The 121,896-nt window shown below is 40.5% G+C and overlaps 2 protein-coding genes and 1 long non-coding RNA gene across 3 annotated transcripts; 1 reads left to right on the top strand and 2 right to left on the bottom strand.

The window, feature by feature from the left end:
• The first annotated feature begins 235 nt into the window (after window positions 1–235).
• Window positions 236–49,807, top strand: NRAP (nebulin related anchoring protein). The gene is made up of 42 exons (XM_084526248.1): window positions 236–492; window positions 751–845; window positions 1,546–1,633; window positions 4,787–4,891; window positions 5,432–5,536; window positions 6,186–6,293; window positions 7,094–7,198; window positions 7,818–7,925; window positions 9,018–9,122; window positions 11,505–11,609; window positions 12,644–12,760; window positions 14,486–14,590; window positions 15,594–15,701; window positions 16,409–16,513; window positions 18,382–18,480; window positions 18,981–19,085; window positions 20,543–20,650; window positions 21,577–21,678; window positions 22,181–22,378; window positions 22,604–22,708; window positions 24,921–25,019; window positions 26,642–26,746; window positions 26,896–27,003; window positions 27,639–27,950; window positions 29,020–29,124; window positions 31,277–31,375; window positions 32,957–33,061; window positions 33,436–33,543; window positions 34,349–34,462; window positions 35,318–35,515; window positions 36,838–36,942; window positions 38,013–38,111; window positions 38,900–39,004; window positions 39,351–39,458; window positions 41,102–41,413; window positions 43,788–43,892; window positions 44,587–44,685; window positions 44,796–44,900; window positions 46,173–46,280; window positions 46,923–47,234; window positions 47,481–47,633; window positions 48,840–49,807. Exons 1-42 carry the CDS (start codon window positions 421–423, stop codon window positions 48,936–48,938), a joined length of 5,211 nt encoding a protein of 1,736 aa, XP_084382374.1. The 5' UTR covers window positions 236–420; the 3' UTR covers window positions 48,939–49,807.
• Window positions 48,324–69,007, bottom strand: HABP2 (hyaluronan binding protein 2). The gene is made up of 14 exons (XM_084526249.1): window positions 68,869–69,007; window positions 61,786–61,819; window positions 57,835–57,966; window positions 56,727–56,837; window positions 56,137–56,253; window positions 55,706–55,825; window positions 54,912–55,083; window positions 54,391–54,485; window positions 54,011–54,257; window positions 52,926–53,068; window positions 52,449–52,583; window positions 50,920–51,065; window positions 49,814–50,002; window positions 48,324–48,899 (listed from the first exon to the last, which is right to left on the bottom strand). The coding sequence occupies exons 1-13, from the start codon at window positions 68,935–68,937 to the stop codon at window positions 49,826–49,828; spliced, it is 1,698 nt and encodes a 565-aa protein (XP_084382375.1). The 5' UTR covers window positions 68,938–69,007; the 3' UTR covers window positions 48,324–48,899; window positions 49,814–49,825.
• A 49,635-nt stretch (window positions 69,008–118,642) lies between these two features.
• Window positions 118,643–120,977, bottom strand: LOC311439928. The gene is made up of 4 exons (XR_014695077.1): window positions 120,852–120,977; window positions 120,215–120,338; window positions 119,702–119,752; window positions 118,643–119,560 (listed from the first exon to the last, which is right to left on the bottom strand). It is a non-coding gene; the product is annotated as an uncharacterized lncRNA (long non-coding RNA).
• Between the last annotated feature and the right edge of the window lie 919 nt (window positions 120,978–121,896).

Genomic DNA, 121,896 nt, shown 5'->3' with positions numbered 1-121,896 from the left:
GCGTTGCTGCTGTGTATGCTTTGATCTTCATCCTGGGCTACTGAGAGCTGGCTTTACAGCAAAACTGGAATACTAAATGACCAGATTCTGATGTTCACATGGACATGATTTGTTTCTGTGAGTTCATTCTTCTATTTCGAGAAGGATATTGCTACCCTCCCTTACGCGCTGACACAGTTGCCAAAATAACCCTCTTACTAACTGGCAGCTTTAAAAGCCAGCCTGCAGCTGACTTTGAAACAGAAGGTCAGGAAACGGAGCAACAGACTTCAATTCAGAGCTTTAATGGGAGCCATTGACCACAGCAAAAGGCCCTGACTGGAGCGTCTAGAGTGTGCTTTGCACAGGCCAAAAAGTCACTTTCACACTCTTTGAACCCTTTGTATAAACCTATATATTTTTCACTCTGTGGATTTCAAGATGAATGTGCAGCCGTGTGCTAGATGTGGCTATGGGGTTTACCCTGCTGAGAAGATTAACTGTATAGATCAGGTCAGTTCTCTTTCTTTATTATTTTGGACTATAATAAATGTATAGATTTGCACTTTTAACACAGTGCAAATCTCTTGGTTCCAGAAGTTCTTTGCTCAGAACTGGGATCAGAACTGAAATGAGTTAATAATAGGCACGCATTTGAAGAATTCTTCAGATTTGTGAAATGGATGGAAGGGGTCAATGCTGAATTTTAAAACTCGATAATAATGCAATACAAATAATGCGTGCTTGGTTTCTCTTTTGTGGTGTTTCCAGACATGGCATAAAGCCTGTTTTCACTGTGAAGTGTGCAAGATGATGTTAACAGTAAACAACTTTGTTAGCCACGAGAAAAAGCCTTACTGTCAAGTGTAAGTCTGTTTCCTTTTTTCTTTTTCTTTTTAAATACTGTTTAAAACATCAAGTAATCCTAATAGAACAAAAGATCACAATTTGGACTCAGCCTGGTCCTGTGTGATGACATTATGTATTGTTAGTGCCTGAGTGCATAGCTTTGCACATACGTGAATCAACAATGATGGGAAACTCTTACTACCGTAGATAAAGCTTCCTCGTTTGTCTGGTATGTTAAAAGTTACCAAATTAACTTCCATTTCAGTATTTTGGGAAGAAAATAAACCCAACCATAAAATTCAGTGCTTTCAAAATCAGCAGTTAAGAGTTAACAAGATTGAGTTAATCATCAGGAAAATGCATAAAATGCAGATTTTGGAGTTGGTTTCTTCTAGGAAGTTTTTATTCTATAATGATCAGTTCCTGTCAAACTTGTCAGCAGTAAAAGGAGAGATGACAGTTGTTTTTTATTCTATTATTCTCTTTTGTTATTAGAAACACAGCATTGATATGATGATCATTAAAATTAATTTTGCTCTAGGCACCCTACTCCATGCAATTATAACTGGAATGTAATCTGAGACCTGCGTCTGAGTGGGGGGGAAAGTTACGTAGAAAGAGGTGGAGGCTGATCTTGTGTTTTCGAGGGCTCAAAGAAAACCTTTCTTGTGGGCTGTCTGGCACATTCCTAATATCCTTTTATGCTTCCTTTTTTAGGCATAATCCCAAAAACAATGCATTCACAAGCGTATTTGAGACACCAATAAACACAAATGCAAAAAAACTATCGGAAGTAGTAAGCGAGGTAAGAAGTTTGGCGGCCAAATATGTTTGTCTCTGATCTAAATTTTTATACAATATTGGGGTCTTGTTTTAAAAATATAAATACCTTTTCTTTATTTACACTTGTGCATACTTTTAGAGCAGTAAAATCTCAGCCCAGGTTTGAGTCATAATTTTTAAAATTGTTTCCTAAGACACCAAACAGGAAGGTTAGATCTGAAATTGTTCACACTTTCAAAAAGAGAAATGGCTAGCAGTTTTTTATCTGGCAATCGACATGGAAGAATTGTTCTATACTGCCCAGATCAGGAGATACTGCCCAGAGCTATGCAAAATTAGTAACTAAATCAGGCGGGGTTACATAGCCTTTTGAAAGAGGAATGACCTCCTTGCTTTATGATCTCATCTGAAACTGATACTAAATGCTATGAAACAAACAAAATTATCTTTTTATTAGATCTAGTAAGACCTAGGCAAAAGTTCACATAAACGCTTTGTCAAGCGTTTCTGAAAAACCGGAGCCGGTATTTCCCTTCTGTGGGAAAGCACAAAGTCCAGGGAACTTCGCATGGTGCTGCTGAAAATGTTTTGCTGGGACGTTAGGGATGGGGCAGCTTCCTATGGCCATTGAACTGCATCCGCACTCCAAAAGGCTGCTGTGCACGGGTAAACCTCTAGGGGTGCTCAAAGTCTTCTTTCTTGCCGAATGCCATTCTGTTCTGCCTTGCATTGTTTTCCTCCAGATACATTTGTTTCAAACTTGCATGTCTGTGAACTTTCAGACAATGAGAAACACAAAACCAGCCCATGGCTGACTGCGAGCTCACTTCTGTGTGTATCACTGCTTTCTTGAGTGTCCTGTCTTTCCATGCTCTAAAATAGCACTGCTCATTGCGTAGCTATATTTAGTAAACAAACTAGTGTTTTTAAACATTAGACATTATTAAAATTTTAAAAAGTGAATTCTATTACTTAGACTATAGCATACTGCATCAATCTTTTTTTATATATTAGCTGTACAAAGTTGATGTACATTTAATAACCCTTATCAGATACGGAATCTTTATCATTCTCGTACGTTACTACTATGCATCAGGTCTTGCAATACCAGAGGCAGTAACTATTTTAGCAGTGACCATCACACTTACTTTAAGCTGTGTCTGACAGAAGTGGTCAGGAATGAGTTTGGGATTACTGCAGGTTCTATTTCTGGGTTTAGGCAGTGATATGACACCGATACTTCCAGTGCATATGAATATACACGCCAGACAAATTATAGCTCAAAGATCACTTTCCCTTGTGTTTTTTTTTTTTTTCTTTTTTCTTTTTTCTTTCTCTTTCTTTCTTTTTTTTTTTTTTTTTTTTTTTTTTTTTTTCACCTCAAGCACCTTCTGTCCTTTTCAATCACATAATGAGGTTCTGCTCCAGAGAGAAAATTGCTAAGGGTACTAAAGAAGCTGATTCTGCAGTACTTACTTAAAGGGAGTACTTCTATAGAAATTTTGGGTGTAGGAAAACTCTTTCATTGGTAGATGTATAAAGTGGTGCTAACTTGTTCCAATTGCTACTGTAATTTGTTCTTTTTTTTTTTAGTTAATAATATTTCCTGAGCAGAAAACATTTCTTCAAGCCTAACGTAATGTTCTCACATAAGTTTTATGTTGAGACACCAAGTAGAATGCAGAGATAAAATTCAGCTCCCTCATCTACACAGAATTTCTGTGTGGACAAATCATTCATCTCTGTGTACCTCTGTATTTAAATTATACAATGAAGATAACGGTAATCGTGCTCGGTGACTTTTTGACCAGTTTAGATTTTGCACTCTTCAGTACAGTGACTGTTTTTTTGTTTGTTTGTTTTTGCATCTGTAGAATATGTTATAGAGTAGAGGTATGATTTCGGTTTAATTTCTGGTATGCTGTCATGCTAAAGGCAGCAGGAGAAAACAATGATTCAGAACTAAATATAGTACCCTCTTGCACTTACACAGTCATGAAACTTTATGGACACTGTGTAGGGAAATAGGAGAGCAGAATATTGCCCAGCAGGTATTAGTTCTTTCATCTAATTCTGCATTGGAATGTTCTGCTTAATATTTCTTCAGGATTTCAGTCTTCATAGATATTTCCCCAAATAGTATTATCTAAAGACCAAAGTATTCCTGCAGAACTTCGTGTTAGATTTCAGGTCTAATATGCCATTCCTTGTGCAGCTCTAGAAATAGAGCCAGTGAATAGAAGCTGGCTGTATGGATTAGAGAGTAGACTTTGACCTTAAGGCTAAACCCAATCTTCTCTTCCACAGAGATTCCTTTGCCAAGAATGGGTGTCAAGGAGGAAGTAGTTATGTAGTCTTGGCATGGCATAGAGCTGCAGGCCATGTGGCTTTTTTGGACTTTTGAGCTGGCTGTAAATTGTGTTGGTCAAAAGCATGAGAAGGAGGAAAAGATGGAGAGTTTTGCAGACTGTCAGGTATTTTCTTGTGGACTGCAGAGATCTGGTGAATCGAGTTTTCTTGTCCTAGTCCCTAGGTTTCTGCATTCGTATCATATAGAGATGGGTCTTCAAGGTGAAATTGTGAGTTGGCACTGAAAACTAGGCAGGTCTGTAGCATTTGGAGACACGGATAAACAGTGACCAGAGTAAATTGTCTTAAACTGAGTCAGGTTGATGCTGTCACCCAGAGAATTTGTTCTGTGCAGTCACACTGTTCCTCTGCCTCTCTTGTGTTGGCACTGATGATTCTTACAGTGAGACAGGTGAAGGAACTGGCATAGTTGAAAACTAAAACAGCAAAAACCTGCAGACAAGTTCCCTCATCCAGTTTGGCCTGATGGATGTCTGTCTGATGGTGTCAATGTGTAAGAGAGCACAAAAAAGGTTGCCCAGTATGGCCAAGGGTGATTTTAGCCTTCCTTTAGACTGGTGTAAGGTGCAGCCCAAACTAGTAGGCTCTGAAGTGGATTTGTTATGGTGGGAATTGCACTGTTTTTGTTGTAATTTACATTCTTCTTCTTCTTCTTTGGTTACTACAGTTCATGCAGACTCCATATCGCTGTGGACTCTGTTCACCTTGTTTGTCTTCCTTCTTGCTTTCCTCCTGAGAGTGGTGTGCTTTAGTTTGTGCCAACAAGCTACTAATACCAAGTCATTTTTTTTATTTCTTTTTGTAGATAAAATATCGAGAACAGGGTGAACAGTTCAGGTCTGCCTTTCAATGGGATATGAGGTCTACAGACATCGAAGCTGCATATAAAGCCCAACAACTGGCCAGCCAGGTAAGAAATATCCCTGAAATCTCCAAGCCTTTAGCCTGCAGGAGAGCAAGGACTTGGCTGTTGTGTTTGTTAGGGTTCACAGGATTCCAATGATAACAAAGACATTACTTCTCATTTGGCTAAACTATTTATGGCAATGTAGCTTGATTGTAGCTTAGGGCACCAGAATCAGAAGATGGGAAAGGAATAGCATACCTATACAGCTAGCAATTTAGACTGCTGCATGTACAGACATACTCAACATGTCTCCTCTCTGCTGACACTGAAGCTTCACAACAAGTGGTCTGATTCCCAGGGAGAATTATTTGAGTCTTACTCCAGGATCCCAGATCCTGACGTCTTTATGTCAGTTCTTGGAATACAAGCTCAGCCCTGGCATTCTGAAAGTATGTGGAGTGTAGGCCTTGTGCTGTATGTCATCAGAGGGTAAATTTATTCTTCCACGACACTGTGTGTGTTTCCATTTCTTTGTGTCAGACCAGCTGTTTGCTTTTTGAAACAAGGATACAGATTGGTAGTTATTTCATTTTTGTTTTGTAGAATGCTTACTATGCTGCCTATGAGGGGGGAACTTCATGGTACTCAGGAAGCATCCCAGATCCTCAGATGGTGAGGGTAACTCAAGCACAGAAGACGCTGAATGATGTAAGTGCATGTTTGAAATACCTTTATTTTCATGGGATATCATAATCCGAAGACTTAAGAGTGCATCAAACCCAAATCTTTAGTAAAATGTTACCAAAGCAGATACTGATATATCTACTTCCATCATTAACACTATTTAGCCATGTGTGCAGTTAGTCACATAACAAAGTTATTGCCTACCCTGGAAATCCTACATTTCTGTGCGAATGTAATTGAGATGCACTTCAGCTATTGACCAACGGTATCTGAGCTGACCTTGATTATGTCCTTATCTAGTATGCAGTGCTGTTTCCCTCAGTAATGCAGAACTCATGATGAAAACATGTCTTATTTTCCGCAGTCTAGACCTTTCATTGACTGTCTTTCCCTTACTGGTGAAAATCAATTCTGAATTATGACTGTCTCTGTCCATACAATAAGTTAGTGACCTAATCAACATAGCAAATTAACACTGAATAATAAATATCAATGGGGAATATTTTCTTTTGTATGTAGGAAATATTTCTACCTAACAAACTTATATGGTATAAGCTCTTTAATTCGTCTACTTTTAAAAAAAGTTATGCATATATTTGGGAAACAGAGGAATCACATTAAACTACAGTGGGTTCTTTTGTAACAACAAAACCCAGAAATGTTAATTTTCCAGTTCCAATATACAGAAGAATATGAGCCACGGAGAGGCAAAGGCAGCTTTCCTGCTATGATCACTCCAGGTTACCAGGTTGCTAAGAGAGCTACTCAACTAAGCAGTAATGTAAGTGTTATTTTTAAAAAATTGTATATTAGACATCCTGAAGGTGGAGAATTCTGGGTTTAGGCAATTCCCTTTAGACAGTAGGTTCTATGTTGAACCTCCAAAGTGAGAAAACTGGAACATGATGCAAGAAGCACAATTAGCAAACTACTTGTTTTGAAACACAATCATATAGGATAAATGACAGTAGTCATTTTCTGAAAGATGAAACAACAATATTACAACCTGAATAAGATCATGAATCTCTCTATAATGTTTACTTCATTACTTTAATTTTCATTTGATGGCTTAATTAGTCTTTTTTTAATTTATATGTGTGTATATATATATATATATTATTTTTTACATCTTCTGATCTCTCCCACTCTCTTGATTATATGAAATTAAATAGCAGTAACATTAAACTTAATTAATTTACAAGCTACTTTAAACCATATATGCACACAAAATTGTCTCTCTATAAAAATAACAGTTCAACTGAACAAGATCAAGTAAAAATTAATCCTGTACAAATGGCTTTAAAGTATCACATTTTTTTTCTACAACACTGTCTGCATTGTTGCTGCAGTATGATCTTAGTACTTCGGGCTGTTGGAATATTTTAATCAAATGCATGGCTCACATAAATATCCTGCATTCACTTTAAGGAAATTGAGACTTAAGTATGGCAATAGCTTCAGCCAACAGTGGGAAATGTCATGTCTGCTGTTGCTCATTTTCTCTTGAAGCTTTCTTAGAGAAAACAGATATTTGCTACTTATTGTTTGTAATATGTATTTTACATATGTTTTCTCCCCCAGGTAGAATATAAGCGGGGACATGAAGAGAGAGTTTCAAAGTTCACCTCTGTTGTAGATACTCCAGATATACTTCATGCAAAAGTTGCAGGACAGCTTTCAAGTGATGTAAGTGAAGCAACAGAAAATAGGTTGACCCTTTTTTTGTCTGTGAAAGTGAAATTTTGGACATCTATACATCACTGGCAAATATAAACATAAGCAAAATTTAGTACTAAAAATGTACTTATCTTAAAATACGCTCGATACATTTCACCATTAAGTGTTTAGTGAAGATATAGAAGATGTAAAGACCATGTTCATTTCTAGGCTGTTACAGGACTAGCTGGCTGTCAGAGCTGACGGCAGAGAACCAGTCTGCTCTATATCCAGCAATCGGGTGCCATGCAAGTTGAAGAAGGAAACTGTCTGACTAATATAATTAGAGTAGGCATCTCACAGACAATTTTAGTGTTTTCCTGAAACAACTGTGATCAGTCCTACACACTGAATGAGACACAGAGGTTCTGCAGAAGATATATGATCACATAGTTAAAGACTACCTTGTAAAACATGCACACAAAGGGGTTAGATCCAGACTGTGTGGTTCATCTTCCTTTTGGCAGTTGACAGACATTGAATGCCTGACTTTGCAACTTTAAGGATTGATTATGTGTGTAATCAAGATACATTTGTCTGATCTAATTGCTTCTGAGCTGTCTTGTTTCTTTTCTTGTTCTTTTTACAGCTGAAATACACTGAAGACTTTGAAGAACGGAGAGGGAAAGGCAGCTTTCCTGCTATGATCACTCCAGCTTATCAAATTGCCAAGAGAGCAAATGAATTAGCCAGTGATGTAAGTGTCCAAAGCAAAGTCTCTTTTTGGAAAGAAGAAAATAAATTCTCTCACAAATTTTGGATTAGAATGTTTACTGGCAGAATTTTCATTATCCCGGTGGACTTACAGCAGCAGTACATGTTATAAACAGATTTTCAAGTGATTTTCCATTGAAGGAAGAAAGTTGATTTTTAGGCAGAAAGAGATAACTTGGCATTTTATTTGTGAATAAACACTGTGGATTTTTGTGACTAAAATTAATTGTGTTTTCTCACTGGAGAGTGAAAGTAAAGCTCTTTTAACTGGAGAAAATAACATATTGTGATAACTCAGTGGAAGTGAATTTAAAACATTATTAAGAGTCACCAAGGAGAATCAGAAGAGATCTATAATTTTGAAGGCAAAAGCAATTTACTAAGGAACTTATTTTAAAATATTTAAATGCTTTTGTTTGCTTTTGATCTGTGCAAGACCCCTTTTTTTTTTTTCAGCAAAGACATACATTGATTAAAATATGATATCAGATTATAGGTAGTACTTCAGCAATAGTGCTGCAACTCTTGGTCCAAATTTTCAGGTTGATTTCGTACAATTTCCTTGATCACTGGTGAGATCACTATATGTCAGAAACATGTAACTTTATTAATGGCATGCATGTGACCTTGTGGCAGATTAGGTAGGAAGAAGTGCTCTGTGGTAACCATGAATTTATATTACGATGATTTCTTTTTTTTTTTTTTTTTTTTTTTTTAACCTGCTGCAACATCAGGGATTAGCCACTGACAATCAGAGGTTACTGAATACACTGAACTAATGGTATGGGTTAAAATGGCAATTTCCACTTTGCTAGCATATTAAAAAGTACACCACTATTTTTGTTTTTATATCTTCAAATAGCATATTTGACTGCGTAGATTGGTGGCAATGGGACTTTTAACAATATTTTATCAACATGTGTGTGCCATTTCTGCTGTTTTTTTTTTTTGGCTTGTTGTTGTTGCCTGCATTTACTGTTGTTTTTTTTTAATCTGCATTTTTTTTTGTTGTTGTTATCAGCATCTGTGTACCAGACTAAACTCATCCAGATGATTCTTTTCATTTTCTTTTTAGGTGAAGTATCATCAACAATATGAAAATGAGATCAAGGGAAAAGCAAGCCATACAGCTGGAACAGATGTTAATTTTGCAAGAGAAAACGTAGATCAATATGGCCAGGTATGCATCATCCAGGAGATTCCATGCTGTTGTTGATCATTACTATGGCCGATTGCTCAAGACTTTAGAAATGGCAGTGGGACCCATTTTCCCTTTGCTCTCCTGTATAAGAAAGCAAGGTCTCAAAGGAAAAGATGATTGCAGTAACATCATGCTATGAATGTGCAATATATTTGGCATTGACTTAAAATATGGGACTGCAAGGTGCATGGTACGTAAGGTATTGGGGTTACGGTAGGGTAAGGCAAGACTTGCTGTGGCAAATTTTATCTGTGTCCATGTATGCACTGGACATTTCTATCATGATGTTTTTATGTATCACACTGAAATATGTTTACATGTGGAAACATTCCCATGCTGTTAGAAAGTAAATGAAAGAAAATGTAAAATCAGCTAGGAGAAAATGTGAAAGTGTCATGAAGTGATAGAAGATTAGGAGGTAGTTAAGCATGTTTTCCCTGCCAATATTTTGAGAAATCTTTGAGATAAGCTTTGCAGTTCTGAATATGCGCAAGTGGCACCAAAGGTCGTACAAGTGCTTAGTTTTTGGCTCTTCTACAAAAGTGGTACTGTAAGCCTGACAAATTGTAGTTCTATATATGTGGAATCAAATAGGCTTAATTTCTGTTTTGGTCTGTGGCATTCTTCTTGGTTTTGTTTCATTTTTTAAGGGAATATAATTATTTTTGTGGTCTCCCAAAAATCATCCAAAGTTCTATCCCAGTTAAGTTAGGCTTGTTCCAGGAAAATAGTACAGCTAAAATAGAACTGAATAGGAAAAGGGATTTGAAAAGAATTGAATAGTGTTTTTGTATAAACAAAACAATGTGGTTAGTTTAGGTTTGTCACCCTAATTCCTCATGAAACCCATATCCTTTGGAGAAATTAAGGAACAAGAAATGCATTGTTCTAAGACATTTGGGAGTTTATTCACTGCCTCTATCCGAACCTACATCTTGTGTGAAAAGCAAACCATACTTAAAGAATACGAGTTTAGGATATGTAGCAATCGAGCCTTCAATTAGTTTCTATCTTTTGAGCTACTACAAGTTTTAGCAAGAATAAACAAATAAAATGAGTTTGAAAAAGTGCTAATTGCATCTTCAAGCATTGGAATGCTTCTATCTTTAGAATTAATTTAAGTCTTTTTTCTTTGAAAGTATCTTTGAAACTTCAGTCACAGACTTCAAATTTAATTTGAGTTTTAATCTTCATAGGTTGGATTCTGATATTTTTATTCAAATAAAAGAGAGCCACTGAAATTAATGGATCTTTCCGAATGAAGTGTGATTTAATATGGGTACAGGGATTAGAATTCTAGCTTTCAAGATCATGAGAGTACATCATATGTTATATATATATATATATATATATATATGTATATATGTACGTTTTTAACTGTATATATTTTGTATTATTTTGTATTGGGAAATCACAAGAGAGATCCCTAAATACTTATAGTAATTTCTATCTATGCTGTACTCTCTATGACATTTTTGACGTATCACACTGTATTTTTCACTTAAGGTGGCTATTGCTACAAAAGAATTGCAAAAAATTACAGAGAAGATACAGTGCATTATACCTTACTTGTATATTTGCCATATTCTTTCCAGATCTGGAAAACTTTGGGGTCGTTATTGTGTATTACCATACTAAAAAAGTTCCAGTATTTTGTTATTAAATCTTCAAAAGTCTTTTCAAATGGGCAAACTTATTTATAGTTTTAATAGTATTCAGTCCAGAATATACATATTTTAACTCAAACAGTTTGAATTTTGTTAGTAGCTTGTTTCCTAAGGAGTTTACCACTATTAATATCAAGGCGTTTGTGCTTCATTAATGAATCCCAAAATATATTTTTATTAATAATAAAAATATATTACTACATTAGAAATACATTATGTTTTGGTCAGTTATGATGTGAGGAATGGCCATGATGTGATCAAGAGACATCTATCAGATCCCCACCCTAAATTTGAAAAGGTTAAGCAAATCTTCTGGCTTCTTTTGCCATTTGATATTCTTTTAGTTTTTTAGGCAAGCATATATTTACAAAGACAGGGGCTAGCAGATATCATCTCTATAAGAGTTAGGGTAAAATTAGAAGAATGTGTGTCATTGTACACTTGAATGTCATATTGAACCTTAGGTAATTGCTACTTTTTTTTTTTTTTTTAGTGCACCACAGTTAATTTTACAGGCACAGTTGATTTAAAAGGTGATTTTATTCTTAAAGTTGGTCATTTTATTCTCTTTTTTGTTTAAAAGAAAAAAAAAAGTAATGAACTTTTCTGCTAACAAGGACTATCATGTTTTGTCAAATAACTCATGACCCCACCTGCTCATGCATGATGAGTAAACACCTTGAATTTTCTTCAGGATTATATGGATGAATATGAAGAACGCAGAGGGAAAGGAAGCTTTCCTGCTATGATCACTCCAGCTTATCAAAATGCCAAGAAAGCAAATGAATTGGCAAGTGATGTAAGTGTGAAACCTGAATCAATACAATTCATAAACAATTAAAAACATCAGTTTGTTAGAGCAGTGCCTAGAAGGAAAATGCTAAAATTACACTTGAGAAGTAAACAACAATGACATTTCACTGCATTGCTGGGAACTGGGTGGCTCAGGGGATTAATAATATCCATTAATAGAAGGGGACACAGCTCCAGCTTGCATGAGGGAGGAGGTGGATGTAGCAACTAATGGGGATCCCTACTGTTAGGTTAACCCTCCTGGCAAATCTGCACCTGTATTATTAATGAAACCTTCAACTGCCTTAATCATCCTCTGGACTACTGTGGTATTCCCAGTAGTGAATAAATGGGGGATGAATGAGCTGAACTGGTTTTGATATTTTGATGTGTATCATGCCTCTAGCGCAAAGCAAGTCATACGGAGGGAAAGAAACTGTAGAGTGTGACATTGTCACCTCATAAGACTGAGCTGATTTCTAGGCTGGTGATTTTTAGTTTTGGGTAGTGGTAAGCTGAAGAGTTGGCAAAAAAGGTGGTGATGTGTGATTCTTGCCATGCAGCCCATTGATTAAAGAGCTTCAGTCCTGCTTAAGGAGGCTATTTGTAGCAGTGACAAAAATGAGGTCACTACCCTGTGGCTGATGTGAAAAGTTCCTGTTAGTGACAAACTTTGTAGTGTGGACACCTGTCCCCTCTGGGTCTATCTGAGCTGATGGGCTCAATCTGTTTTTTGAGGAGTTAACTGGCAGTTGAGTCTTTCAGCTTGCACTGGGGTGGACCAGACACTAGCAGTAAACTAAAGTGAATGAATGTTACTTGAGTTTATGATTGAGAGAATATAAAAACCCTGATACCTTCTGTGACCAGATCCCCTATGAAGATACCCAGATACGCTGTGTTAATTTTCGTAACTTCATAAATTCTATTTTATTATCAGAGTAGAAATAAGACAAGTGTTATCCCAGCTAATAAAGTCTGTCTAAATAGCAATGGTGAAAATGTAGACATCTATTTTATAATTTTTCTTACTTTTTTCAGATAAAATACAAGAAAGATCTTTCCAAGATGAAAGGTGCAGCACACTTCCACTCTCTAACAGCTGAAGACAACCTAGTCCTTAAACAAGCCCAAAGTGCTAACAAGCTTGTCAGTGAGGTAAGGAGTTGAATTGATCTATGAACTGGTGTGAGACATAGCTCACAGCATACAAACACTTGTGTCTGATGGATAAGGACTACAGGTGTAAAAAGCTGCTGGTTTTATTGCCTCTTACTTAACAAAAATGGTCTGTGTTTAGCACAGTAGCTGCAGAATAAGGTGCAAGAACAGATCTCCAAGTGCTATTATCTGGCCCTGCCCATGATGGTGAATTATACCAGGAGATCACTTCTAATTCTGGTCATGTGGAGAATAGAAATCTAAGAAAACTCTGGACAGTGCTCTTAATGTGCTGTGAGGTTATAGACATAAATGCTTAAGGATGACTTGGCAGTATATATTACAGTGTTTCAAAGAAGGTTCTAATGATAATTAAAAAATAATACCAACAGAGCCAAAATTTGTACCCTTCTGTTAATGCAGATTTCTGTTTTCTTCCATGATGTAAAAGACTGACTTACTCATAATACATTCTTCTTCTACTTGGCAAAGGAAGATTGCTAGGGAACTCTCAGTAGATCCTGAATTGTTAATTTATTTATATTGTCATATCAGCTATAAAGCTATTAATAAATGTGAGTTTCTAGAGCTTCCCCATGGCAGTTTAAAAACTTATACTCTTGAGATGTCAAAGAATAAAACCTTCAATAATGAAAAACCCCTGGAAGTAGAACTGGAAGGGGCCTCCTGGGCCAGTGATTCCTGACTTCTGCTGTTTTGGCACAGTATTGTATAATCCTTTTCTTTTAATTTCTAGCCTGCCTTTCTATTCCTGTCCATTTTATTACTGTTGTGTTTTGTGCCAACATTGCCCTTTAGTTCAAAAAGTTCGCCCCCCTACATGATTACCTTGCTGAGATGTTTACAGACAGATATTTTCTTTCTGCCTTCCTCTTCCCAGACTAAGCACAACAAATTCTTCTCTCATAGTCTTTCACTGCAGCTGTTACAGGCTGAGTGCACGTTCCTTAAACAGGAATGACTGTAAGAGTACGTAAGTTCCTGATGAGGTCTTGCTGGAACATGGTACATAGCACACGCACTTCCCAGTGCCTGCTGAAAAATCTCTCCTTGCTCCTGCCTTGGGCTTTTTAATGGCTGAATTACTTTGGCATCTTGCCATTTTCCTGTGATCAGCCTACATATGAACAGTTTTCTCATTCTCAGCCTTTCCAGGTGATGAGTTCTTATAGTTGATTTTTTTTTCTGTGGCTAGTCCATATGTATGTTAACCACTGCACTGCTGAATTTAGTCCCATTTCTATTGCTCCCGTTTTTAAGTCCTTTTAATATGCTGCTGAACATTCCTACTTTGGAGCAAAGGAACTTAATGAAAATATTAATCCAGTTATCTTTAAAATCACTGAAGAATTATTCTAATAAATTTCCTCCTGTTCAGTCCTTCCTATTGAAAAACAAACACTTTTTTTTGCTTTCATTTGGTTCACACCCACCTTAAAATCCCATCTGATACCTGTTTTTGCTGATGTTTTTCCACATGGCACAGTCTCATACTCTTTGCTGAGGTTCAAGTGAATAAAAGTGTTTGCCTATAGAATGAGAGCTGAGTTATATGAAATTCATCTTCAGAATAATTTTCATTGTATGTCATCTGATAAGAGACGTATCAAAATGTCTGAACAGTGGGCCTGGCTAATAAAGGGTGTGGAGGAACTTGATAGAGCAAGTTAACATGTTAAGTTGTGTGTTTTTGTCACCAAGGTGGAGTATAAGAAGGGTCTTGGAAACAATAGTGGCTACAGCATTAACTACTGTGATACTCCCCAATTCAAGAACGTGAGCAAGATCTCAAAATACACCAGTGATGTAAGTTTTCAGTGCCTCCTGTGGTCTGTTTAAAGCTTACCCTGGTAGCTGCTAGAATTGTAAGTCATCTATGTACGTGTTTCAGAAAAGTGTGCTCTAGGAATGATTATAGCTGATTTGTCTCTTAGGCTAAATAACCCCAGCTTCCTCAGCCTCTCTTCAATGGGGAGGTATTCCCTCTGATCATCTTCATGGCTCTCCCCTGGACCTGATCTAACAGATCCATGTCCTGCTTGCACTGGGAGCCCCAGAGGTGAATGCAGCACTCCAGGCTCACAAGAGCAGAGTAGAGGGGGAGAATCACCCCCTCAGTCTGCTGGCCAGGCGTCCTTTTAATGCAGCCCAGGATATTTTCCAGGCTCCAAGCACACATTGCTGGCTCATGTTGAGTTTTTCGTTTTCCATTTCTTGACAGGAAAGGTAGGCAGGAGTTATTTTACCAGAGTTAACGTCAGAGAGGAACACGTTTCATGTGTGAAAGTAATCAATATCAATAGTGATACTGCTTGTATCTCATTATACTGAAATATAACTTTGCTATAAACTGCTTGCTCCTATTGTCTGAAATCCTGGGGAAGTAAATCTTATGTCATACAGATGAGATGGTAAGGTAGTTAATTTATGTTGTTGAATTCCCAGCTTTGGACTTGGTGAAAGCTGCACCCAAACAGACCACTTTTGGTAGATGATTCATTTGTTAATGTGCAAGTCATGCTTCCTTGCAACTTTATTCTATTTCTGATGAAATAACATGCAGCAATGGAGCGTTAAAATATCCTCTTTATGTGTCATCAAGGTGGTCTGAAGAATATATGAATAACATCTTTTAAATTAGGAAATTCACAGTGTTCTAAGCTTTATTTTTTTAAAGTACTGATGTTGTTTGTGAACTTGTGGGTTTTTGTAGTAGTTCAACACTAGTATACTACAGCTGTAATAATTTATTTTTGAGTATTTATGCTTTTTTTTTTTTTTTTTTTTTTTTGTGTGTGTGTGTGTACAGCTTAAATACAGAGAAACCTACCAGAACCAAGTGAAAGGTCATTATATAGGTATTGGTATGGACAAGCGAATGTTACATGCCATGAAAGTTGGCAACTTGGCAAGCAACGTAAGTCTTTTTTAATCATACTTGTAGAGTTGTTACTTTATTAGTATTTTTTCCATAATTAAACTGACAGGAAACTTTAGATCATATTGTACTGAGGATCTGAAGCCTAGATATGTTGGGAAGAGAGGAAATTCTGGAAACCCTTTTACACTGATTTGTACCTCACTGTGTGGGAGAGGCTAAAATAAGCAAATTCAGTGATCTGGCAACATACTGAGCTCCTTCAGTTTTCTTTGACATCAGTAGGATGCTGAAGGTTGCTTGCTACCCTCCCTCAGGGTCAGACCTTTGGTGGAAAAAAAAGCAGTCTTTAATGAAGATTTCTGGATTCCAATTTAATTTACTGGGTTAGTCAAGAAGCTATTTCATTACATACTATTCCTTCAAGTACATTATTTACAAATCTGTAAGAAGCTTGAGAACTAAGTAGAAAGATAAAAGAGATGTGTCATAGGTGGAAGTTAAGTTAATGCTCCCACTGTTGGCACTGGATTAATTGAGGAGCTGAAAAAGAATCAATTAGTGGTTAAACTATGCAAATAATTTCATTTTCTTTGTCACTCACGACATTGAAATTACTTTGTTTCCTGCATTTAATATTAATATTATTGTTTCTCCTTTCCTCTTGACTGATAATTATTCAAACAAATGACAGCCTTAAAAAAAAAAAAAGAATGATTTTTTTTTTTGTTCTCCCTGTGTTTCAGATAGCCTATAAATCTGATTACAAACATGACGGCGTTGACTACAATTACCCAGCTACTCTCACTCCTTCATATCAGACAACAAGGAAGTTGGTCCCTTTGAAAGATGTAAATAATTTTATGTTTTTCTTTTTCCATGCCTTGCATGGCTCATCATCTCTCTGTAGGAGAGATTGTGATGGATTGCATGTGTCAAATGATGATTTAATCATGGAAGTAAACAGCCAGTACTAAAAAAAAAAAAAAGTTAAAGCAAAAAGTGCAAGGGGTTAATAGGACTTGGAGGAATAGAAAGTGCTGCCACCTCCTGCCATTGGAATCAGTTGAGCACAGTAGGGTAAAATGAATTAGTGCTCCCCATCCCTAGTCTGTTAACTTCTCACCATCCTGGACAGCGTCAACAGCAGCATCAAACACTGAAAGGGCGGGGAGACTTAACTAGACTTCTCCCCTTTTTGTGAATTTCCCCAAGACAGGTGTTTGTCTCTGAAGGGGAACTAACTGGCCACATAACCTTCATTATGCCTCTGAGAGAGGTACACACTGTGCTTGGGTTTGAGATTCTGGTGGAACAATGTCAAGAAATTTGTGTACTTCTGTGGCTCTGCAGATAAGTGGAGGAGATCAGACTTTAGAGGATACCATACTTTCACCCCACAAGCAGTAAAGTCTTGATTTATTTTATACAGCATTAGGAACCTAACCTGTGTCTTAAGACCACAGTCACCAGGCATTACTCATGAAAATTGTCAGGAAGAGAGCAACACCTCTACAGGGCATTTCAGACTGGTTAAGGCATAAATAACCATTGAAAACACAAGAAACCAAGGGCAAGATGCCTTACAGATGCCATCAACATTATATGAGATGTATCTGGGCCTCAATATTTCTTCCAAGAAAAGGATGATAGCACAAAGACATAGAATTAAGAGCCCAGACATATTTGAGGAAGTATTTGATAAACTTCAAATATAAGATGTGAAATTGCCTCTTGAGCAATAATTCCAGCTTTCTCTTTGAAAATGTTTTAAAAAGTTAGAGTTCATAGTTTGATTACTTAGTGTGTGAGAGAGTTGTATTCTTAAAGACTTCAAAGTAAGCATGTTAGTTGTCAATAAGCAGAGAAGCCCTGGAACTGTTTCAAATTTGCCCAGAGAAGTTTTGGACACCCCATCCCTGGAAATGTACAAGGCCAAGCTGATGGGGCTTTGAGCAGCCTGGTCAGGTGGGAGGTGCACATGGCAGGGGGCTGGAATTGGATGTTCTTTAAGGTCCCTTCCAACCCAAACCATTCAATGATTTTATGATTCCATGATTCTATAGAATGGTTTCGTGAAGCACTAAAGCCTTAAGCAGCAACAGGTTTGAAAGAAAGCTTCTCCATGATGTGTTATCTTCCATAATTTGGGGCTTCAATATGTTTCTTTTTATAGCCTATTATTGCTGCTACCATGTTAATGTGTTAGGAATTTTGTGGGCTCCAATCTACAAAACTCTTACCACATATGGAACTTCTGTGATTACTGAGTTTTAATCTAATAATTAAATACAACGCATAAGAGAGTTCATTTGCTCTGTACAGAGTTGCACTGGACAGACCTCTTTATAAAGGAAAATTATAACTGTCAATTAGGATAGTCTGATAAAGATAAAAATAGTCTGAATGAGGGTTAGAGATGTCAGTTTTATAGAAATGCTTTGAGAAACCAGCTGAAACTGCACCTTTTTTATGAATTTGTGGTTTTGAGGGAAAGGGCTTATAAGTTAAGTTCATTTTCAAAGTGGAATAAAAATTGTGAAGTTTTCAGATCCTGAAGTACAGATCTCATCCAAGAGATCCTGACATTTGTCCCCGTCTCAACTTATTATGGTTTAAGTTATGAAAACTAGCTAACAAAATTTTGTCTACTTAATCTCTCATTTTCCAGTCTGAACACTTCTTCCTTTATTAATTTTATTTATTTATTTTAATTTAGGTAAACTACAGGCAAAGCATAGACAAGCTGAAGTACAGCTCTGTTGCCAGTACTCCGCAAATTGCTCAAGCCAAAATAAATGCGCAGCAGCTCAGTGATGTAAGTTCTGTCAACGTTGGCCAAGTTTTTTATTAGAATTATAAGATAACTTTATTTCACAGTGTTTGTAGCACTTAAGTGTTTTATTTTTGACAGACAACCAGCAGATTTACAAATAAAACAAGAATACAAAATGAATGAAATTACTTCAAAAAATGTAGCAAACAATACCAGTAAATACAGTATTGTCTTCCATTTTTAACAATTGTATTAGTGTGCTTTGTTAGGGATTTATCTTATGTGCATTTTTTAAATCAGATATTTGCTGCTTATAAACAATCAATAATGATTCTATTTATAGAATAACTATTCTAATTCCTAGTACCCAGATGAAAGTCATAATTTGCTTTTCATCCCCAATATATTTGTCAGCCATAACTTTCGCTATCCTATGGCACCAATAACCTAAAATTCAACAGTAGTCAGTCAGAGTAACAGGTATATCATTTAGTAAGTTGAAAATAACTGAGTTTGGTTTTGATTTTTTCAATTTATGACAGTTGAACTACCGAGCCCAGTATGAGAAGACAAAAACAAATTACACTCTACCTCAGGACGTACCTCAGCTAGTCAAGGCGAAAGCCAATGCTGAGCTATACAGTGAGGTAAGTCAAATGATGTGGAAATACTTGTATTAGCGATGTCATTAAAAGGGAGAAACGAATGTAAAGATGATGACACTGTTTCTGGAAACATTTAGCATTTACAGTCTATCTTTACTAAACAGCATGAGATATAGGAACCAGAAGAGAGAGGGATGCAACTTCAAGTACATTGAAACTGACAGACTTTTTTTTTTTTCCAATGATTTGAATTTGTTTAATAAATCAGTGATCACTTCACAAAATTAGCTGCTTCTGTGGTGGTATTCATATGAAAAAAAACTATATTTATTTCAGTTCTAATAACTCAAAGGAAGTTTTTACAATGGAAATGAAGTCCGTGCAATGAGTCACGGTGACTTCATTGAACTTCAGTCAAGCCCACTGTTGCTACCATTCTTAATTCACTACAATATATAGAGATTTACTTAGTTACCTGGATGTTAAAATAAAAAGTTTACAGGAAGGTCTTAACCTCTATTTAAATTGTTAAGTAATTATCAGACCTGCATTGTAGATAATTTTGTGGGGGAAAAAGCCCAATAGATGACCAAATACAAAAACAGAAAGAAAAAAAATAAAACAACAACAACAAAAACCTCCAAATATATTACTGGTGTGACTTATCTTTGAGCCAGCTTAATAATTTTTTGTGTTTTGAGTTGGCATTGCTGCAAGTTTTTCATGCCATATTCGTATATTTTATTCTACGCCTAAGTTATATTTGAGTTGCATTTTTGCTGTGGAGAAACACTCTTTGTGTCTATAATGTGTTGGGATGGATGCTCAGCATTAGATATGATCTAAAATGTGAAAAACAAACAAACAAACAAAAAAACCAACAACCAAACAAACAGCTACATCCAGAAATCAGGGGTTCATGGATGTAGGTGTATGCACGCAAGCATACTTGATTCTGATCTAATGGAATTTAAAGTGGAACCTTGAAAAAGAGTTTAAACAACTAGTGCTTTAGGTTCCATTAACTTTCAGAAGTTGAACATGATTTTCACATCACTAGCTCTAGTTTGGCAGTATGATGGGGGAAGAAAAATCCTGAAACGTGTAGTGTGATGTCTGAAACCTGTAGTGGTAACAGCACGAGCTGTTCTTCCCTAGAGATCAGCTGCTATTAATCTACAGTATTTGCATATTTAGACAAAACCACAGACACTTTTGGAAACCTTTCCCTCCTCCATGCCAAGAAAAAAAGAGCTATGCATGCAAACCTGGTGCAAGTTATGGGATTTAAAATGACTTTAAACTGCGAGAATAAAGCTCTTGATTCAATCCTAGCCAATTAATTAACAGAAAATGATAACAAACGGTGATTTAATAATGTTCTAGTTTGTGGGCAGAGAGTATTTATACTTGTGTTTTGCTCTTAATCATTCTCATGCTCATTTGAAGATCTTGTGTGTTCGTGTGTTAGTAACATGTTGCTGTCTTTCCTTTCTCAGGTTAAGTACAAAGAAGGCTGGGAGAAGAGTAAGGGCCAGGGCTTTGAAATGAAACTTGATTCTCTGCCTTTACTTGCTGCAAAAGCTTCAAGGGATCTTGCCAGTGATGTAGGTTACATTTAATTACCTAGGAATTATTCTTTACATAAGTTGCTGTAGCACAGGGAAATAAAGCTTAGCTCACTTCATCTGGATGTTTAAGCCCTGCATTCGTCTGTCATGCATTCATCTTTCTTAAAGGCAGATGAACAGCTGGAAACTTTCTCAGACTGCTATGAAAAATCACTCTGAAATTATTATTTTTTTTAATACTTGTGTGGATGGAAGCAAGGTTTGCAGAAAGACAATGGCTCAATCCTCCCATAGTAAAATTCAGTGTTTTGAATTATTTTTAGCTTCAAAATTGCTGTTATTGTCCACTGCAAAGGGACTGCATGTTTCTTTAGTCAGTTTCTTTAACACAAACACATGCATAGTAAAAATACATATATCCAAACTAACTGTTTTTAAACGACTTATCTCACAATTCTTAACCCCTGGAGAGGTAGAAAAAGAAGAAACTTTGCCTGTAGTTGGAAAGTGTTCAGCAATGAAGATGATTCAGAAATCTCTTAAGAATGGGATAGAATACAAGAGTTTTTTTTTTCTCACTCAGCTGCTCTCCCACCTCATTAAGAAAATCAAGTCTTGGATTTCTTGCTTGATTTTTATATGATTTATTTATTTATTTATTTATTTATTTTACAATTTGGTTGAAGAATCAGATAATTCAGCTATTCAGAAGACTTAGTCTGTAAGCATATATATCTCAGAGGAGTAAGCCTTAAAGAATAAGGTTAAAGACAACATAAGTAATACCAATCTTGTGCTTTTGGGAATTTCTGAGAAAGTCTGGGAAATGTGAAGTGACAAGATGCAAATCAGACTAAACTCTTCTAAATTTTGACCACCCAAATTGTCAGTGAAAAACATATTGCTGATCTCTGGGGTAAGTGAAAAATGTTCTTTGACTTAAACTATTTTTTTTTTCACAGATTAAGTATAAAGAAGAATATGAGAAAACAAAAGGAAAAGCAATTGGAACCAAAGATTCAAGACTTTTGCACTCTCTGCAGGTGGCCAAGATGAGTAGTGAGGTAAATTATTTATTTCCCTTACTCAAAAGGTGTTTTTCTTAATTATGAATCTTTCAGCAACCAATACCTGACCTACCACTGCTACTGATGTTTAACTATAAGAAGTGGAAGCCTTTGACAGAAACTGTTTTTATTCCTCAGTCTGTTAATCTACAATGATTGCACAATATTTTTGTTCCCCTCGGGAGTTTTGCGTTGATGATGTCCTAATTTCAGAGCAGGAAAATAACATCATCCTATTAAAACCTCAGTATAACCACTTCTACACAGAACTTTCAAGCTGATAAAAATATAGCGTAAAGTAAGATGTACTGTAATAGAGAGTGTGTCTCTAGAGACTGCAAAATTAATTCTGCCAGCTGTTTTATGGATTCCTCATAGGACCTGATTTTAACTTTTTTTTCCCCCTAATCTGAAAGCAAACAAGACTGGGCATTTAAGATAGGCTTGGGTTTTCAATGCAGTGATACAGAAAACTTATTTTCATTCCTTCTGTTTCTAGATTGCCTACAAAAAAGATTTTGAGGAGAGTAAGACCCATTTCCATCTGCCTATGGATATGGTAAACCTGAGGCATGCTAAAAAGGCCCAGGCACTTGCTAGTGACTTGGATTACAGGAAGAGACTCCATGAATACACAGTGGTTCCAGAAGATATGAAAACAAAATGGGCCAAGAAGGCCTATGGACTCCAGAGTGATGTAAGTTGATACGTACTCTGCTTATGTATTACAAGCAATATGGATGTTTATAAACTTTTTTTCAGAATTTGACATTCTTATTTCACGTGGACACTCCTTGATTTGCACTATGACTTTTTAAAATGTCTTCAAAATATTTTTTGAAACTGGCAAGTGTGCACATGTTCACATGCAAACATTGTACCTGTGTCCCCCATGCTAATAAATGTCCTTTTCCCTCAACAGCTTCAATATAGGTCAGACTTGATGTGGATGAAAGGAGTTGGGTGTATCACAGAAGGAAGTCTTAATATACAACATGCCAAAAATGTAGGAGATTTGGTCAGTGAGGTAAGCAGAATGCTCAGCCTTGTCTGTTGTTTGTTTAGAGGCCTATGTATGCTTATTCCACTGCATCATGTGGAATAGATAAGGAACTCCTATTTCAAAAGAAGATAATTTAGATATTCTACAGTTTAGGAGATCCTGGAATCAAGGTTAAAAAACAATTTTCCCATTATATGATTATTGATTTCTGTCAAGATTGTGAAACAAAAGTCTCCATAATTGTGCTTTCATCTATTTTCATTCGTGTACCCATTTTGCAGAGCAGCATGGAAGGGAATCACAATTTCCTACATGATGTGCTACATGTAGTATGTAGAATTCTAAGGAACAGTGCTGAAAAATTAGATATTTGACAGCTGTGTTTGAAAATTTTCTTGCCCTTCAGCAAATAGGGGCTGTGATTTTGCCGGCAGTTTCAACTTTTGCTACTTTTCATCACTTTCCCTTGACTAATTCATGGTTCTACACTGCCATTAACCTTATGGAAGTTCACTTCCTCAGCTGCTTAGCTATGGTTGAGTTGTTTCACTAGTGCTGGGGAAACTAGAGGATAGAAGGACGAATAAATTAGGGGAAGTTTGACAAGAAGGTTAAAATCCCACTTAGTGCTGGAGGTAGGAACGGAAGCCAGTTAGTTACTGGAGATCACACTCTCTGATACCTTGGGTCTCTGACATCCTCTCACTGCTACTGTAAAGGTAAAAAAAATACATCTTAGAAACAAAAGAAGAGCAGCAACTCTCAGATCCAGTGTCTTGCTAGAGATAGACTGACATCTGCTGCTGTGGTGTGCTGTAGTAATAATCACTTCCACAAATACTTAATCCATAATGATCTGCTTTTTCATTTCAGTGCTGTGTAAGGCCAAGAGATGGCTGGCAGTCATTTAAACTGGAGACTGGTGGATATTTTTTAGAGATCTCTTACCTGGCATTTTGTCATTTCTTTGCAGAATGTCACTACATTGTGTTCCATGATACGTGACAAAACATGCTAGTTTTAATCTGCCTCCCTCCTTTCCAGGTTCCTAAAACAAAGTGATGAGCACCTCTTTGAAGTTCTGCATGCTTTTTTAACTTCTGTTTTGTGTTCCCCTAGAAAAGTCACAGTATAAACTGATCTGTTCACCCATCAGTTCAAACAGAAGGATTTCTCTCCTGAAACGCCAGATAATGAAAAAATGCAATTAAACCTCCCCTAGGTGGAAGCCCCACCTCATTGTGGAATTGTTAGTATAGGAATTTGACTAAAGTATGCCAAAGTGTTTGCCTGGTCTCCCCTCTTATTCTGTGGTCTTGAAATGACATGCTGAATTTCCATGCACTGTCTTGAAGATGGATAGAAGTGCTTAGCTTGCTCTGAAATGAGTGATGCAGAGGCATGGATAAAAACAGGCCTGATCCAAGGTCTGATGAAGTTAACGGAGGTTTTCCTCTTTCTTTAGTGTGTTTCAGATATAAAATAAAATAAAATGGGATAGAAGTAAGGGAAGTCTTATTTAGCAAGCTAGAAATATTAGTCTGTATGCAAGTTTGTCTATGCAAGTAGATTTAATTTAAGCTCTGCTACCAGAGGATGAATGGAGCAGGATGTTTTTTTCCATATCCAAGACCAGAGCCTTGTGGTGGGCTATCATAGTGGGCTCTCAGCTGATGGCGCGGAAGATTTTGAATTACAATTAATTTCAAGACACTGAAATTTCCCATCCTAATTTAAATAATAAATTACAAATGTCTTGATAACTGAAAAATAGCTCAAATGTTCTGTGATTTGAACATCACATGCCTATGTTTGAGAAGTCTCATGTAGGAAAATAAGATAGTAATATTGACTGTGTAGATCACAGGCTCTCATGGGCCCTGACTTCAGACAGCCAGTTTGTGAAGAGCACTTTTTAGTCTGATTGCAGCCAAGATCTTGTAAGATATGTGGCGAATATCTCTGCCACCAAAGATTATCTATGCTTGTAGTGTCAGCAGCAGTGCATTTGGCATGCTCTCACACTAACCTCCTTGCCACTGTGGTCTTCTTAGCAGGAGATGCTAAAAGAATATATTTTTGGAAGCTTTTTTTGATGATACTTATGCTAAAAATGCCTTGGGAATTGATAGCAGACTTCTGGTTCTCTCGGTCATATGCTTTTTGAAAACACTGAATTTTGTGGGAAGGTAAATGTTACAGCAACTTTTGTGTAACCTGCTTTAATTTGATCTAGAAAAAATACAGACAGAAGGTTGATGCACTGAAGTTCACCAGTGTGGCGGACAGTTCTCAGATCAAACATGCCAAGAAAAGCCAGGAACTGCAAAGTGATGTAAGTCCTTGACTGAAATCTTTTCTTTGCAAGTAGTTTCTCCTAATGTGGTCATTCCTATATATATATACACTGAGATATATACACTGAGGGTGGGGAGAGGAGAGGAAGAAGACCTTGTCATGAAAGCTTTCAATCTGTGAAAGTTCTCGAGATTTATTTCTAAGTGTTTTATTTGTTGATTTAATGAATTCTCTCACTAAATTCTCTGAACTAGAACAACAATAGTCCCCCAAAAAACAACAGGAACAGAAATTTGCAAGTCAGGCTTCTCATAAATTTTGTCAGTGGCCAGAGGAAGAGAGGGGATACTTCTACAAGACAGCTTTGGCAACAAACTTGTGGGTGGTGCAGGCAGGATTCAAGTATGGCTGAAATGTGTTCATGAGTGGTCGCCTGAATATTCCTGGGTCATTAATGTCATCTGCACAGAAATTGGCTATCCATGAGGAAGTAAAAGGCAGAAGTATTCCCAGCTGATCCTTAGGCAGTGCTTCAAAACTAAGTAGACATCAGCACAGAGACTGAGGTACATCCATCCCACGTTCTGTTGCATTTTAATGTGCTCTTCCTTGAACTGAAGATACAGTCGGCTCCATCTACAGTCAGAACTGAAAATACAGGTGTTACATGAACAAAGCATTATTGCATTATTGCCTCATGATGTATTTTTTTTTTTTCTCTGGCAACAACCTTGTTTCCTTTTTTTGTTCCTTTGCATCAAGAAAAACCCGGTTCTTACTTGGATAAGGGCTGTGTGTCTCAAAGATATCACCAGTGTGAATCAGAGGAGAGTGCTGGTCTCCTGACTGCTATTATTTATCTTCTATGTACTGGATAATGCTACCTTTCTGAATATGTGTTGAAGGTGAAATAGTAATGCTGAATTTAGGGCTTTATACTAGGACAACCTTATTTTTTCTTTTTTTTTTTCCTGTGAGATATAAGAAATATAACACTTCATGAAATGGTACATCTTTTCATAGCTTTTCAATAGCTCTGCCAACAGCTTTATGGGGTTCTGAAACAGAGTAGCCAACTTCTCTGTTGAAGTTGCTCTGGGATATAAAATAGAGATGTTTGCTACTTGGATCATAAAAAGACCTTTATATTTTCATTTAAATGCTGGAGTATTATGTCAGCAATTATATTTAGGTCACACTTTTTCTCTGCAGATTGAACTTCTTAGTGTTCATCATTTTGTATCTAAAATTCACTATTTTTATGTCCTATTAAACTCTTTCATTCCACCTAAGAAGTAGCTGCAGTTTAATACTGGATGAAATATATTCTTGCAGACATTTTGTATGGGCTGTGAATTAATGTCGGCTTTATGCCAGTTAAGTAACTAACTTTAGGAAGAAGAATTGAAGTATACTGATATGCATGTTGTTCCGCTGCTTCCCTGAAACTTAACCATAAGTAATTAGGTCAACTTGGCTCTGTGGGTTAGCTTTTAAATTCAGATTTGACAAAAAAAAAAAAAAAAAAAAGTCATGAAGTTGAAGACTAACCAAATAAATTAACCCTAACAAATCCTTGAATATTTGGAGTGTTTCAATCAGTATTTCTTCAAAATTAAACACGGGCCGTTGTTAATCACACTTGCTTTCTGTGGACAGGTTGCCTACAGGTCAGGAAAGGAGCAGTTTCTTCATCAGTACACCATTACAAAAGATGATCCTTTCTTCATCCTCGCCAAAGCAAATGCTGCCAATATCAGTGAGGTATGATCAAGATCAGATCCTGACACATATAGTTAATCATCATGGAGCATATGATAGTCTGATATTACTTTGCAACTTCCACTCTGACTATAAACCAAATAGAATAGATTGATAGCAATAAAAACATGGTGTTATTGTCATCTCTTCAGAAACTGTACAGAAGTAGCTGGGAGAAGCAGAAGAAAAAAGGATTTGTGCTTCGTCTGGATGCTTTGTCATTCTTGACAGCTAAAGCAAAGAGGGATCTGGCAAGTGATGTGAGTATGGACTCCATAAGGGTTCTTTATCCATAGGACAGCTGACAGTCCCGGCTGCTACCAGAGTGTTAGGGATGTGTCACATCTGTCTCAGTGCCCTGAGCCACCCTCCTTGATTCATGCTAAAGAGCAATGGAGGGGTCGTCTGGGTGAATGGTATTCCATAATAATTCAGAAAGCTTGCTCTGAGCAATTCAAAATTATTCCCTACACGCTGACTATATTTTCCTATTTTCATTTTGACTAGAGGGTGAATTTTAGAACTCAAAGTGGGGTTCTCATATGCAACATAGTAACTTAATGCATCTATGGGTGGCCAGAAAATTCCTGAAAGATCCTTTGGACATCAATGTTTAAAGAATATTGGTGGTTGTTTGTTTTTTTTGTTTTCCAAAGATAACCAAAAAGAAAAGATTTCTTAGAGCTTTTTGAGAGCATATAACTATTGAGATAGGGTTTATTCTTGGTAGACAATTACAAATTTCTAAGGTGTTCCAGTTCTATTTTTGCAAATGGACTCCTTGTATTGGGGACCCAGGATGCCACAACACTGATACACCATTGTTTTACTACTAGCAAAGGTGTCAGTTTCGCAACCTAGATCATTTACTCATGGTCTGTTTTCTTCTTCACAGATTAAATATAAGGAAGATTATGAGAAGATGAAGGGTAAGCTGATTGGAGTAAAAGCTGCAGAGGAAGATTCAAAAATGGCTCATTCCCTTCAAATGTCAAAGTTGCAGAGTGATCTGGAGTACAAGAGGGCATTTGAGGACACAAAGAATAAGTTCCACGTCTCTATGGATATGGTTAACCTTGTCCATGCCAAAAAGGCTCAGAATTTGGCTACAGACAAAGGATATAAGACAGCCCTCCATCACTACACTGCATTGCCTACTGACATGAAAGTGGCGTGGGCCAAGTGGGCCTATGGATTGCAAAGTGATGTAAGTCCAGAACTTCTTGTATTTCAACACTTTCATGCAACCACTTCAGATACTTAGGGCTGAGTTTCTTTGGATGTTTATGCTTTTTAATGGCATGACATATTTATGCACTTAATTTTTCAACCATTAAATGGCTAATATTAGGAGCAATTAACAACCACTCCTTTGCTCAAGAGACATATTTAAGGTGTTCAGTGTTTTTGAGAGGAGTTATGATCCTATTTATGATTATAGCTTCTTCAAAGCCTACATTAATAAAACCTTATTAATCACATATGATGTACATTTATTTATTTTACCTAATGTATAGGAAGGTTAAATAACTTATATAAAATGCTGATAAAAGTCCATGTGGAGCCCATGTGCTCAGCTGTAACCATCAGATACACTGTCTGACAGTGTATGTTGTTAATCTAAGTCAGTCTGCCATCCGGAGGTTTTAACTCAGAACTTCTAAAGGAAACTAAGATGGATATATGTACAGGTCTTGTTGAGGTGCAGGTGCTGAAATGCTTCTGGCTGCTTTGAGAAACCCAGCTGTTGAGCTTGTATAAGCTTTTGCAATTTAGTAGGCTGTTGGCAGGAGAGATTTTGTGAGGAAACAGAAGCACATCTGTACCCTTGCTCTTTAAAGACACATGGAAAACAAACAAACAAACAACAAAATGCTTTCCCTCCAGTACAGCAAAATGTTGGGGGTTAGGAAATGCTAGTTGCCATTTTCATATCATTGCAAATCATTAATAATCTTCTAAACAGTGCACATCAGATGCTATCTACAGTGAGACTGAATGTTTTTGCTAAACTAGAGTAAAAATTACAAGTGACAGTAAGGTATAGGCCACTTCTACAAATTGCCTTGAAAAGTACATTGCACAATGACTGGTGAGTCCTGATACTGCTATCTCATTCCGTAATTTATTTTGCTTTCCTTGCAACTGCTCAATAGCAAATAAAACACAAGCAGGAACTAATTTGACTTGGCTGTTGTTCCTGAGATTTCTGAATCCTTTAATGCCATTTTAAGTGTATGAACACCAACAATAGGATGATTTTTTTTCTTTGTCAGAACCGATACAGAGCAGATTTGAACTGGATGAAAGGAGCTGGATGGATAGCCACTGGGTCATTAAATGTGGAGCAGGCTAAGAAGGCAGGAGAACTCATTAGTGAGGTGAGATTTCATGACAGCATGCAACAGAATTTGCTGCATAATGTGTGCAAAATGTCTGTATAAAATTAAAATAATTTCCACTCAAAGGGGAAAGAAAAAGGCATACCACATGAAAGCCCTCAAAACCAGGGATAGAACTGGTAATTAGAGGGAAACCAGATACCAAACACACACCAGTAGGAGTCCATATAGCCTTTGCAAAAACAAAGTAGGTGACAAATGATATTATGAATAATAATGGCAATCAAACAGTGCTCAATTGCTACCCACTAGCCTACCTTTTTAATGAAGCAAAACAGGAGAGATGATGAAAAGATGCAGTCATTGGACCAAGAACCTTCTTTTGTAACAGATACACATTCCTTCTTGCTCCTTTCTCGGATATACTCACGTTAGCTATTGAAATTCACATAAATATCTCTGTATGCAGCTACATATATATGTCTGAGTAGTTTTCATCCTTATTTCTCCCTGTAGCCAGTGCTACTTACAGGAGAGGCAAACTCTAGAAACATTTGTGCCAGTCCCATGAGGCCTTCAAAGGAGGCACTGGTGGAAATGGTTAAAAGGTTCATCATATTCTGTCTCTGTTATTTCATAAGGAGTCCTATTGGCTAAATCTGCTGCACTAGGAGACTGGTTTTCGTGATTTTATTTTAGATAACCACTGGTGATATAGGAATCATCTGTCCATTTGCTCAATGAGAATAACAGTATAACCACTGGTGTAGCGTTGTGGTTATTCTTTCATATCTGCCTGATTCCTAACACTACTTTTTTTTTCCTGTATAGTTATAGTTTATCTGCAATGAAGAAGGATGTTTTTTTTCTTAGACACAACAAACTAGATCCTCAGCTGGTGGTATAAAGCAGGGTAGCTTCATAAAAGGTAGTATGGCAATGCCAGCTGGGATAATAACTGTAAGCCTATATAAGTATACCATTTTGATGTACAGTAGTGGCAAGTTAGCCATGTAGAAATTTGACCTGATAGGTTGTTTATGTCAGTCTTTTTTTGCGAGTACTAAATTTTAGATGGTTATGAGCCTCCTCCCTTTTTACATACAAACCATGAATTACTTCTATTACTGCTAAAAAGCAGTATTATTCTCAGATTTTTTGTAGAGATGTTCTGGTCAACTCATATTTGTCTTTACATCTGAACAGAACAAAGAGTCCCTACTCTTGTCCTCATTTAAACTCAGTAAGATTGCTCATTGTTGAGGGTTTTCTCTCTGAAACCAAAACATTGCTTATAAGCTTGTGATATCTTAAAAGACTTAATGTGTCTTACATAGTTGTTTAGAGTCTCCAGAGAATCAAAATGTTGTCTGAAGCTTCTGCAGATCATAGCTCAAACTAAAGGAGGATGATATGCCTTTAAACTTGAACACTGAGATATAAAGTTTCCAAAAGAGCCATGAATATGTTTATTGACTTGAGAGTTCATCACAGGCATCAGAAAAATTTAGTACGTGCTATTTGGACAAGAGATAAGAGTTATGATGGGTATAGGACAACTCATGCAGGAAGGGAAGATTTTGACACTTTTTCCATATGGTCCTGTTTCTAGTTTCCCATCAAACAGTCTTCATTTTAATTATGTATGTATATATATAACAAGTTTTCTGATAAGCTTCTATGGATCCTTTCAAACAAGCTGAATCACATACGTAACAAATAGGCACAAAGTTAATGACTGCACATATTTGCTATTTGTAAGTTAGGAGGAAAGCTAAGCCTTGAAACAGTAAGGTTAACTGCTGCCATTATTAACATACCACAATTGTATATCATTTCTTGCTTAAAGGAACTATAAATAAAAAATGCAATCAGTCATACTGTATTTGAAGCCATCTGAAAAAGATTTTAAAATCCTGAGTCCTGGAGTATTTTAGCAGGCAGAACCTGATTTTGAAATATTTTCTTTATATTTACAGAGAAATACTTTAATATTAATTGGGAAAAGGTTATTGTTAAATCGAAACAAATATTAATCTGAAAGTACCTAGGACATAAAGATGAGGAAAGAGGAATAATAATTATGTTCACAAATTCACTCTAATCTCCAGCAACCTATGATTTTTCTCTTTCAAATAGCATGAAAGAGCAGCACAAAATTCACAGCTTTGATCTTTTTTCTGCTCAACAGAAGAAGTACCGTCAGCATCCATATGCTTTGAAGTTTACCAGTATTAAAGACACTCCTGAGATGATCCAGGCTAGAATTAGTTATAACCAGGCTGTGGATGTAAGTTATAATGTATATACATTATGATTATAAGAGTGGTATCCTCTTTGAACGACCTGATTGAAGCACTGGCTTTCTCTCTCTTTCTTTCTCTGAGATTATCCTTGGGAACCATGAAACTTCTGTTTTTTGGTGTGGTGCATCTCACAAAGAGCATGTTTCTAACTTGGAATGGGAAGTCATAGCAATCCCACTGAAGTGAATGGGAATTTAACGTAAAAAGGGCTTTCAGTCCTTTTTTTTTCTTTTTTTCTTTTTTTTTTTTTTTTTTCCAGAAGTAAAATTCAAGACTAACACTGACCTTTGACCTTTAGAGGCTGTTGGCCTTTTGAGATTCATTGAGGAAGAACACATATGGGGTTCTTTCTCCTTTTCAAACAGATCTTTCAAATTTCAATTTCTGCATATTCTTTGGAAAGAAAATGTGAGGCAGCATGACAAGGAAGAAAAAATAAATTATTTCAAGCTGTCATCCTCCTGAGAGAGAAATCCAGAAGGGGAAACCTTAAAGGGAAGAATTGAGGCTGTTTAGTGTTTAAACATGTTTATTTTTAATAGAAGAGCGATTTAAAACCATTGTAGACTTAACTGGGATAATACTGAAGTAAATAATAAGCAAAAGTCACTCAAAAAAGACAAGTTTCAAACATGAGAGGATGTTTCATTGTGAAAATAGATATTTTTAAAGTGAAAAAGAAGATGAAAGACTTTGTGTAAAACACATGCTATTGTAATACTTATAGTGTCTATGCCTTTGGTTTAATTAATAAGATTCAAAAGGCTTACATCTCAGGCAGGATAAATAAAAGTCATTTTGTTCCACTGAGCCACAGTCAAAATCAGTCTGCTGCTCTACTTCTTCACACGTGGAGTTCTCATTAATTTTCCTCTCATGGAGCTGCATTACAAGTGGGTCTAGTTGCTAAAGAAAGTGGCAGCAGGGTGAAACAGTGAGACGTTCATTCTAATCTAGAGGGTCTCAAACCCATCATGCCTGGGAAAGGCAAGCTGGGTTGTCAAGACATGGGCCAAAGGCCACAAAAAAGTGGCTATCTGTACTGGGCTGAAAACTACTGTGTTAATGTGAGAATAAACTAAGAGAGGAAAGAAAAATAATTTCAAGGAGGTGATCTGATTAGCCATGGTAGGTGAAGTTCTGGTTAACCTCATAGAATACCTCTTATCTATCTGTAGACATCCCAAAGTCCTGAGCCAATCCTATATTCTTCCTCCAAAGACTGATACGAGTAGCCCATGTAGACAATTTAAGATGGGATCAGTCACCTTCTGAGTTTTTTGTTTGGAAACAATGTTGGAAGTCTTATCAAATTAATATTCAGATAAATGAACTTTCATAGTAATTGATTTATATGCTCATAACTTCTCACTTACTCTAGCTGATGGTTGCGTCAAACACTAAGTTTGAGTACTTTTTGACTGATACAGTTGCCTGTGTTTAATGCTGTTGTAATTTTTCCATAGTCCTTGCATTCCATAAACCTATTTGAAAATACTTTTTGTCTGAATTAGGTGATGAATGGGTAGTCAATACTTGCTACTGAAACTCATTTCTGTTTGCAGAGACTGTACAAGGAACATGGAGAGAGTGTAAAGCATCAGTATACACCAATAACAGATTTTCCTGAACTCCTTCTGGCCAAGTTAAATTCCATGAATATCAGTGAGGTATAAATCTTACCTTTAATACTTTAAAGGAAAATGGAAAAAGTTGATAGTGCTTTCCCGTTTATCCCACACCAGAAATCATACTAATATTGTTCCTTTCACCAGTGTTTGATCTATGGTCTAGGTGTTTCTGAAGTAAAATCAGAAATCAAATTTCTTACCAAACTTCTAAACAAACTTCTCTTAAGTTAGAAAGATAAGAACGAACACGTGATCTGATTATTCATGTTGTGTATTGATATTTTCATTTACGTTAGCAGTTTGTGCTAGAATAGAATGAAACAACTTTGGTAACATTGCTAGGATAACAGCAATGCTGCAGTGTCAACCCTCTGAACAGCCTCTCTGCTTCTCTCCTGTTCCATATTTCCTAGATTCGCTATAAGGAGTCCTGGGGAAAGATGAAAGACGGTGGATATCAAATGAAACTAGATGCCATTCCTTTCCAGGCCGCAAAGGCTTCGGGTGAAATCATAAGCGACGTAGGTGAACTTACTGCTGATACAGTCCAGTAGGAGATGTCAGTCACTCCAGAGTGTTTCTGCTCTGCTGAGTGACTCTTGATGGAAACAGCATGTCCAGTGAACTCTGCAGCTGGGAGACATCCGGCCTCAGTCTAGTTAGTTATTGTGCTTTTGGAGGTGTGGACACAATCAAGTTAACCATCAAAGGAAGCTTACCTAAGGCAAAGCTGACCAACCTCCTTAATGTATTGACTTGGCTACAGTCACTAACAGTGACAGGGATTGTTCAGGAGGTATCAGCCCCCGTCAGCTAGCCAACCTTTGGAGAAGAGACCTTAGTCAGGAAGTTCTACCCTTCAGTGTTTGTCTTGGGTGTCCTTTGCAGGTTGTAGAGATATATAGTTTAATTTAAAGCATAGGAGACTAGTTTTTCAGAATTTGCTAGAGAGCTAATGGAGAAAGGTTCCTCAGGTTTATTCTGATCACTTGCACCAGGTTCTTGTCTTCCACCACCTGTGTAATAGCAGGTAACTGACTCAAACTACTTTAAGTGTTCATTGTTTTTGGCTTATTTATATATTTTTGCGTGTGTATTACTTTCCCTAAATAGGATAAAATATTTAAATGTTTCTGCAGATGAAGTCTCCCAAGCATCCACGAAAGATTTGTTCAAATTTGATATCGTATTAAATATAGCCAGAAATTATTGTCCATAGCAGCTCTTCTTCTGTAATAAGAAAACCCTTTTATTCAGATTTTAACAGTTCTAATACTTCTCTTCAATCCTATTCATATGTTTGTTTTTTTCCTATTTCTTTTTCAGCATAAGTATAAGGAGGCATTTGAGAAAATGAAAGGACAGATGGTTGGTTCATGTGGACTGGATGGTGATATTCACATTGCTCACTCGGTTCATGCATCATCGCTGCAGAGTGATGTAAGTACAAGAAAGAAGATGTGGACATTTTGGAATTGATTTCTTAACAGTGCCTAGTTCCTCATGGACAGAATATTTAGCTTTGGACTAGCTTCTTATCATACTGTTCGATTTCAGTGGGCTTACACTAGGATTCTTTTCTTGTGTAATGATATGTGTAGATTGAGATAGGTAAAACAACTGTCTGAATAAATCAGTCATTTGTGAGGTTATTTTATGTCAATTTGATGACCATCAATAGATCTGGATGTTTCTCAATTTTTGCATAATCTGATTAGGAAATTCTTTAAATCTTTAAATATTTCTCCAGCTTTCTTTTCCTGGAACAAGAAGTGAAAACAAAAATCAGAAACACCTTCCCCTCTCCCCCCCCAAGTAATATTAAATCTTTTGAAATTAAGCTGGCCAAATCAGTATACAATGACAAATATTTTGAGAAGGGATTTTTACTAATTCTAATACATATGTGGCCATTTGTGTTTTATGTCCAGGCAGTAGCTTCAACTTTTTGTTGTGCATTCTAGAAATGCAGTAAATTAAGAATTCTTTTATCAGATTGATAATTTGTAGCTTTAATGTGTCCAATTCTTTAACAAAAATGAAAATAAATAATATCTCAGCTTAATTAAATATAATATAGATGGCTACTATTTTGATGCAGAGTAGGCTGCCACATAGTATAATTACACATAATGATTATTCATGGTATAGTTAAACAGATTAAGAAAATCATTTTTAAAAACAATAATTTATGCTGGAAAATTGAGGAAATATGGATAAAGTGTCTTCTGATCAAAATTTGAATTCTGATTACCATGCTGTGATTATAAACGTGTTCTGTTTTTAATTTGATAGGTGAAGTATAAGCAAGGTTTTGAGGATACAAAGGCTCACTTCCATCTGCCACTAGACATGATAAACTTGGTACATGCCAGGAAAGCCCAGTCTCTGGTCAGTGAACAAGAATACAGACAGCTGCTACACCAGTACACTTCTTTGACTGATGATCTGAGATTGCAGTGCGCCAAGAATGCATATAAACTACAGAGTGAGGTAATTGCAAAACATCCCTGCAATATTTCCCTGTTGGGTCTGGTGCAAGATAGTTCTGTTCCAAATCATGGCAGCTGATGGTATATATTTGCACAGCAACTGAAGGATAAACAATTACTGTTTTCCCTTGATTACATTCAGGAATGAGACATTTATCTTGTTGGGCATTTGTACAATGTGTGTGAGCACACCATGGTAAGAGATAAAGTAAGGTAGTCTTTGATGATGGGGCAGAGAAGTGTTTGCAAGTGGGGATGAGTACCCTGATGGTGAATTACTCTTTTTAAGGCCTTACTAACCATGAAAACTCTTCACCCATATGTATTTTGAGTTGATTTGCACCTGGGTGGGAGTAATGTGCACTTCCACAAGAAAAATGCCTGTTGTTAAAGATCTGATTTGTAAGAGAGCTGTACACTGTGGCCCAAGATATAACCTCTGCAATTCTCATAAGGATGAGTTTATCTCACTACATGATCTTGAGTAGAATTACCTAGATAACTCCTTACAAATTCAAGGGTAGGCAGAGTCAGTTAGCACTAAGATCTAAGTAAAGGGCTTTCAAGAAATTAGGTTGCCTCAGGAGTCCTCAGGAAGGACTGTATCTTAAAAACAAGTCCATCCTAATTCTTTTGAAGCAGAAAATAAGACAACCATCCTTCTCATCATCACTCATCTCATCATCAGATGAAATAGGATTTATTATAAAGTATCTACTTGTAATCTAGTGGTCACATTTGAAAAAGTAATGTTTACAATGAGTCTCTGCTGTGTTTGGTGGTCTAGAAAATATTCTAACAAAATCTGCAGGCTGTCTCAGTGGTATTTTTCTGTAGTGTTCTCTATGTTATGACCATGCAAAATTGTTTGAAAGTAACCGTATTTTGTCTGCTAGCCTAGTTTTTAAGAAGTTACTACCTTTTTTTATTCTTTTTTAATATTTCATGCATTTTTCTAAATTGCTTTTATTTTATGTAAATTTATAAATAAATACTCTGTAGATTTGATTTATATATTATATGCAAATTAAATTTATATATCTGGCAAAAGTATTTTCAAGGTTTCAAAAGGAAGTGAGGAGCCCAAATACCATTCAGTGTTCATGGGACTTAGTACTCTTTAGAATCTTGCATCTGTACAGTAGATCTATCAGTGCTGTATGCACAGAAACACAAGAGCCTAGGGTAAAGTACTTTAACTTTCTGTAGTAAGTACTAATTTTAGTGGATTTATTTGAATAACCTTATTGTGTATTTCTGGATGAATAAATATAGGGCATCTCAAATGAAAACTTGTAATTACTTCTGCTTGGTTTTCCTTAGAATTTATACCGGTCTGACATGAACTTTATGCGAGGAGTTGGATGTATTACTCCAGGGGCCCTAGAGATTGAAGGAAAGAAGAAAGCTTCTGAACTCATCAGTGAGGTAACAAAAGAGGTTTTTGATTTCTCCCCTACAAACAAGAGTTTGCCAGATGTCTTTCCATTAAACTGGGCTGGCAAAGTGACTCACTGGATAATGCTAGGCTCCCTCCCCTTGTGTTTGATCACTCCAATCATGTTCTAACTGCAGATGGGTGAACCTGATGGAATTCAAGGTTTTGCAGGCTTTGCTAACTGTTTTTGCAAGTCTTTTCTCCCGTGTTTCAGACCTAGGAGGTTGTTAGTTTATGTGATTTACTTTAGTTTTAAAATGTTGTGTTTTTTTCCTTTCTGTTTTTCAACTAAAAATAAGGTTGTGACTATCTCTCTTAAGTACCTTGTACTGTTTCTCCAAAATTATACTGCAGAGTGCCCAGTACATTACACTGTCCTCAGCTTGACTTCTGCTTTGCAGTCTTAGATTGTTTTTTCACTTGCTGCCTTCATGTGCTATTTTTTAAACACTGCTTTGACTGAATTTTTCTCTCCTTTGTTTTGTTGTCTTCTTACAGTCTCTACTAGTTTCAAATGGTGGATTTTTTGCCCATATTCATATATATGTGAAATTAAGAAAGAAAATATATATATTTTTTCATAGTGGCATTCTAGTGAGTGGATCCCTTCTTGCAGTGATCTTACAGTTATTTTGTTCACAATTCTGACATAACACCACAGGTTGGATGGAACCTTATCTTTCCCACCAAAAAACAGATCATTTGGCTTATGCAGCACCTTTTCGTAGGATTGGATTTACTTTTACTGTAATTCCACTAGTCAGGGTTAATGACACCAAGGGGTGAAACAACCTCATTATTATATTCAACACAGCAGCACCTTGTTTGCTTGTTTTTTGTTTTACACCTTATTCCTTACTTTTCCCCTGTGAGACTTCAGTTCATCAGATTCAGAGAAGCAAAGGTAAATTAGTGTAATGGTTAATAGATAACATATCCTTTGCAAGGTAGGGTTTTAAACACACTTCTAGTGTGTTTTAAGTACAAGTGTTGGAAAATGTACCTTATCTGACAAGACAATTTAGTTATTCTGTTCATTTTTCTTTGTGTATGAACTCAGAGTAAATATCGTCAGCAGCCACATTCCTTCAAGTACACATCGGTGACAGACTCTCCTGGTCTCCTTCATGCAAAATTCAGCAATATGATTGCTAATGAGGTAGGCTCTCCTAACGTGAATCAGAAAATATGCTTTTCAAAATGCAGAGAGAGAGGGATGGAGGAGTGGGAAAGAGACAACCCTGTTCTGAAAGAAAATGTATCAAAAAGAAAGCAAGCATCACTGAATTCTGCTTTTACACAGTTTTTATTATTTCCAGACAAACATTTAATCCCATTCTTCAATTCAGTCTCTTTTTTAAAAGCTTGAATAGTGCCCATACATCCATATGTCCTGTTATCAGGTGTTTTTACATGAAACAAAGCCTCAAAAGATCATTTCTGGGGGGTGTTCTTGAGGGAGCTCATTTGCATAACATGGTCCACTTTTGAGGCCTCCAGAAAAAGAATCCTTTTTCTAATTTTCAAAAAACAAGAGAAAACCCACAGGTAAATTACCAAAATTGTCTGTAATAAAAAAATCCAAGCTAAAAAAATACGAATAGTCTTACAGAAATGCCAGGCCTTTTAAATAACCCACTTTTAAGGTGTCCTTAATGTTCTCGGATCAACTTTTGGCCTTCTGGGAACATACAAATGCAAAGCTAACAGCACAGTGGGTAGGCTTCATGATATATGCATAAAAATTGATTTTAAAGTTGCTTTTTTTTATGCCCAGAAAAAAAAAAAACAAACACAAAAACATGCAATAACATTGCTATATTCTCAGTGTTTTTTTGCAGTGGCTGATTACAATTGTCATAATCATAAACAACTTAAGCACTGCTATTACATTATTGAAACATTTGGAAAAATAATTGCAATCGTCTTTTTTGATCTCTTTTCTAGCGTCTTTATAAAGCAGCAGGAGAGGACAGTCAGCATCACTACACACCAACGCTGGGTCTGCCTGAGTTTACACGGGCAAGAATAAATGCAGCCAATCTCAGTGATGTAAGAGGTTTTTATATTTCTTATATGGGTTGGCGGATGAGTTGTGCAATGTCAAGAAAGATGGATAAACAGAGGACTTTTTAGATCTGTTCTATTTATGATTCCCTGATTTGATTATATTTATCTCCATTAGCATACATACAGTTGTAAATTAAATCTACATAAAGAATAAGACTTGTTTTGTCTAAGTTTGTAGGATTTCCTCAAGATAATTAAAAAAAAAAATCCTTTGATTATGAGGAATGAGACTGTAACTCAGAATAACAAATGAAAGAGGGTTCCTTTGTTTGTTCCTTTGTGCATTTAAAAGTGAAAGCGCAATCTACATGTGCCTTTCCTACTTTAGGCAAAATACAGGGAATCTTGGCATAATCTACGTGCTCAAGGCTACAAGCTGACAACGGAAGCACTCCCTTTCCAGACTGCGAGGGCCTCCAGAGAAATTGCCAGTGATGTGAGTTGAATGATTCAACCTTCCATCTTGCCTAATTTCTGTTAACTTCATGTAAAACAATGTCTAAAGCAGATTTTACTGAATTAAAGCAACTCCGTAACCATGTGAGACAAGTGTGAGACAGAATATATTACTTATGAATGAGATTCTTTGTGTGAATTTAAAAAAAAAAAAAAAAAAAAAAGGAGAAAAAAAAAGAGGAAGAATCACTGCTAATCGAGAACCAAGCTCAGTTAAACATCTTCCAGTGGGAAATAGCTGGTGAATTAAAGTATTTGCAGACAGATAAATCAGAGAGATTCTGCTCCTCTCCAGGCTTTTAGCTTCTCATATTATAAAGTGCCCACTAATTCTGTCCACCCTGCTTTGAACTGACTTTTGGAAGCGCTTGGGGCTCCTGAATTGAAATGAAGTCAGAAGAAGTATTCTTTGAATCTCTGTAAATCAGGAGCTGACTGTCTGGTTATGAAGTGAAAATTAGTGAACTCTCCTGTATACGTGTTTTCTTAGCCTCTGAAATAGGGGAAAAAATTTTCTTACCTCTAAAAATATACTCTTATTTAGGTTGTTGTTTGGAAAACACTCAGACATGATGGTATCCATTTCTCAGAAAGCCCAAGTTCATCTCAGGAAATTTAACAAGAAAAAACTGACAATTAAGCTAAAATTAAGTAAAGAAAGTATTTCGTTTGTGTAGTATTTACTTGCATATTTTATCTCTAATATGATAAAATATGAATCTATTTCATGTGCATTTGTTTTACGAAGCAACTATATCTAGCTGTAATGTATACTTAACTATATTTTGCAGAGTGCTTTTGGTTACAGCTTCAGATCTGCTCTAAAGGGTACAAATCCATAATAGAATTATATCCACTTACAACAGATCTGAATTTGGCCCTTCATCTTTGAAGCACTTTATAAACATTAGCTACTGTAATTTAATCCCCACAACTCTCTTGTGTGGTAGATAAGTGTTATTATCCCATTTCAACTACATTATGAACTCTTCAGGGCCCAGGCCTTCCCTTTAAAGTTCCAAGCACCCTGTTGATGCTGTATAAATAATCATTATCATCATCATCACTATTTCACAGAGAGGATAAATGCAAGATCATAGGGAGAGTTATAGTCCCAGCTAAGATGAGAATGAGGGGTTGCTGGTGCTTATTCTTGTGTTCAGGCCACCATCTTAGGTTTCTCAACATAGTTATTGATCCGGGAAGACTGAATTTACTCTTTAAAATAGCTGGGTGGCATTTGCAAATCTGAAGGCTACAAAGTGCATATGTTTCTCTGTATAGATTTTTTTCTTCTTTTGTTTGTTTCTCTTACATTCTCATTCCTAATGATGGGATCATAACTATGAGAGATAATGAAAGTCCACGATCTGAGGTTAAACATGACAAATGCTTAGAGGATATTCGAAGCGTGTACTGAATTGTGCTTAACTTAAATGTTGCAACTACTGTGATATTTAAATTTGAAAGCAACAAGAGATGCAAAAATTACTTCATAGTGCTGCATAGTCTGGCTGTTTTTACAGTCAGCATAGATATTTCTGTGTTTTATCCTGAGTTATTTAGCCAGAGCAGGCAGCTTAAATTTGGCACATTTTCACTTTTACCCTTTCTTATTTTTAGTACCAGTATAAATACAACTTTGTGATGGAGAGAGGAAAGCACATTGGTGCCAGAAGTGTTCTGGATGATACCAGGTTGCTGCACTGCTTGCATGCTGCCAAATTACAGAGTGAACAGGAATATAAGAAAGGATCCCAAGGAGTGTGGTCTCAGTACCATCTGCCCATGGACATGGTGAATCTTGTCCATGCAAGGAAAGCCCAGGCCTTAGCAAGTGATCAAGACTACAGAAAGAGACTCCATGAATTCACAGCGCTCCCAGAAGATATGAAGATGAAATGGGCCAAAAAAGCCCACATGCTACAGAGTGAGGTAAAGACTTTCCTTCTCTTAATAGTAAACTGAAGTTAACAATAACTAAGCTTTGAGTGACTGGAACAAACTGTAAGCTGACATTGGGCAGTGGGTTTTAGACAGATTGTAAACTAGTGTACGTGTAGCAGCAAGATATCTGATTGCTCTGCACATACGGACTATACGTGAATCAGGGGTTCTCATGTTTTGAACCTGACAGAAAATCATTGTGGTCACTTACCTGAGGGATGTAAAACAGATCTCTTGACATTTTGGATCACAGCCAGCCAGAGGTTTGACAGCCATTGCCCTACGTGCAGAATTCTTTGTGCAGGAAATTAAATGCTCAGAGGTTGCTTTGAGATATGGTGTTAGAAGGTCACGTTGCAGACAGGGCTGGGAATATCAAACAAACAGTTCCCCAGATGTGTTCGCAGAAATTGCTCTCACAATTGTAAGTTCAGACAAACTTTGACAGAAATGGTGGAATCTCAGGGTGGGCAACATCCCATGTCACTTTGTCATAGCATGTTTACCTTTGTTCAGGGACAAGCTATTGGTTTCTTTGAAACACAAGTAAATATTGAGTTCATGTATAAGGCTGCATGGATGCAGGTAGCTGTATTTTAATGATTTTGGTTCTGGAGTCATCTTTCCTTAGGTGCTTTGTACCAGAAAGCTGTATTTGGGTGCGTTTTTGTTGTGTTAGAAAAGAGACTGAATGATCCAGCAAGGAAGTGCAAAAGGTTGTTCAGGAAGTTGTTCTAACTCTTTATAGGTTTTCAGAGAGCTGATCACTTACTGAACTCAGCATTTTATTGAGAGACAAAGTGATGGGATGTCAGATATGAAGGTCAGATATTTACAGATAGTCCAGCCATGAAAGTCAAAGCATTGCAGAGCTTGTAACCTTCTTTCTTACTCAGTGTACTTGCTATCTAGTATTCCAAATATACTAGATATAATACTATACATATTATAGAGTATATAAATATACTCTTTGTTGCCAGAAAAAGACATCTTCAAAGAACCCTCCTTAACTTCTCTCTTCAAGTGGGAGCAAATGATCCAACTAAAGGATCCCAGTTGGATTTTATTATTATGGTATACAATTGTATTTTTTCATTTGTCTAGATAAAAATGAAGTGTTACCCTGGGAAACAGAGGTATCTGGAGGGCAGCAAAAATAAGGATTAGGAATGAGTGAGAGAATTTTGGCTGTAGTTTCAGATCAGCACAACAGATGCTAGAGACCCTGGTTTACTACTCAGTAGAGCCCACCAGTTGCTGCCTCCTGGCTGATAAGTAGACCTCACAGCTACACTGCTGGTAGTAGAAAAAGCTCTTAGCTGTCAAAGTATGCTAGCTGTCTCAGGGAGCAGTGACTAAGCAACTACATTCACTAAGCAACTTTTTGGAGATAGATAGTCTCAGGATGGCGTGGAAGCTGTTGCTAGATGGGATTCTTTGCCTTTCCAAATGCCATTCCTGCCTTCTGCTGTAAAGGGTAACTGATGACATTGAGGTTAGTTAGATCCAGGTAGGCAGGATATTTTGCTATTTACTGATCTGTGATGGTGGTTTATATTATAAGAAAGCGTAATTTCCAAGGACTTAGTCCTAACAGCATGTAGTTTAGAGCTTGCCTAACAAGGGTCAAGACAGGAGATGAATAAGGACCTCAGGACTTAGCTCTTTGCCTATAGACACCTCAGAGAAATGACCAAGGTGTTTTTGTCCAATCCCCTCGCTGCCTAGTAAAGATAATGTACAGCACCCATTTGAGCTAGCTGGTTGCTGTCCCCTTTTGTGTATAGGAGAAAAAAATACTGAAAAAATGGATGACTGGATTTGAGTCAAGCAGTGACTATTATGCCACTGAAGGGGCCACTATCATACTGAAGCAGAAGTCAGAATTGTTGGGACTGAGAGTACTTTACTGGTTCTGACTTTTTATTGGGTCTGTCTCATTTTCCTTTCTGGATCAGGAGGTAGAGAAAGCCTTTAATGTGAGTAAAGAATCTTAAGTCTCCTCTTAGAAATGGGGTTAATGAGGAAGCCTGCACCAGATAAAATAATTAGTATTCCTGACTTGAACTCACCTCAGAAAATTATTTCAAAAGGGTTTCTTTTACGCCCAGTACAAACAGGTTATTACTTACTGCTTTGAGTCATACTAATTCACTTGTGGGGCCTTCCCTTGTAACTTGCATATGATACATTATTTAATTCCTGGTGGAATGAACAAATGCAAACAGTTTGGCTTTACGATCTGATATGTGCCTGGCAAATGAAAAACCTCAAGATGTTAATATGAATCAGGGAGTCTTTTTAAAAAACCTTAATAGCTGTGGATACAAAACTGATAGCTAACGATTTTCGTTTTTAACAGCATCGCTATAAATCAGACTTGAACTTCATGAAAGGAGTTGGTTGGATGGCTCTGAGATCTCCGCAGATAGAAAGTGTAAAGAAGGCTGGAGAGCTCATCAGTGAGGTAACTGATAAATCTTTCATGGGATAGCACGTCTGTAGGAATTGTTTACCATCAAGGCTCCTCGTTACATGACACTTACGAATGTAGCTTATCATTTCCTTTTGATGTGGGAGCCTGTTTATACAAGGTGTAAGTTACCAAGAAGCAGTACGGGAGATGCAAGTCCACTGTGTGACACCTGCTGAATATTTTCCATTCTGAATGAAACACAAGAGTATAAACAAAACATGTAGCAATAAATAAATGCAGTAAATTCTATTATGAAATTCTAAGCAGGTGCTTATGGAAATGTTATAGAAAGGTACAGCATTGACAGTCATGCTGAGGGGGCACTAGCCTGCTCAGTATTATGTATTAATGGAGAAGAATTATGAGCTGTCAAAAGTGTAGTGTTCAAAAGATTTTGCATGTGAATATCCAGTGCAAAGTCCTTCTTACAAAACAACAACAACAAAGTTTGGTGCCTGCACATTAGAGCAATGAGACAGTGGCATCCTTTATAATAAGCTGAAAGAGCAACTGAGACTAAAGCAGATGGATATATGTTTTTATTACTATGGCTTCAGGAAGGTGATATTTGTATCATATTTGCCCTAGTTATCACACACCCAGAATCATGATATATCAGTGTCTAACAGAAACATCCTGTGTTGTTTTTTTTTTTGTTGTTGTTTGGTTTTGTTGCCTCCCCCAGACAAAGTACCGTCAGAAGCCAGAAAGTCTGAAGTTCACTTCTGTAGTTGACTCTCCAGATTTGATTCATGCTAAAAATAGCTACCTCCAGTGCAGTGATGTAAGTTTCATTTTACTATAAATGATCATAACTTCCATTGTGCTATAATGCATTATAGAGTTGACCTCAATTCCAGTACCAGTTAAATTCAATGACTTTTGACTCCTCAGAGGCTGTACAAGGCTGGAGACTCTGAAGCCATGCACAAGTATACCCTGCCTCCTGATCATCCAGACTTTATCCGAGCCCGCCAGAATGCACTTCACATCAGTGATGTAAGTAATAGAGGCTTTTACTTTGAGGAATTGGCTTGGTAATGGTCATTAAAGAAAACAAATTTGCTTGGGAATGAAAAACTTTCATGAATATGTAGAAGCCGGGTGCTTTGAGCCTGACATGAACTCAAAAAGCCATAGCTTGTGGACAGCTTACCCCAGGCAGAGGCACTCAATTTATCCCTAATATACCAGTCTGTAATTAAACCGTTGCCATCATTAGCTGCAGGGTCAGATTCACCTTAGTTTGAAAAAGGCTTTGAGTTCCTTGGTTAGTGGTAGGTCCTCTATAGGTAAAAGAAAGAAATAGGATTTACATTCTTTGAAGTGACAGAGAAAAAAAATAAACATGGCAAAGAGATGATTGCACACAAACAAAAGGTCAACCCTAGACCTGTTAACAAAGCACACAGTAAAGTTTGTATCGGTTCTACCCAGGCTGCCTTCTGGTTCTTGCAGGACTGCTGGCATCTCAGTTTACCTTTGGACTAAGCACCACCTAGCACTAAATCCATCAGTGAAACATAAAAATATCTTTTGAAATATGAATTGGATTTTGTGCTGGTTTTCATATAGTCACAAACCCCAGAAAAGATGAATCAAAGTCTTACAGAAAGAAAATCAATAAAATCAGAAAGGGACAGCCAGAAGTGTCTGCTAAGGTACAGCAGCTGGGCAGCAGGATGCACAGACTGGAGGCTGGTGTAAGGATGTTTCTAAGGGAGGAAGAACCAAATCTAGAGAAATTTTTCTCTTCAGGATGTAAATGTATTTCACATCCACAAAGTCACATTAAATATGTTAGAACTGGCTGTTATTCCAGATGAGTTAATGAAGCCACATGTGGCTGTGGAATAGAGACAGGGATCATTAGAAAAGCTTGAAATAACTGGCATTGAAATTATGATGCCACGAAACCCAAGACACTGCAAGTGGATGCATCAAAAGAGAGAATAAGGGCAATATCAATGCAATATTGATGTGACTGATGCATCACAGTTTCTAATAGAAATTAAATCAAATCAAAAACAACCACATTCAAGTACAAAAGGAAACCCTGGTGGCATTTTTCAGATGAGACATTTTATCATTATGGGGAATAGAAAATAAGTTGAAGTGCTATAGAACTGGATCAAAACCTTGGAGATGGTACTGATGACTCTTGATACAAATAAGCCCAGTAGGATAAAACATTTATTATTGCAGTTATGGGACTACGTTTAAGACACTGCGGGGGGAAATGACTGTTTTGTTCTTTTCTTCTCAACACAGAAAGTGTATAAAACATCTTGGGAACAGACAAGGGCATCTGGCTATGATTTTAGGATTGACGCCATTCCGTTCCAGACAGCAAAGGCTTCAAGAGAGATTGCGAGTGATGTAAGAATTGTTCTGTTTTGTTCTGTTTCAAACGCTTCCCAACCCTATTCCCATGCCACCCCCACCCTGTAAAAATGGTGAATTCTGACATAAGAGAACATTATTCTGTTTTGCAAAAATGGGTGACCAGTGAAAACAAATGCCAGTTAAGTGCAAAGGTTTCCAGCTAGAGGCTCCCATAATAATGTCCAACACCAAGCTGCTCTTCATTTCAAGGAGCTGTACTTGGGGAGGAAGTGTATTATATTATAGGTAAATAAGCTAGTTATCAGGCTAGGGATAGCCAACCCTGGGCTAGAATAAAGTGTGTCACCTTTGAGCAGAGAAGACATCATCAAGAAAGCTGAAGATGGAAGAGCTTTATTGCTTATTGGGTTCACAATAAGAAGACCTTTGGTTGCTTTTGAAAGGATTACTTTGGGCTCCCTAAGCCATTCCACTCCCTTAAAAAAATTAGCACAAAGGTCATTCTCCTAGAATGTCACGTTAAATTAACAGCTACAGCTTGATATCAAACAAACCCTTGGTCACCGTGCACTACAAGAAGCAGTATGGATAGCTGGGGAGGATAAGTTGCTTCATAACAGAATTTGAAGGTGATATAAATACGAAAGTGAGAATTTTCCTTTACATCTCCTGCAGTACAAATACAGAGAAACCTTCTTGAGAGGCAGAGGCCAGCAGATTGGATTCCTCAGTGCAAATGATGATCCCAAAATCAGACATGTCCTCAGAGTGGGGAAACTCCAGAGTGACAACCAATACAGGAGTGGATATGCCCAAAACAGGGCGCAGTTCCACAGCCACCTTAACCAGCCGGGGTTCCTGCATGCTAAGAGAAGCCAGCAGCTCGCCAGCAATGTTAACTACAAGCAGCCCTTGCATGAATATACTTGTGATCCTGAGCAGCTAAACGTGAAGCATGCAAAGCAGGCCTATAAGCTGCAGAGCGATGTAAGTACAGCTGAGTGGCACTGTCGTGTCAGGTGCTAGGTGCTTGCTGTGGCAATGTGCTTCACAGAGCTTGTCTATCAAGAAAATAATTCTTAAAAGAACTATGGTTTGTTTGTGGAGAGCAAACACTTTGTTTATTATTGACCCTGTTGCTCTTTATATGCTTTCTCTTGAAAACCCAGGGCATGTGGTTTGATTAATGTTAACCAAATTAAATACACACTAGTGTATGTTTCATTCTCTTAGGTAAAATACAAGTCTGACTTGAACTGGCTCAGAGGCATTGGCTGGACTCCCCCAGGTTCTTACAAAGTTGAAATGGCAAGAAGAGCTGCTGAGCTGGCATACCTTCGGGACATGGCAATGCAAGCTGCTTCTGCTCAGTATGGACCTCAAGCTGTAAGTAAATCATTCTTCTCACAAATTGCAAGAGCTCTGCTCTGTAGAAGGAAGGCAGGCACACATCCTGTTTAATGCTTTTGGTTGCTTCCTGGACATTGCAGTTCTCCCAATTATTTAAACAGAATATATATACTTCCATCATCAAGCTTTGTGTACACCTCAGCTTGAAGCAACCTCTCAAGGGAATTCAGCTATGTCAGGGTTGAGTAATTCCTTTAGGGATCAGGAAATGCCACAGGACAGGATTTTTACTTACATTACAGGATGCGTTTCCCTTAACTTTGGATGTTGGCAGATCTCAAAGTGTCCTGCTATATCCACAGAGAGCAAAATTGCAGTTGGAAAGGACTCCCTGTGCAACTCCCTTTCTCTTTTCCTAGTTTTGGCAAGACACATCCTTGTTACCCTGTAATCTCCACTGACAGCTGTATTGACAAGCTCATTGTAGATTCCTAAGAACATAAAGCGTACTGTGGGAAGCTTTTTGCTCCAGCTTCCTCCACCTCTGTCCGTCCCAAGCTGCAAGAAATTACAAACTTGTTTCTTCCCCAGGTTTTCCTTCTCCCTCACCTCCATAGCATGGCTCCCAGCCTGCAATTTCCCAGCATAATAGAACAAAAGTCCATACAGGGATCTTGTAACCCCTGCAGTTAGGAAGCATTAGGTTACAGTAAAAGAGAAGCTCTGCACTTTAAATACTTGTTTCATTTAAGTTTTAACTTTGGCAACAAGTCAAACAATAAGCCAACACAAAAGAAACAGGACATACCCATGACTTACATCCCCATCTGAGAAGCTACTCAGGAAATAAATTATAACTATGGTTGAGCAATGCAGGCAGTGGGGACTGCAGGCAGTGTCATCTTAAGCCCTATGAGTGGTAATGATCTGATGGTCCCAGGGAAATCTACAGGTGTGCAATTCACTTGGAACTTGCTAGATTACTCGCTATTTAAGGCTCAATTTAGAAGTTAGGCCTTGAGCACATTCTGTCCTTGGATATGTGTGTCATTTAACTTACATGAATGGGTCAGGTATTCGCTTTTCCATGGCAGAGATGTCCTCAGTTCAGAGCAGTAATTCAGATTTTGTCCAGTTGTTTCTGGTAATTTTTAATTTGTAAATATATTTACAGAATAATAGTTAAAGCTTTCTCCTGTCTATTGGCTGTTCTCACAATTTAGTTGTCTGATCTTATTACAGGACCAACTGGGGGCAGAAGGATCTCAGCAGGTCACAGTCAATCCTGATGCTTCAGAAATTCTGCAAGTCAAGAGAAGGAAAATGCAACTGTACAAGTAAACAGAAACATGACACGATACAAATAGATTTTCATCTTATCCTGCAAATCTTGTAGCTTTTCCATTTTTTCTGGAAAGCACAATAGATGGCATCTAAGATTTTTTTTGTTGTTGTTTTAAAAAGCAAGCTAGACATTGCAATTTATAATTGATCTTTCTAATTTTTGCATGGATACTTTGTGATTTATCATTGTATGAATTACAGAGGCTGGTATTTATTTAAAGCTGTAAATGAAATTAATACTAGATGACTGGCAGGCTCAGCTTTGTACTACAGATGAATGAACCAGATTGGTAGAATATAAAATCATTTTTATTGGAACCAGATTTGTCAGACTTATTCATACTTCTAACCTTTGGAGTTTTTCACATTACTATTGGTACCATTGACCTAAGAGAATACAAAAGCATGATTTTGGTGGCTTAACAGATGAACAAGACAAGGGCCAGTGGAAGCAAAGTTATTGACTAACCAATGGCCTGTCATTTAGCAAACAGAGAATTTGTTCTTGAGCAACAGGATGTATTCGGATCACTTCAGTTATTCAATCTATTTCAAATCTTTCAAAACAAAATATCAAGATTAGCTCATTAGAAACTAGGAGAGGTTGCTATAGATAGATTAGGTAGCTGCTTAGAGAAGGTTGTAAACCCTGGAATTCAGATGAGAGAGATTACTATTTAAAGGAATTGAATCTTTGCTTGCAGATCTCTACTTTTTATATCCCGATTTAATACCAATCCCATTTTCCAAATTTCTATATATGGTTACAGAATCATTGGACAAAAAATGTATAATTCTACTTGTAAAACTTGCAAAAAAATCAATAATTATCCAATAGATTTAGATACATTTTTTTCAACAGGATTTAATACCTTTTGCCATTCCTACTGAAATGATCTTGACTCTGACCGAATTTTGGATTTAATCCAACTGAGAAATGTTGGCACTTGAGTATAAACTCCTGGCTTGTTTTTTAATCCACACTGATCACCCCAGCTCACAATGCCATACACATAGTAGGAGCCGTTTTCTACACAAGTTAGAGGGCCTCCAGAGTCTCCCTAATAAGAAAAAGCATACAAAATTAGTTCAAAATGTGAAGCAAAACATTGACCACTATAAGAATTCCCTTCTCTCATCAAAAGACCTTGAAACTGGAATGATGTATCAGCAGGTGCTGCTCAGTTCCTGAGTAGGCTTGCAGTTCTGGATCCAGGTAATACAACACTAGACTTTTTTGGACGTAAATTTCTGTTTAAGTCTGTGACATATATCTGACAAAGTCAAATGAAATTTCCCAGGCATGAAAGTACCGGGCATTCAGAATTTGAACCCAGAAAGACAAAGATGCGATACTTAGCATAAAAGAACACACTTGATCTTGAACACACGATCTTCCCCACACCATCATCCCTTTACCACTGATCCCCTCAGATAACAATAACAAAAATAATTATTCTGAGCTGGTTGGCAGTTTTCAGTTTTTGTTTTCAGTGATTTCTATGGCTAAGTATCCTTGCGGTGCTAGTTTTCACCTCAGGAACCATTGTTCAATCTCCTCCCCAGATTTACAACAGTATAAATATGAACTGACTTCATGTTTGCCCTAGCTGACTTGCCCAGTAAGTATTAGCTCTGATAGTGAAGATCAGATTAGAACTGTTCCTCATGGTAGTGGCTGTAATAGAATTGAGAGGAAAAAAAAGGCAAATTTTCAAGTTATTAAGACAAAATGCCTCAGAAGCCAAACTTCCCAGGCTAGTCTCTAGATCCCATAGATCTGCCTGTGGCTGACAGTGAAGACATTAGCTCTAGGGGCATATGTCTCAGACTGTACTGAAGAAAGATGATGGCTGTTGAAATAATACACTGATGGGAGAAACAGATACATATTCAGTACCCTGCCAAAGCTATTACTCTGCACAGCCTGACTATTTACACGAAAAATTAGTGTTCAAATACAGAAAAAGCAACAGACCTGACAAGAATCAGCTCTGGGTCTCCGAAGATTTCCTGCACAAAACATGCTTTCATCCAGTAGCTGATCATATGCGCTAGGCGCATTGCATTGCTTCTGTGAAATCAGCTTGACATTGGCATCTAGCAGCTGATGGGATATATCATCTGCAGGATGTACACCAAAAAAAAAAGAGTCACCTTCCTCCCAGTCCTGTTACATGTTGACTTTGTTCAAAATACGAGCTTGCTTGCCATTTCTATGGGAAAGGGTAAGAACAGGGAAGGGTGCATAGTCTAGCCTGGGAAGAAAAGAAGCATGTCTGCATTGATAAGGGTTAGAGTTTGAGCCTGGAGGCTTCACTCAGGACACTGAGCTGTTGCCTGAACAAAAGCGAAGTCAGGTATTCAGCATTTGGCTCAGATCAGCTCTACACCTGTCAGAGGTATCCTGCTTTTCAAAGGTGCTGGTGGTCTGCAGCTCCCACTGGTCCCAGCGGGACTTAGAGCTGCTCAGCACTTCTCAGACTAGTGCCATTAGATGTTGTAACACATAGACTAATGAAACAGATGAAAACTGAAAGTCATGCAATATTTAAAGGCAATGATTAATTACAGGGAATCTAAAGACATAACTTGACATCTAAAGGCAATAGCCAAAGTTTCAAAGCACTACATCTGTAGATAATTAAAGGTGGTTTATAAGTTTGGTTCTGCCTGAGATTCAGGAAATATTCTATTTCTGCAGTGATTTCCTGAAATGCTAATAATAGCTCTGCTCAAAGAAGGAGCCATCTAGTTTGAGCACATACAGGATACTTGATATTCTTTCTAGGGAAAAAATAATAATAAAATTCCCCCTTCACTTTTTAAGAGAGACTTTTTATTTGGAACTTTTAAAAAATGTCCATTAAATTCTGTTGGTGCATTCTGATCAAATGTACGTGCTTGTCTCTTGTGCACTTCAATGAGAGTTACATCAGAAGGGAGAATTTGGTCCTGTGTATCATATCAGGCTGTATCAGTCACAAAGCACTAGGACACCTACTGCAGCCTCAGTGACACATCTTCCTTCTGCTGCTTTACAGCAACACATCAATCAGAACATGAGAAAATGCATTTTTCAGAAAATTGGCATTATCTTTTATTTAAGCATAGTAATTTCTCCCCTCAGGATTTACTATGGGCAAGAAAGGTTTTGGATAGAGCTGGTTCAACTTGAAAAGCCTTAGTGTTTTTTTTTTTTTATATTATTTTCCAGCACATCTGAAGATCCAGATGCTGCTTCTAAAAAGCTTTATCTGACCCAATGGGCTGGAAAACCATGTGAAAGTTCCAGCCTGTCTTAGTCTTGTCTTGAAACTCACAAAGTATACAATAGTCTTTCTCAATACCTTCGTACTTCTATAGCTGGCTCCAGATGAAACCATGCTATGGTGTCTCAGGTGGCAAGCAAAAAAACAAACCAAGCCAAACAAAAATAAAGGGGCGGGGGAGATTTTTTTCAGAACTCTCTGAAAAAACGCAGCCAGCCCTCACGGGCTCACGTACCTGTCTCCGTTGCGCCCCATCCTGAAATGAAGCAGTCAGTCCCAACGGGAAAGTAGAAGTTAGGCAGACACACTGTTTTCACATACTTTGATTCCACGGCACAGTGACCATCAACTGGCTTCAACTTCAGTAATGCTGGAGACAAGATAAAAGTATTTGTAACTTGTATTTTGATTTTAATCCTTAGCTATCATTATCAGTCTGTGCCACAACCCCATGGCACAGGGGCTTGTGCTGACATACAGTTCACACTACATGCTGGATCTGTCCTTATTTTTTTTAGTCCCCACACACAGGGATTTGCCCCTGCCCAACACAATTCACATCCCAAAGTTTCACATGGGTATAATCCATAATTTGACCTAATAATTTACAAAATACATTCTAGGAGTGGAATTTTATACTGACTTCAGTTGTAGAGAGGCACTTCAGGTAACTGATTTTAGAGTTGAGACATATTTAATAAAAGGATCTTACCAATATCGTTGTATGGGACATCGCCCTTCTCTCTGTATTTGTGATGTACGATGATCTTCTCCACATCAAATATTTGCTCTTGATGTTCCCTCTTCCTGAGGTCTTGCTTTCCAAGGACCACTTGGTGTTTTTCTGCTAGCTCTCTGCAAAAAAGAGTAAAGTAAATAACATTAGCTATTGTGGTGGTGCAGACGTTACAGACCTTGTATATCAGTGGTGAAAACCTGAAGCTGTAGTATCTGGAAGTCAAGACATTGCTTCCTGTCGTAGAGCATGACCAGAAGATTAAGATTGTTATAACGGGACTTGGTCAAGAAAATTCTAGCGTTGGACAATACGTGTGCTCTTAACTTGTTGCAGTCATTAAATAAAATGAGCTAAAGCTGCATGAACATACTTTTTAATTTTTTATTATTGCTTTTTAATTTAATATTTTTCTTCTTTTTATTTTGGGGCAGACTAGCAGTGTACAAATAGTCTATTTCCATGGCTGTGATGTTGAGTAGTAGCTCAGAGCCACGGGATTACAATCCTTTGCCATTGTCTAAGCATACTTAAAATCATCTGTGCTGGAATGATCTCTGGAGTGTAATTTACCAGTTTCCAAGGCTAGTGGCTTCCAACCTCTTAAAAAAAATGCTCAAGGAAATGTCATTTTCTGAGCTAGCTGACACATAAACAATTGGAAGGACAAAGCATGTTTGTGTTCTTCTGGAGATCTTAACTATGATGCCATTTGTGATGTTGATCATGGTATCCCAATATTCCCTGAGGTTTTCATGGATCCCTTCTTTCAAATATTGTAAAACCTTTTCATAATCCTCCTGTTTTCCTCTCATACACTTATTTTGGCTCATTTTAGATGAGTGAGGTGTAAGTTTAATTTGTAATTCCAGTAAACACCATTTTTTCATATATATTTATATATATTTCATGTGCATGTTCTTTCTTTTTGTATGTTTTCCTTTCAGCTTGATTCCCAGAAATAATTTGGATTGTAAATCATTAGAATTCCAAGCTATAACTGCCATCCTATTTTTTTTTTCTTTATGTTTATCTACCCTAGGCATAGGACAAGCACCTACATAAGGCAGTGTCCAGCAGTAAGAACCCAGCATGATTTAATTAGCACTCCACCACAGATATGTCTGCTGCCTCTTGTAGTCTTTCTCTGCAGAGACACCATCCAGGGATGTTTGCCAGCTGTAGTCTTAACTCCAGCATAGATCCTCTTGAGTGCCCTCTGACCTTCTGGTTGTCCACATGTTTTGAATCCTGAATTTGTTTCGCTTGGGTCTTCTAGGCTGTCTGTGGTCCATTGGCTCTCCTGAGCTGTGTTGGAAGAGGCAGAAGATGGGTAATCCAGAGATAATATCACACAGGAGGAGTTAAGCAACAGGTGGTGACCTGCTCATCCAGACACCTACACACTGCCAAACAACTCACTTCTAATTCGTTACTCTACCTGTTCCTGAGCAGGGTGAAATGTCACAGAAGTCCCACTCCACTTTGCCATTTTTTGTGATGTAGCACCAGGGTTTTTGATCCTCATCAGGATTCCTGAAGGGAACAGCTGAGCATCAGCCAGAGTGGGGAAATCTCCACAAAACTGTGCAAAGGAGCTAAGGATGCTTAAGGGAGTGGCCTCATGCTCCCGTAAGAGAGCCAGGCTTTGAGAGCTACTCTTTCATAAGATTTGACAAAGAAGATACTTAAGAAAAGAGAGTGCCGCTTCTGCCATTTTACTGTCCCCTTATCTATCTTATTCCTGTAAAAAACAAGGGAAATTGAGAGCTGCTTCTGGAAGCCTCACTTCAGTGCAGTGACTTAGGGAAGGCAGCCCTAACATCCTCGTGTTTTATAAACAGGTACTGTCTAGAAATATATGAGATTTTAACATCCTCAGTTTGCCAAATTCCTGGGAGCGGTTTGTACTCAGGGATCCCTTTGATACTGGCCTCTACAGCTGCTTCTTCAAAATATTACCTGCAGAAGTTATGTTCTCCGATGCCGTAAGAGTCAGCATCCTCCATAAATGCATTAATAGGGTAGTCCAAGAGCAAATGGGAATTCCAGTGCAGGCAGGTCTTGCCATTCTCGGCTTGGTTCACTCTTCCTCTGTACCCAAGGGAGTCCTCTTCATAACAGTCATCCAATCCTGTAAGAAGACAACGTTGATATGAAAAAGTCTTTATAAAAAGTTGTTCCTTGCCTGAAGTGGCTCCTCTTTCTTCCCTTGCTTGCTTTACGTTAACTTGATGGGGGATTAGAAGGACCCACTGAGTCACATAGCGATACCTCTTGTCCTAGACAGGCCAGAAACAAGAGTTATATCCCAGCATCTGTCCAGGCTTGACTGACTTCAAACACCTGAAACCTTGTTGCATGGCAAGGACCACCCAACCATGTATCAGTGGCTGTCCTCAGCCTGGGGAGGCACAGACAACCGACTGTGAACCTTCCATACCTCATCTTTCTGGTGTTTAAGGAAAACCCGATGTTCCTTCCCCACGGGTCACATAGAAGCCTTGGAGAGCACGTGCTCACTCATGTTCTACCAGTGAGAGCCTGCTGAAGCACAGCTCAGAAAACATCAGTATGGGAATAGCTTTGATCCCCTTGGCTGATGGAGGCCGCAGAGCTCAGCCTGTTCCCCTGACACCTTCCTCAAGGAGGCTGGTGGTCAGGCTCTTGGTGAGGAAGGCCTTGGTCAGCTTGGCTGCAGGGTGAAGGTGGCCCATGGAGGGTTAGCCCCAGCCTCCCCAGGGACCGTGACGTACCGATCTCACAGAACCTCCCTCTGAATGGCTCAGGGCACTCGCAGGTGAACTTTGATCTGATTTTGTGCCGTATGCAGGTCCCTCCATTCTTGCATGGGTTTGGCCTGCATTGTGAAGATGCTGTCAAGGTGGAAAACAGAGAATGCCTTGTGACTCTTCCGGATGCTCCACAGGCACTCACACACCCCCATGAAAATCCAGGAAAGCCCCTGTTTAGCCTCAAATCGAAGTTCTTATCAGCTCTTGCAAAATGCCTATCACCATGGGGCATTTTGCTAGTGACTGAACCACCATGCTGTACACATGGTGAGAACCATCCCATCTCCCTGCAGCCATCTCAGCCTGGGCAGCTCTGAAACGCCTCCCAGTCCCACCACCATCCACACAGCACCCCACAAAGTGGGAGCCCCTTCTGCTGGGGCTGTGCTCACCGCGGTGGCAGTCCGGTAACTTGTAGGGATGACTGCAGCTGCACTGAGAGTAAGGTGGGGTTAGCGTAACAAGGCAGTCTCCTCTGACGCAGCTGTTCTCCACACACATGTCCTTCACTGCGTGAAACAGATAAACACTTTGCTTCAACACATTTGTGCACACAGAGCTGTGCCCCTGCAGGGTGGTGGGAAGCCGTGCTTTCTCCTGACACCCCAGGAGCTGGTCACCCGGCTGTCACACCATACTACATAGCAGCGTGGATTGGGATTTTCCTTCTTGTTCAAGCACCTACAGCAAAAAAAGCTGCAAGACCAATGAGCAGCTCACCAGTGTCCACGTTGGGTGGGAGGGGACAGAGGTGCACTTTCTGCACACCAGAAGATTGTTACTGATAACTGCTTTAGACAGACTTGGGTTTGGACCATGAGCTAAGTGCAAGACATATTGATGTGACTGCAGCGGGCTGCTAAAACCCTCACCTCAGTGAACAGTGGGTTTATAAAGCTCCGGTGCTTGCTTCTATTGACAGAGCCATGGCAGTAACATCAGCTGTGAGAACAAGGAGCGTCAGCCAGCAAGGAGTGATTACCTTTCTCGCAGGTAGTCCCAGTGTATGGCTTGGGGCAGATGCAGCTGAAGCTGCTTCCTCTCTTCTCACATTGCCCGTTGTTCTTGCAGGGATCAGAGGAGCACGGGTCGGCTAGGGTAAGAACGGAGGGGTTTTAGTTTGCCTTTCAGCTTCTCTACCTCCTCACCTGTTTGTTTCCACCTCCCCCCCCCCCCCCTTTTTTTTTTAATGGTACTGCAGGCTGGGCACAGCATCCAGTGTAACACACACCACGCTTATGCATCGGGTTCAGCAGCCACAGAAGCAGCTACAAATTGCTGCAGAGCTTACTGTAAGCTCTAAGAGCTCATGGCTTTGGGTCTGGAGCTCCCAAGCTCCCTTTACAAGCCTGTGGTGGAGCAGATCTGCCTCTGCAGCAGTGAGAGCAGCAGATATGTTCAGGACCAGAGCTGGCCCTGGGCATCTGCCTCTGTGTGCTTAGTGCAGTGGTGTCTGGATCTGGCATCGCCCTGGCTGCAGCATGGCACTTGAACTCCCCTGGAAAAGCTGTCCATTGCTGTTATGCTATGTAATACTCCCAGGGTATAAATACCACTGTGCTGGAGCAGCCAGTGTTGGGGTGAGCAGGGCCAGCCTCGTGCCAGCTCTGCTTCCCTTGTACCAGGGGATGAGAAGGGACATTGCAGGCAGCCTTCTGCCTCCCCTCTTGTGTTCCCTGAGCAGTCCACAGGACCCTTTCCTTCTCTCCTGAAGTTTGGCAAAATAGAAATAGGAAAAAAATAATAAAAGGAAACCTGCTCTACATTTGGTTCCCAGCATAAATACAGAACATATATCCCATGAAAACAGCAATTACGTCTTGCAGTGTCTATAGACAAATAAGCCTGTGTTTTTTTGTAGTAGCAATCAGAAATGTTCTGCCTGATCAGAATCCATTCTGTGAAACCCAGAGATAAAACACAGGCTCCTTACAAGAGAAACACAAAGGAGAACACAGCAAACAATCCTCCTAACTCATCCCTTTGATGCAAGCGTTTCACCAGCAGGCTGGCAGCCAAGGCCTGCCACACTCTGTGAGCGCAGGACTGGGATTTCACCCATCCTTGCCCCCCTGCCCACCCCGGAGCACCTTGCTGGGGTTCGCTGTAGCCAAAGAACTCCTCGAACCAGTCGGGGTCCTCCGAGGTCTGCGTCTGCTGGAAGAGGTCCTCCTCGGCCTGCGTGTTGTCGTCGTAGTACTCGTAGTCATCAGCAGCCTCGTCTGTGGGGAGGAGAAGGGAATGGACGCATGGAGGAGTTACAGCTGCTACAAGGCCACCTCTGTGTGTGGCTGTCCCCAGCCATGGCCTTGCCACCGCTGCTGGAGGTGCTGGCTCCTGCCAGGATGCTCAGGGTGTGGGGACACAGGAGCTTTGCCCTTTGGTGGCGGGGGGCCCTGCAGGCACGGATATGAGGCACGGGTGGCTGCCACCCGTAGTGGTTGAGGCCGTGCGAGCAGAAGAGGTTTCCTTTGTCTCACTGCTTTGATCCCCAGCACCTCAGCTGCTGGCAGGGGGAGAGCAGCGAGTTTCTGAGCCCACAGAGCCCCTCTGAGGATAAAATGTCCCCGCGATGCCATGGGACATGTGGCACAGAGCATCCCCCGGCGCTTCGCCAGCCTGTGTTCGGGGTGGCTGAATTGCGTGGGCATGCAGAAGCCCCGCTGGTGTGTCGGAGACGAGCTATGGTAATGAGCACTGCTAAACTGCGAGCAGAGATTTTAAAAAGCTCTCCCCTAGGGCCGGACTGATGGCCCCACGGATAATGTTCTGCCTTGAACTGATTATCGACTACATTATCTTAGTTTTCTCTCCTCATTCATTCTCTTGCAGCCTTTATCTTTATTCTTTCTTTGCTTCTGAAAAAAAAAATCCACTTTTGTACAATGGGTGTTTTATATTTCATATTAAAATAGAACCGTCTTTTTTTTGTCTTTTTTTTTTTTTCCTTCCTACATGCCAACTCTCATTTCTCACCAAAAAAAAAAAAAAAAAAAAAAAAGAGAGGAAAGTTTCACCTCATTTATTGCTATGTCAAGTCAAGACTCCTTTTCCTCAGCTCATTATTTCCACAGGAGCTAAGTCTCGACAGTGTGCAAGTGTTGCAGAAGTGTGTGCCGTGCTGAGGAACAGAAGGATCTCGCTGGAAGATAAGGACATTGTCTACGGTGAACAAAATTAAATTTAATGTGATGTAGTTAAGAAAGGAAAACAAAAAGAGGGTTTTGCCTGAAATGCAGCCTGCGAGCTCACTTTGTCTGAGGGGAGATTTTGCAGGCGGACTTGAGTTGGAGGGAATATTGTGAAGGAGCCTGATTTTGTTTCCCTGTTTATTTTCAAAATCTTAGCAGGGAGTGTTGGCTTTTTGTTCCACAGGTGCTTTAAGGAACTATTCAGAGAGACAGGGTAGCCTTTTTTCTATAAAAGACATACCTGGTAAAAGTTGTGAAGGATGAACAGGGGAGTTACAGCTGCTCAGAGCATGCTGCAGACATGCCCAGCATGCTTTACAGGGGCGAGAGAGGACTTTGCTGAGCTAGTAGCTGAAAAAACAAGTGCTCCCGACAAGCACAAATAGTGAAGCTATTTTAGAAACATCTACTGACTACTCAGTGTAAGGATGGTGTCAAGAAATGATGATAGTGTCACTTCATTTTGTTACATTAGTGTCAGTCCTTAGTGGTGGATCAATCATTTATTAAGCATCAGAAAAGAAAGAACAGAAACCCCTGACTTGGGTACATCAAACTGAAAGATGTCTTCCTGTTTATCATTGCTTCAACACTAAATAACTATTTGGCTTCCACGTCGCTTACTTAAGAAGTGTTTCCATTCCATTTTTTAAATTATTCATAACAAGCCATAGGTTTAGTAAAGCAAAAATAACACTATTATTATTATTTTTTTTTAATCTGAGCACATAATTAATGCAGCCTGATACTCTGGTTGATTTAAACATATTATTAAATCAGAGTGCTCATTCTTTATAAGTGCTGGAAAACCTTAACATGCTTAAAAAAGCAGTGATCTGACATTTGTCACTGAAATGTGACTATTACATGAAATTAAATTAGACATCCTGCATGCAAATTTTCAAAGAATAACTTTCCTCTGTGTAGTACAAAAAAAATCCCCCCATAATTGATAGGCAGAGATTGACTTTTAAAGCTTCAAATCAGCTTTGAGGTCTGGGTGATCTTTTAAACTGCTCAAGCTTTCATCTGCACTTTTTCACGTCGCCAAGAGCTGTCAATCAAGTAATGGATTTCTGATCAATATCCTCTTGTTCATTAGCTTACATGGACTCTCTCTTGCGGGGAGAACAGATATCCCAATGCCGGCAGTCACACTGTTTTCAAAACCTTGCCTGGATCAAGTCATGACTAATGTTCCGAGCGGAAAGTGATGCATTAGGATGCCATCGAGTGACCTGAATGGCAAGGTAACTTTGTTGGACTGCAGTTGTCGAGATGAGTGATGTGCAAAGTTAAAGCCTATTGCCAACACAGAAAGCGCCCGGCATTTATTCAAGCTCTCTGAACCTCCAGGGATAGACTGAAATCTGCCCTAATTTAAGGAGGATGAGTTTTCCTGCCACATCTCTAAATACTTTTTGTCTGCAGGTCTGTGAATAATGTAAAGTTATTTTTATGAGGCTGAAATCCTGATGGTATTTCAAAAAACAATAAGTCTCCCATTTACTCCTGCACAGACCTCTTGGTATTTCCTCCCTTCCACATGGGTTTTGGCTGGGAGCATCTGCAGCTTCAGAAAGAAATTGCAGAAGGGATAGGAGCAGCTAACAGCCAAGCCCTCACTCCTTCCATACAATTTGGGGCTGTTACACAAGAGCAGTTTTGCAGCACTTACCCTTTGGAGGGCATTGTCTGCTGATGGCTGCTGAAGGAGTACGAGTACTTGCAGAAGCTAAGCACTGATCTGGGAAGGTGTTTGCCACACGCCTCCTATGAGGAGAGCAACACTGGTCTGGGGAAGGAACCAGTGCTGCATGGGTACAGGGCAGCTGGACTCGCAGGCTGGACCAAAATGCCAGCAGAATGAAGAGGCATGTAGTTGCACAAGGAGTGCATAGCGAGAGGCACACTTTTTTTTTTTTTTTTTTTTTGATGGGAAAAATAATTTAATAGTTTACTAGTAAATTAATTTACTCATAATTAGTTTAATAATTTATAAGATCAGATACAAGAGCCACTAAATTCAAGAAAAAAAATGAATGGGACTTGCCCACAAGATTACTAAACTTAGCAATAAAACCACAATCCTCTCATAGATTAAACAGGCTGCAAAAGCAGGTACAAGTCCTCACAAGTTATCTACAGCCCCCACCCCTCTAAGATTCATCACAGCATTTCTCTTACCCATATCATAACATTACATCACTTTCAATGATTTTTTTACTCACAGGAGCTATTGAATATTTTCTGAACCTGCTTGCATAAGTTCCAGAATAAGTCCCACAGTTAGTTGCGTGCAGCAAGGGAAAGCTATCCATCCTTTATCTGACCTTCAGTTTTCATGCACAGCTGGCACTGAGCTGCACCAGACTCTTCCCTTACCCTCCTGTGTGCTCTGCAGCCCAGCACCACGACCTCTGCTCTGTGGCCCACGTGCTAGACCCAGCTCATCAGCAGGTCCCCAAACCTGCATCAAGCACATGAGGCCCACGGAGCAGCAGAGAACTCCTGGCTTTGAACAGCACAGCAAGCTGCTGGTGCCCTCTTGGTATCCCCCATTACCATTGCTGCAGCCACGCTTTGTGCCCCATTGTACCAGGACCCACTGCAGAGATGTTTTCTGCACCAACAGAGCACATGGGAAGGCCTGGAAGTGCTGACTGTGTTACTTGTCCAGAGCCCAACAGACCTTCTCAGGATCTCCAGCCTTATTTTAACTATTACAAAGCCATGCATAAAGTTAAAAAAAACTCAGTGCTAGGCACCAGCCAAGGATCTTGATAGAACAGGTTGCCAACAGTGAGGCCTGCATGCAGAGCTTCAGTGGAAGAAATCAAATCTGCTTACCATTCAGAAAGTCAGCCAGGAAGAACCAGGAGGTCTGCAGGGGATAAAGAAGAGCAGAGTCAGTTTCTGAAAACAAAAACCAGCTTGGAGCACAGTTACAGCACAACTTGTGGCAGATTTCTCTTTGCCCCAGTGCTGGACATCCAGATAAGCTCATTACCCACTTCAGGGTCACCCAGGCTGCATTTTTAAGGTCTCTTTTCACAGATCATCAAAATGGCCCCAAAACCTATGCTTCTCCCAACAACCTGGGGGGAGCTCCAGCTTTTCTGACCATCTAGCACAATTTGCAGCATGCTTATGAAAAACTTGTCCCAAACAAGTTAATTGCCTTTATTTATTAAGTGGCCACACACCGAGCATTTACCTAATGGCACCACAGCCAGGTGCCAGAGTAAAGGGCTGTGAGATGCTGGGCAGGATAGAGCAGAGAGCAACCCAGATGTGGGGAGCCAGCCCTCCAAGCTGGAAGGTGATCAGCAGCCTTTGGACAGAGGAGAACATTTCTGGTGCTTCCTGCAAGGAAATGCCATGCGTTCACCCTCTGACACAGGGCTCCAGCCTTTCCTATTTGGCTTGTGATCAAGGGCAAACAACAAAAGGGAGCAGAAGGAGAAGGAAAACAACACTCAGCCTTTGAAGACTGAGTGAGGCAGAAAGGAAATGTACTGCTGCCACATCAGGACTCGTCCCCTCTTGCTGTAAGTCACAGCTGCAGATGGGCTACCTGGCTGCGACGAGAGCACATACTAACAGCGGGTGTGAAGGAGGAGATCTGGAGCTGCACTGCTTCATCCTGCACGTGATTTGTCAGAAGAAAACACATTTCCAGACAATTTAACATGTATACTGAAGACTGTATAGACACACAGTTATTACACACACCTATGTATTGCTACAGATGTAATCAATTATAAAAACACACTTCTTACTTGGGCATTATATTAAGCATTCTGTACAGAAGAGAGACACTCTCAGCTAACACCAGACTGTGGCTAGGAATGAATAAGCAGCCGTGAATAAGAACCTGCCCCCAATAACCCAGAACAGCCCCCACCTGTGGCTGCCACCTGGAGCTCACACCTGAGTGTCCCCCTACAGCTGGAGGCAGGGAGCTGCTCCCTGGGTGCCTGCACCTCAGTGCCCTCCTCAGCACTGCCCCTTCCTGCCCTGAGCTTAATGGTCTTGGAGAGAGTTTCAGGGCAGCAGCTTTTGTCTTTAAGGAGGTTGCTAAAATTTCCCTGCACGCAGGGCAGCCATTTGCCCTGCATGGGAAGGGCAAAGAGTGCCAGCCCGAGCTGTGTGAGGTGTGGAGGTGATGGCATTGTGCTCTTCTGTGCCTCAGTTTCCCCCAGCTGCAGAGCACAGTTGGGAGTCTCCCAGTGTCCAAGGGAAAGACTGAAATACCAAGAACAGAAGAAATAAGGGATCCTGAGCATGTCACTATACCAGTTGTCCTGGCTACCCTTCCAACCCTTCCCCCATGGGCAGAGCTACTCGTAAGAGAGCAGGCTCCCTAAACCTCTTGCAATGACCTGGTGCCCTGGAAAATGTCCAGGTTTCCCTCAGTGCAGACAGTGCCCTGTGCTCTAGGGTGGCTGAGCCCTAGATTTGGGTTCCCAGCTTTGGATGAAGGCCGCTGTCCGCTGCCACAACACAAATGTTTGGAACAAATGTTCCTGGAGCACCCAACACAGAGCGTGCCACCTTACAAGTCCAGGAGATCAGCCTGATCTTTATCACAAACCTGGTGGGTCATTTTATCCCTTTTCCCTTCACGTGCCTGATATAGATTTGTAGGGGACAAAGCCCCAGGCAGACCTGGCCTTCTGAGGTCCACCAGACCACACTGCTTCAGACTCATTTCCACCTCCGCTAGCCAGCACAGGGCCAAATTCAATCTTTTGGCTCCCTGCATGAAGCTTTCCATGGCGTTACATGGCAGAAGCTGGAGAAGCACCCATCTCCATCCCTCCTGTGTGGGCTTGCCCCTTCCTGGGCATGGAAACTTGTCCCACTGGCATGTGGGACGTGGGATGGGGGACGTGGGATGAGGGAGGTGGGATGCGGGAGATGCGATAGGGGATGTGGGGTGTGATAAGGGGATGTGGGATGTGGGATGCTGCAGGAAGGGGGCCCAGGAGGGGCTGCAGGCAGGCAGGGCAGCACGGCGATGTGGCCGGGCCCTTCGCCCGCTGTGCCGTATTGCTCACGGCCAGCAGAGGAGGATCTTGTCCTTCCGACGAGGTGCAATACTGCGCCCAGCCGGGAGCAGGATGCAAACAAAAGGAGGAGAAGGAGGGGGGGGGGAGAGAAAAGAAACGAGACTGTGGGGCTTGTTTCACCAAACAGTCTCCTTTCTGCAGCCCGACACTGATACTTTGTGCGTTCTCTCAAGAGGGAATAAAATCGCTGGATCCTGCTCGCGGCGGGTCCGCAGGGACGGGGGATGAAGCTGGAAGAACTGGCGGAGAGCAATTTTAAATTTTATGACTTTAGGCTCGTAAAAAAAAAAAAAAAGAAAAAAAAAAAAAGAAACCCTGCAAAAACAAAATCCAGGAGAGACATTTTATGTGGGTACTGGCTCGTTGCTGAGTGTGGAGCCGATTACATTTATAGGGCTCCTAAAAAAAAAAAAAAAAAAAAAAAAGGTGGAAAAATGGCTGAAATTCAAAATTTAATTTCACCTGACTTTTGTTGTCATTATCATTGTCATAGTTAGGACTTCACTAAAGCTTCATTTCTCCACAGAACCACCAAACTTTGCTAATTAGGCTTTGCGCAAAGGTTAAACACTGCAGACATAGGATACTCTCCATTTTTCTATTTCAATCCCTCAAGAAAGGAAGACTATTGAAATATAATAGATTTCAAACAGCAGTGCCAGAACCAGGAGCTTTCTTGGTCTGAGGACAGAATCCTGCAGCTCCAACTCTGACAAAAATGTCCAGTTAATCTCTGGCAATTCTTTCCGAATAAAGCTGGGAAGATTTGACCCTAAATTCAAGGGAAATTATTTACAGCTGCCAAGGGCATTCTGCAGTGAACTGTTGATTGTGTCTCGGGTACATTTGCTACCCCTTATTACAATCAAAATGAATAATTAAAACACAAATGCAGGTGGAGAAACAGGCAGCACAAAGGCGACAACCCAGGGTTAGGCTGTGGATTTGCATGTGTGCAAACCAGAAGTAATTCCAGAGCAAATAATGTACTTATTTGAGCTGGTGTGGCAGACTAGCAGAGGGACAAAACCTGCCCCTGTACACGCACATAATTCCCAACAAAAGCTCTACAGGAGTTCGAAAATTCAGCTACCTTGCTATGAATTGGCCTGCATGCTTAATTGCACCGCTTCGTGGCAATTCTCCTGCAACTTGCCACGGAGCGGCCTCCACAGCAGCAGCACAAACGTCGCCCCTCTCCCCTGCGCCGGCACGGCTCTGCAGCCGAGGAGGCGGTGGCACGGGGCTGCACAGGAGGACGAGGACGGCTATTTGATCAACTTCCATCCACAACTGACATCCGGCACGAAGGAGCCACGAGGGCAGGCACAACTACTGCCTTTTCCACGTGAACCCCTTGATCCTGCTGACAGCTCTCAGTGGGAACCTTTGTCTGGGCTGTTCGCCAAAGGAGGAGGGAATCAACGGTTCTGATGCTCTTACAATCGGCCAGATTTTTGCCTGCAACCATCTTGGATAGTGACAGTCTTTGAACTTCAAGGGAAAGTGGCTTTTCCAGCAATGACATTATATTTCTCAGCCAAGGCGATGGCTGAAGCATAATGAAAGCAGGACACATTATCATCTGGAGCACACATGCAGCACATGTTGTATTTTTAGCCTGGGAAACCGTTCCCTTAAAGGATTCCACCAAAACCTCTGAGCTCTTCACCTCTCTACTAGCAAGCCTTCTCCTGCCTCCTGCTGAACTGCAGCATTTGCCTCAGAGTAGGTGTCACGCTCCTTATTGACCTGTCCTGGGACACCCAGGGAAGTTCACATGCAATGTCTTTATTTCCCTGATTATTCGGTTGCGAACCTTTCCTGGGGCAGCACCTGACACAGTAACCATTGGGACCCAGCACAAGAGCAGCTGCACGGCCCTCGCAGGTGCTGCAGCAACCGGCCCACTTCTCCGCACAGGCGCGACCTGCTCCTGCTTTCCAAGAGATCAAAGTTTCCAAGTTAATCTTTGCACTGAGGGAGAGGGCTTGCTAGCAGCTGGCTGGTTTTAAAGTTGCTCATTCGTGGACGAGGTGTGCGTGGGCTCCCCGGTGGAAAACAGAGCCAGCATCGGATGCCAGAGCAAGGAGAAGCTCTAAGAGCTGTTCCAAGGGGGCTGCACGAGCCAGAAATGTCGCACTGACGCATGCGCCGTGTTATCAAACGCTTTGGCAGCCGGTGCCAGGATCGCAGGTTATGCTGCTAGACTTAAAGCTTATGCAAAGTCATTAAGTCCCTTTAGTTCCAGGGGATATCAACCTGCATGCTTCAGGGCATAAGCTGATTGCCTTGGGGGGCCAGGGAGGCGTGCGTCCCTCCCGGAGCGTGCAGTGCACAATTAGCTGGGGGCGCTCCCAGGGCTTCCTCGCTTTTTGCTGCATCAGGAAAATTTAGGCGAGCGCTGCAGAAGGGCATTGCACCTGATGGGGTGCAAATGGAGAGGGGATTGTCAGCTCTCACTCCTCTCTGCAGTGGTTTGGTCATGGTGCAAGGGAGCATAAGGCCCTCAGAGGAGAGGTGCAGCGATGGGGAGAGGGTGAGGGGAGTAGAAATGGGAGTTTGCTACAGGGATGGATCCATGAGTGGGTAGAAACAGCACCATAAGAAGATGTCAGAGAGACACTTGGGGTCTTTTCACCCTAAAATATGGTTTTCCAAGCACTGGAGACATAGAAAGCACTGTGCTGCTGATAACAGTTTCACATGAGTTGTGGGCCAGCTAAAAGATAGGCAGTGATGAAAATTTTCTTTGCAGTTATTAATATATTAGAATTAATCTTAATCTTAACTTTAATCTTTCCCATTCTGTTACTATGTGCACTCAGTTATTGACCTGGACATGGCTGGTGACTTCAAAACCTCCATCACTACTAAGCAGGCATCAATTTTCCAAAGTTCCAAAATATTCAGTGAATGACCACTTCTGTCGCTCCAAGTCCTGCCCTTCCCAACAAAAACTGGGAAGACCTGTCACATCTCAAGGCAATATTTTATACAGTTGCATCATAAATGTTAAAGTAAAGGAGCAAGTTTTGCTTTTGCTTGCATTCGTGATGCATTTTCATGCGTCATGGAAATACTTTGGATTCATGGAGATGAAATCAGTTTCTCTTCAGAATATGAAAGACCAAATGGACATTGTCGCCTTACATCCCTCCTCCAAACCCTCTGGATCCATAAATATCCCAGCTCTTTTCTGTCCTATTTTAACCAACTTCATATGAGCTACTGTCTAAATCTGTATTAGACTTCTGTACTACACCAATAACACTTATTAATAGGAGTGTTACAATAGGAGTGTTACTTATAAAAACTCCTAAAACCATATTTGAATAAAAATGAGAATGGTGAAAAGAGATAATATGGGAAAGAAGGACAGAAACAGGAATGGGAGGGGGGATCCACAATTCGATCAATGTGCAAACTCTTTTACTTTTTCATTCAAAGTATTTTAGTGTAAATTCTTCTTTGGAACAAATCATTAAGGCAAAATGTCCTCTCAAAACATGTTTGTCATGCAATGGTCACGTCACAGAGACTCATTCCCCTCTTTTTTTTTTTTTTTTTTTCTGGGATTCATGCCAAGTGCTAAGCCAGAAAACCTTGTTATATTAATTATGAAGAAAAAACATGTTTTATTAAAAACTAGCCTGCTGAATATTCTGTCGTGCTGCTTTTCAGTGACAGCAGAATTGCTTTTGCATTTTAGCAATGTTAATGAATTTTCAGGACTGGGGGAGACATGCACTGCATTTTCCACAGCAATATGTAGACCAGAGTCAGAAAAGGCTTGTCAAAGCAAATGAATTAATCTAACACTTAGAGCTAGTCAGGAAAATCCGTGCAAGGCTTCACGTTGTCGAAGACTGCACCTACACCTGCCTTGCTGAGTGTGAATTAACAAACCAATTCATCGTGGGCTAGTTTATATCAGACTGGGTTCCCACAATACCTGAGGACTGACACTGAGCTGCTCTAGAACTGATCCTCCCATAAGCTGTCATGTGTCAGTGGATCAAGTATGCCACATCCACCGCTGCCAGTGGATGGATAGTCCTGATGATACACTAATTAATAAAAACCCTAGCGTGTTGCAAAAATAACGGCTTATAAACTCACCAAGCTCTTCAAAAGGATTCATCACCTATTAAAGCCCCTCGCTACATATTTTTCCCAAAGGACTCAATTTAAACAAGTCAACATCTAAAATTTTGAAATTAGTTTCAGTAAATACGAAATCATCATACATAGGAATTGGCATTATAAAGTGGGAGTTTGAGGGTACCTGGAAGTCTTTCATGAGGAAATCTACTTGATTGCGGTGCTTGGAGAAACAAAAGAATTGTTTTTTTTTTTTTTTTTTTTTTTTTTTTTTTAAAGTAGCTTGCAACTTTTCTTTGGTACAATCCATTCTTTCGTTCTCCTCTAAAAATAAGCTGAAGAGACTGGGTGTAATACCTCCAGCTCTGCCCATGCAGGGCTCTGCCTTGCTTTGCCAGATGTTTTGTTTTTAACACACCTCCAGAGTTAAGAGCAATGACCACTCAGCCTTCTGAAATGTATGGTTGGGATAAATTTTACCTTCAACCAAAGAGCTTGCAAAACCTCCTAGCCTGAGCACAGTTCAAGCCCGAGCTTTTCAACCTGTGAGCCCATCCTCATGGCAGCCGTGGTGGCTGCATTAGTACATGAGGCACCGCACCATGAGCACCTGTGCTCAGCCCAGAACCATCCCCATGCCCTACCTGGAGACAAGGTGGGTGGGCAGTCCCTGCTCCTTACCCTCTCCAGCTGCCCAGGAAGGGTTCAGCAAGCTACAGGGCTGGCATGCAGCAAGAAATAAAAACATACTTACGCACAAATGTGTGTTCCCTAGAAGAAGGATCAGTGGGAGAACCTGAAGGGACAAAACGCCATTAACCATCCTTGCGCTGCTCTATTTGTCCTGGAATTAGTTTTTTCTTGTTGCCTATGTTTTTTCAGATGAGGCACAATCATTTGAGGATGAGCTAATTCAGCACAAATAATTAACTGTGCTTCAAATATTGTTTAATGTTCAACAGATTGCCCTGATCAAATAAGTGCATCCTGTCCAGATAATCACCGCATTGGCTGCTGGTAAATGTTTCAAACCAGTAATTATCAAACCTGGAAACAGTATAAACTAATGGCAAAAGAAAGTATTTTGCTTGTATTAGAAATATTTTTATTTTGTTACTATGATTTTAAATAGGTAGGAGTCAGAGTTATTTCTCTCCCCTCCACCTGAAAAAATAGTGAGATCCAGTTAAAATTATAAGATTTTTAGAAACATGAAAACATGCTTTTTATTATTTTCTAGGTTTCAAACATCAAGGCTCATGCTCTCAAGCATTTTTTCCACAGATGTGAGAACTTGAGATCCATTTTTTGATAAAAACTGAAATTCTCGAGTAACTCCCAGTGTCTAGAAGCTGAAACATTTACAATTGTGGCAACTGAGGAAATCACAATACAAGAACAAACAACCCCCTATTACAGAAATGCCAACCTTTTTTTTTTTTTTAACTGATCAGATCTTGTTTGTGCTATGTACTAAGAGAGCAAGTGAAAAGCTAGACTCTTCTCCCAAATAGTTTAGAGGCCAAGTAGGAAGAAGGATGAGGATGAAATCCAGTAGAAATAGAGTGCTTCAAGATCACAGCCCACATTCACAGTCCCTGTTTTCTCCGTGTTTATAAAGCTGAGCACATTCCACACCACCAGGAGGAAAAGAATATGGTTGCCTGTTGGGAGGACTTGAATAGTGTACAATAAATAAATCCGGCAAGGAGAGGGCATCCACACGTTGAATATGAGGAAGAAAACAGTGAAATCACAAGGGGCTCAATCTTTCCCACCCTGAACGATATTTTTCCTGGTGAAAAAAGGTAAGATGTGAGCACTTGATTACAGACTCTGTGGCAAGTGCTGAAATTTGGATGCCAGGGAACCCTCTCTCTGATGTTTGCTCACTTTGGAGTCTGAGCATCATGAGGTGGTTTTCATACATCAGGAAATAAACAAAGAATTTAAGTATGATAATTATGCCACACGTGCATAATTTAAGCAGGTGCCTACAAGCAAAACGTGTTTGAGATTTAATCTGTTGGTGGCCACACATTCAGATTTGAGGGATTCCAGATTCTTTAACTAGTTAGAAAGACAGCAAGATGAAAGGAGTTAGATAATGCACAACTTTATGTAATGTGTCCTTGAGTAAGCTGATTTGCACTGAATTTTAATAGAGCCCTGATTCATCAAATCTCAAACAGAATTAAGGTATGGACTGGATCCTAATAACATCATGCTTTATATCCATGAAAGATAAATTAAAGGATGCAAAACTGCTATTGACAAACATTGATTATATGTACTTTGATGGACTTTGAAGTTGTGCCAGATGCGTCTTGTCAGCCTCCAAAGTTTTCTTTTAAATCTCATTGCATAAGGCTTTTACTTTTTAATTATTTTTTTCCCTCAGCCTCTTTGATCAAGAAAAAATGTAGATCATATTTGCGTGATGCTATTTCCTATGCATTTTATTTAGATATGCCCTAGTGCACAGCTCATGATATGTAAAAAACATTACATGCACCTAGTAATCTAAACCTGTTATCCTGGGTGTTTTTTAACACTTAATTGACCTTCTCAAGCTGCTGAGTGAAACCTGTCCATGTGCAGAGGGTTAGCACAATGCTTGCTTATATCCTTTTGTGCCACATAAACCTCCAGAGTAAGACACAAGTGACAGAGATGCCACTGGCTCTTTGTTCCTGGGAGATTTTTGCCCAGTGCAGAAATCCTACCTATCCTTTTCATTCTGTCACTGTTGGAAAAGGGGTCCTCATGCCAGACCCCCATGCAAAGGCTTATAACATCTACCAATTTCAGAAGATGAATTAAAATTTAAATGAGTGAAACTCCTTTCTTTTTCCTACATGTGGTAATGTCTTCTCACTAGGAAGCTTTAAGAAACTTAAAAGCAGCTTTGGAGACATTTTGATTCTTAAAGTTGTTAACCTGCTTATACTCCCTTGCTTTCCTTGTCCGCAAGGATATGGCCAATCTTTTCAGGGCATGGCAGGTACATAAAGTATGTTGCTCTGCACAGTAGGAGGCTTCAAAGGCAGTGAAGGGTTTGGGTCCAGTTCTTTGTCTTGGAGTAGACCCTTTCCCACATCCCCAAACCCATTTGAGTGATGCTCTCTTGCTCATCAGACATGAAGTGCTTCTCTGTGACAGTTTAGGTGGCTTCGAACTAAAGATATGGAGAAAAATGTAGAGAGGAACTGACCAATCCTTTAAAATTGAAAATGAATGGGTGAAAACTGCTTAAAATGCTGGAAGAGAACTGTGGTGGACTGGAGGGCTTCTGCAGTCCTCTATACTACCTCAAACAAATCATTTACTCTCAGTATTCCTTTGCTTCCCACCTGAAGAGTGTGGGTGGCAACACCTTCTCTTTTCCCTATGAGTTACCTGTTTAGACAACAAACTCTTCTGGTTTAGTATTTTTTTCCTATGTTAATGAACAGCTCCAGGCACAAAGAGGTGCCTTTTCTTGGCTGTGGTGTCTAGTATAAAAGTAAGAAAAGAGTAACCTAGAGGACTATACTCTCAGTGATTTATTTGGAATTACTACTGAGTAGTATGCTCTATAATGGTTGGGTAATTCTGTTGCCAAAATAAATACCAGAAACAGGACTTTGTCAATTTTTTTTTTTTTTTTTTTTTTTTTTTTTTTTTTTTTTTTTCCCCTCACTAAAATAAGAATTTCCAGTGTAAAGATATTTACCTGGACATTTTTTTGCCACCATGCATAGCCATCAAATTCTGATTTTGGAAAGCATTTCCAACCCTTCCTGGCTGATAGCTCTTCATCTTCCAACATAAAGCAGAAGAGAATGAATGAACAACATGCTGTGCTGGATATGCATGTGTGTGCGGATTATTATGGTATTAGGTATGGTTACTGCAAATACAACTATTAACACTTGAAGGAACAAATCACTGCAGTTGTCACTGGAGAGTGAAAATTCCTAAGGTAAAGGAAAAATAAAAACATTTAATAATCAACTTCAATACAAACAGTGGTTCTAGAAATACTTGCCTGCATCAGGCACCAACACAGTGCCCACAGGAGCATGACCAAGTCTCTAGGAGGGTCAGCTAAGAAGGACTTTCTTTAGACCCAGCAGCAATGCTGTGGAGTATGCAAAGATCAATGCTTTGGCTTTGGCCTTTTCCACTGCTACCATTTTGTGGCTTTCTTTAATTAACCTAATAATTCAAAATCTGTATATATGTTCATGCTACCTTTTTAGTGTTCCCTCCACTTCCCCTAAACAAAAGCCTTTTTCAAACTGCAAATGAAAATAAGAAAGCAGGAGCCCTATTATTCCTCTTTATACAGAAGAATCAGAGCTGAGCAAGAGTATCGGGAACTGACTTTTAATATCAACTCTGGGAAGGGGAGGAGGGGTATTCTCTTTGTGAAACTCATCTTGGTGCAGAAAGCCAGCATGAGGTCTAGACACCACTTAAATCAACATTTAAAGTGTTGCGGTTGCATTTTGTTTCATAATTCTCTCTAGCAGCAAATTCCCAGTGATGGTTTCAATTCTTGGGCTCAGATCAAAAGCAGAGTAAAAATTTAAAGACAAGCAAACAAACAAAAACCAGAATAAGTGCAGGCAGCAGAAAGTTCTGTTGGACGTGAAAGAAGACACTTCCCTTGTCCCTGCTGCTATAACCCACCCGTAATATTTCAAAGGCTTTACACAAACTCAAGCACAGAGCAAGGCAGGGCTTGGCTAGTTAGGAGGAGAGGCAATCTGGCTCCAGAGGTGCACACCGTGCCCCACAACTTCTCTGACACTGACGTGGCACTAAGACCTTGAAGAACAACCTGCCACACAGGAACTTTATTCCTGCCCCCAGCCTAAGACTGGGTATGCCCTGGCCGTGAGGTTTTCTGTCCCTTTCTGCCTGTTGGGTGTTCTTTTAAATCTTTCCTGTAACAGCTCCGGATATTCTTGTTAGCTGCACAGCTCTGTGAGCCTATTTTTGTGTCTTGAAGCTGCCTGCTAAAAGCATTAAAACTGTAAAGCGGTGGACGAAGAAAGGCAGTTTTGCTTTCAAGCTGAAAAACATGCATCAAAGCTCCTGCCATAAATTTATGGAGTATTAAAAACAAACAAAATGTGACCGTAGGGTAACATCATTTTAGGAAAGATGCGATGGCCTACCTCAAAGTCTGCATTTAATGTGCGCAGCTCTCACTTTAACCTGCCTAGGCTATGAATCCCAAGGGCCAAATTCTGTTCAACCACCCTAAAACAGATTATTTTCACTCTGGAAAGGTAGAGCTAATATAGTTACTGTGCTCCGGTTACAAATGCTGCCTTCACAGGCTCCACGGGTCCTTCAGGGGACGCCAGTCCGAGGGAATTTGGACAAGCCATGCCCCTGTAAGGGGATCTCTGACAGGGAGATGGATGCAGTGTCAGGCCTGGTCCATGCTGTGGGAGCTGGGGAGAGCTGGCATGAGCCGACAACGTCACCCTGGTGTTCTGGGGGGAAGGAGAGGTTTTCTGAAAGGTGAAGCCTTTGGGTTTTTGAGCCAACTGCCCCCAAAACACCTCAGATACCAGCAAACAAATCAACCGAGGGTAGGAACCTCTGCCACCTCCTCACACAGGGTCCTGTGGCACACACCAGCTGCTGTGGGCAGGGCACAACAGCTGAGGTGGTCCTTGGCCACAGCCTGCATGGAAAGGGCAAGAAACAAAGTAAGCAGAGGTGCATGGACCTCCAAGGACTCTTCATGTCCTGTCTGTACTGAGAAAGACACTGATCTGCCCAGGCACCCACGGTTGTAAAGCCATCGGGCCCCGCGGAGCAGCAAGCTTACATCTTGGTGCCACTTCAGCCAGCAACCACATCTTTTCTCCTCTCATGTCATCTCATGATGACACCAGCCACAGTACTAATTTATTTCTACAATCCCAGAACAACAAGATAAATATAATGAACATTATGGCAAATACTTTTTTCTTGCTGAAGAAGCGAAAACCTAATGAGAGCTGACCTCCATACTATTTTTCATGCATTTAGAGGCAAGCACAAACTAAGCAACACCTGGTAAAAAAAAAAAAAAAAAAAAAAAAAAAAAAAAAAAAAAAAAAACTCCAAAAGACATGCCTTAAAATAATTACTTTAACTTTTTGACATATTTTTTTCTTCTTTATTCACTGCAGTGCTGCTGCTTTAAACAGGAGTCAGGCATGTTCAATGGGACAGTGGGATATCATCTGTTTCCTGTTGGGAATCCAACAGGAGGTCATGGAATAATATACATCCTAAATATTTGGGAACTCTTTGGCAGAATTTAGCATACTATGTTATTAATTGTCTAAATGATAGATAAAATAACAGAGACAAATCATTTCAGGTGCAACTGTGCACAGCTGTTATGAGCACTGCTTTGCAGTTCTGAGAGAATCAACAAATCTTGCTTGAGTAAGAGCCATCCATCTACATTATTATTCTTAGGTGTTTACATTTCCTTGTGCAGAACTCTGAATAAGAATATCTTTTTTTTTTTTTTTTTTTCCCTCCTAGTTTTCATTTAATTATGAATGCTCAATACTACACATAAGAAAGAGTTAGCCATCTGAGCGGATGCACAGCTGAAGCAGCGCACAGTTGGAGCCCCTGCCTTACCTCCTTGGTCCTCATACCTCATGTAGGTGGTGATGAAATACCTAGCAGCTCTAATACTTATGTCATGTTTATCTTGGCTTCATGTTTAACTTGGCTGGCCTAGCATGATGAGCAGGGCCAATTTGGTTGGATCTTGATTTCTTTTCAATCCCAGATTCCCCAGGCTGCAATTCCTCTTTTTGATCCATCATCCCAGATCTACTTTATCCCTGGATTTTCTTTCTGAGAAACAATTTTTCTATGGATACCGATCCACAAGTCAAGATCATTTTTTACATGGTTGAAGTTAACCAAGGCTTTCTTTTTTTTTTTTTTTTTTTTTTTTTTTTTTTTTTTTTTAATTTTAAGTCTCCCAAGCTTATAAAAGAAGCAGCACAGCACTGTTTGCATTTTTCTCCGTGTAGCAATGGCAACTGGAAATAAAATTGATCATGGTTTTTATAAGACTGTCAAGGATAAGAAAGCTGTCTCTTGAGAAGCAATGCTAAATGTTAGTTCCAGACTGATAACTGTGGGACAAATAGGTTATAAATTAGTCACTGGAATTGTAAGCAAGTCCTAAGGGATTTCCTGTCCCTGAGACAGACCAGTGAAAGCTACAGGAGTGAGATGCTCTGGTCGCTGGAAAGGCTATGTGGTTTTTCTGCTTCAGAGTCTAAACAAAACTAAACATTTTTAAGGTTGGAAAGCTTTGGTATGAGCCAGCCATCACAGTGGTTCATGGCAGCAGCAAAGTTCTTCCTCTCCTAATGTTACATTGGTGGTAACATGGAGCTCCTGATTGGCACTTCTCTTGTGGTGTCTTGTGGTCTCCTGAAGAGCTGAACTAGGAGTCACCACCACATATCTATGAGATACCTCGCAAGCAGGCTATTCATGAATCCTTTTTGTTGTTAAAAAGAACTTTTTTTGTGAAGAAGTTAACATTTTATGTGGGAAGCAGCACTTTGCATACAGTATTTTTAGACAGGCTCCTAAATTTTCACTGCAAATGTTGAACGTTGAGGTGCAGGTATAGGTGTCAGCATGTATCAGTGTTTACCTTAAAGGTAGTTACAGTGACGTTATAACCATCCCTAAGCTAAGCGTTGCAAAACTGAACACTTTATCATTAAAGTCAATTCAAATGTGCTCCAAGGTAGGATTCCTGTGCAGTCTGGACTTGGATCTGTAATGACATCTCAAAGTAAGTGCAGGAGCATGGTTACATTATTTTAGAGTTCGTGGTCTGTGCTTACAGTGCACTAATTTTTAAAGGGGTATTTATTTCCTTTTTCTTTTTTTTTTTTTTTTCTTTCCTCTCCCATGGTGCTTCCCCTAATCACAAAGGTTCCTCCACACCAACACCCATCCCCAGACATATTCCCAGCTTAATCCTCACACTCGGCTCACAGCCCACTTTGCTCTGCCTGTCTCTGTGACCATCCTTCAACCCAGTCCTAAAATACCCCACAGGGAACATCAGTTTTGGTGAGAGGAAAAAGTATGTCTGAAGCTAGCTCTTCCCTGTCTGCCCTGGCCCTTGCCTCCCTAGGCAGATGCATGCTCCGTGGCCCACACTTGCAAACTTTCTGCTTCTTTGAGTGATTACCATAATCGGAAACAGCATCATTGAATTTTGCTTAGTTAAGGGAAGATGGCTCATGTCAGAAGATGTTTGCTAGATTGGGTCTCATTTTGTAACATTTCCCCTCAAAGGATCATTCAATGATGCATCTTAGAATCAGATTCCAGAGAGGGAACTAAAAGAAACATCAATAAAAAAAGAAACTGTGAGGAAACTAAATATAGAACAGGCCAATATGAATTAAACAACATCCTAGAAATCTTCACACAATAATTGATTTGCTCATTTGTACTTCTTTCTATTCTTTAATCTTTCAGCAGGGCTTCAATCCTCCCCCCATTGCTTTTTTAATATTCTCTGTTCATCTGTTGTCTACAATATTGTTTCTGATCTCTCTCATCCCATCAATCATCTATAAAAAGAGACTAGTCCACACATTCTGGTCTCCAATCCTAATGACTGTAAAGAACTAATCACCTAAACTGAGTGATGTTCATTGTTGTAAGTGTCGCTTTGATTTATTAAACATCTCTGTATAAATTCCTGCATGTTTTGCAAGTTGTTTCCCAGAACCTGTATGAAGGCACTTTGAAATCCTAAAACTGTCTGCTTATGGGGTTTTTGGTTCGCCTAATAAATGGATTCATGTCATGAAAAAGAGCTTTTACTTAACTGGGAGGACCACTCAATTCCAAATTCAGGTCAGATCCTCAGTTTGAGCTTTCCCTGAACACACAGCAAACTTACAAAGGCCACTCATACACACTTTGTATTAATCTGAAAATACTGCGTGCATTGCTTCAGCAAGTCTGCCTGCTGATGGAGACCCATAGACACTATGGAAACATTCCTAATGATGGCGTTTTCCCTAGCTGTCACTTTCACATGCTGTTGCAAGCTCTTCAGTTGAGCAAGGACTTTTCCAGTTTGATTAAATAAAGTTAAAAAACTGAATATGTTCACACCCTGCCCTAGTCGAAGTGACACATTCAGCACCATGTCATCACTGTCCCTCATGGTGATGAGGTCTGATGGGAGCAATGAATTCAGCCTGCCTGACCTTGGTGAGGCCACCAATGATTACCAAGTCCCCTTGAAAGGATCTGGGTGTCACCAGACTTGGGCCTTCATTTATCCTGCTCTCACCTGAATGAAAAAGAGACACTCAAGAGAAAGCAGAATTCAACTTGAAGAAAGTGTGTCTGAAGATGACTATTCCAAAGGAGCACAACATAATATTCTCATGAAAAAACTGTGGAAATGGGAACTAGACAAAATACTGTCCACCTTTGGGTCTGCCTTAGGACTGGTGGTATTGATGTTGTTATTTTTTTATCAGCACCTTAGGGTGCAAGACTAGAAAAAAAGGTGTGATATGTTTGAATGACACCATTCTGGGATTGTTGATTATTTATGAGGAGTTTATAAGTTCCATTCCCTTTTCCCATGCTGAATTTGCACACGATATTGAGGGCCAGCTAAAAATAAATGCATATTCCTTAATGCTCACCACAGTCTGTACAGCAGTCCCTGCTAATGAACCAGTTACTGTTACAGGCGGTTGAGTTTTATGCATTGATTGCTTTAGTGCCTCATACTAAGAAAAAGAGACATTAATAATCTTATTATTACTGAAACATCATGGAAACTCATAAATATAGATTCAACAGTTAAGATCACAAATCTGTGAAAAACCTTTTTTTCAGCACAGTATGGGCATAGTTATGCTGGCAGGCAAAAGAAGTGGGGAAAAAATATGTTTAATTTATTCTATGGATTTGCCTACTTTTTCTGTTTACAAAATGTACATTAACACCTTACAGCTTTAGTGTTCTGTAACCATTATCAAAACAGTCTCAAAACAACCCGCTGGTAAGGGTGGTTTGAGATGGGCTGGTAAATCTTGGTTTGGTGTATAGCTTGTATGGCTTTCCTTTTCTCTGCCTGATTAGCAGATTGTCTAGTTTTCTCTTGATTTTGTTTCATTACATTGACTTTAGCATTCAAAGATTTTATTTTATTTTATTTTATTTTATTTTATTTTATTTTATTTTATTTTATTTTATTTTATTTTATTTTATTTTTGTAAAAAGCTGAGGATTTCATGCAAACATCATTGGTTTTGTTATTACAGTCATCAGTGGAAGAAGCCACAGAAAGTGATTAGGTTCCCCACAAATGCATGCACTCAGAAAAGGCCTCAACATAAAAATGCAGCAGATTTTTTTTTTTTTTATGTGACAATAGTGTTTGGCAAAAACAAAAAAATAAAAAAAAAGCTGGAAAAAAAAAGCAAATAACAGAAAGACAAATACAGAGAAAGCAGACTTAGATCTCTCAAACAAATATTAATAGAACTGATTTGTGAAGTTTAAAATGTTCCCATCGTCTGTACTCATATATATAGTGTTGCTGTAAAAAATATTTCTATTATCATCAGGTGAGAGAACTCTATTACCCAGTCATGGGAACATAAATAAATAATAACCATCTGTATCACTGGTGTCAGCAACTTTATCATAGATGCTGATTTGGGCTAGATGATTTCCAAACTCCCAGGAAGGCAAGACTCATTTCTATTCTGAGAAGCTTCTGCTCACAGCACCATCATGCAAATGGACATGATTATGAACAACCAACAATTTCTACGTATGTGAAGTCACTACACTACAAAAAAGATTGCACAGAGAAGTATTTTTAAAGAGCTTAAGAAGTAAAGTGCAGGCAGTACAGAAGCTCTACATTGTGAGAGAAAAGGCATGAACAAACACAAAAAATTTAACCCCCAAGCAAGTCTAATTAAAACATCTGTTTAGAGTTGTGTCATCCCATTCTGTGTTTGGATCACCTATATTAACATTATATACTTAAAATACCTGCTGATGATGAAGTCAGTCTACAAATTTGGTATCAATGGTTTCACTGGGAAATAGCTGTGACTTTTTCTGTGCATAACACTGACAATTTAAATTCTATTATCTCATAGTCTAGCTTGGGTTTAAAATCAAGTTTTTTCTCTTTTCTGAGACAAATATTTCCCCAAATTCTATGGGATAAATATGGTGATGATTTAACTTCTTTTACAATATATTTAGCTTTTAACATGTTAATTCATCTAAGAAAGGGTATTATGAATTGTACAGCTCTGGTTTGGGAGAAAATCCTACAGCTTGGAGAAATGAAACAAAGGCTTTCCTTATCTGAGTGGTGTGGGGGTTTTGGTTGGTTCTGCTTTGTTTTATTTTGTTTTCCCAGAAAGAAGGCTGCTGCTTGAGAGGCACTGAGCAGTAAAGAAGGCTGGAAGTAGTTAGTCTTGGTGGAGGCGAGCATTATGGTTAGAGGGCAGAAAAAGAGGTCAGAGGTATATATGATCAATACAATATTGCACAGGAATTGCCACAGCGGACACCTCATACCTACTTTGTGTGTGCACTTATAAATACCTGTCCGTATCGCCAATCCCTGGCTCAGCTGAAAAAGGTTCTGTATCTTTGACGCAAGGCAAGAAGATCTCCATCCCCGCAGTTCTACTGAGATTACTCAGCTGTGAACAGATAACTCGATACAAAGACGAGGAAGAAAAAGCAAGGAAAAAAGTAGAAGCAGACAATTTCATAGAGCCCAAACCAGACAAGACTCTCTCTGATGACCAAGGGAAAAGCTTTGATAAACGGTAGGGCAGCTCCTCAAATCCAGGTCTCTGAAAGTGGGGGTGGAACACTGCAGGAAATAATGTGAGAGTCCCTGCTGTGGGAGTCAAGGGAGACAGGGAAAATAGTTCAGGTAATAAAAAAAATGTTAATATTACAAGAGTGGAATGCATCTGAGTATAATTCCAGACTTTTAAGTTCAGTTTTCAAATCTTGGAGAAAGAAAGAGACAGCCCGCTGCCATCTCACTAGTTTGTCACATTGGGTTTAAGGTGTGGAATAAATCAAAACTTTCTTTTTTGGAACATGGTACAAAGAAACGCATTAATAATACATGAAAAATGTTCATCACGTTGGTGTGCATCAGTGGAAACACTATTTTAAAGAAGCTATGAGGAACACATGAAAAGACTTGACCCAGGTTTCACTTCTGATGTGTCGGGGTGGGGGCAAGGCAAGCGTTTCTCTTACCCACTGATCTGCTCTACCTGTGACTTCCTGGCCGGAAGAGAAGTTGGGTTCCTAAGTCAAGGATGATTGTTTTTTTTAGATTTTTTTTTTTTTTTTTTTACCACAAGGAAGTTTGAATCCTCTGAGCCATCTCCTCTAAGTGCAAACATGAGGAGCAGAGAGAGAAATAAAGCAAAACCTCCCAGCTAACTGGTAGCTGCCATGCCTTTTCTTCCCCTGCATGCTGAATGTTTAAATGTCTAAAGACTCTGATGTTTACCAAGAAGAGCAGTCATTTTTGTGTTCAGCTCTGCACACTGTACTACAGAGGACAGGTACACATACACATGCCTACATCCTGTGCCTTTCTAAATGATTTTACTCTCCTTCCCTTTAGCTTCCAATATACATTTTTATTTAAAAAAAAAAAAAAAAAAGAAGTTGTTCTGATTAAAATTATACAATTGCTATTTATGGAAGAGTGTAGCTGTAATAAATCTTTGTTTCTAAGCTTGCTGAATCTATCAGCAACAAGAGTGTGGAAAAGATCAAAGGGAAAGGGAGATAAACACAAATCTGACGTTCATGATCTGGCTTGTGGTAGTGCCCAAATGCTCCACACAAAAATGAGGCCTCTTACAGTAGATGCTGTACAAGCAAATCATGGCATTTTCTTGTCTTCCTTCACTTGACAGAGAGAGGGGGGGAAATGGTCGCTGACCTGGCTGTGGAAACCCGCACTCATGTCTCTGTCATGTTGCCTCACCTTCCCTTGACTCTGAGGCATGTGTAGCTGGTGTTGGAGCTTGTCGTAGGCCATACACCAAGATGTGGCCATGGGGCCTCTTTGCAGGGACCTGCTGGTGGCCATCACCTCCCTGTGGAAGCAGCAGAGCAGCTCTCAGTAAATTCATGCTCCTGAGGGAGGATGCTCAGCACCCAAAAATGACCTGGTCTTTCCCGGCCGGACCCTGATTTTCAGGTAGGGGATATGGGAAAGATGGAATTCACCACTCCAGCAGACAGCCATCAAGCTCCTTAAACAGGCCTTAGGCCTGTTATCACCTTCTTCATTTGTAGTTTTGTGAAACACTTTTACCTTATTTAACACACTCTTACATTAGGAAAAAAAGACCCTAAGGAAAGAGAAGAAAAAAATGTTACTTTGCTAAGACCTTGCCTGGCAAGTTTCAGCTCAGAAACCCCAGAGAATGCAGAAGAGATTAATGAAAATGCTGAGAATCACCATAATAATTCTAACGACCCGCGCCAGTGTCAGTAGGCTCAGCAGGGCCTGTCATTAGAAAGCCCCCTTTTAAAACGGGTGTCCCTCCTATTAGTTAAATTATCTAGACTGTGGCGAAGAATATTCCAAGGTGACAGAAATCGGAACAGTACAGACTTGCTAAAAATGAAAATCAGATAATTGCTCATAAATTACTTCTGGGGTCTTTCAAGATCTTTCAGTCTTGCTGACTGAAAGGCAAGTCATTTGGAATGCAATAATTAAAATAAAAGCTGAAACATACAGGAAATGTAGTTGGAAGGAAGATATTAAGAGATATATTGTACCTGCATAAATTATCTTCTGGTTTTCAACAGCATCCTAATTTTGCTCTTATTCTCCTTAAAAAGTAACCATGGATGACAGTCTAGGCATCGAGACCGACCCTGCTTATGGTCCCATAGAGTGCCCTGCCCTGTTGATGAGCGTGCTGAGGGGGACAAAAGTTTATGTGGCCAATGTGACACGGGGCACGTGGAAGTTGCTGTGTCTGGTTAACACCCAGTGACATCCACCCCCTGGGATGGGAGACCAGCACATCGCCAAGGGTGGCACAGCCACACACAGCCCTCATGTCCTCTCATGGCTTCAGCCCCTCCAGAGTGGGAACACTGTCCCCTCACCTGGGACAAGCCAAATTTCCTCCCTCAGGATGGGAACCTGGGCTTCATAATAAAAATATTTTCAAGAGAAGGCCTTTTCTCCCAAATTGCCACACCAATGGGTAAAATTAATGCCACGTGGTGTTGAGCAAAGTCATCTCCATATTAGTTTTTTTTCAGTAGTTTTAAATGAAAGCTGCTAGGAGACTGAAGGGATGATCTGGTGAGCTGAGGGTCAAAACAATTCACCTCCTCAAGAATATTCTCTCTTTTTTTTCCTGGTCATCCCACACACCAACCAACCATTTGGAGGATAGCAATCTAACTCCAGAAAATATCTGTTAAAAATCTCTTTGACAGTCTTTTACTGCTGACCACGTTTGGTCTAAAAACAATAAGAAATTATTTCACCCCTCTTGGCATTTATTGGACTACATGGAGATGTTTTTTCAGACTTTTATTTTTTTTTAAAGTCAGACTGTATTATGTTAGTTGCCCAGAGGATTTCATGCATGGGCTACTCTATAAATAAGACTTATTATTCCCCAGTGATGAATGTGGTTTCTTTCTGAGAAGTTGCATAATAGCTCAAGTGGGATAAATAGGAATAGTCTGATGGTGTTAAGTTTCGCAATTAAACAGGGGGACAGTTCCTACTACAAGCAGGATGGCTAACTGCTTTTTATACAACCTTTTCATTTGGCACTGAAGCCAGCAGCAAGCCCTCTGCCCGTGAGCTACAGCTGGGCAGCGAGAAGGGAGGTGATGTGAGCCACCAAAGCACAATTCCCTATGGTTCCCCAGAGATGCACTGGGTTCTGCCAACCAAATTTATAGTTAGGAGGACGTAAATGAGCCTGTAGTGTCTGTCAAAGGACCAGCACTTCGTGCAGTTCTCAGCAAGGACAGAGCACCAGCTAAGTGCTGAAACACCCAGTGCCACTGAAGGGGAGGCAGGAGGCAAGTCTGTAGGACAGGGAACCTGCAGCTTGAGCAACACAGCCCGCTTCTGGGAAGGTAAATGGAGGGTTTTGGTCTTTGGGGCTGCTTCTCTGACACATTTTGCCAAAGCTCAATTAAGCCCACAAATATGGAACAAACGCACATATGTTATAGGGCTTCTGTCATTAATAAAGGATGCCAGGTCATCTAACCTCCATCCCAATTAGCAGCACAGGAAGGGAGACAGGAGAACTAGTTTGAACTTAGGGAGCAGAAAGAGGTTTACCCAGCCTGTGTTCTCTTCCAGGTGAATCATCCCAAAACCCAAGCTGTCAGAAACCAGCAAAGAGCCACACAAATTCACACCATCTTCAGCAAACCGTGCCCTGCCCTAGGACGGCCAGTCTCCTCGAACCGGCTCTCAGGGGCCTCGCACGGCACAGTCACTGCAGTTCCCCAGCACTGCCCCTTCTAGCACCTTGGTGCAAAACAAGGGTCAGGGAGGATTTTTCCAGCTCCAAAATAATTTCCCCACAGATTAAGTTTTTCCCCAGTCCCATAACCTAAAGCTTTCTTAACACCTGGTGGTTCAGTACATGTCCAAAATTTCCACTACGGTGAGTCTTTACCAACCATCCTTCTGGCTCTTTAGGCTTAGGAAATACTATGCATAGGATTCAGGGCATGCAGGTGAGAGCATTCTTGCAGGCTGACCTTTCTATAATCTGTAATTCTCAATGGTCACGGTTTCACCTTTATCTGGAAATTTATAGGAAAATTTATCATCAGAACAATGAGAAAAAGTATGATAAAATAACTGCTGAGCAGCTTCTGGAACTGCAAGAGGAAGGGAGGTTACCCTTCAGTGAATGTCCAAAATTGGCAGTCAGGAACAAATACAGAGCTCATACCCCTATTTTGTAATTAGATCTCAGTGTCACATTGAACTGAAGCCAGCTATATCGAGTGGTACCCTTCAGTGACACCTCTCTGAGGAGCAGTGCTCCTGAAAGACACATCTGGGCAAAATTCTCTGCTTCTACCTCAAATTGGGAAAAATTGCTACAAAATTTGTTTCTAGTATTCTATGCCAGGCTTGTGAGCAAAGTCTCATTCCTTAACAGTGTGTAACCATCTACCCTGTCCTTCATTACTGCCTGAGGGACAGATACCTTGCATCTTCATATAGATGCCATGGTCTCTGTTCAGTTGAATTATTTTCCCCGGTGGCTTTAAGCTAGGGGTAGTTTCTCTTAAGCATAATTACTTTCCTCTGCAGCCTGCATGGCACATTCTTCCAGTGAAGGGATGACTGGTGAATGAATACCTGGCTGCTAATCAAGGGCAGCTTTTTCTAAGCAAAGACATAAACATCTTTGTAAAATTTCTGAGTGCAAAGAGACTATACCACACATTTTAGCCCAGTAAGGAATCAGTACAGCAAAAGACACTCTCCCAAGTGCAACTTTTTCCACAGTGGGAAGATCAGAACATCAACATCAGCGACACACGTTGGAGAAGAGATGTATGCATTGGTGGGGTAGGACTGCAGCTGTGTGCTCTGATTTACACCAGCACACTCCCCAAAAGGCAAGCTGGAACTGGCTTTGCCAGCATGGCCCTCTGTGAACGTAATGTGAGTCCTTTCCATCTAGTCCTGTGTTTGACCACAAAGGGCACCACCAGTCCGATGCTCAGAGGCACTGCTGAGGTGTGTCTCCAGCATGTGCACCCACTCATAGGCATGTTTAGGGTGACGAGGTTGCTGGCTAAATCCATTGAGATAGACTTCACGCTGTCCTTACACGTGAAGTATGAGCGTGCAGCCCAAATTAATTCGTATGCAGTGGAACTTTGATTTTTTTCAGTGCAGAAACCCACTAGACAGCAGGAGACCAGGCTGCAGAGCTGACATTTTATGGCAGATCCAGCACCATCAGTCTCACATCCTCTTAAAATTTCCTGCTCCTTTACCACACTCTTTCTATGTATTTTCTATTGGAAAATATTTAAATGAAAAATGCTTGAAAGGGAGAGAAGTTAACAAAACTGTCATCTGGGGTAAAAAATTAAGCAGATCATTTCCAGACTCCACGAACAAAATACATTTCTAGCGCTGTGTACCCAGGACTTCTAGCAGGCTGCTGGACTCCCAGGAGGATGCGTTCTTAGCTTATTTCACATATCAGCTTCATGTAGAATAGTTGTTTGTTTCTACTTGTGAAGGACACATATTTTCTGATGGAGATTGCCTACCTCAAGGGCAAACTAAATTTAGATCTTCAGCTTGGAGAACAATAACTTTTTTTTTGGTGTGATTTAGCTAGAAAATGGAAAAAAGTGCCTACTCTTGACAACTTTTGTCAGGCAGGAGCTGAGACATTCTCAGACAAGGCTGTGAATATATATTGACATTGAATCTGAACTCAAAGCTGAGTTCCTGAACACCTATTATGTCCAGGTCTAAGCACTTCATTCTTATGCATTTTTTGAGAGAGAGACCTTTACATTCATCTCTCCGGTCAGAAATGTCTTCTTTTTCCCCCACCTATGGCGGGAGCTCCTCCCTTTCAGATAAGAAACCAGCCAACTAAAACACTGCATCATGACTGATCAGGGCTCATCCCTGCACCAAAAGGAACAGAAACTGGGCCACATTTTTGCTGAAGAAATGATGAAGACAGAAGGTCGGCTGTCCCGCTGTGCTGGCTGGAGGAGAAGGAACAGAGGGAAAAGGGAGGGGGCGAAGCTGCCCCACACAGCCGCAGTGTGTGACACCAGCACAGACAGCAGAGGGGGACAAGTACTCGTGGGATGGAGCAAATTATGCAGTTCGTGTACTCTGCAGTGATGAAACGGAAAGGTCAGTTTCTGTACACGCTGGCTTATAGGCTGGCATATATGATTCATATATACGTATTTTAAGTCTTCTATATCTCTCCAGCTCAGGCTGCCATCCGCTTCTAGCCTTCTAACAAGCAGGCTTTTGAACAGCATTCACGCTCACTTTTTAAGTTCTGAAAGAAGTGTCTCTTGCCGTAGAGGCTGCTGCTAATGAGAGATGAGGCAGAGCGAGGAGACATCGCTGCTCGAGGTAGGCTCTGCGCTGTGCCGTCCTGCGCCACGCGAGCAGATGACAGCAGCGCTCTCGGCTGCACCGCGTGGGTCAGAGTCTGTGTTAGCACACACGTAACCATTAACCTGGCCTTTGCCGTCAACTTCCAAACACTTTTCTGAGCATTCACCTCTCGTTCTGCAAATAACAGTTACATTCAGGGAAAGGTCAGTTCGCAACACGGTGCGGCTGGCTAGAATAGGAGCCACAGAAAAGTAAGGTCACGGTAACACAGACTTCTCTGCAATCTCTGCAAATAAAGAACCTCTCTCGCCCGCTTGATCTGTGTGTGGCGAGCTGCGTGGGGACTGGCAGAGCGACGGTGCTTCTGCAGGTCAGCATCCAGCCACGGCAGTGGGCTGCAGCCACAAAGCGCCTCTGCTGTTCCCACCATGGGGCACACACTTGACTGCTGAGTAGCACGACCTGCAGTTTGCCTGGCTGTGCCGGTAAGAGCTAGTGAAAGGGGTGCGCAGCGTCTCTCGGCGTTTGGTCCGCCGGGATTTTATTCACAAGGCAGACGAGTGACTCCTCTCTCCAGCCACATCCATTTCAACACTGGAGGTATTTAAAAGACTGAGGTCTGAAAAGGAGGTGTCCTACTAGATACTTGAAAGGAAGGCTCCCCCTCTTTTATGAGTCACAAAACACAGGATGGAGAACTCTGTGTGCGCAGCGCCGTTATGAATGGATGCAACAAAGCAGGCTGGCCAGTCTTGTTGGGCAGTCCTGTTAGAAGTTTGCCTGCTCCTGTGGCTCCAGCTCCTCTTCACCCTCTTCAAAAAGGTGAAAACTATTGATTCTCTCTGGGTGAAAACCTGGCCCATGCAGACCCAGCAAAATTCCAGTGTAGGAATCCCTAGCTGATGACCAGCGGTGTAACCACTGAGCCTGACACACGCTCACCTGGACTTGCCCTGACCTCAGTGAGCATCGCAGGAGAGCAGAGGTGGGTAGGGTCATGAAGACAGCACTGGAGACCTCTCCCTCAATCCCCCTCTGAGGAATGGGGTTTTCCCTCGGGACAGTAGACAGCTGCCTGCAAGTCACTGCTGCAGCCGTGGTACCACCTCAGGACACCTCCAGGGGATGCCATCCTGCCCTACCTTAGTTCCTCAGATACTTTATCATCCCTGGCCTGTAAGAAATGGATCAGGCATGGAGAATCCCAGTACATCTATCTCCACCTCTTCCCAAAAACACTTTTGTAAGAAACCTTCCTACACCAGGCACATCAGCTGAGCCTCAGCAGAAGATAAAACCAGTGATATCAGCATCATCTTACCAACTAAATTCCCACATTTGTGGAGGGCAGCAGCAAGAGAGAAAAAACTACCCAGACCTGGTCTGGCTTTGATTTGCTCTGTCCCCCAAAATGAAAAGTGATGTCTGTATAGCCTCCCTGAGACACAAAAAACAGAGGAAGTAAGGTGTGTTCTTGCTCAGTTAAATGTTTCTAAAACCCAACAAGTGTTTTCCACCTGCTATCTCTGTCTCAGCACAATGCGAAATGGTTATACTAAACACTGAACAAAAGTCCTTCTCATTTACAACTCTCCCACCTTCAGCAGCGTTCAGCAGTCTCCTCTGCAGTACAGAGCTGTACAATTTATGTACCCTCCTCTGTCTTAAAATCCCCAAGCTGCGCTGTACAAGCAAGGAAGCTATAAAAGACACTTTGCACAGACAAGACTTACAACTTGCACTCCGTTCTGACATTGTAAAAAAAAAAAGCCTAGCTGAAATAAAGATCTGTGTTTTGCATGATTTATTTAACTTTCAAATATCATATCCTGGGTTTTACAGTGACGGGCACTACAGAAAGCATGATGAGAAATAGATGGGTAATTATTGTGGCGGGTTTGACTGTTACCGTCATCTAATACTGCAGTAAAGTCAGAAGATACAGGTTTATGCTTCTTGAGATATGTGTTTAAATCCAGCTCGTGTCATAAGTGGTCTGAAAGTAATGGTCACAGCTTGATTCCTTGCCAGGCGTGGATGAGTGACTTCGCACAGAATTAGTGGGATTTCCATGTCAGAGCATGGGCACCACACGCTTGGGTACAAACCAGCATGGCTGGCAGGAGGTTTGGGGATGAGGAAGGAACAAGGGAACTCAATCTCCAAAAATAATGCTGTAGGCAGTGCTGGGTGTGGGATGCTCCCCTGGCAGCAGCCCAAAATGTGCCAGTTTCTCAGCCTCCAGCCCCTCTCACCTGCTCCGGACACTGCAGCTTGTGTGAGGCACTTCTTGGATCGGGAAGGAAGGAAGGGGCGGATGAAAAAACATTAGACGAGAAAACCAGAGAAGCTGTTTTATCAGCATGTACCTACAGCTAGATCACAGGGGAACTGTGAAATGCAGGATTCAGTATTGATGTGGCCGCTGTACAGACCGTAACCCCTGGCTGTTACAGGAGCCCCAGGCAGGGAGCTATGCTCAGCTGCAGCATCCTTTGAAGCCCAGCTACAGGACAAGAGCGTGAGCCATTGTACGGCCAGGGGCAGACGGGATGGACCAGACCCTGTCCAGAAATGGGGTCCGGCCACAACCGTGACCCGCAGACCATGACAGCACCCCGTGCTCTCTCCTGGGGCAAGCGACGAGGCAATTTGTCCCCCCAGGGTGTGACCCTGGGCACGGAGACCCACAGGACGTCCCTGCTCTGAGGTGGCAGTGCCCACCAATTCCCCACCGGGTGCATCGCATCCCACTTGGGGCTCCCTGTCCCCCGTGTCCCCGTGTTGTGCGAGCCACGAGAGGGCACTGAAACATAACTGAAGCGCCGAAACGCTCAGCCTCCTGCGCCAAAGGGGGGTCTCCCATCTGATGCCACCGCTTTCCCCGTAATTATATCTTTAGATAAAATTCCAGAACAAAGAACCGATACAAGGGTAGAGTCATGGCTCTGTGTTTCAACTGTCCATTATGAGGTCTGAGACAAAAACAGGGTTCATAAATACCGCACAATGCAATGCTTTATGCGTCGGGAGCTTGTGCTATGAAATATGACTTTCTGTTGTAGTTGGTTGTCAGGCTAAAACAATAATTGTATTGAAATTCATTTTTAATTAAACAGTTTGCTGTGCTCTGGGAATCTGCATTGGCATTTATATAGTGTCCATCATTGCTGTATCAGTGTGCTTTATCTGCACAATCAGTTAAGCTTAGTATATTTTAATTGAAATTCTTTCTGTCTTTCAGCTGTTACTTCCCCCTTCAGATTATCATTCACATTATAGCAGCATTTTATGCTTATCCTATACGGAGTGATTACAAGAATAATTCTGCCATTATTTTTAATTCTTCCATACTTCCCCTTCACTTTCACAAACCCTTTTCACAATAAACTCTTGCTATTATGAGGGAATTCGGTGCAAATCAGTTCACACATTTTTTTTAAACTATAAACCAGATGTAAGAAACCCCAATATTAAAAACATTCAGCAGTGAAAGACTCATTCTTCAGAACTGAAAATATGCCACTAAGATATGAAATATTTTAAAATGTAACTGGAATATGTAAGATATAAGTACTGAAATGATTTTAATAAAATATACCCTTAAAATTTCCAAGAGACTACCTCATCACAGAAAAGGAATGAAAAGAGTTCCTGTTACTGCCTTTTTCTAAGCAACGCATTTTCTTTTACTTTATATAAATGAAGTTTCTTATTTATTTATTTATTTTTTGCTTAGCGTTCTTAACTCTTTTTTTTTTTTAAAAAAAAAAAAAGGAAAAAGAAACCAGGAGGCTCATAGATTTCTTGCATAAATTATTTGAAGCGAGGTTTTGATTCACATTTGTCCAATAATGTCAATATACTACTTAGTTAAAAAATTAGTTCTGCGGGGAGTTATACTAATTAATACTTTCCTAGGAGTGCATTTTTTACAGAACCCCCTGAAATATATATATTTAAAAGTCTATATGAAATTCATCACCTTGTATCTCACTGGTGTGGCACTATTTATAGTTTGTTAGGTACAACAGTCTTAGCACTGCAAAGCCCCCAAACAGCCTGTGTTCCTATCCTCCACAATCAAGGGAGGAGAAACAAAAGAGACAGGGTGTAGAGGGAGGCTCGGAGGAAGGGGTAGCATAAGAGTTCATTTTGACTTCAGTGGGAAGCATGTCATAAGAAAGAACAATTTGTATTAAGAAGGTTTTTGCACAGCCACAATCTGCATCTGGTGCTAGCAAGGGGGAAGACTTAGCCTGGTGTTATTTCTGTGCCTTGATAACACAAGCCTAAGTAACATCCACTACCTTCAGCCTGAACGAGGCATTTATCTGAATGACTGAGAGCCAAATTCCTTCCGATACTAAAAGCATCCTTCTGGCACTCGGCGTGGATCTGCAGCTTCTGTTAGCATCTGAGTGCCCTGGGAGTGGAGCCGCACCGAATAACCCACGGACACCCACTCGGCGGGACTGCGGGGAATTTTGCCATTGTTTGTCAAACCGTTAGACCTCAGGATTTTTCATACATCTAAATCCAGATCACTTACGTCAGTGTGTGTGTGCTGACATGGTGGGGAAAAAGAAAACCTTCTATAAAAACCTGTGTTGCTTGATGGTGTTTTCTAAGGGAAAAAGAAATAGCTTTTGCCCTACTTTGCACTGTGTTTTGGAAAGCTTAGAGCAAGGTAAAAATGCAACAGGGACACCTCTTTGTGGGTTCAGCCTAAGCCGTGGACAATTTTTTCTTGTGTTTCCAAACAGCTGCAGTGCATCTCAAAATACGTAAGAAATACATAAATGCATAGGCACAATACTTGCGCACATCAGAGCTGTGTATATTATGCATCATTCTATTATATAGCCACACACACACAATCAGTATGCAAATTCTGTCTACGACAGAGGGGGAACAAATCACTGGAAATGCATCCGAGTTTAATCTGGTACATTCCTGGTTACATTGATTAAGGAGAGTGGAGATTTGTCTGGCTCCTGGGTAGATGACCAGTCTGTAGCACTTGGTATTTTCCAGCTTTAAATCCCCCATGGCCCATAAAAACCTTTGCAAGTATTCGTTATTGTTAAGCACGGTACCTCATGATGCAGGTAGATCCGATCTCCTGAACACTTCCCTCCCCCTGAAGCACCCAGCTAAGCAAACCTGACACCAGCACACCCCTCTACACAAGCTTCACTTTTGCACCACGGGTAAACACAAGGAGCAATGCTCTGCCTGCCAGGAGCAAACCCCAGCACAGCAGTGCTCAAGACACATTCTCCTTTGGGATAGGGGCGGGCGGGAAGATGACGACTTCAAATTCTCTCAGAAGATTTGACTTCCTCCCTACTTTTTTTTTTCCCCCCTTCTTTTAAATGTCAGGCTCCTATACAGTTTCTTTGAGAGTTTGAACAGTTAGTTAGATCAGTCTGGAAGCAAAACAAACCACAACACATTTCACCTTTTGCAGAACTTTCTAAGAGACGGCATGCATTGCAGAGCGGTGACGATTCAGCATTCAGCTCTCTGGGGTTGGGGTGTAGACCTAAAATTCAAAACATTTTTTTGTACATCTGTGTTAAATCAGGGCTTATTTCTGATTAAGGTGGCTGAATTTTTAATATTAAATTCTTTTAAAAATTGATCACTGTTGTATTTAGGGACATCACAGATGGGAACGGAGAGCTCTGCTGTAAAACTGCGCACTCTGCTTAGGATCCAAGTTAACTGAGTTGGAAGGGTTCTGCTTTTCCCTTCATCTGCGTTTTGCCTGAGGTAGAGCCTCTGACAACAGAGCCCAGACTTTGACCTACTCATGGCATTTTCTTTCACTGTGCACACTGGGAGAGGCTCACGCTGCTGCACTTTCCCTTTCCCTGATGATCACTGGGAGGTTCTCCTCCTCCACATCTCCCTGCTTGGGAGAGGTGCTGGAGCATCCCAGGCTGATGGCACATGGGACACAGCTGAGATAAGGGTTCTTGGGCAATAAAGTGCTGTGGGAGAAACTGGTCTGGTTTTGAACTCTGAGCTGTGGTTGGAGCTGCTTCTGCCTTCTGCTTGCTATGAGATCTAAACCAGAGCAGCCATCTCAGCATCTCAGTACTGGGAGGAGCACGGGATGCTACCATCACCAGCAGTCACTCTGAGGATCTATAAGCACAAAATCCCACCCAAACAGGGTAGGGAGAAGGCAGGATGGAGGGGAGAAACAAGGTTGAGTCCTGAGTGCATAAGATAGCAAGAGGAGCCTGTGCTTCCCTGTCCTCTGTCATTCCCGGAGCAACATCAAGCAGGAGGCTCAGCTGCACAAATTACAGGCTGGTTGAGGCTGGCAGGGATCTCTGGTCACAACTGTGACCCCTCATTCCCCTGGGGCAAAGCTGCCACAGCAGCTGCCTGCCAAAGGCAGGACAGGGAGCCAGGAGCACCCTGCCCTCCTGTCTGACCTTCGCAGCCAGAGCTGGTCGGTGGTTGGAGTTCATGGCACAAATTTAGGCATGCCAGGTTAATTGTGTTCACATGAGGTTTAACCAGCTGAGCTTGAGGTTAAGGAGATGAGGGTACTGACAGAGACTGGCAGCAGGTAGGCAGCGTGTTGGGGAGCAAAACTGCCCTCTGGCAGAGCTGCTGGGCTTGCTGGCGTGGAGAGACTGGGGTGGGAAAGGTATCTATACAACACCAGTGAGCACGACTGTACCACGAGTCATCCCTGGCAGCACCACTGGCCTGGACGTGGTGCCTGGACCCACCTCCCAGTATTGTCAGACTGCTCCGTATCTGCTGTTTGCATATGCTGAGATAATGAAGAATTACAGTACTGTTATTATTATTATTATTTATTTTAAGGAATGCCTGATAAGCCTCAACAACCCAGAAAATATTGTGATTTATCTTTCTGCAGTCACCGGATTTGCCCACCCCATGTCAAACTTTGTTTTTCCCCATCATCATCCATCATACAAGAGGAATGGCCAAGGACACCCTCTTCTTAGCCCCCGAGCCTAATTCTGTGACAGCCTAACATTTTGCCTTAACTCTTAGCTGTCCAGACAGAACCCCCTCAGCTCTGAATTAAAGAGGTGATGACAGAGGCACTAAAAAGAAGGGTCCTTCCATAACAACTCTGACTTCAGAATAAGTGTTCTCTTCTTCTCAGTATTAGCAACACAGAAACACTCTCGCTACCAAGCTCAACCCTGTGTACAGTCTGTGTATAACCTTTTAAACAGCTTTTGCTGTAAAACACAAGTCTGTTTGCTGTAACAGAAGCGTTTCATTCCTCACAGTAGAATAAAAGAGTTCGCTGAAAGAGAAAGGGCATTGCAAGTCCCTGCTTTGTGCTCTGAATTCTTTTCCAGCGTCTTCCTTTTAATACATCGCAAAAGGGGGGAAGAGAAGAAAAAAACACATTAAAAAAGTGGTTTAGAGTGTTTTCCCAAGAAATATCACACACTGAATTGAAACACCTTATCTACAAGGAGGTCCTGGTGGCAAGTGCAGAAGCAACACAGGAAAAAAATCAATACAGCCTGCAGAGATTAAAAACGTACTGGAAAAACATAAGAAAAATGCAACAATTAATGCCAGTTGTACATATAATATGTGAAAACAAAGCAGAGAGGCATTAGTGTCTACACGCAGATCTATGGGATAGGTAATGCTTTTATCTCAACTTGAAAATGGAAGCTTTATTAGACTGCTTCCCATCAGGAGGCATCATACCAAGAACAGAGTAAAGCTCTAACTAGCTAAAAGCCTCTTCCCCCCACACCTTCCATCCCAGTCACTTTGCATACGGGTGAAATTCAAATGGCTCAACCTCAGAGTGAGCTGGTGGCAAGCGGCGGTTCAGATTTGCCAGCTTGGATGAAACCACATGCTCCCCCTCCAGCAGAAGATGTGAACTAGCCAAAAAAAAGGTCCTTCTGATAGGTGGGAACATTTCATCTGTGATTCAAAAAGCCCCTCCATAAAGTTAGAGCTAGAGATCTTCTTAAATGTCAGATCTGTGGCATGCTATATCATCTATTTTTGTATGTCTGACTTGAATTAAGTACCTTGCACAGGTTTTACCTGTGGAGGGTTTTGTAATGAAATAAAGATGCTCATGCACCGAAATTAAGCAAATATTTAAGGTGCAGCTTCATGGAATGATTTCTCTAAATTCCCTCCAGCAGCTTTGCATCTATGCATTAAGTAGACCAAATTTTCCCAATTTACATAGTACGTTGAGTGTAAAGCTCAGGAAAAGGCATCATATCTAATAGCTCTTTCTTACTCCACCACCTAATTTTAAAGCACATTATGAAGCCTAAGCAGAATATTTGCTCCTCATTTCAGTGAATCAGCAAAATAAAAAGCAATATCCCCCTTCTCATAGACATACACCATCAACACTTTCAATATATGACACTCACAGCAGGGCTAGGTAGGGCCACACATCAGCTAGCTTGGCAGTACTGGAAGAACAGCACTTTAACCTTTCTTCTGCTACAATCCCATCAAAATAAATCAATGCTAGAACCTTTCTTTTAAACCCCAGAAATCTGACTTATGGCTTGCTCATGCCTGCTGACACTGGTGAGTAGAGGCAGGTACAGGGGCACATGTGTGCCTGTTGCTCAGATGCTTGGTGCTACTCCAAGGCAGTAAAACAGCTAAGCTGACCAAATCATCTCAGTCCTCTGCAGGCAGGGACTATAAGGAATAAGAGACAATAAAATATCCAGGCCTCTAAGCAATGCTTGGAACAATTTATATCCAAATACAACCACCGTACTCTTAGAATTGCACAGACATCGGCAAAATAGCACCATCTTCGATGTAAGTTTATACGAGACAGACAAATATGAGCGATACACATGGTTACATACAGTATATATGGTTATATACCACAGTGGAGGCAGCAATTTCATGGAGTTAGCTGTGTTTTGCACGGATTTCATGAACGCCTCTCGGAGCTCAGCCTGTATTTTGTCCTTGCTTTTTGTGGCAGGGGCACCTCATGCTTTGGCCAGGCTCCCGTTTTAGCATCATATAAATCCAAATGGATAAAGAACATACTCGGGCACTAGTGCTCCCACTATGGACAGGCCGCTTGCCAGCACGGATAAACAAAAGTACTTCTCTTTTATTAGTTACTAGATTTCATTCAAACTCCCAGAGTGCTGATTCTTTCTCTTTGGACTACATCCCGTGCTTCTGCTGGAGCCAGTTGTAAGATTCTCCTGACCACGTTGAGAGCAGATTCATTTGAAATGCATTTTAAAGGCTCGGCTCTGCAGTTCTTACATGAGAAGGTGCAAAGTGACTTCAACAGGTAATTCCCGAGGATGACTTTACACGAGCCAAATTTGCAAGATTTTAATGAGCCTTCAGTAAGACCTCTAGCTTTTTTTTTTTTTTCCAGTAACACTGTCCACTCTCAGCAATGAGTAATAAGCATTCACAACACCCCATGAGGCAAGAAGTCATAGCTGAGCCTACTTTAAGACGCATAAACTGTGGAAAAGCTATTAAGGCTTCACAGCGAGCCAAGACTGGAGCCAGCACGCCGAGCGCAGGCAGTGCTGGCTCTTAAAGCACATATGAACCTGTTAGTGCTAAGGTTCAACTTTGTCCTGTCAGGCGTCCTGACTATATACTAAATCCAGATGGCCTGAGGAAATAAATGAGATTAAAAAGAGTCTGTTTCATTCTCACACTTCCCAAAGTCCTCTACAAAGTATTGAGTTACTACAGATAACGCGTGTATGTGTGGGCAATAGTCCTTGTGAACATGCTGAGGACTTCATTACCTTGTCCTCAGCAAAGCTTAAAAGCCTTAAACACTCCACTCCCTTAAAAAGGAACATGATATTCTGCTTTCTTATTTTTTGAGAAATGCCACCTAATTTCAGCATTTGGAAAACATTTTCACTGGTATCTCCAAGAACCCATGCATGGTAGCATTTTCCAAATGGGAAGGATAGGGGAATCCTTCACTCCAGGGGAAAAAGGAGAGCATGGGAAGGACAAGAGAAGGAGAGATGTGGGAAGTGGAAGTGCTTGAGCTCATAGGGCCCCAGCTCAAGCACTGGATACACCAGAACACACAGGTGGGCTGGAACTGGCCAGAGGTAGAAAAACATGGGCTTACTAGCACAAAAGAAAAAGGCAGAGAGGGCAAAATCTTCCAAATATGAAAGGCTATCATAAAAGAGTGATAACTAACAGTCCTCTGTGTTCCCCAGAGAGGGAAAGACTGATGCAGTCAAGTCAGCAGGCCCCTGGAGCAGCAGGAAGCTGGGGGATGCCTTTCACAGAGCTTTCAGGAAAGAGCTCAGAAACAGGTCCATTGGGAACAGTCTGGGAACATTCAGTTCTCCCGAGGTATCTGCCACAGAACAACATGCAGGAATGAAATCAGCCCAGCTACCCCACGTACAGGTAGCAGAAAGAGAGATGGAGGACATGCAAGGCACAGAGGTATGGGGCACATAACTGCCAGGAAAGCACTCAAGGCACTGGAAAAGCGAGGAAGATTATGCAGGCAACTTGCTCATCTCCAGTTCACCTCCTGCATGGTGTTTGTGGGAACAGGGTGGACAAGGAGTTCATCTTTGAAGCAAAGGTGGTTAAAATCTTGCTTTTTCACTTTCAGTAGTTACGCTCTGCTTGTAAGCCCTTCTCAGAACTCCTTCCCTCTGACTCTTCCTTCTTCATTTTAATATGATGAAACGTTTTTCTTTTTATAATAAAAAGGCATCAGGTGGAGAGCTCCATTCAGAATGAGAGGAGGGAAACCTGCTTGGGGTAAGGGGTTGCAACTCGGGGAAGCCCGGATCACTGCTACCAGAGATGTGGACAGATCTCCTGCTCACTCCCCACTTCAGCTCACTGTATAGGAGTCACAGATAACAGACTTCTTTTCTTCCAGCTTTTTATCTGTGAAGATTTGGGGTTACTGTACATCCAGCAAGAGGTGGCCCGGGCCTCAGCGGAGGTGCCTGTGCTTTGCCATTGTACAAACAATAGCACCTCTGAGGAGCAAACCTTTGCTTTGTATATTTACTTCGTTTCTTGTTCAAGCTTTGTTAGGGAAGCAAGGCACTTAGGCTGGTTACTAAAATAAAGAAGTGCTATAAAAAGAAAGATCAGCTCTTACAAGGAAATCCAAGCTGTAGAAACATGAACAAAGATCCATTGAAAGGCAGGGTTAAATAAATACAAATTAATTTTGCCTAGTTCCAAAGTCCTTTGGTCAATACACGCCTGTTCTCATTATTATTCAATAACATTTAGCTAATATATTTGGATTTGCAAGCCCAACATTTTCAAACATTTTTCTAAATTAGCACAAATCTTCTGCTTCGTCTTTTCTTCGTCTACTGTCAGCAGAGCAAATAATCAGAGAACAAATAGATACGTACTCCGCTTATAAATTCTTCTTGCCAAAGACTCGACCTCTAGAGACTTGACTTCACATTTGCTTTCCTGTAGAATTTAACAAAATTAGTCAAGTGCGATTTGTTACGTGTTTGTTTCTTTTCAAACAACGGCAAAGCTCAGAAATGTCTAGCTCTGGTGATTAAAGGAAAAAGGGAGATTTTATTAATAATGCTTAAGTGGCAGGATATTAGAATGTCAGAAATACTTGTTAACACCTTTCACCTGTATGTAAAAGCTTATAAAATTTCTTCTCCTCTGCAAGACTGAGGTCATATCCCGCTTATTAACACAAAGTCAAAAAACGAGGGACAAATCTGATACCACTGAACTTTCCTGGCTGCACTATCAGTAGGATAGGCCCAATATTAAATTTTATAACAGAATCATGTGCAAGATGTGCAAAGCACCTGCACAACTTGGCCCTACCCTGAGGCACAGGCAACCTGAGATGATTATGTATCATCAAAAGCGCGTCCTTTCCCCTCTTTCTCATTAGAGCCAGAGGAAGGGACTCTGCCTGAACTATTCCGTGCAAGAACAAGGCATCTGCATTTCAATAGGATGCTTGTCAAGGTTGACAGCAACTGGAGAGCTACTTGTTATAAAGCTGTGTACTACAGTTGATACAGCCCTACTGTATGTCTCTGGTTACTGCAAACATGCTCACTAGTCATTTGGAGGCCTTTAAGGCATGTGGCAACAAGGGGCTGAAACACCACAGAAAGCAATGTGGCCAGCTTCATTTTAACATGCTTGTGCCTTGCCTTCATTTTCATGAATCAGCCTTTCTGGTCTTGAGTTATAATAAATGGGGGGTTTGAAGATCAAAGGTAATTTTGTTTCTAAAAGAAAACTGTAGTAGACGTACTACCTGGGTACTTTTCAAGTCAGCAACATCAGGGAAATTACTCAGTTACTGCACTGATGCTTTCCCTGAAAAACATGTCAGAAACTGGCAGACCTGCTCTGTTCAGTTAGGAGGGGCTCTCCAAGTCATCCCACAGTGGCCAAAGCCAGCAGAGCAACAAAGAGACTCCCTGCTGTCAGCATCTGGCAACAAATGGAAGAGACTCACCCAAGTGATAAAAAAATTATTTGGTTTAACAGAACAGAAATACTGTAGAGAGAACTCATATCTGTTACAAATCTGGCCTTCTCTGCTCTGTGTTCATGGTTCTATGCAAGTACTAAGTAAAATAAAGAAACACTATTCCCCGCTTTAACTCATCAAACAAGTTGACATTTGCAACCATGCCAAATCTAACTTGCCAAAAATCAAGCAGGATTCAGCCAGTATTTTGATACTTCCAAAAGAGGGATACCCAGGAATGGGAGTAGGAGGCTCTCTGCTTGCCAGCCTCTGACTTGGTACTAAAAGGAGAATAGCATGATGGCACCCTAGAGGAGTGAGCCCTCGTAATTTGACTTGAGCCAGAGCCACATCCTATGATAGAAAACACTCCCATTCACTGTCAGATTAGAGCTCAGTGGGATCACATACCATTTTTGCTCTATGAAATTGTAAAGAAGCCCTTCATTGCCACCAAACCAGCATTAACGCTTGGGTTGGGTGAAACCAGTCTCCAAAACCAGTGTCCAAGCCACTAGCTGCAGTCAGTTGCTCTCTGCACATATGGAACAGAACTGAAATAACACCATTCCCTCTAGAATCACTTACTAGAACCAATGTCTCTGCACTTAGTGCCAACTCTCTGGCTATTTTCACCTTCATTTCTTCCATCTTTCCACCTGCCCATTTCTTAATCTTATGCCCTGCCTTTCCCCCATCTTTTTTTTTTTTTTTTTTTTTTGTTACTTTCCCAACACTACCTTTTAGCAGTTAGCTTATTCATTTCTAATTCAACTCAGGGAAAAATAAAAATTCACAAACAACATGCCTATAGGGTACTTCAAGTATCGCTTATCTCAAGTGGTCCATTCACACCTGGGCCATTAAGTAATACCTTTATAAAAACAAGTTCATGCTCTGAAAAACATTTGAGGATGGGATACAAATTCAGCCCACTTACCACTCATCCATGAGCAACAAACTCAACAGGGAAGGGTTCCTTTCCTGCACAGCATCTGCTGTGCTTTTTGCACTATTTTCCTTCTCATAACTTACTAAAGAGAACTCCTTGGACTGCATAGCTTTCCCACATTGTATCTATGTATACAATGTGGACCATTGCTCCATTTGCCATCAGCTCTACTTTCTTTATAGACGAGTTCATCATTTCCCAAAATTTTAGAAAAAAATAACTCCTTCCCTTCTTAAAACAAAGGGAAGAAAAGAGATTTCTTGTTCTCTTCACTAGCCTAACAGCATCAAGCTCCGGAAGTGGCAAACAATTGGGATTAGCATTAGCCAGATGGTAACAAGGAAGTTGGCAATAAAACATCTTTTTACTCTTCGACCAAGACAAACACCTTGTTTGAATGGACTTGTGCATTCCAGAGTCACATTATTGGAGCACCTGCTCTTGTGCTGTTTGGAGAAGTACAGACCTAGATAATCACGTATTGTAGCCAGTTCACTAAAGCAGTCAATAAGTTGAAGACTTTTGTAAGACAGAACAAAAGACTCACTCACGCAGGGAAATGACTCTTCTTGAGAGCAGTCCAGGAACCAAGATGTGTCAGTTGTTACTTTTCACACTTGTGCCCCAGCACTCTCCAAACATGCGAGTGCTTGCTGCAGTGGAGATGACCTCCCAGGTACAGGGATTTGTCAGCGCCATGACCTGCAGAATCCTAGTGTGCTGGGCCACCCAGGAACACTGCTGGAAGTAGGAAAGCAAGTGTGGGGTTGATGAGAGCTCAGCAATTGGTAGTGATCATCTTTGACACTGTGAAGATTTCTAAAAAAAACATTTATGTGCCCAGCTTTGTTGATCCTGACTAGAAGGTCTGGGATTCAGAAGGTCTGAGATACTGGGCTGAAATGTTTTCAGATGTTAGCCTGCCTTTTGCTGGGTTAAGACCTAAGTAACTGAGCTTCTGAGCAAACTCAGTGGCTTTTGGAGTCACAACCTTTCCATACCCCTCAAAAGAAAGTTGCAGCCCAGCATATCATGCCCCCTCTGGGCCCAGGCTTTCTATCACTCCTGATGGCAGCAACAAGCCACCTCAAAATTCAACAGAAGGAAGCGCCCGACATCTCTGGGCAAAAGAGGGCAGGAACATCGATAAAATATTCAAAAACATGTCAACAATGTCCTGCAGCTGGTGTTTGAGTAGAACCAGAAGATGCTGGTTCTACTCAAAACCAAAACAAACCTTTGAAAACAGGGCCTACTTCCACCAGGCTTGGCAGGCCTTGGATCAGGCTGACATATTTATGTTTGAAATAATGCATTTTAGAGCCTGTATTAAGGAAGTCTGCTCGGAATATTAGCCCAATTGCATATATGGAATTACTGGGCTTCTGAGCACCAATTCATGATCAAAATAGCCGTTTTTTGATTCAAGCTGTCTGACTCCTTGTTGTACACAAAGATGTCCCCCTAAGGGGCAGCTGTAAATTGCTCAGAAAAGATTGAACTATTTCAATTATTATTATTATTTTTTTTAAGGCTGAAAAATCACTTTTATAGAAAACACACACACAAATGTTCATATTTATTTGTGTGATTGGGCTTCTTTATTCTTGTGAAGAAAGTTTTAGAAATAAAAGTCAATATCCTGCTGTAAACTTCATCACCAAGTATGAAAACTCCAGAGGCTCAGTCAGTTGCTCACAAGGAGTTAAACCCGCTGGGGAAAATCTGCTAAGCACCTTCCCAAATAAATAAATAAAAATAATAAAAATAAACAAATAAAGTTTGTCTGTCTTAATCTTGTGTTATCACTGTGTTTGCCCAGAAAGCTTCTGTAATTTTAATAATGTGAAAAATAATTTCTTTGTCCTTATGGACAAAAAGCCTTTTTCAGCTCATTGTACACTGGAAAAATCTCAACTGTAAGGTGCTTTGTAATTTAGTTCTGATATACACCTTGGCTCACAGGTGTAATTAAAAACCCATTATAATCATCCAATGCGCAAATCAGAGCAGTCCCGAGAGGAGCTGAGCTGTGAGAGCCTCTATTTATAAAATCATATTTAATGTAGTCTTATCTCTACACTGAAAAAAACATCTGTTTAACATACTGTAAACAAAAATATTAAGGTTTCCTGGCCTTTTTGTCAAAGTGACTTATGACATGATCTGCAACATATGCAATTAAGGTGTAGTGGAAAAACTGCCTAATTTCTATGGAAACCACTATTAAAAAAATTGTACACTTGCTCCTGGTTGATACTTTCAGCTCAGGAGTGAGAAAACAAGGACTGATATGTGTGTGAGGGTAGGGGGGGGATCTGAAGGGAGTTTGGTCAACAATTTGCAGCCTCTTATTTCAGCTCAAACAAAGTAGAGGTGGCAACATTTTTTTTTTTCCTGTGATTTTGTCTTGAAACCGCAGGGGAAAAAAACATGTTGCCTCAAGTGTTAATGAGCTCAAATTAAAAAAGACATAAACCAACAACTACCAGCGCCGTAACAGAGTAATAAGCATATTTGCATAATCCAGTCTCCCATGCATTTATAGATAACCATGTCTTATATCCAGAAGATGAGATGTGGTTTATGCTACCATGAGGATAAAAATTGGGATATAAGCACTGTATGATTTAAGAAGCTAGACTAAAATAAGACCAATAGAAATTGGTCATCAGTTGGCGTCACAGTGTCATTCTAGGAAAGTCAAGCATGAAGCTAAAATCTTCTTTTCCACTGCCCCTGTGAAATCATGTACCCTGCTAATATAGCAAATTTATTATTGCTGGACAGACACCAAGCCATGTGCCAGGATCAGGATGGACATTGATGAGCAGTGGTTGGTTCAAATTCTGCTCTCCCTGGGAGCAGGGCAGATCTGAACAACATTACTGCATAGCAAAAATCAGTCTTCTGCTTGTCCCTCTTCTTGCTTCAGTTTCATCCCTTCATAAGTTCAAAGAGTCCCATTTTCTTTAAGATAAAACTCCACTCCTCTAGTTTGTTGTGGCCGGTCTTTTATGGGGTGAACATTAAATGCAGTAAGAAATATATTGTTGAACGAGCAGATAATTGCCTGTGATTACACATTGATAAAGCATGAAATACAGATGAGCACCATCCCTAGAACCTGAAGAAATTCAGTTTACTCTCCAGCAAGGATGCTGTTAAAGACAGAGGAAGGAACAGAGACATCCTATGCTGCCTGGTTCCTTTACATTCACTTCCCACGTGGAGACAATATCGAGTTGTTTGTAGGGCTTCTTTTTTCTGGAGATGCTTCTTTTTGGTATGTTAAAATGCCAGCCTACTGCTGGCAGAAAGAACAAAATCCAGAACCAAACATTCAGATGGCACTTCGAATCTCTTCAGAAATGGCTGAATATTGTAAGTGTGCAAGGCACACAATTGCTTGCCTGTGCAAAAAGGTGCCCTCAGGCCCTAGCTTTCAAGATCATGAAATCCTGTATTAAATGAAAAGAACAGAAAAAAGAGCCAAAACCAGCACAGGATAAGGCAACGGCATATACCAGTTCACTGGGAAAACATCTGAATATCATCTAAGCAGTAGGATTCACAAAACCTAAAGGCAGTAGGCATGCCATGTTATTGAAGCTCTTCACACACAATCCCTTGCTAAACATGCTCAAAGCTCTGGCTGAAATGCTGGGGCTACTGAAGCCCATGAAAAATTTCTGACAGTTGTAATGGCAACAGGAACATGCCCTGTGCTATGTACTGGTGTTTAGGGTCCTCCTTGTGAGGCTGTGCAGTCAGCTTCCAGCAGTTGCTGCTATGGGAGGCTGGTGCAGAGAGCATCTTGATTCAAACAGAAGCAATTGATGCTCATCAGCTCTGCAGGTCTTGTGGCTTGAATTACATGCTATGTGTTCGTTTCCAAAGGGACAAGTCGGCACACAGATGATACGTAGTTTACTTGCGATTGCCTGACTACGGTTAACAGCAAAATATACCTGGTTAAGAGAAAACACAGGATGATCCAGTTTACAAGTACCATTTTTCCTTTGAAATCACTCCTAACCGTCTCTTGCTGCACAACTGAGCCACTTCCCTGCTCTTCTGAATAACACAGTTGAGTGAAAAAGATTTCCTCTGATGTTTGCTTGAGCCAAAAAAACAAAACAACCTCAGAGCTGAATTTACCACCTTTTTGCAACCACCAAGTATCAGAAGGGACCTTCTGAGATCACAACCAACACACAAAGAAATTAATTTGGTGTTGACACTTCGCAGTGCTTTGAGACTGTAAATCAGAGGCTGCTTGGCAGGTAACGAACACCACCTCCCTTAAACACAGGAACACAGCAGCTGAGGAGACCTTTCTGAGTCATCAAGCACAATCCCCCACTATCATGGATTGCAGCATCTAATATCCCTGCTTCCTTAATAGCCCTCATTATCACAGCAGCTAAGCATCTGGCAAAGTACACAACACTGGCACTGCCCTCCCACGATGATCTGAGCCTGTGTGAGTGCTAAGAGGAAAGATGGATGTTTGCTTGTACATTTTGATATACCTGTGAACTTCTGAAAACAGACAATAGTCACTTATAGGCCAGTGGAAACCTGGCAGAAAAGACCTTTGAAATATTTCTCAGCCAGTTGAGAAAGACAGAAATAAAGCAAATTATTCTATCCCTCTCCTGTACCTGGAAGGATTAGAGTGTATTTATGCAACACATTCCTGCCATGCAAAAATCTAGTCCCAGACATTAAAAAGAACAAATAAATCTTTCTAGCCTTAAAAAGCCTGTGTTCTCAGCTCAGGCCGACACATGGCAGTGTCAAGTGGAACATGCATTCCCTGTGATAATAAATCTCATAACAGCAATCAAAGCCAAGTTGAACTGCACATTAGGCATTAAATGTCCCAAACTGCTCATCTCACTAAACCTTCATAATAAAATAACATTATAGTCTATAATTACATGGTGTAATGATGCCACAGGAGTAAAACGCAGGAAAGGCTTCATTTTCCTGGCTTTGCAACAAGTGTGAATTGGTCCGAGGCTTAAAAGGCATTCACAGCCTAGATCTAAATCTAGGTGCAAATAGGACTAACATAAAGCAGACAAACTGTACGAGGTCATGCTCAGAGCTGCTAAGCAAGCCCTGGGAAGGGAAGTTCCCCAAAGCCAAGCACATCTACAGCTTGTTACATCCGCAGTGGTTTTTTTTTTTCTGACAAATGTGAACAGAGGGACCTGGAAAGGCTGGGAGACTTTGCATTATTGCTTCTGCAACTGTGAAATTACAGCAGTTAAGGCCAGGAAGTGCAAGAGAAACAAAGAAATATTTCAGAAGTACACATTTTAAAGAGCTTTTTTGTTGTTTTTAAAATCTCTAAATATGACCATATATACATGTATATATTTATATATTTACATATATATAAAGGCAGGCCCTTCCTTCAGTTTAAAAGAGCCTCAATCCATGTTTGGCCCATGCCGATCTGGTACTCAGGCACAAAAGTGCATTGAGTTACCTGTCGTTAGCCCATGGTGGCACTGTTATGTCCCCAGCAGCCTGTAGACCTGAGGACTGTTCATCATCAGTGCTGCAGTGCAGAAGCCAGAGCCACTACAGGTACTGCACTACAGAACTTCAGCACCTCAGCCATCTCTCAGGCAACACATCTCACAGCAGGGATTCATCTCCCCCTTTTTCTTGCAAAGCAAACAATCACCTAAAGTTTTCAAGTGTCAACTGAGATTCTCAAAAAAATCAACTGAATGTTAGTTTTAAATCTTGATGTTGAAATGTCATTAAAAATTACCTCACTGAGAAAAGAAACGTGATTTTATTTAAAGAGTGTTTTATATCTATCTGCAGAAAGTCTAAACATTAAGACAGATGTGTTACCTCTCACTAAAGTAGCAATGCCAAGGGCAGGAGCCCATTTTGGCAATGCAGACAAACTGCTGAAATGAAGTATAAGGGTCGAGTTTGCTTAGTAAAACTACAAGGATGTGCTCAAACATCACAGAAGAATTTAAGTTCGACAGGACCTCTGAAAGTCTCTAGTCCAACCTCCTGGTCAAATCTTCAACAGATCAGACTCACCAGGCAAAGCCATGAGCAAAGTCTTCAAGGGTGGAAATTTCCCAGCCTGTGCCAATGCAAGAAGAGCTTTCCTTCTATCCAGTCCCAAACCTCCCACTTCTCTTATGGCAGGGCTTGCTCCTTGTCAGTTTGTGCAAACTCTCCAGACTCAGCTAGCATTAGTACCTCTCTTTGCAGTCAATGAAGATGGAGATGGTTATCCCATGGAGAAAGGTGCCTGTGCTCAATGGCTGTAGCACAGGGAGGACCATTTGCAAGTACCTCTTTTGGCAGTGCCTCCAGAGGGGTCCTGTCTGGGTGGGACATTCAACTTTTAGTTGGCTAAAATTTGGTTCAATCAACCCTTTTGCTCAGCTGTTCCTTTACCTCCTCTTGGAACCTCTAACCCATGATACATGTATATTCCACCGTTGTGAAACCAATATAATATGCTAAAATATCAAATAGCTCATGGAGCAAATTGTTTGAGAACAAACACAGCCAGAATTAGTAAGATGTTTAATTTCAATGTGACTAAAAACATATTTTGGAGATTATGGCAACATTTATTTTCTTCTTGCACTGGCCCAACATATTTTATTTTTAATCAAGACATACCAAAAGCAAACAAACAAACACACACAAACAAAATTAGATCAGTATTGTACTAACCTGAAATACAATATCTTATTTAGACTTTTCTGAGAGAAGACCAGCATTTCTGGAAGGAAAGCAAATCTTTTCTAATCATGTTAATTCTGTAATAGAATCACTTTCACATGAAATCTAGCCTCAGGATGCTGCACCAAGATCTATGGCTGTGATACTAAAGTTTTAGACACCTAATTCACAGATATAATAAAAGTAAAAATCTTGAGAATTTAACCCTGAAGTCTCACTTGAACTGAAGGAGCTGCTGGTATTGCAGTAGTCTACCTCAACCCCCAAAGTGGTGATGCTTTTTTTTTTTTTTTTTTTTTAAATCCCTTTCATATTTTTTTTTTTTTTGTTTTTAAAACCAGACTTAACTTGTTAGAAATATCCTCTTACAAATACAGGTTACAATATACAGAGCTAAAAGATAGTAAGACCAGGTTTGAATAGTTAGCCCTTACCTATCTATGGCTCATGAGTGCAGGAATTACACATAGAACAGGTCTCATTTTCCATTTGGATGCTTTCTATGTATTTTGCACCATTTCTCTATCTCAGTTTTCTACTAGAGGAATAGGTGCAGAATAAGCAGCAGATCCAAAAGATGGCTGACATCCATGTTGCAGATCTGAAGAGATAACCTGAACCTGCATCAGCAAGCATGATGGAAAGACACTGCAGCAAAGAACAGAGCATCAGACCTGAAGGTTTGTGGTTTGAAATCAGGCTGCAGGGTTGGAGGGGCTGTGCCTGCCTTTCCCTGCAGCAAGAAGGGCAGTATTACCAGCCTGCCTCCCTCAATCTATTGGAGAGTTGTACCAGCACAAGAAACAAGTGACATTTTTTAAGGTCAGGCAATCTGCAAGTTAAAGTTGATAATTTCTCCTTCAGAAAAAATAAAAAAAGTCAGCTCTAGTTTCATTAATTGCTTTTAGAAAGTACAGTGAAGACTCTGTCTTGTATGTATTGACAGATACATTATTCAGCACCTTTGTAAGGCTTGATGCTTTACATGTTAATCACACAAATGCTGAAGACCTTAGTTATGACTCATTTTTGGATACAGACAAGGAGTGCACAAATATGTATTATATATGAATACGTATGTGACTGTGTTTAGGAGCCACTAGATTCACCATTCCTCAATTCCCCTACACCGGTTGCTATTTTTCTGTACCTTTCTGTACCAAGCTGGAGGATCTCTTGCTGGATTGGGGTCATAGCACTCACCTTGGTTCCTTGCTCTGCCCAATAATGACTAAAGGCACAGGCGGACAAAATCCTGACCTTAAAAACGTCCATTATAAAAACATCCATTGATTTCAAAAGGACCAGGATTTCACCTCTTTCTTTCCCGTGGTGCTCAGGTATTGCTGCAAGCTCCCCCAGACATATCCAGGGACCTAGGTCTCTTGAGTACTTGTATTTTATTTACAGACATGTAAGACCTACAGGGGTCACAGAACTAGCAATAGGGGAGTGAAGAGGTCATGGCTCTCCTACAAAACCTCTATCCATTACTGGGCACATAGCGATAGGTCAATCGTGGGGTCCCCAGAGCCACGTGGGAGATGTGTCTACACATCTGTGCAGCTTCCTCACACACTCTGGCTGTGTTGGAATAGCTACCCATTACAACACCTCAATAAATGCTTTTGTATAATAGCGTGGCTATGTGAAGTAAGTCTCCCTACAGACTTCTCTGACATGCTCTTCTCTTACCCACTCTTCGGATGCTTTTGACAAACATGAGTGAAAACAGACTCTTGAGGTGTGGGGTTAATTGTTCTCCCTTTTCTGTTTACATAAGTACTCCGCAGCCTGAGAATTGCTATTTCCAGAAATATATCAATCAATTAAAAGTTTCATATCCCCACCTCATGGATAATTTCAGAGCCTGAATCATCTGTTTTGCAGCAATTAAAACAAAGGACACTTGTTTGAACGCATTGTTTTCACACTAGAAAGCTCTGTCTGCCTTCAGCTGTCTTTACCAACTAGGAATTCAAGAAGAAAGAAGCTATTAAAGTTTCCTCTACCCAGTTTAAATGTGGCACAACACACATTCCCAGCCAACTTTTCAGACTAAACATCTTAGTAAATTCTTCCTGACAATAGTTAGTGACAAGCATGTCAAAAACAACAAACTCAGTCACATATAAGGCTTATCAATAATTTAGTCTTTTTCCCCCACGAGAGACTGTGTGTTTTGCAATAATGAAATATATGATTTTAAAAATAAATAATAGGCTGTTGTCAGGCCGATTGTAGCTAGAAGTTATGAATTTGATTGATTGATTGAACATTTGACTTCATTCTCTCTAGCAAGATCAAAGCGAAACTCTTCCATTTGCCCAAGGCCACTTGCAATTTATTTAGAGATTGTGTTCATATCCCAGCAGGTAGCAATATTGGACTGAGGTACACAGAAAATCAGCTCTTTGAGGTTTTTTCTGAGTCCAAGGGATGCAACAAATGAGATTTTTTTAGTTCATTAAATCATTAACCACTTAATCACTAAAAGCCACAGCATTAGTTATATTTTCCATTAGCTAGGGGTAACAAGGAAGCAGTCTTGGTGCTGAAAACTTCTGTTATAACATCCGTGCCTTTGTCAAATATGACAAGTCCATATTTTTTATTTATATGGCTATTTGTCCCCCTCCCTCTTTTTTGGTTTAATTAGCATGGCAGGAGGCAGTGACACCCAAAAGCGACAGGCATATGAATCGCAATGAGAAACCCTTCTAAGAGAAATATGGAGAAGAGAAATGAAAGCACACCAATGATGTTTGTGTAGCAAATATTGCAAATAACCTAATGTAAAAAAGCTCCACACAAGTCAGGCTAATGTGAAACCTTCAGCCACCATGAAACGAAGCCAGCATCAGCTGTTCCCCCCCAAATGGCACTCACATGCCGACCACAGATATTTGCAAGGCTTAAAAAAAAAAAAAAAAAGGTTTGGGGATTAGCAGTGTTACAAGAAACAAAACCCAAATCCAACCCGGAAGGGTCAGTGCAGGCGGCAGCTTGTTGGCAGCGATGCAGACACATGCAAATCAGCAGCGGTTGCACGTGGAACCTTAGCAGGGGCTGCCAGCAACAAAGAACCTGCAGCCCTAGAAAGCCTGTTCAGGCACAGAGATAAGGATAAACGAGCAGGGAAGGAGAACTTCCAGGAGTCAGGTGAGCCCACCTCAGGACAAGGGAGCAGGTTGGTAGCAACATGAATGATCCCATAGCAGTCTAACTGACGATACCATGCTCTTTTCCTGATAGCAGCCTGCTAGCCAAGGGAAAGAGTGCCACAGCCAGCAAGTCCAGACTAACAGCCCAGCCAGAGCTTTCTTCCTTGCCTACTACAGGCTCCATAGAAGGAATAAATGTTTCAGAAACCTTCAGTTCTCTTTTTTTTTGTATCACAGGTTGTTCTATAAATCTAAGATGGTGCGATATCAATGGATGTTGGAAGGGACTTCCCGCAGTCCTTGCTTTTCAGTACTGTTTTCTAGCCATACAATCTACACTATCCACCACTTAAACTACTGCTGCTTGTTCTTTCACTCTCTCTAGTGGATCCCAACCTGTGACAATACTTTGCCTCACATCAAGCTCAGGTGAGCGTCTCTGGTACTTTCTATGACAGCCTGCTGCAAAGCATTACCAAAAGCTGTTTTTCTGCATATTATACGTACTGGCCTCTAATTCCCAGTCTCCACAGAGTCCTTCTACTCCTGACACACCCTGCAGTAACATATCTAAGTGTGCTTCAGTCACCCAAGCCACAGCCTGTGCTCCAAAGAAACTGGTTGTGATGGGAATGACAACACAGATGGACAGTAAGCAAAGATTTCCATGTCAAGCTCCCAGATAGATGCAGGACAAGAAGTGCTGAACAGATACACAAAACAACAACAGCAGCTATGCTGACAGACCTCTAAATATTTTTCCTCTAGATGAAGGTCATGCTGTTCATGAGCCTAGAAAATTGATGATATTTTTAATTACTAATACTTTTTAAATGGGGTTTGTTCCTTACATAGCTTGGTGGTGCCATGGCAGACTACAGCTTGGCCCCAAAGCTTGTCTCCTCTCCTGCACATCCCCTTTGTTCTCTTTCACACTTCCCATAACCACTTTCCCTCCAAACCAACAAACAGCACAGCCCTTCCATCTGATACATAACAATCCAAGCCATTACAATTATATTTACAGCTCCAGTCCTAGCCTTTTCACTGGAATACATGGGTACAGAGGTTAACAGTTATTTGTTTGGCTACTGAGAAATTTCCATAGGAAAACCAGTACACAAGAATTTGCTCTAGCTGGGTGTAATGGCAGATGCCTATATTTCAGCATTAATATTGGGAATATCTGCTGCTTGCCCTGTAAAGGGTCTCTATTTACTAATTTTATTAAACCTCAGAGAAAATGCTGATTGAAAAAGTATCCTAAAGTGTCTTGAGCACTTCCCATTGGGAAACAAAGGAGACAAACAGGAGGAATTTGTATTCCTCTGACATTTATGCCTGTCCCATCGTCACCGTCCCAGCAAATGCCTTTCTGGTTGGAGCCACCTAATTTGTTGCTTGCCAGTGCATAACTACCACACCAAAATACAGAAGCCAAGTGTCTGAATGCTCAGATCCAGCAAGCAGATCTCTCTTCAACAAGTGGAGAAGAAACAGGTTAAAAGATATACCTGTCATCTAGGAATACTTCTCTTACAGCCCTTTCCAGCTACTTCTTGGCTCTAGCTTTCAAAAATCTAGAAGATCATTTGATCTTCTTTTCCAAGACTTTAAAAGCTCCTCCTCAGTACTTTGGCAGAAGGATCTAGTGCCTGGTCCAAGACCCTTGTAATAGCTCCTGGGGGTTCATGGGACAAGATTGCTCAACCATGGCGAACAGGAGCAGAAACACAGAATTAGTGATCCAAGTAGCTTTTCTATTATTTATTTATTTATTTTAATAAAAGCTCTACTTGGTAAAGTGATTTCACAGTGAGAGCTGGAAATGAAACCATGCATTCCCAATCCTCCCCTTCCCATTTCTCCCAGTCATTAGGGAGAGCAAAGCTATTCCAGCTGTGGAGAAATACAATTAGATCAACTAATCAACTTTGGGTACAAATTGACTACTCCAGACTGGAGAAAAGGAAAAGGGAAAAGCTTAACAAAGCAGTGGCAGAGTGCTTTCTCACATATAGTAGCTTTCATGTAGTATGGAGCTGAAAAATACAAATAGTGAATGTTTTCACAAAAAGCATACATTAATAAAGTGTCCCATTAATAAATGTGTCATACATTAATAACAGTTCAGTACCATAAGGGGGCAAAGGTTCAGCTAAGTAACTCTTCAACAGCCATATAAGATGCATACCAAAGAATACATGAGCACTACACAAAATACAGCTTCTTACAGTGATCACCAGTCACTAGAGGGCATTTATGTCCATGAAGCTGTCAGACCCAATTTTTCCACTGAAGGTATGATTAGTTAACGAGGCTTGACAGTTCCTAGAGATCAGCAGCTGAACATAATCATGCGGAAGCAAACACGTAAGCACAATTAGCAGAGTTTTTCATAGACTTTCACTCTGAAACGTTGTCTGAGTTACAAGAACAAGCCTGGCTAGTTTTCTATGTGGCACAGCCTGAAGGCGAGGAAAACCAAAAGGCTTCAGGGCCCCACTGCAGAATTAGTGAAGATTTAACTCCCCCAGGATGAAGGGATTAAGGGCACAGATTCAATTCGCTTAGAAAAATGACCTGAAGGGACACCCAGACCCTGGTTCAGAAAGAGGAGTGTAAAGAGAAGATTGAAAATAGTATTTTGGACTGTGACAGGTATGAAATGATCCGTCTGGGCACCTGACCAGGTAGAAAGGTCATCACGAGCTTGAACGCATATTCCACAATGCAATGACTTGGCTATAAATGCTTCTTGTAAGAATCATTATATTTAATATACTGGAGGACAAACCAGCAGATGAACCAAATAAACAGATAAGAACTGGACAAAAACCGCCTTGAATAATTTGAAGGAGGCATAAGAGAATAATGTCAAAGTTATTACCTCTAAAAATTGTATTTCCACTCCATCTGATTTGCAAGACTAACTTTTTTGACAAATGTCAATGCCCAGGTGATTAAATGAAGAAAAGGAATTAGACTAGACTACAGACACCCTTCAGGACATGAAGAAACGACATGTGTTTAGAATAATTGATGGAGAGCTAGATAACAACAGTTTGCCATCATAAAAACTCTCTCAACACTGTCTTCCCACCATTAAAATAAACCATGGTTTGGTTCTGAGCTCTTTGCTGTGATTTCAGTGACAGATTGTAAAAAGGAACAGATTACAGGTGTTAAACACAGGTCGATCTTCTGCACCAACACACTATTGTAAGTCAGTCTAAGTCACTGAACTGCAGGGATTAACTCAGAAAGAGCCTTCCAGTAGTAAGCAGGGCAGATCCAACTTTTGAAAGAAAAGAAAACTCTTAATTTAGCCTCACAGGAAGTGGAGTGATTGAGCAGGTTTCTGTGGAAGATTCCAGCCCTTTTCCCATTCATGCTGCAAATGCAGTTGCTTAGGTTAACAAAAACATTAAATAAAATGTTCTGAATACACCAGACTTGAATCAGTGTTTTAAATGAACTATCCCTTTTCTCAGACTTGCTCATCCACCATTTGTTTAAATGTGAATAAATATTCTGAGTAGGAAGAAAGAAATCAACCACTGAATCACAGAGCAAATCTGAGCAAAAGCCATGTGGCCTTCAAAGTCACCCCTTACTTAATGAACAAAGTAATTAGGTCTTGCTAATGACAAAGTGTTAGAGTCACTTTAGTCCTGCTGGTCAAGGACCACAAGCAAGAGAGTGGCAGTCAGGAAGTTATCTTATATTACGTCAAACAGTTTTGCCTCTCCTTAGAGATCTTGCTTATACACTTCAGCAGTTATGGCTACAGCATGGAAGGTAAAACTCACCATTGAAAGGGCAACTACCAAACATGAGACAGATTAAGCAGCAACATCTGCTCTCTAACTGGTTTACTCAAATGCATTGGTTATTGCCATACACTGTGCCTCATGAACAACACGTCATCTTCCTCAGCTGGGTTGTTTTGACCCCTTTCATTCCAGCTTTCTGCATAGGTATCCTGTGGCCAAAGAAAAGAAAATCTGGAATTCTGGATTCCCTGCCTGGCTCTGAAGCTCTCTATAAATGCCAAAAAATAAAGAAAATCCAGTCCAGAGAAGAGAAAGTTTTACAGCTGAAACTACATGAAGGCTATTCAACATTCAGTGTCCAAGAACGAACATGCAAGTGTAAAGCACAGCTTAAATTAAGGAGATACAATTTCCATTCAAAAACAAACAAAAAAAACCATAGACTTAAGGTCTGACAAAATTCCTAAGTAAAAAGATAATTTGAAGTTTCACAACTGATGAAAAAAAAAAAAGAAAAGTCTCAGTGCATATCAGTGATGTGGAAGGAAGCTCTGGTTATCTATGTTGGCAGAGAAATGGTAATTAATGAAAGTCACTCACATTCTCTGCCTACTGCCAGCAACAGTTGACAAGCTAAAATTGGCAGATAGTGATATGCCAAAAAAATGCTGCATGTATTGGCAGCTCTCACTTTTCCTCCTGGTAGCCCCCAGTAGATGAATTTATTTTTAGTTTTAGAGATTTTGGATTTCCCTGACAGCCTCCTGTTGTTGCTTTGGCACTACGGCATGGTGGGGTCCTAGAACAGGTGCCCAGGCATTTAAAAATGAATAGAATAATACAGCTGTAACTCTACTGGGAGTGCAAATCCAGAGCAGCTCTTCATGTTTATCCTGTGGCAACAGCTGCACTTGTTTAAGCAGTCATCTTAAGCAGGTAAGGCAACTCAGAGCTAGCTCCATACAGATCAAGTCTTACAGCTGCAACTTCAACACACTTAACCATCCAATGAAGGACGTGGCCCAGAGTTAAACCCGTAGGGAATACTACCCATCTGAAAGCATGAACCACAAAACTCAGGTCTGTGATAACCGGGCAGTGGGAAGTGCTAAGGGAAGTTATAGGAACCCTACATAAAACTGATGAGGTGTGGTGAGTGTTTCAGAAGAGTACTTCACCTTATTCAACTACTGAAGCAGGAACTTCTTGTCAGGCTTGCTTACCCTTCCTATTCACAGCATCTTCCCTGTTTCTCACCCTACATGCCTGTATAATGATGCTTTCCATGTCACAGCTGCTGAAGGCTCCTCCTCTGAAGAGGATTTGCTGATGTGAGAATACAAAACTTCATTAATTGGTTCAAATCAGAGCCACAAATACAGCTTATTGAAGGAAGCTGTGTTTGTGTAACAGAGCCAAAATTGCTCCTTAACATCCGTAAAATGCCCTGGAACCCTCAGATAAAAGGTTTTGTAGAAGTTGACAGAGTGATAATTAAAGCTGACTGCTCTGATTTCAGCCAAAGACATCCTGACCTCTAAGTTCAGGCAAGGAAAAGCCAGTAGTCAAAGCAGACCCAGATAGGTGCTGTGTTAACTGTGAAGCTACAGCAACGTATTACAGCAGCAGAACCCACAGTGGAATTCAAAGGTCTCTGCTTCCCCCATATTGTGCAACATAAACCATGTGGGGCTACAGCTGTGAGGATGGAAAACCAGCCACTGTGCTTGTGCTGAAGACCGGAGAGGTCAGCAACAAATCACCACATAGGATACACTGCCAGTCTTTCCCCTTTTGTTTTGTTTTCCAGAGCACACGGAAAAGAAATCAGTGAACCTACAAATGTGCTGATACGACCTCTTACATTGTTCCCTTGGGCTCAGACACCAGTGCTGCTATGAAGTAGCTCTGCGCTGGCATAGCATTGTTGTATTGACATGCAAATGAGCAAAAAACAATGGAATATCTTCCAGTGCTTATTAATGCCTGTTTTTTTATTTATATATATACTTTTTTTTTCTTTTATTTTTTTTTTTATACGTGTGCTGTATTTACTTTTGGATGTTTTCTTAGTCCCCCAGAATAACTTAGATGTATTCCTGCTTCAACTGCTACCATTTTTCCCCAGCTGATTTACAGCCTCAGTGTTTGTTTGTTTATATATACATATAGATGTGTGTAAATTCAGCTTACTTTAGGAACAGGAATATTTTAAGCAATTCAACCACAAGAAAAAGCATATGATGATTCTTTGAAATTCCTTAGTGTAAAACAACTGCAGCTGCCCCTGCCTGGCTTTAAAACAGTCAGAAAATCTGAGACCTAACACCCAGCAGTGATTATTCAGGTCCTGTGAACTGACAGGCTGTGTGCCATTCAGGAAGAAAAAAACACACAGCATTTCCCCCTACTTTTGTCTCATCAGGGACAAGCTAAAAAACCCTCAATAACTTAAACCTCAGCTGAAACATACTGCAAAAACTGTTCTAGAAATGCCTTTTTATGCATAGTTTTTAATTGTCCAGGTTTAGATTCCCCTTGAGTCTAAAACAACTCCCAAGTCCTTTCTAGCAGACATCTAAAAGAAAAACACTGAAATCTTCAGTGACCTTAAGTTACAATGAAGCGCAGGGTTTCCCCAGTCCTCCTAATACCAAAATCTTGATTATGTCTGAGGAGACGCTGAAGTTCAGGGAACGTTTTACCTTGGAGAAGCACAGTGGATAACTGTGTCTTTTACATACAGGCTACAGGAGAATCAGAAACACATTCATCTAATATGGTAGAGCTGAAAAACTTCCCCCCTCCCTGCATTATACCAGCAGACATTGGAATCAGTGAAATGAGATAGAAACGCTCTTCAATTGAAAAAAATGGTTCATATTTAGATGCCAATAAGTACGTAGGTAGGACGTGGTGAATGCCATGAGGTGCTGTCTCAGTGACATTTCCACTCTCCCTGTTGCTTTCTGAGCACCATTTCTACTTTCTTCCACCTGTTCCCACCAAAAAGGTAACTTTTCTACATTTGTGTCAATTATCAAAAGGGAAACATGACAAGCATTGCAATAAGCTCTGGGTCAGGTTTTTCACATGATCTATTACTTCATGCAAAGCTAAGAAAACATTTTTAGAATTTGGCCAGCAAAAGGACCTCATGACTAAGACATGTATTTAAAGGCTTCTCCATTTTTATTTTTGTTTTATATGTATATAGCACTAGATATTAAAACACTCAGAATAGCTGAAAATTCTATAATTATGTAATAATAGCACTTATTTTAACATCCTTGGATATATATAGGATCTTGAGGTTCATATCCAGAGAGAGTTTATTTTGTTTAAACCACAAATGTGGTGCAGTGGTCCAGACAGTCCTAATTTATTTAGCTTAGGGAAGAAAAAAAAAAAAACAAAACTGTTTTCATCTCCCAACATCTTCAATAAACCCATGATTTATTGCTAATACCTGACCTCCATGAATCTCATCCCCAGGCCCAACAGAGCCATTGATTACCCTGAGGTTTTCAAGAAGCTGGCAGCCAATGATTCCTCCAGAGGATGAGAGCAGATAAAAATACATGTAAGGTGGGTGGGGTAAAGGGGAAATGGATGTTTCAATTCAGAGGATGCTCTGCTCAGCACAAATTGGCTTGAAAGAATGAGAACATAAACACACCACCCTTGGCAATGAGCAAGTTAGTAAACAAAAATACCCCAGGACTTTTTGCACCAGTGCCTGATAAATATCAGAACAGCCCTAGATTTCATTTAATGTTAGAACTCAAGTTGGATCTGAAAACAAAGGATAAACATATTTCTTTTGACATTTAATGTTGTCTGATGACATACAACTTCATTGCTTTTTCTTTATGATGTAATTTTTGTAAGTGATACCAGTTGTCATCAAACGTCATAAAAGCCAGACTTGCCTCAAGTCATCAATATTTATTGTTCTGTTACAGCAGAGCCTGTTTTGAGTTTGGTGCGCATGGCTTTAATTGTTTAATGGAAGAGTTAAGCCCAGCCTTCCCCTAGTATAAAATATCAGTCTGAGATGGATCTGTTGACATGATGCAATTGAGATATTCTGGCAGCTGGTGCAGCAAATGCCCTTTAAGAAAAAAAAAAAAAAAAAAGAGGGGAAGAGATGGGGATCCGGCTGGATGAGGGGATTAGTAACAGGATACCAAACGAGCCTTTTGCCTTTGGGTCACTCATTCAAATTCTCTCTGGGTCATGAGTGCCCACAAGCCCCTTGCCGCTGTGGGGTCACTTGGCCCTGCGGGCCAGGCCAGCAGGTGTCCCCAGCATTACATGTGGCATTAATTCACAACACAGTTAGCGGGTGAAGCCAGGAGAGACCAGAGGGAAACAAACCTGCCCTAGAGGGGTGAGCCTGTTGAGATCTGAGACCAGTCTGAGCAACCGCTATGCCCATGATGGTCAAAGACACATCCAGCAGCTCCTGGAAAGAGCAGGCCCTCCAAGCAGGCCTCTGCCTCTTCAGGGGCTATTTGTAACATCAAAATCCTTTATTTGATGAGGTAATGGGGGAAAAAAAAAAAGAAATAAAAACAACTCTCACACCCTTTCTTCTCTATTCCTTGTTCTTCCATGGTTGTCCAAACCCTACCCATTGTAGAAAATTGTGCCCCGTCCCCTAGAGACACTGACTGGGCACCAAAGGGGCTGGATGCTGGCTGGAAGGACATCACATCCCGTTAAGTATCATCAGCCTCATGCAGACCCTTTCTTTCAGTTTCCTGTCTCCTCTCAGTCGCCCTCTAAATCTTTGTGCCCCCTTTCCTTTTATTGAAGGGAAGTGGTTTAACTTCACTATTGTTTCAGAGCTGACTGGAAGAAAAACTGTTGGCTATATGCAGTCACTAAAGCACACACACATACAGAAGAAAAACATTTGAAAGAAATAGGGACTAGAGCAGCGGAGGTTTGACAGGGCGAGGAATGTAACTGAGAGAGCAAACACGACATTTTTGGAAAGAACTCTCTGAGCTTGCGAGTCTCTGGAGAGCTGCATAAAATTCAGCGGAACAGCTAAAAGCAAGGAATAAAATTCACCTGACTTGTCGAGAGAACATTGTTCACAAAATTCTGCTAATTTGGCTCTTAAAGCACACAGGCTAACTCACACATGCACAGGTTCAGACAGAGACACTTCTGCTCGCCTGCCACATCCAGTTTAGCTGGGTGGGTTTTATTTTATTTATTTCTTTATTTATTGCCCACACAGCTGGTAGAGGGAGCCTGTAGCAGCTTCAGCTCGCATTTGTCTTTGTGAATATTTTATGCTGCCACCCAGGATACCAGTGCTAGATCACCAAACCACACTGAAGCACAGGTGCTGTACACTTCAGATGTGCCTAGGATTGCATATCCTAAAATCCTCTGCTCAAGATAAATAAATAAAAATGAATTTCAAGATTTTACTTGCAGTTTTAATTGGCTCTCCAAGTCTCCTCACACATGGCATGAGGCAGACTGGATTTTGCTCACAGACCTGCAACATAGGGATGTTTGGTCAGGATCTATTAAAACTTGTTCTCATCACATACTCAGCTTTCTTTAGGAGCACTCTGAGGCTACACAGTTGTATTCATTTGTTATTTTGCATCTCTCCAGCCTGGGTCCTCCATGCACATTCATTAAGAAGATCTCATAGCTTGTCTGTGAAGTGTCACTGCAGTTCATACACAGGTAAACCAAGATGAGCAACAGCTTTGGGTGCTTGGGGAGATCTCCAGCAGCTGAACAGCATGCCTCCAAGTGGGAGGCCACTCAGAGGCCAAGACCAGGACACAGTGAGGAGTCCAGCTCCTTGGAGGAGGCTTTTGGGAGAACAGTGAAGCTCTGACAGTCACCCAGCTGCCACCTTCCTAACTGTGCTCGGGGCACTTTCATGCCCATGGGAAGTAATTAAGTCTGTTCCATTTATAGTTATCTCTCCTTCCATAGCTGTAGCACTCTACTGGGGGTGTGGTAGAGCAGGTCTTCGTGTTGGACTGAAGTGGGGACCACAGATGGGTACATCTCACAACAGCAGCCTCTGGGAAGGACACAGCACCAAGCCAGGATGTCAGCATTTATGGGGTACAGGTTAGATACTGCTCAAGTCAGACATAATCAGCCTGTTGATTTAAGTCAGGGCAGATGCATAGAGAACAACAAGGAGGACAATATTCCCTACCATGCTTTCATGCCAATCCAATGCTGCTTGACACAACAGCCAACCTTCACACTAAGAGGAACGAAAAATGAGGCTGTAAGAGATCTCAGTAGAACATTTTTAGAATAAAATTGGATTTTGTTCTTCAAATAAGCAGTTCTGGGTCTTAGGGACTGGATTTAAAGTTCAACATATTATCTATGTGCAGAAAAAACATTCTAGATCTCAGTTTAGTGCAGTCAGTGGTAACACTGTCTTCATCTAAACCCTCCGGCTGCTATGTCGTTGTTCTTTGTTGGTCAAGTAGCCTGTAGCCCTTCTGACCTGGCATGCCAAGCAAGACTTTAGTTTACAAACCCCTTGTTGGTTAGAACAACCTCACAGGGGCTACCAGCTCAGGGCAGAGAATACCATAGACCCTCTCCTGAAAGACTCTTAACAAATCTTCCCTGAATAATAAAAAAAAAACAGAGCAACAGAGTCCAACAGGAGAAAGGAAATAATGCTCTTCATCAGACCTTTGTTAGTACTTACCAGTTGATCTGTGGAATTTCACTTCCTCATCTGGTTAGGGGCAAGGTGTCAGTAATCAGTCCTCCCTGCACCTTCCAAGGTGAGATGCATGTCTCATTCTGGCTCTCAACTCCTGGGCATTGACCTGTTTCAGAGAAGGTTGAACTGATGTCATTGCAAGGGCCCAGAGAGTCCCTACACCCCACTGCCTTGCAGGCTGCAAAAACATCTACCTGCCTACAGCAAGAAATTTCAAATGTTCAAGAGGTAGACATGCACCTCACAAGGCCTGGTGTGCTGGATTTGCAGGTGCTTTGCCAGCTGGGCATTGTAGACTAAGACCTTCATATAGCTGCATAGAATATAATGCTCACTGTCACCTTTTTTTTTTGCTTACAAAAGAGAGCAGCCGTCCATATTTGTGTAGAAAACAGCCCCAATAAGTATAGGAACAAGCCCTTTCCCCTGTTATTTGAGGGAAACAGACAACAGCTGATAGCCTATAACAGTTTGGAGGGACTAACTTTAGAAAGAACACATGGGGATTCCTCAGTTTGCTCTCATAAGGTCACCCACTTGGCATTCAATCTAGCATGATTTTAGCAAGCTTGTATCAGAGTGTCCCAACCCCCTGCACCCTTGAGTCTAAACCTCTTACAATCAGAATTGATGCACTCTGAAGCCTGACTCCAACAGCAGCTCAGCCTCCTGCCAAGCTCTCCTATATGTCTTCTCTGGAGCTGTGCCTCACTCCAAATGGGCAGCACCTGTCTGAGGGACTGACCCATCCTACCTGGGACCCTTCCCCATCCCAGCCCACTGCCTGGTGGCCTATGAGGAGGCAACCTAGGTTTATCTGCTGTGGTTGCCTTTTTTCTATTCATCAATATACTCTTTCATCATTTCCATTTATTGTTGGGGAAAAAAGCATTTCTATCTTTACTGTTGTACCAACTGCATGGTAATGACGTGTATTCAAGTAATTTGCAAGTTGGTGAGACCTGAGCACAGAGGTGGTGACACTAACTCTGTTGAGGCATGTAGCTTTTCCCAGCTCAGAGCCTGAGTGCATTGAGCTTCTTCTGTCTGCTTTTCAAAACCATGTAGCGACTCTTCCATCCACTCTCATTTTCAAGTTTTCAACAGGAAGCCAGAGTTGTTTTTTTATTGTTATTTAGAAGAGTTGCTGTAGAAGGCAAAGCAAAATATGTATTTATGCTTCTGGCTTTTCAGAATTTCAGATTTTTAACAGAAAAAAAAAAAAAAAAAAAAAAAAAAAAAAAACGGAGTAAAGAATACATGTATATACTTTGTTAGAAGGACATATTCCTCTAGTTCAGAAGATAGTGCCGTGGTATTGTTTTTTCAAATACTAGAAATGTTAAGTAAATCCCCAAGAGGAATGATACTTTTGTTATCAATTTGAATTTTGGTTAAAATATTACAACTTTCCATTGCATTGTCAAAGAGAAGCTCTACCAGCCTAAAGGGAGAAAATAACGGCCCCTTTCTGGTGCACAGCATTTTCCAGTTTTCAGACTCCATACTTGCCTCAGTTGTGTGTCTCCGTGCAGCTCTGTTACCTTGGGGAATGCATTTTACGTGATGCTGGAGACCAGCCCCACTGCAGGAAAGACTTAGTAATTTGACATGTAAGAAACTAGATGAGGATCTGGAAATGTGGGTTGGCCTTAAATGTAAGT

The sequence above is a fragment of the Aythya ferina genome (assembly GCF_964211825.1).
Source record: "Aythya ferina genome assembly, chromosome: 7".
In the NCBI taxonomy this organism is placed as follows: Eukaryota; Metazoa; Chordata; class Aves; order Anseriformes; family Anatidae; genus Aythya; species Aythya ferina.
The sequence above is the reverse complement of the archived record's forward strand: the minus strand, read 5'-3'. Positions and strand labels throughout refer to the sequence as shown.

Bases quoted from the DNA above. Each gene is read 5' to 3' on its own strand.
- HABP2 (XM_084526249.1), bottom strand. From the start codon at position 68,937: ATGGTTAATGGCGTTTTGTCCCTTCAGGTTCTCCCACTGATCCTTCTT. The intron at 56,838-57,834 runs GTGCTCCGGGGT...TTCTTACCCTAG, and splicing joins CTACAGCGAACCCCAGCAAG to CCGACCCGTGCTCCTCTGAT. The intron at 54,486-54,911 runs GTAATATTTTGA...TGTTCCCTTCAG, and splicing joins GGAGAACATAACTTCTGCAG to GAATCCTGATGAGGATCAAA.
- NRAP (XM_084526248.1), top strand. From the start codon at position 421: ATGAATGTGCAGCCGTGTGCTAGATGTGGCTATGGGGTTTACCCTGCT. The intron at 25,020-26,641 runs GTAAGTCCTTGA...TTCTGTGGACAG, and splicing joins GCCAGGAACTGCAAAGTGAT to GTTGCCTACAGGTCAGGAAA. The intron at 47,235-47,480 runs GTAAGTACAGCT...TCATTCTCTTAG, and splicing joins CCTATAAGCTGCAGAGCGAT to GTAAAATACAAGTCTGACTT.